We start from the raw sequence: 103,466 nt of genomic DNA on the forward strand, positions 1-103,466 counted from the left end.
TCTTGATTAAAAATTTTGTTGAGTCATTTTTGTTTGAAACTCGCTAAAAGAGTTTTTATCATGAAAATTGTTTATTTAATATTATTTTTTATCAATTTCGGTCTGTTAAAAGCTTCTCCCGTAAGTCCTGATGAAATTTTCAACACCTGCATCGAAGAAACAAAAACTCCTTCCGAAATTATCCATAAAATGATCGAAGAACAATCTTCTCACGAGCATGATGAGCATTATCTGGACCCGCTCAGTGGATATTGCTTCGAAAAGTGCATTTGTACCAAATTTGGCTTATGTGATGATTCTGGAAATTTTATTGTTGATAAATTTGATGAGATCGGGCATGCGTTGGATGTTTCAATTGATAAAGTAAGCATATTTTTCTTATTTTAAAAGAATTTCTGAATAAATTTTTTTTAGATGCGTGACGGAATTTCTAATTGCAATCAAATTATGGATGACGATGACTGCGAAAGAGTTCACAAGCGATTCGTTTGTTTGCACAATAATGTTTTTAATGGTTTCTTGATATAATTATTCGTGATTTTAATTGATTCTAAGGAATTTTAAGGCTAAAATTAAATTAAAAGTCATTCTTAATATCAATTCTGCTCATATTCGGTCGATTTTTGAAAATAAATAAAGTGTAAAAGTATCTAAAAGTAATATTTTCAATAAAATTTCTTAAAATATTTGCTCAAAACAATTTTTAAGTATGGAAAAAAGAATTAATTTTCGCAATAAAACAAAAGCATTTAATTTTGAAATTAAATTATCGTAAATTTTGATCGTTTTCAACAAAAATTGAATTAAAATCGGTAATTTTCGAAATGTGGTAATTTTTCAAAAATTATTATTTACATTTTTTCATAGGTTTGAAGTGAAAATTTTAATTATATTTAAAAAAAAACGAATGAGCAAAATTTAATAAATAAATCGTTTTTTTCGTAAAAACCACTTTCAAAGATTTTTTTTTTCAATAAATAAAATTTAGAAGTAAAAAGTTTATATTTATTTCAGATCATAGTATTTTCCTCAGTCGCTAAAAATATTTAGTAGTTTATTGTGTTTGTTCAGTTGGTGCGGGAGTTTCACCTTCTTTTTCGCCTTCACGACGTTTGTGCCAGCCTTTTCCATCCTTTGGCGGAGGTCCACGACGTTCGTGTCCCGGATGATCTCCGTCACGTGGAGGTCCGCGACGCCCATGCCCTTTTCCGGGATGCTCTCCATGCGGAGGTCCATGCCCATGAGGTCCATGGGGACGATGACGTGCTTCGGGAACTTCCTCAAAGAGACACTTGAAGCGTTTGTGCACAGTTTCGCAGTCATCGGCTCCCGTCATGGCATTACATTTGGTAATTGCGGGATTAAGCTGAAAAATTATTTTTAATAAAATTTTATTTTTAATTGTTTTAGAATTTAAAAAAAACGTACTTTATCAGCAGCAACTCCATGTTTCAAGAATTTCTCGGCAACTAATTTGTGTTCGGCATCACAAACTTCCAATTTTTCACACATGCATTTTTCGAAGCACCATCCCTTCGGGTCTTCAATATTTTCGTGATTTTTGATTTTTTCGACGACATCATCGGGCGCATTTGTGCTTTCCTTGCATTGTCCAACGGCTTCACGGACAGCGGCGAATTTTTCTCTGTGTTCTGCGTCATGTGGGGGTCCATGGGGACGACGACGAGCTTCAGGAACTTCTTCATAAAGGCACTTGAAGCGTTTGTGAACTGTTTCACAGTCATCAGCTCCCGATAATTGGTTACATTTTTCAAGAGCGGGGTTCAACTACATCAAAAAATTAAAATTTTTACTTAAATTTTTAAAATTTCACAAAAAAAAACTTACTTTTTCCGGTGTCACTCGATCAAACTTCAAAAATTTCTCAGGAAGAATTTTGTGTTGCGCATCACAAGCTTCCATTTTTTCGCACATGCATTTTTCGAAGCACCATCCCTTGGGGTCTTCGACATTTTCGTGATTTTTTATTTTTTCGATAACTTCATCGGAAGCACTTGTACTTTCTTTGCACTGTTGAACGGACTCACGGATTGCCGCAAATTTTTCCTTGTGTTTGTCTCCGTGCTTTCCTCTGTGTGGCGGATCGGCTCCGACAGTTGCGATTAACGCAACACACGCGACAATTACGAAAAATCTCATTTTTTCAGAAGTTACCTTACGAAAGCTCCTTCTAAACTGACACAAAAATCGGAGAACGGTCACTTTTATACTTTTCGTGTCGGTGTGTGGCGAGAATGGGAGAATTTTTAATCATTTTTTTTTGTGAGTTGACGAGAAAAAAAGATTTAACGAGAGTTTTTTTTTGCTTAGAATATTTCCCTTTGAGAAATTTTTGCGTCTTTCATTACTTCGGAAATGCGAATTTCACGCAAATAAAAATTCCAAAAGGGTCACGATAGGAAAAAAACCAAAGATTGATAAGTAAGAAGACGATTAATTGATTATTATGTTTTACTTGCCATTCTACTACTCACTCGATCACCGAATTTTTTTTTTGGTGCTTCAACTTTTTTTTGTTATGTCACGATTTATTGTGGCGAGAGATTAGAAGTGCTTGCGAAACAAATGCGAAGAACGAAACACAGAAAAAAAATCAAAATAAACAATCAAGGCGAGATAGAAAGGTGACGGAGATCAAAATTAATAATTTTATGAAAGCAACTCTTCGTTTGGTTAAAAAAAAAAAATTTTTTACTTCATAAAAACAATAATTCGGTCATCAACTTATTCTTCAGCTGTTGCCTTAGGCGGCGATAAGGCTTTGAATTCACGAACTTCTGGAATTTTCTCAAAGAGACACTTGAAGCGCATGTGAACCATTTCGCACTCGTTTTCGGACGTCAATTCGTTGCATTTTGGCAGGAATTCAGCGATCTGTAAAAATAAATTTTGTAAAATTTTAATTAAAATCTTTAAAAAAATCATTAAAATTTCCACTAAAAATGAATTTAAATTAAAATTTTAATGATTTACGATAATTTTACGTGAAATTTGATCAAAAATGACAAATTTTGCGCCTTATGATGAATTTAAAATCAATAAAAGGCAAAAAATTTGTAATTTTTATAAAATTTTACAAAATAAATTTTAAAAAACGATCAAAAAGTATCAAAATTTGCGTTAAAATTTAAGTAAATGTCACTAAAAGGCACAAAATTTGTTAAATTTTGGTTCAATCATTGAGTTTTACAAAATAATTTCAATCAATTTATTTTTTAAAACTCAAATTTTGTATTGAAAATCATTAAATTTGACTAAAAACGTTCTTAAGATAGCAAATTTTGATGATTTTTGTTAAAACTTTCAAATAAATTTTCTTACCTTTTCCTGTGGAACTTTAGGATGATCCGTAAAAGGTCCCGTGGTTAACTTGAATTTTTCGTCACACACTCCGAGGCCTCTGCACAAACACTTTTCGAAGCAGAATCCTTTGGCATCGTCAAAGTTCAAGTCATGTTCCTGAATTTTCTTCAGGACTTCAGGAGAGACTTCGGTATCAGCCACACATTTTCCAAGAGTTTCTGCGATGACAGATGGTTCGGGAGGAGAACGTGCTGAAACTGCAGCAATTAGAACGATAAAAACGAAGAATTTCATGATTAAGATGTTTAAAGCAACGATAAAAGTGAATGAATTGCCAAAAAATTAGAAAAAGACGGCTTTATATAGTGAAATAATGAAGAGGATGATGAATTATTAATCAGTTTTTTGCATTTTAATTGATTAATTTTATCTAAAGTGACTTTTAGATGACTTTATTGGTCATAAAAAAATTATTTATGAGATTTTAAGCAGAATATTTGAAGATTATATTACAAAAAATCGCAAAAGGTCTTTAAAGTGTAAAAATATTTACAATTTTTTATTCGATTTGATCTTCTTTTGACTTCTAGAGAACAAAAAAAATTGTTATGTCATCTTTGTTTACATTTTTTGCAGTTCTTAAGCAATAGCGCGTGCGATAATCTTCTAAATTACATTTTTTTTTATTTTTAATTTTTTTTAATAAAAATAAATAATTTTTTAATTAAAAATTAATTAGTTTAACAATTTTTAGTTTAACAAAAAAATATACTTATTTTTATTTTTTAATAAAAAAAATATTTTTTTAAATTTTTTTATATATAATTTTTAATTTTAAAGAAATTATTTAATTTAATTTTTAAAAAATATTAAATTAAATTAAATAATTTCTTTAAAATTTAAAATTATTTATAAAAAATTACCAAAACGTTAAAAAAATCATTAAAAAGAAGCAATTTTGTTGCATTTTTGTCGTCATCGTCGGTTGAATCCATCTCCGCATAAAATTAACTTACAAAATCAATCAACCACAAACCCGCCGACTGCAATGCCAACGAAAAATATGATTAATTGTGTCGCTCATGGAGTAACTCGGCGCATTTATTGCTATAAAATCAACGAAAAAAAAACTCACTTTTTTACGGAAACAAGTTTTGTGTATAAATTTTTTGGCTTTACGTTGCGTGATTTACCAAACAACCAGCCAGTCGCTCACTTTTGTTCAATCGCAGCACAACATTCAGCCATGAAATTCGTTTTGATCGTAATTTTTGCCGTTCTTGCGGTTACTTTTGCTCTTCCATCGCCTCTGGAGAAACGATTGAACTTGGGAATCCACAAAGACAAGTGCCAAGCCGAGTCAGGAGCATCTCCCGAAAGCATCGAACACATTCGGAACCATGAGCCAATCGACGATGACGAAGGAAAGTGCTTCAAAAAGTGCATGTGCGACAATTTGGGATTGTGTGATGCGGAAATGAAGATAAGACCGGAAGTTTTGTTGGAGAAGAAGCCATTTTTGCCAGCAGAAAAGGTAAGAAATTCGAAATTTTTAGAAAAAAAATCTTAATTTTAAGAGAATTTTAATTTTAGGTCTTCAGAGAAGTGACCAAATGCAACGAATTGAAAGGATACAACGATTGCGACACAGTTTTTACGCGCTATTTGTGCTTCTGGGAGAACGTACCTGAAGTCAAAAGTCACAAACCATGGTAGAAAGAAGTTCGATGCTGAACGAAATTAATGACCTACGTTAAAAATTTACATATTTTTTGTGTTCAAAAGTGACGTAATTTATTTTTTTGTTATAAGAATTAAAGAAGGTGAAGAAAAAAAATGATTTATAGATTTCTTTTAATGGAAAGTTTTTTTCAACTCACAAATTTCTAAAGAAAAATGATAATTTTTTTATAAAATTTATTTTTATGAGTTTCGACTTTTAAAGCTTCGAAAATTATTTTTAAAAAATAAATAAAAGATAATTTCTAAAATTTACTTAATTTTACAAACATTTTTAAAAAATTAAAAACTTAAGTAAAATTTTTAAATTTTTTTTTAACAGAAAACGTAAAAAATTTCTAAAATAAAGCAGAAATTAAAAAAAAAAAAAAAATTTATTAGAATTTTTTTTCAGGCCCGACTTAAGCTTAAGTTTAAGTCACTTTAATTTGACTTAAGAAAAATTAATTGGCTTGATTTGATTCTGACCTATGATTCTGATTCTGAACTATTTAATTCATTTAATTTTTTTTCGTTTTTTGAAAAATGATTTTTTTTTACGAAAAACATAAAAAAAATCCTAAAATTTGATCAAAAATCACCAAAAAGTCACAAGGTCATTAATTTTTGACTTATTCTAAAACTTAAGCTTAAGTCCTTTAAGTCAATTTTTTTTTTAATTTAGCGCCATCTGTTGCCTTATCACTTTCATTCGTCTCACGGATATTTGATGAGGAGTAACAATTTGTGTAAATTGCGGGCCAAAATCCCTCTCATATGGTGAAGTAAACAAATAACCAAAAATCCCATAAAATCGTCAAATTTCGATAGAATTTAATCGAAATGTAAGTTGTTCTTATTCCTAAAATCCAATTTAATGCTTCCAACTTACAAAAATTTAATTTTCCTTCCAGATAACGTCAGAATTTCATCAAAATCCATCGAATTCCGCCACAGACAGAAAGCACACCATGAAAATGCTTTCAACGAAGAAAGAGGAACGTCTCGAGCGGAAAAAGAAGAAACTTTCTGCATTGGCGACGATGATGGAAATTAATGCTGCCGAGAAATCCGACGAGCCTGAAGCGAAAAAGAAAAAAGTTGAAATGACAGAAACTCCCGCAAAGCTCTCTGATGAGCAATACAAAGATCTCAAGAAGGAATTGGCTCGAAAACGGAGCGAATTGAAAAATGTTCCAGTTTTGCGATTGAAACCGATTGCTAAGAAAGCCTCGTTGGAGGAGCTAAAAAATGATGACAGAACGCCTTTGTTACTTGACGACATCCAGAACTTGTTGATGGTCTCACTGCTGAAAAATCACAGTCCTTTCACGCCATGGCGATGGTGTCACCTGGAAAAAGTCAATAAACTCACGCAAAGTGTCGTGCTGCTGGTTGACGGAATAAATTCCTATGAATTTGTGTCGAACGAGAGTTTGTTGGTGAAAAGTCGCGACATTTTCGAGACAAAATTGGAAGTTTTGCTGCCCGAGAGTGACGAGAAGAAAATTGTCGAGCATCTTGCGTGTGTTCCGTTGACAGAATCGTACAAAGAGCGTCTGATACGGGCGCATGGAACGTTAGAAGCAGCAATGGGAGCGAATATCGACCACAAACTCGTCTATAAAACAGTTTTTCCAGTGCATGAAGCACCTGACGAGCTCAAAACTGCCGACGAGGAAGACACTGAACTGCCGGAAGGCGATAAATTCTCACGTGTACAGCTACTACTTTCACCTTTGCAGATGATTGACGAAGATTACCCGATTCCCTTGAAGGGCGAACTGGCAACACGTTGCAAAAACTACATAATGACGCAAGATTCGTACCTTCCGGTGACCGCAAAGAGTCCCATGTTCGGTTTGGATTGCGAAATGTGCAAAGTTGTGAGTGGGAGACATGAAGTTGCCCGTGTTTCGGTCGTTAATGAGCAATATGAGAGTGTTTATGAAACTTTAGTTCGTCCCGAACTGCAAATTATGGACTACCTAACACCTTTTTCCGGTATCACGAAGGAAATTATGGACGGAGCGACAAAAACCCTGAAGGAAGTTCAACAAGATTTACGAAAAATTCTCACACCAGATGCAATTTTGGTCGGACAATCGCTGCAATTCGATTTGCACGGCTTAAACATGATGCATCCGTACATTATTGACACTTCGGTAATTTTCAACATATCTGGCGAGCGGCAACGAAAGTCAAAATTACAAACACTCGCCAAGGAATTTCTCGGGGAGGAAATTCAAAAAGCCTACACGGGACACAATTCCATCGAAGACAGTTGCGCAAGTTTAAAACTCGCCAAACTCAAGTTATCTCACGACATTTACTTCGGCGACGCATTTTTGCAACGTAAACGCGAACTGGCCAACTACAAATCTCCATCAGCTTTGAAGAAAGAGACCGAAAATGTGAATCAAGAACCCGTTCAACAAGTTGCCACAACTATTTTCAGTCACATGGCGAAAAAGAAGAAAAAATCGCTGATTGTTACAACGGCAAATACCGAAGTTAATTACGAAGAATACTTTAAAAAGGCCGAAAGTAACAATCCAGTGCAGTGTTTGCAAGTGTCGACAGCGAAAAAGGCCGTCAGTAAGGCGAGTGAAATGTTAATTGATCACGAATTTGCTTTGACGCACGTGAAAATGACGGAAAACGACGAAAGTGTGGCAAGCAAAATGCAAAAAGTTGATAAATTTGTGTCAAAATTGTGGAAAAGTGTCGCACTAAATGGACTTTTTGTCGTGATTTTGGCTGGAAAAAGCAATAGCGGAGTTGCCCTCATACAAATTAAGAACAGGGAGAATTGTAGCTTTAATAGTGCTGTGGATGAGGAACCAGTTGACGGAAATACATCTGATTGATTGTATTTAGGAAATAATAAAAATTAAATTTTTATTTAAATTTTTTTCATTTTTTTTACATTTTTAACCCGGAGGGTTTTAACGATAGCCCAAAATTCAAATGAATTCCACTAGTTTCTTGATTTTTTGATGTTTTTTTGGGAAAAATTTATCTGGAGGCTAAATCTAAGAAAAAATCCCATTTCAAAAGTCGAAAATCCATTGGGGCAAAATAAAAAAAAGTTTAAAATTTCAACAAAAATTTTGTTTGTCTATTTTAATAATTTTTCAAAGAATTTTCAAAAATTTGAAAATTTTTTAAAATTTTAAATTTTGAAGAACTTCTTTACTAAAAATGATATGCTTACTTAATTTTCTTCCCTAAAAATAATTTTTCGAAAAGTTTTGAATTTATGTTTTCAAATTTAAAAAATATTTTTTTTATGAAAAATTATTTATTTTTTAATTTAATATTTTCATTTTTTGTCGAATAAGGATTTTAATGAGGAAGGGGGGAAAATAAATATTTTTTGAATTTTTGTTTTTAATTTTTTAACGTTTTTAGACTTGAAACGTTGATTCTTGACATTAATTAATTTTACTTTATATTATTTTTAAATTTGAACTCAAAAGTGGAAACAATTCAATTAAATTCTTCTAGAAAAAAATTATTTTGGCCACATGACTTAAAAAAATTTTCATTTGAATATGAATAGAAAACATCTTGTTAACGAGAATTTCTTGTGATTTTTGTAAACAGTAAATTTTGATAATTTTTCAATCAAAAAATGTCAAAAATATTTAAATTTTTAATTTAATTTTTATTTTTCCCCCGGAATTTTTTCGACAAAATCGGAAGGGGGGAAGCAAAAAATGTTTATATTAAATTTATTCGCCTTAGTTGAATTGCTCTGAAATTAATTTTAAATAAGAAATTTTCAATGTAAATAGATATGTATTTAAAATTTTGATTTTGCCTCACTTTTTGAATTCGCCTCCGTTTTTGGGACAGAAAGTTCGACAAAAATTTGGAGCAGCCTTAATTGAGAAAAATTTATTAATTTACACATTTTATAACTAAATGCAAGCAAGAATAAAAATTCTTTTGATTTTTATTAATAATCGACTTTATTTTTCATATATTTTTGTTATAAATTTATAAATTTCCTAAAAATTGTCTGATAGTCAACTTGCCTAACTAACTTATTTTTTTTTTCAAATAAATCGTTGCTTTTTAATTTAAAAAATTATTTCTTAAAATAAACTTTTTTATACATTTTCATACAATTTCTCATAAATTTGTAACATAACTTTGCTTAACATTAACAAGTCTTAAAAATCTAAAGTACGGAATGTGATACGGAATGATGTGAAACAATATTTACATTTTTTGTCGTTTCTCCTAATTTTAACTTAAAAAAATCTTTATTTGGCTAAAATTAAAATTAAGGTATAAAAAAAATGCATTTTTGACTTTTTTTTTTGTCGTGATAAAAATTTAGCACTAAATTTAAGCATTTGATTGGACGTAACTCGTTTAAAATCACATTTTTTGATTGTTTTGTTCTAATTTTAGCGTTTTTTTATTAAGGCAGCAACACTTGAAGTCTGACTTGTTGGAGGGAATGTTCGTTAGTTGCTCATTTTCTTAATTAATTGTGAGATCGTTCAACTTTTATCTACAAAAAATGTCTACATTGCTGTCTCCAGCGGTTGACTAAAGCTCCGATTGTCGTTCGTTAGCTGCCCGGTGCCTCCTCCCGGATGCCCATTGACAGTTTCATCGTCGAAATTTGTCTCCAGCAGTGCTTCACTTTTACTCCTGCTGTAGCTCGGGGCATTTTTTCGACTAGATGGAATCAGTGACGGACCACTTTTTGTCGGGGAATCTTCGCCCGAGCTCTCGTACACGGTTTTTGGTCGATCGTGAACCGCAGGCTGCATTGTCGAGTCCCGCATCTTTTGCATGGCTTTGTAATAAGATTCGGGTCTCTTGACTTCGGGCGGTTCCACTTGCAGCGCATTGGGACGACGAATTTCGGGCACTGCGTATTTGTGGGCTGGCGACGAATTGGCGGGCTTTGGAGCAATCACGGGAACTGGAGTACTGCGACTTGTGTGGAACGAAACGTCAGATTGGGGCGTTGGAGGATCCGGAGGCGGAGGCAAGAAACTGCTGTGACCACTGTTGCTGGGACGCGGAAGTGACTCGTATTCGGGCAAACGATGTTTGAGCTCCGTGAGGAACGAGAGACTTTCGTTCACGCCATTTCGCAGAGGCAAAGTACTCGAATTGCCGTAATAATCTGAGCCGGAATCGTCCGTTTGATGCATAATTGGAGCAGAATCGTCGTTTAGCTGGGTGCCAACGCTGTTGTTACGAGTACCAAACACCGAATTATCTTTAAATCCTTCGTTGCGGTAAGCGAGCTCGAATCCTTGTTCGTTGTACACTGGAAGACCATAGACTTTGGGACGCGGTTGCGGTTCGGGCTTTTGAATGTTGTTCGCATATTGCTCAAATTTCGGCGTAAGAATGTCATTGTAGCCTTGCGTGTTGGAATAATCGCCGTACGGGGCGTTTGAGGTGTCATAACGCTCTAACGACGTCTCCGAACTCAAAACGCTCTTCTCGATTGACTCAATGGAACCATCTCCGATCATTTTTTTGTAATCCGTTACAGTTGATTTTGTCAAAGTATCATTTGAGCGACCAACGACCTGCGAAAAAAAATGAAATAAATTAAAATTTGACATAAAAAATCGTTTTTAGAGACAATATCAACTAAAAATCAGATCTAAAAGGGAAAAACTAAACAAAAACCACTAAAAACGACGACATTCGGTGCAAACAACATCTAATTTTTACCTGTGTTGCTGCTTTTGTGCCTAACTAACTACGAATTTCCTACTTTTGGTGGCATTTTAGGGGATAAAGGGTAATTTTACTTCCAATTTTTGTTTAAAATCACTTAAAAACGATACTTACATAATTTCTTCGTCGTAACGACCCTTGGGGATCGATGCTGTTCAAGCTTCTCAAGCTCTGACGAATGCTGTTACGTCTCTCGAACCTCTGCATTTGCCGATGTTTCGTCTTGGAGTACCAACAACAGCACAAAATGAGCAGCAAAACAATTGCAACGACAAAAAGCACCACAACTGAGATGAAAACGATGTCAGCTGACCAAAAAATGGGCTTCAAAAACACTTTTGGATCAATTTCGCACACAAATGGATTTTTAGCTTCACAATCATCGAACTCTACGCTGCGATAAACGAACGACGTGCAACGATTTATGAAGTCCAGATCCTGAATCCAAACTCTTTCGGTGTATCTGATGTGAAAAAAAACAAAATTTCAGGTAAAAATCATTAAAAATTAAATTTTTTCTTGAAAAAATCTCACCTCAAATGCGCCATTTGCCTTTGCAGATAAAGCCATAGATGGGTAGTGTCTCCCCTAATGAATGGTAACGACGCATTATCACTTCGACAGAAATCTTTCGCCTCTTGATACGTCATGGGAGCTCCAACGTACATGTAACACGTATCTATTAACATCGACCATCCTGGAGGACATTTACCGCCATCGAGAATTGACAAATTATTCATCTGCAGAGGGAGGTATTGCACTTCCAAGAGTTGTGGGTCATCGATGCGATCACGAATTCGAGATCCGACAGCCAAAGTCTCGTTGTAACTCCAATAATTATGGGCTGCGTCGATTTTGGTCTTCCACAAATCAATTGTGCTGTTGGAAAAAATTCAAAAAATTAATTAAAAATCGGAAAAATTAAGGTAAAAATGAAAAATGAGACGAAAAACGATCCCAAAACCACAAAAAACCCAGTTGTTAGTGACAAACGGATGAAAAATGAATGATATCGTCAGTTGTGATATTAATTCATGGGAGATACTTGCCTATTCCAGTACTGCTGAACTTCGAATCTGCTTCCAGAAACGAAACGGAGGTAATTTTTTAAAAAGAAAGAAAAAGGAAAAAATATTTTTCTTAAGTTTCATGCATTCAATTCTACTTAAAACTACTTTTTTGTTAATATTTTCAGGTTTTTTTTCGAAAAAATCGATCAAAACTACTTACATCGATTTGTTAACTGTTATAATCTCGTAATCATTATCCGGATTATAGAAAATGTTGTCGATATAATGTTGTCCAGCAGTTCCTGCCACAATTGTTGCTCTGCCATGCCAATCCGTGGCGACATTACTGCAAAAATTGAAAATTATTCAATTTTAAATTCAAAAAATTAATTTTTTGTGACTTACTCATAAAATCCATTGTGACTCGTTGTTTGGTAAATTGGCAGTCGAACCTTATCAAAGCCGGAAATTTCAACTATTCGACCGCCCCAATTGCTGTGCACGTAATTGTAGGTAAAGTTGCTAACGACTTGCCTCAATCCGATGACATCTTTGTAACCAGCCTTATTTTGGGTGAAATAATTTTTGTAGATCGTTACTTCTTGGTACGGCGACGATTGACGTCCTTCGATTAAGAGTGATGGGCGATTTTTGTTGCGCGTGAATAAATTGTGGTGAATGTAGGCGCGTAAGGAAGTCGCTGAGCCACGAGAATCCGCACGAACAAATAAGCCTCCTTGGTTGTCTTGCACTAAATTGTTCTAAAAAAGAGTTTTTTACATTAATTTTAAATGAAAATCAAAAATAAAGTCCGATGCTCTATTTAAGAGTTCAAAACCCATAAACTTAATATTCTAAATAATTTAATATTCTTTTCTAATAGAGTAAAACTATCATTTTTTTCATAAAATAACTGAGCTTATTTTTCAATTTTTTTTACATTTATTTTTCATGGTTTAATTGAAAATATTCTGAAATTTAAATTTTGAAGTAAAAAATTTTGTAATTTTGTATGAAAAAAGCATTTCAAAACCTTTTTTATTAAATTTTATTTTCAAAATTTTTGGACTTTATTTTTGGTTTTCATTTGGAGTGGCTCAAAGTTCAAATTTTTTTTAAATCAAAATGGAGAAAAATAAAAAAAAAATTTAAACACTTTTTTCATACAAAATGACAAAATTCTAACAATTTTTAAGCGTTTTTTCGTACTTTTTGTTGTTTTTTTTTAATTATCCTTTGAGATTTGAAAATTTAAAATTGATTTTAGGCCTTTTCAAGTCAATATAAATTAATAAAATTTAAAAAATAATAATTTCAAGAAAAATAATTTTCAAATATTTTCAAAAATAAGTTCAGTAATTTTATGAAAATTATTTTTAGAGAAAAAAATACAATTTTCAATAATTTTTTTTTTTAATTATTTTTTTTTTTTTAATTAAGAAAGTTTTTTGAAAAATTATGAAGCTGTCATTTTTGAAGACATTTTTGACTTTTTTGATTTATTTTGCCACATTAGTTTTCTACTTTCAAAATGGGGTATTGAACTTTATTTTCGTTTGGAGCAACCTAAAATGTATTAATAAAAATATTTTTAACAAAAATTTCTTACTCTAAAGTACAGGGACTGCATATTTTGGACATCAACTGAGATCGGTGACTCACAAGTCGAGAAATTTCCGTACAACTGACGACAATTGTTCATAAATCGATTTCTTTCGAGCGTTAAAATTGGCGTAACTTCCCCAACGGAAACATATTCGATCGCACCGCCGACATTATTGACAATTTCCGAGTTGGAGATGTTATGTTGAGCATCACGATCTACAAAAACATAATTTTAAAATATAATTTTAAGAAAAAAATGAAGAAACTTACTGAATAAAATGCCAGAAATGGGTAAAGTAACAACTTCAGCGATGAATCCGTGTCGGGCAGGTGCTCCGCTCGCAATTAATCGAATACTCAAAGTTGGTTCGTGAGTCTTGAACAATTTCCGATCATTTCCATCAGCTTCTACTTGACCAATTTTCACCGAGGACACGTTATAGATGTCTCCATCGTATAACAGGATCTTGTCTCGTCGCCCATACTCCTTGGAATGGTTGAATAAATTCGATTGGAGAAGTCTGAAGCCTAATGGTTTGACACGATACGCGCTATTGAAGATTTTCACACAATTTACGGGATTATTGTCGTATTTGTAGTAAACTAATACACGTTCCTCGATGGTAATTTCCTTCGTCGTGTCACAAATATCGATCATGCTGAACAAACTATAGGGCAAATCCAGATCTTTCAACGGGGCAAAGCTACTTTCGTCACTTTCGCGTCCCTCGCCCGTCAAAGAAATCGCATTAATGCCCTGCCCGAAGGAATTTCTGATGTTCAAATGTTGCAAATGGATCGTATCGCTCGGCGACACCAAATTAATGCCATGATGCGCACTATCGATGATCGAAACACTCCTAATCGTCGGATTTTTGTTGATACTTTGCACCGCCGCCGACTTTTCTCCATGCAAAATCCCCGCCCGAACAATTCTCACGTACTCCAAAAAGCTTTCCTGCTTCTTGATTGTGTCATGGGTATGCGTGTCGTGTATCCGATGCTCGTACAAGTTCTGTTCAAACTCGGGATTGGCGAAACGGATGCCGCCCCAATAGGATTTTGTGTCACCTTCACCGTGGCACGACACAAAAACGAATTCATCATCCCATTTGCAATCGTGACGACGCCCATAGACTTGTCCGTTCAGGCGTTCCGGACAATCGGACAGACGATTTTCGTCGCCGTCGCATTCAAGCGGTTCAAGCCATGACCAAATTCGGGTCAAACTGTTGATATGAAACTCGATGCGTTTGTCGTGCCCGTAAAAAGTGTCTAAGGGATCAAAACCAAGTTCACGACAAACGACTTGAGCATTTCTCTCGGTGAATCGTCGATCGCAGACAGGCACCCATTGAAGCGTTGTCCGATTGAAAAATTCGAGAAAACCTTCGTGATGTTTTTTGGCGCCAAAATCAGGAATTGTGCAATTTCCATCTTTACACAAACGGATTCCATCATGCATTTCTTGACTTTCCAAGCCGCGTCGCGTAATTGTGTGTTGTTCCCTCGATTGCATCGATTTTGGGACATTTTCAATGGGATGCATCAAAATTTCGCCGCCATCAATGCCACGAGCGATCAAAGTACCAAGCACTAAAATTCCCACATTTGGCGCGAAACGCATTTCAACGCCGCCATGAATGGTGAGCGTCACTTTTGGCATGATCGTGATGTCGGAATTGATGATGTACGGAATGTCACGTTGATATAAAACCAAATCTTCGGTGATTTTTCCGCCGACATTTGACAAGTCAACTGGTATTTTATCAGGCACAGATGAAGATTGACTTCCCTCCATATCGTCTTCTAACAAAAATGGCCGCCATTTTACCTCGGCATGATTGTTCCAATCCTCAAAATCAAAGATTCGCGTGCGGATGTACAACGGGTCTTTGCTTCCCCACCAATTTTCCGTCGCCAAAAGTTCATTATTGAGTCTTGCCGAGTGAACTCCAGCTACCAAGTCATATTCTTGTCCATTATTTCTAAAAACATTTCGATAAATTTGAACTTTTTGCACACCTCCAAAGCCAATAACGCAAGTTGGGTGTTTCAGCTTCTGATGATAAGCTCGCATCGCGGCCCTGAAAGTCGGTTTGAACATTTCCCGCTCGTTAAATGTGTTATTTTCGAGTTCGTTGAAGGCAAAAAGCGCAAATACCGATCCCAAAATCTCACTTTGACTGTCAGTTTTGAACTCGACCATGTACTTTCCGTTGTTTCGGTGAAATTTGTTGAAATCTATGCGGAATTTCTTCTCCATGCCTTTGAAACCGACAAGACCGTGCAAGCAATCGTTCTCAATGAAGCGATTTCCCGTGATATTCACTTCAGCAAAGTGTCCCTCAATGGAAATGCCGAAGCGACGATTTTGGCTCCACGTATCGTTACCCAAATAGATCGAATGAGTGAAATTTTCGTTGTATTGCCAGACAAAAGGAAGCGAAAGTTCCAAACCTCCGAGACCGTTGCGTTCAAAAGTCGTGTCTTGCATGACGTAATGGAACAAATTGTTGCTGGAACGTAAATCTTTCGAAAATTGCCGCACCCCACGCCCGTTATCGATGATCCGGGAGTTGTTAATGTGGATATGGACTTCACTGATGTTACTTTCGTGCACATCCCAAAAAGGAGAGTTGATGTAAAAGGCTTCGCCGAGATTTTGCGTGATTTCGCAATTCACAAGTTTAATAGACTCGTTCGCTTTGCGTAAATAATGTTCTCCTTCGTCGCCCAGATACCGATTGTAGTACATCGCAGTCAATCCCCGGAAATTTTTCTGAATTTTCGATGAAGTAACTGTCAATGTTGGCACCGGTCCTCGTACAATTCGGTTGTAAATCGTTTGAGCAGGTGCCTGTATCGCACTTAGTACTAAAACGACACCACCGAGGGCGTTTGTGCCACTTTTGTACTTGATGACGATGCCATAGGAGCTACTTGTCACCGGAAAAGTCGAAATATCACGTTTCACCAGCCAAATATCCGACTTGAGATTCCCCGTTTGCGAATCATAGATGAAAATCTCCTCAGAACTGCGATTTTCGATGGGATTCAAAAGTTGCATGCCGATTACATATCCAGGTTGACATCGTGCATTGATGGTAACTTCGACATTATCCCTCGTTTTTTCCGTTATCACGTATTTGGGCTTCCACTGATCGACATCGATGTTGTGATTGTCCCGCGGCAGCACAATTGGCTTATAATCTGTATCCAAATCGCCCGAATCTGGCGACATCATGAACCATCCGGCGAGTTCTCGTTGCTCCAAAGCCGATAAAACGGGATCATGATGAATGCCAGCAGCAAAATTTTCCTTAATCATCGAATGTTTCACTTGTAATCCGAGTTGCTTGAGACTTATGCCGTTTCCTTTGTTCTTGCTGAACTCGGAGTTGCGGATGTTGTTGATGCCACCCGAAAAAATGTCGCTGTAAATGACGCCCAAACCATCATGCAAGTTCTCGACGACTCGAACGTTGTCCAAATTGTGACGCGCAAAGTCAAATTGAATCGCCGGCTTGAAAGTGTTCGTCACATAATCGAAAAGTCCTGCTTTTTCAATCGTTACGTATTGTAAATCCGCTTGTTCCGCAAGAACTCCGAAACGTAAGCCGGCCCAGGCTCCTTCGTAACATCGCACACCGACGTCTGTGTCGTGCGAACAACTATTTTCAAACTGATTTTTTGAGACATGTTCGGCGCGACATTTGGTAATATCGTTATCGTGTTCGGTGCATCGCACATTTGACAAGATGACATCTTCATCGAGACCGGCACTTGGCACTTCACTACGTTCCAATCGCCAATCTTTTGGATTTAGAGCTAAGCCGAGTTGATGACAGACCAGAGCGGCATTCACTATGTTCCAATTGTAATCACAAACGGTGCCCCATCGGCCATCGATGTGCACTTGTAAGCGTCCTTCGTGCTCGGTTTGACCTCCAACGAGACGAACGGGCGTAAAAACGGCGGGAATTGCATCTTTAACTGTCGTCGGAATGTCAATTGGCTCCGTTTCCGTGTCAATATTAAAATCTGGATCGACTTTCAACGCTTCCATCTCATGCTCGGTATCATTCGTCATGATCGGTTCACGTTTCAGCGTAAACATGATGTCATTAGGAGATCGCCCGCGTGCCTCTAATTTGCCAGCAACCATCATTCCAACACTTGGAGCGAAATTCAAAACCACTCCAGGCTTCAAAATTAATTTTCCTCCGGGACGGATGCTGATGTCACGATCTACGGTATACGAACCGGGCGGCAATTCCTCTTGCCCATCGACTTCACCGCCGACTTTTTCCGTGCCTTCTGTATAAAAATGTGGCACGTACATTGGATATTGGAAAACTTGCGGCGTCATGGGGTTCGAATTGTGCAACAAATACGGAATATACTCGATTTTTGCCAAATTATAACGATCTTTGCGATGAAAAATGCGACGATAGACCTTTTCTTCGTCAGTTGTGCCCAAAAAGTTGTAAGTTACATTCAGCACGGCACTTTGATCGGAGAACTGGGACCCAACTTCGTACTTTGAATCCGGATTCGAGATGATATTACGGAAGACATCGACATTATTTGTTGTTATAACGATCGGAGCTGCCACTCTCGAACGGGGACTTAATCTTCCTTCACCTGACATGCCTTCGCCTGCTTCCTCAATCATCGTGAATGGCTCCGTTATCTTGTTATCTCTCACGAAATTCTTAAAAAACAAAATTTGTTGGTCCTTGCGATCGCTATAGGCGGACAAACCCAAAGAAGCTACATATCTGCCTTGATTCCTCAAGAAATAGTTATTCAGCACCAAAATATCCACCGGTAACATACGAAATTCCTCAAGTTGCTTATTTCGTATCAACAATTGACCGTGTTTGCCTTTTTCGAAGATGTTATATTCGATGCGCGCATCCAAATTGAGCGCGGGACTTAATTTCACGCCAATTTTCTGTCCATGTCGGAAGGTGTTGTGACCAATTTGGAGTTTTAAGCGTTCGCCAGGTGCTTGTTCGAACCATCCCGATAGGATTTCGACGCCGTCGTTCATGGAATCGTTGAAAAAGTTGCCTGTGACATTGACCCAGTGCGTTTTTGAGTAATTTCCGTGATAAAATCCCGTTTCCAAGTTACGAACGATCTCGGAATACTCCAAAACGCTTGTTTGGTTGAAAGGAACGAACTCTTGACGATCGATTGCGGTTTCATTAAGCCAAACAGCCATCCCGTAACCTTGATTCGAAGACAAAAATGACCTTGAAACGTTCCGATTGCCTCCGTAATACGTGATATTGATGCCATCGCCTTGGTTGAATTGAATATGAGAATCCGTGACATTGATATCGCCAGCGCCATTCAAGATATGAAGTCCCGCCATGTGATTGTTGTTCGAAATTGATGTCGAATGCACGTGAATTGCCGAACGAATGTTATCGACAGCGATTCCGCGACCTCCGTTATCCTCAATTACGCTCGAGGTTACGTTCAGATCGTAAGCTTTGAATAATCCGGCGGTAACTTTGAAATAAGCGTGAATTTCGGACCTTGCGTCGCCATGAAAACGCACGAGGAGTTTCTCGCGAGTGCTGGATAAGCTTTGGGGGCGGGTGTCGTTTCGAACGTACCATTTTCCTAGAAGACGATCGTTGACTGTTGGTCCGTCGAAAACTTCAATCCAAGCACTTTCGTTGCGTTTCACCATGAAGTAGGTGAAGGAAAAAGTGAGCGTGTAACCAGGTTTCGTTGAGAAAAGTTGCTCGCATTCCTTGCTGGTGACCGCAAATGCCGATTGTAATATCGACAAATGTATCGGATAGATCTGATTTGATGTCCGGGGCAACGTACAAAAGTCTAAAATTTTATTTCGATCACGTCTTTCGTCAGCTCGCAAGTCATGCCCGACATATCGAACGCCATCAGCGCCGTTTTCATGGATTTTACAGTCTTCCAAGTGAGCTAAGCCATACGACGAGTTCACAAAGACGCCGTAACCTTTACTTCTCCGTACTTGAACATCCTTGAAAGTGAAAGCCGCATCATGTTTTGTCACATTGATCCCATTATAAGCCGAATGATCGACTAATACGTGTCGCAGTTGCGGCGGAACTCCCAAAACTTGAATTCCAGCGGTTACGATGCGGTTTCTTCCTGCTCCAGGACGAATAATTTCGACATGTTCGAGTTCTGAAAGACTCACAGCCTCGAAAAGGGTGTCTCCTTGACTCAATTGTTCGCCACTTTGAGCAAAATCGAATTTTAATCCAGCCCAATGACTGCTTGTGCCTTGCAGAAGAGGCAAACATTGGATTCCGATGTCGGCGTGATAGTCACAAACGCCGGATCCGAGTTGACGAGCTCGCCAGTTGCGACATTCGAAGAGATTTCGCTCGTTTCCGGTGCAGGCAGGATCTTCGTAGAGTAAACGGGGATCGTAGTTGAAGGCACGTTCCATCCAATTCCAAAAACGACCTCCTTTGAAGCCCATTTGACGACACACGGTTTCGTAATCGGCAATTGTCCAACTAAAAATAAAAGAAAAAAAAATATTTAAAAAAATTCGTTACACGATTGAATTTATTTATTTCAATTTTTATCATCTATTCTTAGATTTTTTCGAAAACTTTAGAGGAAAAAATTTTTACAAAATCTAAATATAAAATTTTTTAAAGAAAAGTCAATAAAAAATAAAAAAAAATTGAAAATTAAAAAAAAATAAAATTTAAAAAATTAAAATGAAATTACTTTTAAAAAAAATTAAATAAAAATTTAATTTTAATTTGAAATCATCCATAAAATGAACTAAAAAAAACTTAATTTAAAAAGATTTTTTTACTAAAAATTAGATGAAAAAATTAAGTCACGTTACTAAAATTAATTTTATTTAAAAAAAATATTTTGGGAAATTTATTTGAATTTATTTGGATTTATTTATTTGAGAAATTTGAAAATTTAATAAAAAAAATAAATTTATATTGATTGATAAAAATTTAAAGAAAAAAATTTAAAAATAGCACACAAAAAATTAAAAAAATATTTTTTTCCCTATAATGGGTTAAAAAAATTAAAATTTTAATTTTTTAAATTTTTTTTTTATTTTTTTAAAATTTAAATAAAAAAAATACTTACTTCCGTGAATTACTGCAAACCGATCGCCATTTACCATGATGATAAATTTGCAATCGACCTTCAACGGGTGACGGACCATCAACAAGACGAGCTCCCGCTTCCGTGTGATCAATACTCGTCAAATCCGGATATCCTGAATTTGGTATACTCGTGAAAGTTATTTTGCGATTGGCTGTTCCCTGAAATTAAAAATGAAAATTTCCAGTTAATTAGAGTTAAATTCGTTAAAAAAATTAATTAATTCAAAAAGTAGGTCAAACGTTCACATTTGGAGCCCAAAATTAAATTGCAATTTTAATTAGCTTCACTTAATTTTTGTTTTCCTCATCATCGCTCATCGCTGCTGGACACAAAAAGCACCATTCATTAACCGAATGTCATTAAAAGTTTATCATATAAAGCGAATGGGGGCGTTCAAAAAATCAGCGAAATATGAGTTTTTAATGACATTTATCAACAAGCGCGGTGCAAAAACGGAAAATTTTCACGGAAAACGCATAAAAACCCAATTAATTGTCGGTTCGTTGGTCAATTTCTCGTGTCACGAATGCACGTGGTGCACTTTTACCTCAACATCATCATAATAAATGCCATGAAGTCACCATAAATTATGCAAGTTTGTAGCTAATTTAGCTAAATCTGTGTTGCATGCACTCCATTGCATAATATGAAGGTTAATAGACACACAAACTGCGATGATGATGTGAATCGTGTCAAGTCAAACATTGACTTTTTTCAGTTTTTTTTGCGCTTGAATGTCAAGTCAACTGCACTTTTTTCTCTTTCTTCGTCGTGTTCTTCGTTTCTAATGCAGAAAAAGCGCACAAAACGAACAAATATTTGGAGCGTATAATTATTTTTTCTGCTCCAAAGTGGGTGCTTGGCGTGATGAATAAACATGAAGCAAGAAAGTTGGAGATTTTATGACGGAGATAAGGGAAAAAAGTGAACAACAAGCAAAAGAATGCAACTGGATGTGGGAAATGTTGTGTGAAATATGGCTTATTTCGCATGTCGTGTGCTCCCACTTTGCAGTTGAAAAAGGTTAAAAACACATTTTACGCGGGAATAAATTAGATCAGAAAAGATGACTTTTGATCTCTTGTCATTAAAATTAATTTTTTGCAGCGGAAGTTGATTTCTTTTGATGGCAGATAAAAATAGAGTTGAATCATGGTTCGTTGTTGGTTTGTAAATATTTGCATCAACCACACACAATATGCCGCAATACGACGTAAAAAAATTGTAAATAAAAAAAAAATAATAATTGCTGACTTGTTCAAATATTTTTTTTACAAAGGAAAAATATGCATCATCAAATATTATTATTATTACGAACTGAACGTATTTATTGCAAGCCAAGCTAACATTTTTTTCGCATTGAATTTATTGAAAATATTTTTTTCTGTGTAGTAATTGTTATTTATGATGTTAACAGAGACAGATCGATGAATAGATTTGTATGGATAAAGAGGAAGAGAAGAAAACAAGGCGTCTCCATTCATTTTTTAAAATCGATTTTTAACAAGTAATTGACAAATTTAAGGTTAAAGAGAAGAAAATAATTAAAGAAAATTGAATTTTATTAAAAAAATAATTTTTTAAAATTATTTAATAAAAATAAAAATTGTCCAATATTTCTCTAAAAATTAAAATTTTTCAGCTAATAATGAAAAATAAAACTATTTAAAAAAATATTTAGAATTATTTTAGTTAAAAATAAATAAAAATATTGTTTTACAAACAGAAATTTTAAAATATTAAAATTTTTATTTTAATTCTTTTTTTAAATTAATTAAGAGTCAGTCCTTAAAACATTACTTTCTCAAAACTATAATTTTTATTAATTTTTTTTATGTTATGAAATTGAAATTCTAAAAAATAGTAATTAATATTATTTTTTAATTATTAAATTATTTTTCAAAATATTAAAACGGAAAAATTAAGATTAATTAATTTAATTCAATTAAATAAAAAATTAAATTAGATTAAAAATAATAATTACCCAAATAATTTTTTATTATTATTTTATTTTATTTTTTTATTCAATTTTTTTTTTCTAAAAAATTTCTTAGACTTTATTTTGAAAAAAAATTATAATTCTAATTAAGTTAATTTTTTGATTTTTTTTATTTATAAAGAAATTAATTCTTAATAAAAAAATTAAGAAATCGCAAAATATTAAAAAAAAAATCAGTTACCAAACCGAACACACATGCATCTTGACCAACACCCCATGCACTGATCATCCATTCTCATGCATATTTTTATCCAACAAACGATTCCATTCCAATAAATATTTACGTTTGCATCACATTCAAGCCATAAATGAATCATTCTCAGCAAAATAAATACCTTTTATTGCATATTTTTGCCATTTGATTCCCAACACGGCACAAAAAATGATTTTAATCGAGTTCTCTCGCACACACACAAGCAAGAAAATATTCGCAAACGAATGCAATTATTATTGCAAAAAAAAACAATAACAAAAGGCAATGTGACACACAGAGAGTAGCTCCCCTTCTGCCTCGCGCGCACCACATACGACGTAGAATGAATAAGTGGTTAATCTTGACCTACAAACGAGTGGAGTGGAGTTGAGTTGCAATTCATTTGTTGTTGTGCCTGCTGCATTTATTTGCTTTTGGGTAAGGCACTTGGACACACAAAGCACACGAAATTGCAACAAAGTGTAAATAATAATCGGCTTTGCATCGCGTATGAACGCTTTTTTTTATTGCTGCGAGGCATGAATGGGGAAATTCATTTAAATAAATAAATAAAATAAATCATATATGGAGCGGGTGTGCAAAAATTTTGATTGATTGAATTAAAATAGATCGAATTACGGGACGGAAATAAAAATTTTGTTTTGGGAATTTTTTGATCGGTCACGATAAGTTCATGTTTTTGTGTGTTTACGGTAGGTAAGTTTTTATTAGCGTAAAAGGTCATCGGAATGGATTTGCCGTTATGAAGAAATGTTTTCGGGTAATCGATAAAATCTCCCCCACAATTGCGTGTCATGGCACAAACTCTTTTTTTTATTTGACTTGAATGTTACTGCCGATATTAAAAGTTTTATTTTTCATACAAGTTCATAAAGTTTGAGCAATTAAATCAAAATTTTAATGACTTTTTTTTTAGCAGAGAAAATGTTTTGAGTGGCTTTTGTTCTAAACTCTATGAAACGGAAAGTGGTTTATTTTAATAAAATTTGTATTAAATTTTGTCTTGAATTAGCTGACATTTTATTAAAAATTAAAAAATAAATTAATAAAAATTTAATTTAATTCAAAAATTATTTCAATTAAATAATTAAATTTAAAAAAATTATTAAAAATAAAAAAAATTAATAATTTTATTTAAAAAGTTTTTTTTTAATTTTGAAAATTTAATTTTTTTTTTGTTGAAAATTCAACAAAATTTTTTTTTATGATATGATATCAACTTTTAAATGTGTGAATTTTTGAATTATAATTTAATTCAAATTAATTTATTAAGTTTGTAATTTGATTAATTTTAAATTTTTCAAATTTATATTTAAATCTTTACTCCAATTTTTTTCTCAAATGCAATCCATTGTTTTTTTTATTTTATTTTTTTATTTAATTTATTTATTTACTTAATTTATTTATTTTTTTGTTAAAAATTATCTTCCAAAAATAATTTTTTATGCAAAATTTTATTTGTTTTTATTTTGATTATTTTTTTTTAGTTTAAATTTTTTTTTTTGAAATTATTAATCTTCCAAAAATAATTTTTTAAACAAAATTTTATTTGTTTTTATTTTGAAATTATTAAATAAAATATTTATTAATTTTAATTGTTTATTAAAAAATATTTAAATTATTTATTTAATTTAATTTCAATTTATTATTATTCAATATTTTTTTTTATATAAAAATTAAATAAAAAAAAAATAAATTAGCTAATCTCAAAGTGACTTAAATTAACATATTTTCATTTCTCAATGAAAAATACGTCAAAATCGACTAAAAAAATTTTTGCACGCACAAAAAAAATACTTTCACTCTTTTATATTTTTTCATTCATCTAATTCTTTTCTTCGCTCACTTACCTGATTCTGCCGCAACGTTTACTCACAAAAAAAAGAACGGCAAAAAAAATCGTAATAATTCATAAGCTTCACAATAATAAAAGCCTGCATAAAATTCTCATATATCAAATTATAATTTTTCCCGCACACATGTCATGCCATCGCGTTTTGTTTCAGCCAGTATTTTACATTGACGTCGTCGTCGGCATTGTTGTTCTCCGAGTCTCTTCACCGCGCCATCAATTGCTCCCCAAAGACTGTGTGGTTTGAATGAAAACCCGCACATAAAACGCTTTTCATAATTATTATTTATTCAAAAGGCATTTTTCACCTTTTTCCAACCTCTTTGCTCGGGATAGATGGAATCCACGTGTCACTCTTTCACACATTTAGTCGCGTAATTCTGTGTGTGTGTGACATTATTTTATTATATTTCAGTGCAAATTGTTTATTTTTTGCGCTCCATGCAATTTTAGTATTCATAACGAGGCGCCATTAATTGCTGCAAGGTGTTTGTTTATGTTCCGTTCGACGATTCTTGGGCATAAATTCCAATTTTTTTCCGCACGATCGCAACGAACATCGCCGCACAAGCGATAAAAATAAATTAATTGACATCAGAATTGACCTTTTTATTAAATATCCATTAATTATGCTTTGTGTCGTCGTCGTCATGTTCATTCAGAAAGATTTGAGATTTGGATTTTTTTTTCTGCTACAACTTGCTTAATTTCTTAATTGAATTAAGCAAGTGGTGTAATAATTTACGAGAAAGAACGGAAAAACTTCATTCATCGCGAGTGAGATGCGTGACTTTTTGCTATTAAAGTCTCTAAAAATTAAATGAAAAAAAATCCGCTTAACTTGAAAACAATTAACTAACTCAAAAAGTAATTAAACAACGCTGGAAATGTTCTTCGGTTGTCGTCGTCGTCGTCGCCACAATGACAATAAATTATGTCTTTAAGTTGTGTTTCTTGTGTTTTGTGTCTTGTTCACACTTCTGTGCAGCGGCGTGTCTGTTTTTGTAGATTAAATTGTGTAAAGTGCAATTAAAACATGAAGCGCATGCAAAATTGCTGCAATTTAAATATTTTTTCGAAAATTTATGACAAATTTAATGAAAAATTCACTAAAAACTGTAGATTTGTCCAATTTTAGTGCTCGACAGACTTTAAAATTAGATTAAAGTTAATAATAGCTATCAGATGTCGTGCCGGTAATGACTCGATGATTCATCCAAATAGCAGCGCAGTTACGAAATTACGACAGAATGACACACAAATGCAAGTTCAACCGGTATCTAATTAACTTCATTCATTCATTCGTTCAGTCTAACACTCTTCTAATGGGAAATCACAATAAAGTACGATTTTTATTGTTGTTCGTTGCTTTTGTTGTTGTTGTTGTTATGGACGAGGGCAACTCGACTGTGTGAATCAATAATAAATAAACGATTAATGACCTACTTTGATGCCCATATTTTTTTTTGTCTTTCTTAATTTGATTTTCTTTTTCTTTTCAGAGATGCAGGAGAGAAAAATAATGAAGACGAAAAAAATTACAAAACATTAATTAACCTTAACTTTGCGCTTTGATACGAAAATTACTGCAGAAAAAGATGAAAAAGTGGGTGATTAAGACGTCAATCAGTGCAGTTAATATCTAGCGGAACAATCGTTTATCATTTTATCAAAAAAAAAAGTAATGAGAAGAAGAAGATTATGAAGAATGAGAAAAAAAATTTGATAGAAAAAAATTATTTTTTGCTGATTTTAAAAAAAAATGAAAAAATTGAAAGATGTCAGTTAATGTCAAAAATATAAAATTTCGCAAACTTAATGAATTTAAAGAAATTTATTGAACAAAAAAATCATAAAGTTTTCATAAAATAGCTTAGAAATTTGGTAATTTTTTTTTCGAAGTTAAAATTAAAATAATTAATGTTAAATTATTATTTTAAAAAATAAGAAAAAAAAATTAAAATAATAATTTTAATAAAAATCAATTTCTAATTTAAATAAAATGCTTCAAATATTAATAAAATTTAAAAATCACTTTCAACCAGAATTTTCTATATTTTTTTATAATTATTTAAAAAAAATAACAAAAAAATCTTTTTTAAATTAATTTTTTTAAATTATTAGAAGTACAGAATAATTTATTTAAAAAATAAACTAAATTAAATAAAAAATATTTGAAAAATAATTTAAAAAAGTAAATAAATAAAAATTAAAACTTTTTTTGATGATATATAAAATAAATAAAATATAAAAAAGTCTTTATTTAAAAAAAAATATTTTTCATAAAAAATTTCATTTATGGAAAAAAGCACTTTAAGAAAATGATTTTTTTTAAATCAAAATTTTCTTGAATTTATCAAATAAGCCGATAACCCCATAAACTTGAACGATAAAATTTTGACATACGACATCTATCAAAATAACAAATGAAGAAATTCGTTCAATAAATGTCTTTTCTCACATTTTTCTCAGGGTTCAATAACTCCATTGTTACACTTTTTAAGCATTGATGAATTACCATCAGCTCAACGTCTTTCATCATCCTCCGAAATTGAACGTTAACAATAAATTTAGAAGCTCTTCTGTAATGACTTGTCATTTGTCTCATTTTTATTTTATTTCTTTCTTAGTCAATTCTTTCAAAAAAGTTCACCACAACTTTGATTTTTTTTAAGAGCTGAACAATAAAAAAAAACCTTGACTTCATTCCATTTCCGAAAGTAAAAAAAGTAACATAATTTTCTTTCCCTCACGACGAATGTTTTTAACTTTAATTACGATAATTAGAAGAACACAGAAACTTTTTTATTCGTTCTCGTTTAGTGAGTGCCCTGTAATCGATACGTTTTGCCATGAGAACGAAAGACGATGCAATGATAGTATTAAAAGTTCATCAATTATCATCCACTTTTTCATCGGTTTTTTTTTCTGTGTCTCGAATGTTTTACAACCACACGTTTCATAGTTCGTAAAAATTGCACTTCTTTAGAATTACAAGAATTTAATTAGGTTAAAAGTATAAATTTTCACGATTTTGCAATTTTTACAAGCAGGAGTATTAACATTAGATTACGAGGAATGAGAAAAAAGAACGTAGAGATCATCTTGTCACTAGTTTAAAATGGAATAAAGAGAAGAGAAGAGGATTTATGGGTAATTAAAGTAAATTAAGAGAGTCTCGTAGCATATTGATAGAAATTACTTGTGCTTGGAAATTAATTTGAATCGTGAGTTCATTAAACTTGAAGGTACTTCGAAATTGGTTGAGAGAGTCACTTAATGACGACAATTATTAAAATTGTACGAAAATTAGCCCTTTTATGTTCTATCAAGTTTAATTTTTTGAGTAAAATTTTAAAGAAAAAAAAAATATTTTAAAAAAATAGCCACAAAATTTCTAAAATGTCACAAAAAACGACAAAAATTTAAAATTTTTTTGTAATTCGAAAATTAAAAAAATGTTTAAATATGTTCTTTTATTAAATTTCTCGAAGTTTAATTTTTTAGTAAAATTTTTAAAAATTTGAAAATCGCTTTTTTGTCAATTCAAACTTCTTCTTACTTAAATTTTTGAAAAAAATGTGTAAAATATGATTTTTTATTAAATTTCTCGAAGATCTGTCAATTTTTTAAACAAAATTTCGTAAATGTCAATTCAAAAAACGACCGTTAAAAATTTGAAAATCGCTTTTTTGTCAATTCAAACTATTTTTTATTTAGATTTTTGTTTAAAATATTTCTAAAATATTTTTTTCAATCAAATTTCTTCAATATTTGCGGTTCTTAAACAAAAATTCGTAAATGTCAATTCAAAAAACGACCGTTAAAAATTTGAAAATCGATTTTTTGCTAATTCAAACTTTTTTTTAAATTTTATAAAAAAATATTATTTTACATCATAAATTTTAGGTCTCCCAGCAGATTTTTTCACTTTTATTGCCCCTAACTCACGTTTTATTCTAAATCATCACCCAATGAATAATCCTTGCGATATATTTCTTTCCTTATTTCTTTCAGATAATCTCATGTCACGTCCTTTTCGTGTGCCTCGCAGCTAAAATCATCTCCGAAAACTATTCATTCTCCGCACACACGAACAAAGAAGCACAAAGTCGAATCAAAATCGATATTTAAATGCCACACATTCTTCTGCCTCATTTACTTTTGTACACCAACATTGCCTTCGACACTCGGAGAGAAAAGCGACACAAACACCGAAAACATCTTTAAACGTACATATTTTGCGATGTCAATAAAAGCGAAGCACACACATTGGCACCCGAAAAAAAGAAAGAAAATTCACAAAGGAAAAGTTTGGTTACATTTTGCTCCCAAATCGACAGAGCGAAAGACAGACGCAATTGTCATTTTTGTATTTTCTATTATTATTGCAAGAATATGAATGAAGTTGATCTGCTTTCTTGTTAAAAATAAAAGAAAATTGATTCCATTCAAGATAACAAAAAAAATATACAAAATTCGACGTGTCCCAGTTGGGCTCATCACTGAAGAATTGATATTGAGTGCGATAGCGACGACTGTGACACGGCATAATGCAGTGGATTATCCGAAAATATTCACGAAAAAAAAATTTTGACGGCATGACGATGCAGAAAAAAAATAAAATGTCGAACAAGACTTTTACTTCTATTGATTTAAAAAAGAGAATAAAAGCGATTTTCGTGCCGATCTGCCCTCTTTGCTGCCTTTTTCGAGTTAAATAACAGATTTTTTGTTGTCTATCGTGTCGACAACGATGACGGCGGATTTGCATGTAACAACAACCGAAAACAACGATGTAATAACAATCGACAATTGAGTAAGCGAGCGAAGGAAAAGCGGAGAAATTGATCAATTGTCGTGTCTAAATAGTGTCTTGGAACGTATTTACTTGGATGATCATAAAAAAATTTTCATTCAAAATTAGAGCAGAACGAAATTGATTTAATTCGGATAAACCACTCAATATTGCCTTAAACCGTAACTCCTAAAATATTTTTTTCTTCTTTTCTTTCATCAAAGATGACACAAGAATTTTTTTCTTCTTGCAAAGTCATTGTCCCAACACTTGGTTGTTTCCTATATATCGATTACAGCTCTCCACAAAAAAATGAGACGAAACGCACGCAAGAAAAATGTAAATTTTTCTCATTTTTGTTCCATTTCGCAAATTTCTGCTCATGTAAATGTAAATGCGGTACAAGAAGCGCGCGGCAAACGAAATCAGCAAAAAAAAACGAGAACTACAGCGAAAATTAGTGAGCATGAAAAATGGAAACATTTCGCATATATTTAAATATTTATGTATTTAGCGAAGATTGTACACGAAAAAAACGGCGAATGAATGAAGAACTACTGGAGGCGAAAAAAAAAACAAAAGCAGAATTTAAGTGAATATTTCTTAATTAAAGAAGCATTAGGCGTTGCTTTTTTCGCTGTTGGTGCTTTATTTAGAGTAGAAAAGATGTTTCAATTTAGTAGGAAGTCATGCAGAAAAGATGTTATCAGGACAATTGCAGCATTAAGCAGTATTGTGAAAGATTTTTCCGGTAAGTAAATTAACTTTTTTTTTACATTTTTAGAAAATTTTATGTTGTTAAAGTTTTGTAGAGAACAAGAGATTTGAATGAACTTTGATGTAGAAAAACGTAATATTGAATTTTTTTATGATGATTTTTAATCAAATTATGTCTGAAATTGTTTTGTTTGAAAATTTTTTTATGTTCTTGATTAAAAAATATTTTCATAAAACAATTTTTTTACAAACTCCATTTTTGATGAATGACTTTTAAAATTTATCAAATTTATTTTTATCTCTAAAGAGTTAAGTAGATAAAATATTATTTTTATTTATTTACTTTTTTTAAGCTAAAAAGCCTTAAGAAGTAATTAAACTTCAAAAATTCAAATTTTTAAAAATAATTTTTTGAATTTAGTATTCGCGATTGCTTGGAAAAATTTATTTTTTTTCTTTTTTTTTTGTCAATTCAAGAATATCATATTGCCTAAAATTTTTATTTTTTTTTTTTTTAAAAATTTTAAATTCGGCTATTAAAAATTAAAATAATAATTTTAAAAAATTTTTAAAATAAATTAATTCAAAAATTAAAATTAAAATAAAAATTTAGATTTTGTTTAAATTTTTTTTTTTTAAATAAAAAGTTTTCAAAGAAATAAAAATTAAAAATAATTTAAAGTAAATTAATTTAATTTAATTTAAATAATTAAAAATAAATATTGCAAAAATTTTAAATTTAATTAAAAATTAAAATTAATTAAAAATATTTATTAAAAATAATTTTAACAAACAAATAAAAAAATTAACGAAATATAAAATCTTAGAATATTAATTAATTAATTGAATTATTTTTAAAAAAAATTCTAATGAAATTTGTTACAAAATTGCTTCATTTGACAGTTTTTGTCAATTCAAGAATGAAATCAGTAAAAAATCACCTTTAAAGCACTTATTATTGATTTTTTTTCATTAAAATTCAATTTTAAAATACTTTGTGTTAAGCCTCAAGCCTCAAAAAATTCAAATAATGTCCAATTCAATCACTTTTTCAGCTTAAAATATTTTTTTCTTCATTTCCTCCGTCCTCAACAATGTTTCTGCTCCAATAAAAATTCATTTTTCTCAATTTTATTGTCTCCTCTTGCGATTGACATTCTTTTCTCGATTTTCAGATTAAAAACTTGTTTAAAAACCCAATCTTTTATTAACTTTTTTTTTCTGTATCGAATAAGCTCACAAGAGTACACGAGAGAACGACATAATTGTCATGATGTCTATTGTTCTCTAAACACACCAACAACGTCAATATTGTTCTTCTGCTATAAAATCCGAACAAAAGTCGTGCAGGAAATACTGCATTATACATTTTATATAACAACAACAAACAAATTACAGCAACAACAATGCAAGAAACTGCATTGAATGGCACAAAGTTTTGTTCTCTTGCTGTCTAAAAGTTCATCGAATCGTAAGAAAAAAAAATTGTAGCCGGAAAAAATGCAAAGTTTACGTAAGCGGAATTAGAAAAAAAAGAAGAAGAAGTGACTTTAAAAGTTTGAATGAATGAATGGCAGTAAATCAATATCACATGAATGACCCTGAAAATGCAATGTTAATGAGCTGTATTGATTTTCTTGCTTTTTTCGTTTGAATTTAGAGTTTGAAAGAGCAATTGCAGTCAATTACGGAGAAAAATTGCTTCATGATTAAACGAAGTCTCCCACGTGGGAGTTTTTGGTCTTTTTTGAACTTTTAAATTAAAAATTTAATAAAATTAATTCTATTTTATTTAATTAAATAATTTTTAAATTATAAATTTTAATTTAAATTTTTTAAAATAAATTTTTTTTTTTTACATTTTTTAAAGAATAAAATAAATTAAAAAATAAAAAAAATAAAAAATAAATTTAAAAAAAATTATATAATATAAATTTAAAAAATATTTTTGGAAAAAATTTAATAAAATAAGAATTAAATTAAAATTAATTTAAATTAAATTAAGAATTCAAAAAATAAAAAAAATTAAATTATAAAATTATTTTTAAAATGTAAAAAAAATAAAAAAAGACCTAAATTGTAAAACGTGAGGGTCTTAAATAAAACTTAAATATTCCACAGGGTTCAAAAAAAAAAGAAAGAAGTTCATGGTCACACATTTCTTCGCTTCTCACACTTGAAAGACATCATCGCTCGAAATCCTACACGAAATAATTTATTTATATAAATCACATGAAAACAGTTAAATGCGAGTTAAGTTCATTAGGCATTCATGTCATGTCGCTTCTGCTTCTCGCACAGAACGATATCCGTTTTGTTTTGTTCTCGGCTACTGTTTCGTAACTGACGTCGACAAGTAGTAACTCGGCATGTCTGCTGTCGACATTAACTGGGCAAAGTTCACCGGATAAACGGAAAATGAATGATTTACGACGCAAATCGCCTTCTCTTGATTGGATTTGACCCTCTCTAGCATAAATTTCCATGGAAAAAGTCACATAACGAGCAGTCATAAAACCATTTAGAACACTTTTTACTCCCTCCTCGTGAATGGCTGCGCGTAATTTCATTACATTTTGTACATAAAAATAGATATATTACCAGTCGGTTCCCCGAAAAGCTAAAAAAAAACATGATAAATATGCGAACGAAATACGAATGAGCCGCAACGTTCAAATATTTACAACAAAATATGAAGTAATTTCAACATTACGACCTGGCTTGGCATACTTGGCTGCTTGCGCTTGTTGTCATGAAAATGCGAGAGAAAAAATAAAATAAATGACATTTCCCTTTCGTTTCAGTGAAAAAAAAAGTTTTTATGACCGAATGAAATTAAATGAATGAAATTATTTAGCGAACAATTTTTTTTTACATTTTCTGGACTCATTGAACTGTTAATTGAAACAGATTTCAGTTTGAAAGTTATGCAATACGCAGTGATTTCCTGTCAAATGTTGTCGGTTCTTGTCACTCAGTCATGCAAGATGGACTCACAGAAAGGTATTTCCTGCGTGTTAATGCGACCAAGTGTGTGGGAATGCATTTTGAATCAATAAAAGTGACACTTAATTGCCCTACGGACAAAAAACGGGTGAAATTTAGGCCTTTTAAGAGATTAAATTGACTCCCTAGGGAGTTAAATTGACCTCTTAAGTGAATTTTAGAGATTTATGTAAGAAATGGATATCTTAAAGAATCAATCTGAAGGATCAACTTCATTCCCTAGTTGGAATTTGTCATCTACAGACCCTAAAAAATAATTTTTTGGGGTCTGTAGATGATAAACTTTAAAGAAAATTGAGTTGATCCTTCAGATTGATTCCTTAAAAAGTTAAATTAATCTCTAAAATTCTCTTAAGAGGTCAATTTGACTCCTAAAGATGTCAATTTAATCTCTTAAAGGGCCAATTTCACCCGTTTTTTGTCCTTAGGGTTTATTCAATGCTACTTAAATCGATGAAAAATGTTCCTTTAAAATTTTAAATTGATTTTCTCTCGCTTCTGTTCAACATTTTTTTGACTTTAACCCGCATTTAATGACTTACTTAAGCTTTTATTCCTCGATCCGCTGAGCACTTGATTAATGTATCACGTGTTCTTCCATCCTTTCTACGTTCCTTTTGTCATGGACCACACAAACAAATTGCTGCTTTGCCTTTTAAAGGACCGAAAAAGTGACCGATGGTGTGTAATTTGAATGTTTTTTCTGACACCCGCACAGTGCCACAGACCTTTTATCATCGGTTTAGTATCACCCGAAATAAAATATCTTTATCTTTTTGAATGAATGTATTTCGACAACAATTTGGGTAAGTGACCTTTTTATGCTTGAAACATAAACGAAACGCACTACTAACATGATATCGGTCAATTCCTCCTTTTTGTGTCCTTTTTTATGAAACACGCGTCCTTAATTTAAAAGTTTTGTTCTTTGTACGAATTATGACTCCAAACATAAAAATAAATAACGAAATGCAACGAACAAAAAAAAAGTAGCGTGTAAGCATCAAATTTCTTATAAGAAACCCAGCTGATGGTGAAGACGTTGACCCCGTGAATGGAACGTAAAATAGAAGAATTGTGAAAGGACAGTTTCGTTTTTGTTCTCTTTTTTATTCGAAAAAAAATAAGAATAAATGAAGATGAAATAATAATTTTTTATTAGATTAGGTAGCGAGATGGATATTAATAAATAATAAATAAAGGTCATTAAATAAAAAAAAAGTAGGAGGAAAGGAATTTTATAGTGGATTATAATGAATGAAAGGTAAATCAGAAATAATTTTGGATCGAAAAAAAAATATTATTAAATTATATCTTATGAAAATTTCTAGAAATTAGTTCAAACTCCCTTAATAAAATTAAATTTAAGCGGTTTTAAGGGTATTTATCAAAGATTTTAGACTTAAAAAATAAAAAAAAATGAAAATAAAATAAAATAATAAATTTTTACAAAATTTAAAAAACTTAAAAAAATTTTTTTAATAATCAATTTAATAAAAAAAATTATTTTAATTTATTAATTAATTTATCAAAAAAATAATTTTAGACATTTTTTTATTTTGATTTTATATTTATTTTATTTTTTATTTTATTTATTTATTATTTTTGTTGAATTTAATTCAAAACGTGAATCGACATAAAAAAAACTTTACATTTAAAAAAATAATATAAAATATTACTGCACTTTATAACCCATTTTGTCACAAACTAGTCAAAATATACCAAAATTAATCGCTCTTTAACACACACAAAACCAACTAACAAAAGTACTTTCTTTAAAAGTTCTCTACTAAAAAGTGTAACAAACACCTGAGCCAACTTTTTTTCTCATTCATGTCTTTTCATTTATTTGCTTCTATACACGACACACACCTAATAACAACAACAATAACGACAATTGTAAATAAATACCTTCGAAAAAAAGGTAAAAGCCAAAGAATTTCAAGACATGAACACGTAAAAAACATTAAAATGGGTCATCGACCGCTTCTAACGAGGTTAAGGAACCTTTTGTTATTTTAATGCATAAACAATAAACAATGTACGAAGAATAGAATGATAGCGACCGGTGCATCAGTGCATGCATACATTTTTTATTCTTCCTTTATTCTTCTATTTCTTCTTCTATTTTTGTACATTTATTATTACCTTCATGCTTATCTATTTCAACTCACCTCACGTTTATTTGTTGAATAATTTTTTTATGAAGAGAAAAAAAAAGTTTGTAACACGTGAAATTCTGTTCCTCTTACAAGTTAATATAACACATTAGACAAACAAAACAAAAATAGTAACAACAAACGTCAGATAAAACACTAAAAGATTGGCGTTTGGGGATGCATTTATCTTCCTCTGTAATAATATACCTCTTAATGTGGAACCTTTTTAAGGTCAGAGCAATAATCTAAATATTTTTGGGTTTTTTTTTGTTTTATTTTTTTATGAAAATTTTTAGAGCAATATCTAATTTCGGTAAAAAAAATTAAATTAAAGAAAAATTTTAACTTTAAAGACATTTTTGATGAATAAATTTTATTTAAATAAAAATTTTAAAATTTAAAATAATAATTTTTTAAAAATTATTCTTATTATTTTTATTTATTTTATTTTTTTGAATAATTTAAAATAAAATATGTTAGAAATAAATTAAATAAATAATAAAATTAAAATTATTATTTTATTTATTATTATTTATTTATTTTTGTTTTTTTTTTTGATAATTTGTGATAAAAAAAACATGAAAAAGTAAGAAAATTTTAAATTTTTAACAGATTTTTTTTTATTTAAATAATTTTTTTTATCAAAATGTCTTAAAACTTGAAATTTTTCTTAAAATTAATTTTTTTTTTCACTTAAATTTGTGATTTATTATTTTAATTTTTTTTTATTTAAAAAAAATATGACCAAAAGTAAGCGAAATCTTATGAAATTTTATAGAAAAAAAACTTTCTATGAAATAGAAAACATTTTTGATTTTTGTATCAGCCTTATCTACTTTTCAATGGAACACATTTGAATACAATAATAAAAACCGGCACTTTTTTGGTCGTCATCCTGATCTTTGTGTGTGATACGGGTGTTTATTTCACGCACTTACATTTAATGAATGAATGAATGAATGCGTAAAAAACATAAAAAAGGATGATGAAAAGAGAAATAAAGGAAGAACAAACAAAAACTCATGATGTGATCAGCTTAATTGAAGGCACGAGCCGACACCGTCGTCGCTTTTTTTCATCAATTCATTTGATTAACGCTCAATTTTGAACAAAAAAAAAAACAAAACGTAAAAGAAAAAGTCAGGAAGCTTCCTGGAAGAACTTTCAAGTGATGATAAAAGTTAAGAGCTTATTAGAAATGCGCATGCATTAAGCACACTCACACGTCTCTGTTCTTCCGTCGTACAACAAAAAATAAACTGAGGGGATGTAATAAAAACGGCAGAATATGGAAAACATCAAAACAAAACTGAATGTGTGGGTTTTAGTTTAGTTTGCCACCCGCTGACGTTGCTATTGCTTGTCCAGCCGTTACATTTCCTCTTTTTTTAAATAATAAGCTTAAAAATTATCAAAGAAAAGTTTTTGACATACACTATGGAACAATCGATAAATAAGCCATTTTTCATGTGTTTCGTTCGTTGTCGTCGCCGTACGTTTGGGTGCTTAATTTTTTCCTACATGCGCTTCTTCTTGCTTTGCTACACGACAAAGATATGACGAGAAAAATATGCCGGCCTGGTAGAATGAGCTTTAACGGGCTTTTTTATAATTTATTTGATTTTTTTGTGCAATATTGTTGCTGATAGCTGCTCTGCTCACTTTTATGGAACGATGAGTGAACACAATTAAAAAGAATATTTTTTAATTGATTTATTTACTTTTTCTACGGCACAGAAAATATTTCCGGTGTTTGAACTTTATGATTTTTTAATGTTGGTATGTTGTTGTTGTTTTTGATGCATGCAGCTGAAATTTGATGGCGGAACGTTACATATGAATTGGGTTCATTGCCAAGGTCAATGCACGTGTTTAGATAAAATTTGTTTAAAATTATTCACTTTTTGGTTGCGTTAATAAGGTGACAACAGATAGTGAGCGTGAGAAAAATTTTTTAATTTAAATAAAAAAAATCTAACTTGTATTATTTTCAAAAATGTATTAAAAAAATTAAATTACAAATTAATGAAAAAAAAAAGATTTATAAAAATTAAATTCAATTAATTAATTAATTTAAAATTTATATTAATTATTTTTTTATTAATTGAATTTTAATTATTTTTTTTAAATTAAAATTATAAGATAAAAAATTATTTTAATAATAAAAATTTGAACAAAAAGAATTTTAAAGTTACCAAAATAATTTTTAAAAATTTAATTAGACAAATTTGTATTTATTTTATTTATGTTTTTTTTTCAAAAATATATTCTTCAATCACGTTTCAACTTGAAAATAAAATTATACAATTAAAATTTTTGTTTTTATTTTTAAATTAATTAAAATAAATAAATTATTAATAATTTTTAATTTAGTTAAAATAATTTAAATTTAATAAAAATTTAATTTAATAAAACAATAAATTAATTAATTAAATTTAATTGAATTTAAAATTATTTATTTTTATAAATTTTTTATTTTTTTAAATTTTTTTGCATAAAAATATCTTCGAAGCCGATGGCAAAAAAATCTTATTTATTTATTAAAAAAAATAAAATAATATTGCAAAAAAAAATATTGCTTTTAATATTCAAGATGATATAAAAAATATAACAAAATTGCTTATTTTTGATAAAACATCAACAATTTTATAGAAAAAAAATAATAAAATATTGAATAACCTCAAACTGTTTCAAGTGATTCATCAATTTTCTTTGATTTTTTTTAAATATCATTTGACCTACACCTCATTTTTCCAATTTTTCTGTAACAACTCATCAAACGTCGTTATCAAAAATCAATATTTACACGCGCGCACTTGAACATTTCTCATTACTCCAACTTTATGAATCAATAAAAATCAACCTGCTACACCTTTTCTTCCATAAAATCACCCGCTTATCATAGCTCCGAGACAAAATTGCTTATCTCCTGCGTGCTATCGCAGAATTTATTGATAAGATAAGTTTTATGTGTTCCAAACGCGTAATATTTAGGTTAACCTCTCTCTAAACTTTTTTTGTTTTAAAACAATATAAAATCATACTTACAATTGCTTTAATGACTCCCTTGACGGTGATGCCGACCATTGGTGCAAAATACACAACAACACCCGGTTCAACCATCAATTTGGCACCGCGTTCAACGACCAAATCTGTTCGCAGCTGATACGGGCTTTCCGACATTCGTAACACCTTTTCCCCCGTGACTGAGGTTTCCGTGATTTCGGTCACGGCATTTTGTGACGACGGCGACGCGATGTAATGGTATTGGTCGTTCTTGCGATATTCATCGGGATTTACGATATCGTTGGAGGTTTGGTCGAGCTCGTTTGACTCGACATCCTGAGCACGGCTCGGGCATGGCAGTGAGATAAGAAGGAGATTTATTGCGAAAAGCAGCAATAAATTTCTAGTTCTTTGACTTGAATATTTTTTTCGTTGTTTCATGGTGAAAATTTCTTTTTAATTTTAATAATTTATTTTTTTTTTGTTTGAAATAATTTACATTTTTTTTCTTGTTATTTCATGACCTTCTTTCGAAACTTTATTGGCTTAATTTTAAAAGCCTGGAAGCGTGGTGCTCATTAAAATTTTTTCACTCAATTATTTTCATCCTTTTCTCATTAATATTTAAATACTTTGTTATTTTATGCACTTTACTTTACTTTTCGAATATTTTTCTTTAATTAAAACTTATTGAGAGAAATTATTTATGAAATTCACTTTTTTTAATGATAATTCTGTCACACTTTGTTATCTTTTCGCCCAGTTTCTCCGTGTGATGTGTTGCGCTGCAAAAATCTATCTGAAAGAAAAATAGAGAAAAAAATGAGAAAATAATAATAAATGAGAAGAAAAATTAAAAAGTTTTCCATGTCGAGTTGAAACTAAGCCCGGTAAATGCGGGAAATGAGAAATAAAAATTATTTTGATTTTTCTTTGAAATTTAAGGATCTTTGAAAAATGAAACAAAAAATATTTAAAAAAAAAATTAAAAATATTAAAAAAAAAAAAATATTAAAAAAATAAAAAAATTAACAAAAAAAAAAATTTTTAAATTTTAAATTTTCATTTTAAAATTCTTTTCTAAAAAAATATTTAATTTAATTAGGTATTTATTATTTTTTTAACAAACATTTTTTCATTTTATTTTTTTTTATTTTTGGGAATTATTTTATTTTTTTTTTCAAATCATCAAAAAAAAAATCAAAATATTATTTTAAATAAATTAATTAAAAATTAAATTAAATAAATAATTTTTTAAATTTCCCGCATCTTCCCGTAAGATGTAAGAAAAACATCTGATGCGAGGATGATGAGCATGCAACTTTTGTGCATGCCTGCACTTCACAGACTGACAAATTGCAAATGACAAAACTAATGGTTAAATAAAATATGAGAAACATTATTACAGAGAACGTTCCCCTTTGCTGCATTTTATCTTCAGCAGTTCAAAAAATTGAAAAAAAAATCACAAAAAATGTTTTTATGAATGATTCAATGCGAGCCTTAATCAAATAAGACAACTTTTTCTGTGTAAGAAAATTACGATTTGTGCAAAAAAAAACGTCAAAGAAATCGACGACATGCAGACATTCGAAGAAGACACAAAGCAGCGATTGATTTTCTTCTATCGTTCTCGGTCGCTCGTCTATCGTTGGAAAAAAAATTATTTTCTTTGCCAAATCCTTTTACATTTCTTTTTACAAACAAACTGCAAGATTTTCTTTGGCGCCACTTGAGCTCGTATTTTTCCATTTTCTTTCTTTTTGTACGTCAGAAACGCTTCCTCGTCGTGTTTTGTTTTATTTTTAAATTTTTCTCGTCTTTTGCAGACAAATTTTGTAACAATAACTGCTTATCTCCTCTTGTGTTGGTTTAGTTTATATTTAAAACTTTTTGTTGTGATTATTATTGTATAGTGCATGTACGTGCCTGCTGCTGGCAAATAAATAAAAATATAAATTTTTCACGACTTTTCATAAATATTTTAAATTTAATTCGAAAAAGTTTTTTTTTTAAACGTAATAAAAATGAAGAGAGATTATTTTAATGTCAAAACTGTATTTTCTGGAAGGAAGTCTATAAAATGGTGTGACACACAAGCATTTTTGGCATATCGAGATTTTTCGTTGCAAAAAAAAAATTTTTTTGCAGAAATTCAAGTGATAACTCATGAAAATGAACGGAACCTCGTAAACAACGACAATTTCATCGGTTTTTCATTCAATTTCCTGTTTTAGTTCAATGTCAATATCGTTTTTATTTTTGTGTTTTGTCTTCGATACGAGCCATATTCCGCCACCTAACATGCAAATATCCGCTTGTTGGCGGTCGGTTATGTACATAAATCACTTTCATCACTTACTCTTTCTTCTTCTACCTCGTTTTATTTTTTTTTTGCACGTGGTGCGCGCGATTGTCGATGCCGGTAATGGCAAAAAAATCAATATAGAGGATGTCTCTTCACTTTTTTTTTTATTTTGCTGTCTGTTTGTAAATAATAATTACATTTTCCGTGCAATGAATGGAATTTTTAATGAAAAACAATCCAAGAATGTAATCACACTTTACGCGTTAAAGGCGGTTTTTCTACTGAATGTCGTAATTAAAGTGTCTATTCATTCCATAAGCTGGTTTTGTGTGTGATTTTTAATCGAAAGTGAGTCACTTTTGTTACTCATATAACATTGTTTTATCATTTTTATAACGAGCAAACACTTCATTTTTTCACGTCAAGTGTTCTGTTTTGTTTGTTTCATAGAATAAAAAAAGTTAGATAAGCACCGTATCTTATCTACTTAGTGTCTAGCTTTAAATATGTGGCTTTTAGATTTGAGTTGCGAAACTCTACGGCTTTGAAAATTGTCGAAAATGTCGCATTCCACTTCAATGATTACTTGGGACTTTGGAAAACCTGACAGTTTTTGGCAGCGATTCATAAAAATTGTTTCGTAATGCTTTGTTTTAAATCCCCTTGATATTGTTTCTTCTTTATGAAGGCGGAGGCGATGATGGAAAATTTTTCATGTTATGTATCATATTTTTTTTTCATATTTAAAATTAAATAAATTAAATAAAAAAATTAAAATTAAATAAAAATTCTAAAATGTCAATTCAGTTACCGTTAAGTTTTTAATTAAAAAATTATTTTAAATTAAATAAATTTAATTAAAATAAAATTAAGATAAAAAATTATTTAATTTTTTTTTTGCTTAAGAAAACAACTGAAAATGATAAAAAAAATTAAACTTTTATATTTTTTTTTAAATTGAAAAAAACTGAATAATAATTTGAAATTAGGTATTTATTCCTTTCAGTTGTTTTTTCTTATACAAAAATTAATTGAATAAATATTCTTATCAGAATTAATTAAATTTATTTAATTTAAAATTATTTTTTTAATTTTTAAATAAAAATTTTTATTTTTAATTAAAAACTTTTTACGGTATTTTTTTTTATTTATTTTAATTTCAAATTAATTTAATAATTATAAAAAATAATTAAATTAAAAAACTTAGGTAAAACTGCAATTTTTTTTAATATTTGCATTAAAATTAACAAATTATGATTTTTTTAGATTTATTGAAATTAATTTCTTTTCAAAATAGTAAAAATATTTTATTTTATATACCTAATTAATTTTTTAAAGGATTTTTTTCTAAAATCTTTAAATATATAATTTAATAAAATTAATAATTTGTGAAAAATCCACAAAATGAATAACAAAGAGATTTTTTTTCTAAATTTTCCATAATTTTATGTTTTTATTTATTTTTGACTAAATCTCATACACATTTAAATAATGAGATAAACTACAAAACATTTTTCATAATTGCTTCCGCCTTATTTATTATAATATTCGTCATCCCCCGCTATTTCAATAAATTTGCGAATGATACAAAAGAACGAATAAAAAAACGACCTTCAAAAAATAATTTTCTCACACTTTTCTCCATTAAAATATATTTTCGATGCTTCTACGTGTCTCCCTACACTGGTCGACGGCTTACAATTCCTCTTACATAACACACAAATGTCTCCTTGTGAATAAGTTACCGTTAAAAAAAAGATGTTATAAAAATATTACATTTCATTCTCCAAAGCATATTCACCATACTCCAATTCTTTTTTCATTCATTTTTATTATTATGAAGATTATTTTCGTTTCTCTTATTTTGGCACCGCTTCAGAATCTCATTTATCAATTCGTGACTGACTTCTCTTCTTTTGTGCAAAAAAAAAAATACATAAAGATGGAAAATTTTGTTTTTATACACCGAGAAAGGGAGAAGAAAAGCAGTCAATATTGTAAAAATATGAAAAGGAAATATAATATTATTATTGCAAGAGATCGTTATCAGCATCCGTTTTTAAAGGCATTTGATTGAAGAAATTATGACGAAACAGCTGATGCAATTTTTTGATGTTTTTCCGGGAAAATACTTCAAAAGCAGTTTTTGGGAATTTATTTGACGTAAAAAATGTCTAAAAATAAGATTTTGACCTTTAACGTAATTTTTTTTTCTAAAAATAGCAAAGAAGGGAGGTGTTACGTTAATTATTTATCAAGAGCTTTTGTCATTGAATTCATTATTTATGAGCGACATCACACTTCTTTGATGTTTCTCGTCCTTTGATATTTTTTTCTGTTACTTTTCCTTATCTTTGCAACAATAAATCCAAAAAAATACAGGAGATGCAATTAGTGTGTCATCATCACTCATATTTTATTTTATTATTATTGCAACATTTCATATCTCTGGCGTTGCTTGTCGTCATATCGCTTTGAATGCAAATGCAATCAACACCAACTAAAACTAACTACAAACTGCCCCGTAGCGTATTTTCTTTCCATTCGCGCGAATTTGTACACAAACACAACAGAAAATGCATTTTATGCGAGTGAATGAGTGACGAATGAGGTAATCAAGAGCAATCTGCTTATTTTAATGGGATTTGTCGTATTGTTTGTTATGTCACGGTTTGTGTTGTATTAAAATTGAAATTATTATGAGTGATGTTAAATGACGTCGAAAAAGTAGGTGAAATCTAAGTTGTGTTTTTTTTTTAATTCAGCACTTACTGTAAATATTGGAGTATTATGCAGTAGCAGATGTTGAGAATGAGCGCGCGCGCGTGTAAAATATTAAATTAATTGCAGATTGTCAAGTAATAAAGTAATGAAGTGATGATTTGGTGTCACTTGAGATTTTGATGGGAAGCAACAGAATGACCTTTTATGAAATTATACATTTTTTTAATTTAAAAAAGAATAATTTTGATATAATTTAATAAAAAAGATAAAATAATAAATAATTTTTTTAATTAATAAATTTTAATACTAATAAATTTTATTATTTTTGTGCTAAATTCTATCTAAAATTAATTAATAAAAAAATAAAATACTTTATTATTAATAATAAAAATATTTATTTTTTTTTCTTTAAAAAATCTTGATTAATGAGATGTATGAAAAATAAGGTTTTCGGAAAATATATTCATATGAAAGCTAAAAAAAAATAATTCACTTCTAAATTTGCATTAAATAAAAAATAAATAAATATACCTACAACTAAATATATATAAATAAATATATTATGTATAAAAAATAATTTCAATGTAATATTTTGATACTCAAAAACATGGAATATTAAAATTTTAGCTATTTTTAATTAAAATTAATTAATAAAAATTTATTTTAACTTAAAGTATATTATGTATATTTTTTTTAAATTTGATTTATTAAAAAAAAATATTTAAAAAAATTATTTTTATACATCTTAATTATTTTTTAAAATTTTTATTGATGTTGAATTAAAAAAAAATTAATAAATTATTAAAAATTTAAATTTTTAGAGAATGATTGATTTTTTATTTTAAAAAAATTCGATAATAAATTAAATATCATAAATAAATAAGAGCATAAAATTAAACAAAAATATAATTTATTATTAAAAATCCTTAAAATTTTAAAAGTTATAACCGTTTAACGAGATAAAATTTAAAACAAATCCAATGTCACCACATTCTTATATTAAATTTCATCACTTTTATGACTTCTATTTCACGTTTTCTTCCTTTTCAACCGTTTTCTTCGATTCACCGAAACTCGTTCATCACCCATTGCACTCCGTTACAAGCGACCATCGATCGCACACACTGACACAATTTCCCGCCTATCACAAGAAATTTATAAATATCAACACAGTTTTAGCCTAATTCTCACTCTAATTGACTTTCAACCGCTTTTTAGTTGGCTGTCTGCGTGTTTGTTATAATTTTCCTCGCGAAACGTGTTATTTTTGTCGTCACTGGCAAAATAATAACAAAAAAAAAAATTAAAATAAAAACGTGTTTAAAATAAATAAGTATGCAAAAAATTGTTGTTTACGACTGAAATTTTTTTTTTCATGGATTTTTGTTGTTGTTGTTGAATTTGTAATCAAACACTGACTAGACCAAGTCGAGTACTAACGAAGCAAAATTGTGACATCAATTGAAATTTTTTTGATGAGACAACTTTTTTTTGTGCTTTGTTGTGATGCACAAAATAAAAATAAATAAAAAATACCAAAATAAACATTTTTTTGTTACAAATTGATTCCTCCAACAAATTTTACGAAAAAAAATTTCTCATGTCTAGGTAAGAAGGTCACAAAAATTACGAGACACAAACAAAGAAAATGACAGTTATTTAAATTTTTAATGATTCTCGACGAAGAAAGTAAAGAACTTCGCATAGACACAATAAAAAAAAAAAAAAAAAAGAAAGAAATGAACAAATAACAAACATTTTAACTTAATTACAGTATTTATGATGGAATTGTCGTCGTTAAAGACATTGTGTGTAAAAATTTAATGTTTAGCGTAATTTTCAGTAGCCATCATACTTACAAAGACACACCTGTGCAATGTGATGGGAGAGCGTGCTATTTTTAGTGACCATTAAAACTTTTAGCCATCAACCGAGGCTTTCTTCACGTTTCGCCGAATTTCGTTTCCGTCAAGGAAATTCTGACGAAAATTATGACAGAAACAAGATTACCGTTATTATCGTCGTAGAAAAGTCGTAACCGCATCTCCCCCAAAACATTTTCTTTGAATTTCGCTTTTACAACTCCGAAACAAAGGCACGTTCACACAAGAAGAGCTAAAGTTGATGTCAAAGAACTTTTTGTTGCTGTAACACAATTAAAGGATTTTGTACTTTAACGTTTTACTTTTCCCCACAAAAAATGTTTCTCGGAACAAAAACAGAACAATTCCCTTGAAAAAAGCTCATGTCAAGCCACTGTGAAGGTCGCTTATGAAAGAAAAATTTCTCTCTGGATAATTTTATTATATTTAGAATTTTCGCACAACACAAAAATACGAGGAAAAATTCTGTTTTTGACATTTTTTGTGGGTTTGTGTCTCTCTCGTGGGCTGTATTAACGGCAAAAAGGACACTTTGACCTGCAATGAAGACGTCGTTGTTGAACAGTCTTCATTAATAGCTTGCCCAACGACTAATAATTGAATTTTATTCCTCATTTCTTTTTGTGACTGGACATCAACACACCATTCCAACGACCAAGAGATAAAAAGTAACTGCCAATTGCGAGCATCTGTTGATTTGTTGCGTAGAAAAATGAAAAAATCACAAAGAGACTGCTTTCGGTTGGCGTCTTTCTTGAAGATAATCTCATTATTCAGAATTATTTTCGAAGCACTCAAATTTCATGCAAATAATAATTTTCCATTAGACAATTCGTCGTCGTTTTATTGATTTTCTCTCATCTTATGATATTTTAATTGAGGCACTGTGTCACTTTTCTGCGAGAATTTCTCTAAAATGGAATTTTAACGCATTTAATCGAAAAATTTCCAACCAATTTCACATAAATAATTGATGACACCGAAGCCAAACTTGAGCGTTGCACCATATTTAGTTACTATTCACCTGCTTTTGGCATCGCATCGGCAGATTTATCGTGTCGAGTCAATATATTTCGCATATTTTGTATGCGGGATTGTCGGAACGTGCATAAATCGAGGCGCACGTTGATAACGACAAATATGTGACTTGACTGCTAAATGGCATTAATATCGGATGTAATATGTTTTCCCTTCGAGCTGATATGTGTGTGAGTGTGGTTCGGAGATTTATGTGCGACAAGAAAACAAGGTCGATTTGCCGCACCGCCCCTCACTTGCTGTTCAATCACTAAATAAATCTAATTAAATCATGTATATTTGAATAACAAACCAATTTAGAGTGCAATTTAGATGAAAATAGAGCGGTATAGGCATCGAAAGTGCTCTAAAAATGGAAAAGTAGTAAATTTAACTTCTTTAAAGTATTAATTTAACTCTTAAAATTCCAAATTGAACCAAATTAGAGACAAAATTTGAAACTTTTTTAAAAAAAGTAAGCATTTTAAGTCAAAAATTCAATAGAAAGCATCAAAAAATTATTTTTCTGAAAACCATTTTTGGAGCTCCTAATATTTTTTCTTTGAATTTTTCAATTCTGTTTGAATATCTTACGATTTTAATTAACATTTTATTAATAAAAATAATTTTAATTAAAAAAATATTTTTTTAAAATTTTATTAAATAATTAAAAGTTTATTTATTAAAAATTTATGTATTATTTTTTTAAATTAAAAATTTAACAATGAAAAATATTTTAAAATAATTAAAACTTATAAAAATTAAACTTTTGATAGTTGACTATAAAAAAATGAATTAATACGAAACAAAAAAAAATGAATAAAAAAATTTCGTAAAAAAATAAAATTCCAATAAAAAATGATATTTTTGCTTTTCTCAATTAAAATTAAAAATAATTAAAAAATAATAATCAATTTTTAATTTTATTTTAAACAAAAATGTTCAAGATAAAAAAAAATTAATTAATTTTTAATAATTTAAATTAATAAATAATAATATTTAAATAATAAAATTTTTACAATAATTTAAATATTTTAAAATTATGAATATATTGCGATTTTTAATCTTTTTTTTTATTTTCTGGAAAAAAAATCTAAAAAAAAATTTTTTTAAATATAAAATTTAGACCTAAAAATATCAAATTCCCTCATTTCCATCACAAAGTGTGTAGGTCAGTGTGCAAAGCACGCAACATTTCTCCCACACACGGGGGAAAACTATTTAATAAACGAAGTTTGCTTCACACATGAGAGAATTTTCATCAAATTCAATAAAGCCCTTTGTTATTTTATTGTTTAAATTACAGTACACCGATAATACTCGCACGACAGCTGGATTATTTGGCATGAATATTTAATCCGTATTAATTGAGGATGCATGTTTGTGACGCGTCGAGTTGCAAAATGAAAATTTTTCAAGAACTTTCTTTGGTACGATAAGAAAATTCATTCTTTTTTCGTTTCGTAAGTTACATAAATAAACATTGAGCAATCCATGTTAAGAAAAAAACAATTTCTATTTGATTATTTTTTTGTTCCTCCGCTTTCGACGGTAATGCCAAACAAATACGGAGCACAAAAAAGTAATTTTATGCCGACAAGTCATGTAAATATAGTTTAAACAGGTGTATTTGCATATTTTTTCATTCATTTTTATCGTATTTGGATAAATTTTGTGTACTTATTGTACAATTTTTATAAAAAAAACGGAACATGTTCCAACGAAGGAATGTTTTAAATGCAGTTACTTGCCGTTTTTTGCGCGATAACTTGGCGATAAGCATTTTGTTACGTGAAGATTAGGTGCTACCAATCGATTTTTCATGTCCTTTTGTGTTTCGGTCGTAAAATAAACAACATTTAACCACAACTTTGGAGTCATTTGTTGTGAAAATTACTTGACGACTTGGAGAATTAGAGAGAAAATAATTTAACAAAACATTACATCATATCATCACATTTCATCAAGACGAAACCAAAACCACAAACGAACCAAAAGTACAGTTACTTTTGTACAAACTCTCGGTAGAGCATTACCTTTTATGAACAACAGACCAAAGAATAACAACTAAAAATGTTTAGAAAAAAAACGGTTTTAATCTCTCTGTCTCTCGTTCTTCTAAAATATTTATTATATTAAATTGCTACGTGCCTCATGTGATAGTTTCGATCCGATGAGTTTTTGTTCTCTCTTCTGTTGCTTTGAGCTTACTTTGTTATTATTATAACGTTCAACAATTCAATTTAAACGAAAAGATGTCTTTGATATTATCTCGAAAATTGAACAAAATTGAATATCAGTCAAGGCAGAGTCAAGTCAAGCAGGAATTCTTCGAAAGCAAGGCAGGGAAAAGTTCATTCACTTTGTCGAACTTTTCTTGCGTTGTAAACAAAATCTTTTGGATTGTAAATATTTTGTGGTTCGCATCTAAAAAAAAAATGCGAAAAATATATAAATATTTTTAAATCATAATTATTTTTAATAATTTTTAAATATTTTTGGCATTTTTTTAAAATTATTTCGAAAAAATTTCCTTAAATCTTTATTTTTTTTTTTAATAAATTAATTATTTTTTTTATACTTTAAATTAATTTTCAATTTTTTAGAAAATTATTTTCCTCCAATTTGTATTAAAATATTTTAAAAAATTTTTTTTTTCATGTTTTGATGGTCTTGCAATCATAAAAAAATATATTTTAAGAAACCGAAAAAATAAAAAAAAATTAATAAACAGTATTTGAAAAGTGAAAAAATTATTATTTTTTTTTTATTTTTTTTGCAATTTTAGATAAAATTCTATTAAAATTCTTTAAACATTAATTTTTTTAATTTACAAAATTTTGATGAAAAATGTTATTTTTTAATTTATTTATTTTTTGACATTTTTCAAAAATTATTTTAAATCTATTTTAGTTTAAATTTCTTAAAATTTTTTTTTTAAATCCATTGAATTTTGATGAGAAAAAATTATTTTTCAAATTTTATTTTATTTTTTGAAAAATCTTTTAAATTAGAAACAAAATTTGAAGAAAAATATAAACATCCTCTCTCCGAGACACAATTCACGCTAAAACAAACAAAAAGTTGTTTACACGAAAATATTCGTCGAATAATAAAAAGAAACCGGTGAAAACCCTTTTCTCGTCTTTTTACTGAGCAACAAGCTCCGCGTTTCCAAGTTTTCTCATTAAAACTTTTTTTTTAAATTCTTATTTATGCGTCTCGGTCTCGACTTATTTATTCCATAAATTTCTTTGACAAGACTGAATTTTTTACCTCGAACATCTTCAATTTTTTTATTATTTAAAGAAATTCGAGACTTTGAATCAAATTTCATGTGAAAAAAGGTGCAAAATTACTTACGAGACACTCGTTTTTGCTCTTGAACCTCAATCGAGATTAAAAATTACACTCCTACACACCTGAAAAGAGAGAAAATAAAAAAAAACAATAAATATCTAAAATTAAACTTCTTGAAAATCAACAAAAAATAAAACAATAACAAGGGAAAAAACAAGTTACGGTTTAAGGCATCAATAATCGATTAGATTTTCCCCTTTTTTGTTTTCCCTTTGCTGTTGTTTTGTTTTTCAGTCAAGCACAATCCACATCCTGCTCATTATTTTTTTATTTCCTCTAATAAATAATCATCTGCACCCACGTTTTCTCGCAAAAAACACGCGAAAATCGTTCAATTTTTATGAAATAATGATCAACGCAAAAGCATCCAAAGTCAATATTTTCACATCCATCCATCGTTGAGCCAAAATTGATTTTATTTATGCTCTACAAACAATTCCCGGGTACAAACAACGGCAGCGCACACGTAAAACAACAATTACTACTACCTGAATAATTTACACTTGATTACTGCCGTTAATAATAGAGATACGGATATAACAATGGCTTAGTTTGATTCTTATCGCGATTTATTGGTTTGGTGGGCGGGCGCGTGCTAAAAGGCTTCAAATTTCTTCACACTGCGTTTCTGTGAAGAAATTTTTATTTTTAGCACGACTTTCTTCTTTTTTCTCAAAATGATCGATTTTTTACCCCATTTTTCGTTTTTTTTTCCTCACAAAAGGCGTCGTATATAAAAATAAATAAAAGACAATTTAGATCCAATTTTCATCAATCACTTTTCTCTCGATTTACTCTCTCTTGCACAACTTCGTAGAGGCAATTTATGACACTATGCGAAAGAGGAAAAAATACAAATCGACACGATTTAACTCTAAATACATTTTTTATTGTCGAACAAAGTCATTAAATAAAATAATAAAGGTGTCTCGACTTGTATTTTTTCCGTTCAAGAATTTTTTCTTTAGTTTTTCTCTTCATATTCCATCAAAATAAGCCGATTGAACGAACAAAAAAAAATAGAATTGTTGTAATAAAATAATATATTTTGCTCGTCATGACCCGAAAGTTGGACAGGGATCCAAATAAATGGCAGCAAGCAACAAGAAGGAAATAAAAGCAAATAAATTTCCAAACATTTTTCTTTCTCTTCTTGTATTTTTCGTCTTTTGCAAACGGACCAACAACTGTGTGATGTCTATTTTTTCGGCATTTATGGCATTAAAGCGCACCTGGTCCGACAATGTCTCTCAAAAAAAAAAAATGTGTAAGACGGAAACAGAAATTGAAACGAACGAAGGTTTTATGTAATAATAATGTCAGGATTTTTATATAATAATATTTCATGGTTATTCGAGTCATTCGGGCTCGGGGTGTAAAAAAAAATGGACAACGCATGCCAAATAAAAAAGTAAGTAACAAACAAGAAAAAATGATACGATGTATAAAGAAAGGATAAGAAAGAAATAAATTTTAGATGGACGGCTTGAGTTTTTCGACAAAATTACAATATAATTCGTTTATTAAATTTGTATGTCGCTGGATATTTTTAGTGCGTTTTTTTTGTGTTATTTTTGTACAAAAGAAGAGGTAAGTAGATGGAAATAGATTAGTGACAAAAATAAACAAGCACGTAAGTTGTTTGGTTTGCTTGATAAATCGGTGATGGTCGTCTTTTTTGTGTATTTTGACCCCTTTTAATGGTTTTTTGTGATATTTTTGGAATGGAATTTTGTTGTATTGAATTGCGGGTTATTGGAAAAATCTTTGATTTAATTAAATTAAAGTATCAAAAATTTTTAAATTTTTTTTTTTTTTTATCAATTTTAATAAAAATACAATTTTTTTCAAATTAGTATTTTTTTTTTTGATCAAAGAAAATTTTCAAAATTTTAATAAAAAAAAAATTAAAATTAAATAATAATTTAATAATAAATAACAAATTCATTTATTAAAAACGAAATAAAAATTTTAAATAAAAAATAATATTAAAAATTTGTTTAATTTAAAAATTCAATTAAATCAAAATTTTATTTTTTTGTTTCTATTTTTTTAACATTCTTAGAATTTTTTCTATTAAGGATTTAAAATAAATATCATATTATTATATTATTTTTACTAATTAAATAATAATTTAAAATTTTAATAATAAATAAATAATAATTTTAAAAATTGATTTAAAATAAAAAAAAATAAAATAAACATAATTTAAATTTTTTAAAAATATTTTTGAAGTGAATTAAATATTTTTTTTAATAAAATTTTCTTAAAAATTAAATAAAATAAAACTCTCTAATTTTTCATAGAAAAAAAATTAACAAAAATTCCTTTTTTTTCAAAATATCTTTAAAAAAATGAAAAAAGAAAAAAAAATTGTACGCTTGTCAAATCATCCTCCATCATCATCTTTAAATTAGATTTACACCTTTAAATCCCTCTTTCTGAGTATAATTTTATTTACGACATTATTTCAGTATTATTTTTCCTTTTTTTTCTTTCCTCACCGCTTCGAACCTTTTTTCCGTAGGTACATATTTTTTTTTTCATTTCTGGTCAAGGTACTTTAGTTATAAATGCTGCTCGTGTCTCGCCTTACTACATAATTCAAACAAACACAAAATAAATACAAGTCCAGAGACAAACAAAAGGTTTTATCGGTGATTATTGCTTTTTCCTTTTTTTTTTTAGCTTTCGGTTCAACAGAAATTGGCAGAAATTCGGAAAATAATTGAGATACGATCGGTTTTTCCGTGTGGGTTGCCTGCCTTTCTGCACCGAACAAAAGGAGTAATTATAGCTTAGCTAAAACTTTTTTCGCACACAATCAAATGTTTTAATGCGGATTTCGAACGAACGAAGGAAAACGTATCGATGGTCAGTAAGTCGTTGCGGAGTGAAAATGATAAACGACGACGTGTTGTTGGTTATTTCTTTTTCATCAAGATAAATAATAATTTATGAATTATTTTATTATGATTTACGTCGTTATTATTTTTTCGATATTTATTATTAGTTTCCGTTTTTGTCCCTCTGCCACTCGGAATTCATTGAGAAATGAGGATATCTGATAAAGAGGACTTGTTACACACAAAAAAAATCCAATCAAACAAACAAAAACTACACTTCTGACCTTTTTACATCATTTATAAGTGTCACCTTTTTTCCTCAACATCCAAACTCTCGAAGACACTCAATCACTGTAAAGTGATAAAAGTTATTGGATCGGAAACCGCAACACAAAATTTTCGAACAAAATGGAGATTTAGAAAAGAGAGAAAAACAAAAAAAAGTGTTGACACCAACTTTTTCAGCTAATATGATTTTTTCCTGCTCAAGAGTCTCTCCATCTCTTTGGCGATCGTTTGCATAAAATATCAGTTTGCTACATTTGACACTCACTTAGTAAGCAAAGCAAGCACCTTCTGTCAACTAAATTGAAAGAAAAATACGATTCAGGTACAATGTCCGTATAAATAATCCGGTGTCGCTCCTACGTATGCTTTTTTATCGTTTCTTATTATCGTGTGACGTTTATATTACATTGGGCTCCTTTGTGTGTTATAGAACACCGACGACGACAATAACAATGCGAAGCGACGTGCAGTGCAAAAAGCATGTGAATTTCGATGTTTGTTAAGGATTATACCATTTGAGCGATTATTTTTTTGCCAGTTGTTTGTGTGTTTTCTTCATGAGAACGTCCTCATGCTGTGAATTTGAGGAAAATAAATGTTATGGAGGTGAGTTGTAAAGCAATGATGACGTAGAAAATGAGGATATGGTGAACAAAAGTTTTGGGAAAGTTGGCTTTAATGGCCAAAAATTTAAATTTTAGAATTTTTAAAGACAATTTTATCATAAAATTCCATTTAGAATTTTTTTATCATTTTTTTTTTTAATTTTTAAAATTTTTTTTCAACAATTTTTGAAGTTTTTAAGTACTTAAAAAAATTTTTTCGAAAAATTATTTTACTTTTTTAATGTTTAAAATTTTTTATAATTTTTTTCATCAAAGTTTTTAATTTTTTGATTTTTAAAAAAAAATTTTTTGAACTCCTTGATTGGTCTAAAAATTATTTTTTTAAATTTTTTATCAAAATTTTAACATTTTTTAATCATTTTGTAATAAAAAAAAATCAGTTTTTTTTTAATTTTTAAGATTTTTTTAAACAATTTTTGAAGTCCTTGAGTAGTTTAAAAAATTTTCTTGATTTTTTATCATAATTTTAGATTTTTTTAAAACAATTTTTCAACTTTATTAATGTTCAAATTTTTTTTTATTATTTTTTTCATCAAAGTTTTTAATTTTTAGATTTTTTAAAAAAAATTTTGAACATCCTGATTAGTCTAAAAATTATTTTTTTAAATTTTTTATCAAAATTTTAGCATTTTTTCATCAATTTATAATTAAAAAATAAAAATTTAATTTTTTTTTAAATTTTTTATTAATTCTAATTTCTATAAGGTTTTGAATATTTTAATTTTTTTTTATAATTAATTTTCAAAGTCTTTAAATGGTCTAAAAATTATTTTCTTGTATTTTTTTTCAAATTTTTTTATTTTAAAAATTTTTTAACTCATCATCTTTAACGAAATTTTGATTTTCTAAACATAAATATTTATCAAATTTTTAATCAAAAAAATTAACGACTCATTATCAAAAATCCCCCGTTAACCACATTTCTGCCCACCATAACGTCAAAATATTATGAACGAACGAATTTACACTCGACTCGTATGCATTTCCTTCTATATCTATCCCACACACACAAAATGCACACAGTCACCCCATGCACAGTAAGGGATGAAAAACGGAACACAGCAATTTCCCTCATGCGCATGTGCTTTATCTGCATGTCCTTCTGTAGCTTTTATACGTGACTTGGGGTGAAAAAATCTCCAAACCCCTCTATTTGTCCTTTTCCTGCCTATTTAACCGCTAAGAAAATCGTTCATCGAGTCCTTCCTTTCTAAAAAAGGATAAAAGCATAATTTTCGCGACTTCTCTTTCTTTCACGAGGACTCGTACGTGCATGGAGCTCCGTAAGAGCTGTACGACGGATGGTATAAAGACTTTTACCATTTTTCACATTACTGCAGTAAAAAATTTTCATTTCATTTGTATTGAGACACGAACCGAGAGTGAAACAACGGAGACTGTGGAGCAGAAAATAAAGTCTCAGCAACTAAATCTCACACACAAAACCACAAAAAATACAAGAAAAATTTATAAAAATTAAGAAAAATTCATAAAATGTGAGAAAAAACCGAGAAAAAGTGAAATATTTCAAGAAAAACCGGGTAAAAACCCAAAAAAAAAGTGTAAATAAAATTTCTGGTTTCCTCTAAAAAAAAATACAGTAAAAAATAAAATTAAAAATAAAATAAAATAGAAAAATTTAGGAAATTTATAAAATTTTTCACGACGTACATTCTGGCATAGACACCCCAAAACATAATAATTTCTGTGTGTCGTTGCGTGTGTAACGTGAAAAAGGAAAGGAACATGGAGAACGAATGTGGTAAATGGAATTATTGATTTTTAAGGTGGGTGAAATAAATCCATTTCTCACTCAAAAAAAATAATCAAAAACGAAGACAAATGTGTGCCAAATTATTTCGCATGACTTGAAACGACGTCCCGATGATGAAAAAAATATTTGATAAGAATTTCCTGCTGTTTCTTTCTAGATCTGAGCCAACGACGACGACGACGACAGACATACTCGTTGTTGTTTAAATTTTATGGATTTTTGTGTTGTTCATAGTACAGACACACAAAAAAATTGTGTGTGAAGGCAGACAACTGACGTCAACTTTTCGGAACTTTCATTTGGAGGACACATGCACGGATTATTTCGCTTCTAAAGCAGTTCTGCAATAAAGGATTATTAAAACTCAAATGATAAATGTGGCAAAATAGACACAAAAATGACATGAATTACGTAAAAATATGTGAAATTTCATGCAAGAGAAAATCATGAAGGGAGTAAAGTGCAATAAATAAGTGAATTCCGAAGCGATGCGGATTTCAAAGCAGCAAAAAATTAAAAAATAAAATATTTTTACACGAAAAAAATTAAAATAATTTAAGAAAATAAAAAATCATTAGCAGAAAAATTGCCATTAGTGCCGTAAAAATTAAAAAAAATAAAAGCTGCTTTTTTAAAAATAAAAAAAAAATAATTAAAAATGCAACAACCCTCATCACAGTCAACCGGTCAGTCGGGGCAACAAAAGGAGAACAACGCGCCGTCCGAAACGTATCAATATGTCGGTCCGTACCGACTCGAAAAGACCCTCGGCAAAGGCCAAACGGGTCTCGTGAAGCTCGGCGTGCACTGCATCTCCGGCAAAAAGGTCGCCATCAAGATCATAAATCGCGAAAAACTCACAAAATCCGTGCTCATGAAGGTGGAACGTGAAATTGCCATAATGAAGCTCATTGATCATCCGTACGTGCTCGGCTTAATGGAGGTGTACGAGAACAAAAAGTATTTGTACTTGATTTTGGAGCACGTGTCGGGCGGCGAGCTCTTCGATTATCTCGTCAAAAAAGGCAGACTGACGCCCAAAGAGGCTCGGAAATTTTTCCGACAAATTATCTCGGCGCTTGATTTTTGTCACAGTCATTCCATCTGCCACAGAGACTTGAAGCCGGAGAATTTGCTGCTGGATGACAAGAATAATATTAAAATTGCGGATTTTGGGATGGCGAGTTTGCAGCCAGCGGGAAGTATGTTGGAGACGTCGTGCGGAAGCCCGCATTATGCGTGCCCAGAGGTGATTCGGGGGGAGAAGTATGACGGGAGGAGGGCAGATGTCTGGAGTTGTGGCGTGATATTGTATGCTTTGTTGGTAGGTGCGTTGCCGTTCGACGACGATAATCTGAGGCAATTGTTGGAAAAGGTGAGAAATTAATTTTTTTCGATTTAATTTTAATATTTTTAATTTTTGTCCCTTTGATTTTACAAAAAAAAAATATTAAAAATTAAAAACAAATTAAAAAATCAAAAAAAAAAAAAATACAATTTTAATTAAATATAAAAAATATATAATAAGATATTTCAAAAGGAAAACAAAATTTATCACGTGACTAATTTTTGTGACTTTTTTTAAATTTATAATTTAATTTTCTTTAAAGCTCAGTAAAATTTTCTAAAATTAATAATTATTTTTTTTAAATTAATTAATTTTTTTAAATTTTATTTTAATAAATAATAATTATTTATATTTTATTATTTTATATTTAAAAATATTTTTTTAATTAAAATTTTAATTTTTTATAAATTTTATTTAATTTAATTTTTTTAATTGGATTTTTCTTCAATTTTAGATGTTGAGGTTAAATTTAAAAAAAATATAAAATAAATTTAACTTTTAAAAAATAAAATAAAATATCATAAAAATCCTAATGGGACAAAAAATGAAAATATTATTTTTAAATAATTTTTAAAAGAAAAAAAATTAAGATTATTTTTTTAATTTTCCTTTTTTTTAGGTAAAACGCGGAGTTTTTCACATTCCACATTTTGTGCCGCCCGATTGTCAGAGTTTATTGCGCGGCATGATCGAAGTGAATCCAGAAAAGCGTCTTACGCTCGCCGACATCAATAAACACCCCTGGGTGACTGCCGGAGGAAAAGGCGAATTGGAATTGGAACTGCCGATGATGGAAGTCGTTCAAACCCACATACTGCCATCTGCTTCGTGCATCGACACCGATGTCCTGAACGCGATTTGCTCACTCGGTTGTTTCAAGGAAAAAGATAATCTGATACAAGAATTGTTGTCGCCGCATCACAATTGCGAAAAAGTCGTGTATTTCCTCTTGCTGGACCGCAAAACGCGCAAACAGCCCATTGACGATGACGACGACGTGATACGACCTCGTCCTGATCGCATCGATATCGCAGATCCGCCACGAAAGCGCATCGATACGTACGACCAAAGTAACCTGAGTTTCGGGCAAATTAGTGTCGGTTCGCCATTGCAACCGCGTCGACAGACATTTAATAATCAGAAGAATTACGCGAGACGATCCCTGAGTTCGGCACCGAGCGGAAGATCGAGTTCGATTCATGGAACGCCACGCATGGGAAGTTTATCGCCGAACCAAAGTCTCAACATACAACGACCCACGTCGCCGCATTCGTCGCTCGCAACGCCCACACGACGCTCACACCAACAACAATCACGTTCGCGCGCCGATCGCAACAGCATCAACGTAGTTAACAGTAGTGACAGCAGCGAATCCACCAAAGATTCCAACAGCAAGTACCGAGATCCGTTGCAGGAGAATAATCAGTCGCCCGTCCATCACCGAACTAATTCAGGTCCCGATATCGCGGTGAGTGTCTATGCCGCGAACAAACAGAACGCAAACAACTTGAATATCGACACGAATCGAATGACGTCGTCCACAGTCATTCCGCCCGGAAGTCCCAATCTGAACAGCGACTCGCCCGGGCAAATTTGGAAAACGCGACTTACCAACATCAAAAACAGCTTTTTGGGCTCGCCGCGATTCCATCGACGAAAAATGCAGGTAACGACAGCAGATGAGGTGCATTTGACGCCCGAATCGTCGCCGGAAATCACGAAAAAATCCTGGTTTGGCAACCTCATCATCACGGAAAAGGACGAAACGTTCACGATTCTCGTCAAAGGGAAGCCCCTGTCGACTGTGAAAGCACATCTCATCCATGCCTTTCTCTCGATGACGGAATTGTCGCATTCGGTGTTGTCCCCGACGTCATTCCGCGTCGAATATAAACGCACTGGCACCGGTTCCGTCATGTTCCAACGCAATGTTCGCATCCAAGTTGACATTAATGCGATTTGCAAGCAAGGTGATGCTGCGGATATGCTGTTCGCGATCACTTTTACCCTCCTTTCCGGCAGTATTCGACGATTCCGTCGCATTTGTGAGCACATCCAACTCCAAGTCTACTCCAAACAGTATCCGATGCCCTTGGAACGTGTCGAAGACCCAGAAAAAGTGCTTGCCGACAACATTTCCTGCAACAGCGATAGTAGCGAACGCATTTCCTCGCGCCATAATGTCCATGAAATGGTCGAGAAGGAAATTTTCTTCGATTGTAATACGCCAACGCGTACAAGTCGACGTAGCAGTGCTCTTTCCAACAAAAGCTCACATTCCGTGGAAAGTAATTCGGAAGCGGTACGATCGAGTAGCGAAAGTATCGGACACGATCGCTCAGCGGCATCCGAGAGAAAAGCCTCATCAACGTCTGGCAGTGAAATTGCATGAGAATTATTCCTTTAGGGTTAATAACGCAGAGAAAAAATGTTACAAACGTGTTGAAAAATGCTATAGATAAATTTTTTCGCTTTAAAAATTTACGCGCCAGTGTTTTGCCAGATAAAATCATCCATCTCACCATCATCATTATTAGCCCTAAAAGTGAATCAGTGAACTAAATATTAAACAAAAAATATTGAATTACGTAGAAAAGTGTCACAAAATTCGTTAAATGTCTCTCTCCTAAAAAAATAAAAAAGCTTAGAAGCTCAATTAAGTTTTTAATTATAATTTAATAATTTAATTCTTGAGTGAAAAAAATTAATAATTAATTATAATTAAAATTTCATCCCATTTTACTCATCATACCATGTGTGTATGGACCGCTTTATAAATAAACGCTCCTTTTAACTATTTGCCTGATATAAAAAAAATATTTAATGAATTTATTAGTATTCATTCATAAAAGAAATTATAATTATTAAATATTAATTAAATATTTTATGTGTTAAAAATTGGATCCTATTTCTTCTTTAAATAAAAAAAAAATATAACAAAAAAAAATCACCTGAATACAAAAACACCTTAGAAAAACATCGATAAATTTTTGTGTGATTTTTAATAATAAAAAAAATAATTAAATTAATTATTAAAAATTAATAAAGAAAATTAAAAAACACAATAACGTAATAAAATAAAATAAAAATAATAACAAAATTGACTGAAATTGTAACTCCAAGAAAAATCTTTAATTTTTGTAATTTGTACGTTTTTTGTAGAGTCTACAAATTGTAGAAAGAAAATCGATGAAAGAAGGTTCCAAAAATAAATATTTTGGTCAGAAAAGGAATTATTATAAAAAAAAATATTATTTCAAAAAAAATATAAAAATTAAATATGCATAAAAAATAAACGCTGATAAATAATTAAAAAAAAATAAATAAATAAAAAATGTGACGCAAAAGTAACAAAAATTATGAGCTAAAAAATAATATTAAATTAAATTAAATTAATTAAAAAATATACCGCAAAAAAATGTATGATTATTATTATTATAATTATTAATTAATTATATAATGTACTTGTAAGATACTTTCAACATGAAAAAAGCTTTGTTTCGTTCATAAATAAAAAAAATGAGAAAAATCATTTAATAAGAATTTTTGCGTTTTATTTTTTTTTTCGCTTTTATTTAATAAAAAAATAAAATATTTTCGCTTAATTAATGAAGACACACTTCTGCTCTCATTTATTATATTTTAGCATCACTTCCGTTAGAATTTACACCAAAGATGGAAAAATGTGTCATGTAAGCAGAATTTTATTTATCGAACCATATGAGAGACAATAGAAGATGATGATGACACAATCTTTGACTTGACATGCGGTTCAATTTAATTAAAATCTTGTACTTTTTTTATGTGAATGAGCTGTGATGACACTAAAAGCACACACAAAGTCAAGTGAATGAATGACCAAGCAAATAAACACGTAATATAATCAACGAATAATGTGAATGGACGTAAAATTGATGCAACGCAAGCTTTCGGTCTAATGTAATTAAGCGACTTTTAATTTATCTTTCGTTCCGAATCGAAAGTGAATCTTGTATAATTTTCGAATTAGCAAAAAATTTCATAATTATTAGACTTTTTGACCTCTTTGTACGTTTTTGGAGTAAATTTCAAGTAGAAAACCAGTTAAGTTTAGATCTTGGAAGCTGATTTCGTGACTCATTCATGCGCGAACGTTATGAAATAGTAGCTCGAGATAAAAATGTTGATGACAAAATACCTGTTTGCAGTTCAGTTTACATTTTATCGCGATAGCTTAGTCAGAGTCTCGTTTTAAATTTCTTAATTACTATGAAACACAAAGCGAGTGTTGCTGTGACGACAAACAAAACAAGGTTACACATGTGTGTGAGAAAAAATAAAAAAAAAATTTCAAGACGGTATTCAATTCAAATGAATTTGATGAATGAAGTTTTTGCCCGTATTTGAAATATCGTACAAATTGGATATTTTTAATGGGAAAATGATGTCATTTATGCAGCAAAAATGCAATTTACGTTCTTGATGAGGAAAAATTGGTTTTTGAGGGTAAGTTTATGAAATATTTTGACTTTTTATTATTTTTTTTTTTTAAATTTAAGTTTTCATTATTATTTTTTTTTTTAAATTCAGATTTGAAGTTGCAATTTATTAAATTTTTTTTTTTTTATTTTTTAAATAATTTCATTTATTTTTCGCATTTATGAAAAAAAAATAATTTTAAATTATAAATTAATAATTTAAAATAATTAATTTAAAAAATAAAAAATTATCCCTTTTTAAATTTTGAATTTAATTTTGAAATTTTTATTAAATTTCAAAGACCAAAATTAAAAAATATTTTTTTGTTGAAAAGCTTGAACACTTGGCTTTCAACTTGAATTATTTTAATAGCTGAACTTAAAGTTATTGAAAAATTAGTTTTTCCAAATTTTGAAATGTCCTCCTCTGTGGACAAAACCGGGAAAGGGATAAAAAATTAAACTTATTAATTTCTAAATAAAAATAATTAAAACTAAAATAAATTTTTAATTTTTTTTAATTTATTTTTTTTTTTTATTAAAAGTTTTAATAGTAGTTTTAGTTAAAAATATAATTTTCAATAGAAAAATTCTTGAATTTAAATTTTAAAAAAATATTAAAATTCTCTTTTTAATTTATTTTTTGAGCATTTTTAACAGATAAGAACTTTTAAAATCTCTAAAGAAGTTCATTACCCCATAAAACTTTCCATTTATGACAAATTTTTACAGAAATTTCATCATGATGAGTAATTTTTACATCCCACTGCGACAACCGTTCACCAAAATCATCAAATTTTTGTCTTGTTTACTCATTATTTCGATTATTACGACCAAAATCGTCGATTATTTACATAAAAATTCACAAGTCTACTCATCAGACGTTCTAGAATGGTGTCATCAAGCACAAAGAAACCAGTTTCTTGCAAGACTAGACGTCGCAATAAATTTATTCAGCAACAAGGAAATTCACTTTTATGACAAACAATTCATTCCTTGGATTAATTGCTCACTTTACTGACCTTAGATTTTGTTAGTTATTTATTATTTTGACACTTACAAGGTTTAATTTTTACATTTTTATTTAATTTTAATTTTTTTTTAAATTTTTTGGGTGTGTTTTTGACCCAAAAAGTGTTAAATTTGATATTTAACTCGAGACGCATCAATAAATTCCTCTTTTTATGAACTTTTCGACGTAAATCACTCATGTGTTAATTAAAAATGCACACAACTTCCTCAGTTTTGAGTTTCATCAATAATATTTACACAAAAATAAATGTTTAACACCCTCGAATTTTCATTTTTTAAAGGCTCAACACGAAGACCAACGCCCTTTAACTTGAATTTCTTGAACTTTTTACAATTAAATCTTCTCACTTTACCTTTTCCTGCTCTTTAAATGACGTTAATTAACTTTCTTATAAGAATTTTTCGTCTTCTCGTAAAGAAAATATTCGGTCGAGTAACTTAAATACCGTTCGTTGCACGCGATCTCAACTCTTTAAAGTCCGGTGATCGACTGACCGTAGAGACTCATGCAAATAAGTACAAGCAACGAACGCGAGGCATGTGTGTGAGTGTAGAGCAATAATAATTTAATGACGATAAAAAGTTTTGTATCGTAACGACTTGTAGAGAAAAGAAGAAGAAGACACAAAAGAAAGACGAGAACCAACTGTCTGATGCCATTCAACATATGGCAATTGTCGTAGTTGCTGAATTGAAACGTAATTATCATTTTAATCACTTACTTGTAAAGTAACTAAAAGAGTTTTGTCTCGAAATATGGAAGTTCTTCAAAAACGGAGGCGATTCCAGACACTTTTTGACCAGGTGTTCAATTCGATACGTGACAAGATTCGTAAAATTTTATAAAAACTGAGACGAATTTCGTCATAAAATCGAACATTGAACCTAAAAAATTAAAAATCTCTCAATAATGATCTTCATTTCAAAGTTTCAAAGCAAAACAATACGAGAGAAGTGTTAATGACTCCCCTTTACTGACTTACATGCCATAACTAACTTTACACTAAATGAAGATGATAATCAAAAAAAAAAAAAAAATGTTTCGTTGCTAAAGTCGAATGAACTTGCGAGTAACTAAGTAAGTCTACAATTGTTTAATTATACTGCTGTAATGAAGGGAACGCTCGATAACAGCATAAAAGAAGGTTTACGTTGTAAAATTTTCAACAATAGAAGTAAAGTATGGCAACATGACTTGAGTAAAATGCAAAATGTGATAATTAAAAAGTGATTTGAGAACTTTCACCTAATACTTTTTTTAAATTTTTATGAAGTAATAAGACAAAGTTCGAAGAGTATTGAAAATTAAATGGAGTCTCGTTAATTTTGAATTTAGGCAAAGCCTTACTAAAAATTTATTAAAATTATTTTAAAATCATTTTAAATAAGTTTAAAAATTATTTTTTAGAAAATTTTGTTTTGATTATGATTTTTTTTGTAATAAAAAAAATTTTGAAAAAAAAAATTAATAAAAAAATTTCTTTTAATTATTTAAATATTAATATTGAAATATATTTAATAAAAATTAGCAAAAATTTTCAAATACCTAAATAAAAATTTATTTTAAAAAAATATTTTTTTTTAATTTTCAATATATTTTTTTTAATTAAACTTTTTTTTAAATTTAAATAAACTAAAATTATTTAAAAATACAAATTTAATTTAAAAATATTTTCTTTAATTTTAATCGAAATTTTAATTTTAATTTTTTTATCGAATTTTATTTTTATATTTATTGCTTTAATGTTAAATTTAAAAAAAAATATTTATTTTAATTTTTTGTTTAAATTTAAAAAAATATTTAAAATTATTTCAATTAATAATTTTTTTAAAATAAAAGTTATTTTTTTTATTTTTAGTCTTCAAAATAAATTTTTCACAAAAAAAAAATAATTTAAAACCAATTTTGACTTCAAATCACTCTTCCAAAGAACTTTCCATGCCATAAATTCCCATTTTAAAAAACGACCGTACCGATAAATTCTAGCGTGAATGCACTTCTCGTGTCTCTCGTAAACCATAAAATTTTGTTAAACCCATAACTCAGCGATTCAACATGCAAAACTAGTTTCTGGCTTTACCTTGCCGTGTCTTGTCTACGAAAGCAATCCATAAAAGGTAATCTAGCAGCAAAAAACGTGCGTGTCTGTGTATGGAATGCCCAACAATTGACCGACGTAGCGTGCTTCTTGAAACTATTATATAAGAAGTCGTTGTAACGTTGTTGCTCTTTTTGTCATTTTTAACTAGTTTTAGAAGAAAGAAGAAGAAAAGGAAGGCACGAGAAATGACTGTGAGAATGTTGCTGAATATCTTCTTCTAAACTTTTTTTTTGTGAGAAAAAGAAAATAAAACAAAAAAAAAGTTAAAATATATTGAAAGTAAACAGAAATGTTTACAAAAGTAATAAAATATATTGGAACTGAATCGATGTGGAGCTGCTTGCAGTAAACAAAACACAAAGAAATCGTGATCAATGTTGACTTGACCGTTATGTATATTGCTTTGGTTTGTTACTGTGTGATATTTGAAACAAGAGTTGCAATATTATTATTACCGCACCATGGGTTGGTTTGTCGAGAGTGCTTGTCTTGTCTTATTGAGATATTGTTACAAACAAACATATTAATAATAAGAAACTAATAAATTTATTGAGTTTCTAATAAATATGGATCAAGGAGATACAAGAGTCTGATATAACAGTAGTTTTAATGGACTGAGGCGGGTTTTTGTGTGGCTTTTGCTTGTCATTTAATTACTTTAATTAATTTAAAAATAGAAAAATCAAAATTTAAAATATTTATTATTATTAAAAAAATATTTAAATAAAAATTAAATTTATAAAATTAAGATTATTTTTTTTTTTTAATTATTTTATTTATTAAATATAATTTTTAAAATTTATTTTATGTTAACTTAATTTAATTTGTATTTTTATTTTATTTTATTATTTTAAATTTATTAATTTTTTATTTATTAAGTTCAAATTTATTTTAATTAATTTTTATAAGCATTATTTAATTTTTTTATATCAATTATAATTAAAACAAAATATTTCAATTTAAAATAATTTTTAAAAAATAATTAATTTATTTCCATTTTTCTATTTCAAATTTTTTCAAATTAAATATTATTTCCAATAAAAAAAAAAATAATGAAATTTAAATTAAAAAAAAAAAATTTTTTTTTTTAAATTTTTATAAAGATAGTAGTTTTTTTTCTAAATGACCAAAAATATTTGTCAATATTTTACTGCCCAATATATTCAAGAATTTTTTTAAAAATATTCTCGTGAAATTTTCCATCAATGTAAATTTATCCACCAAAAAAAAATCACTTCTCATCAAACACTGACAGACATTCGTGTTAATTTTTCATTTACTCATAAATACTAACACACACCTTGCTTTCTTGCTTACAAATTACACTTTTAACTAATATCACAACATTTTTTTTCTTTCAATTCATGCGCCATAAGCTACTGCGCATCCATTTGTTTGTTTATTTATTCCACATTTTCAGATTTTTCATTTGTTTTTTTGCACCTTTTTTCGGAAGTAATTCATCACTTTGACACTCGCATTTTACTAAAACGCCACTGACCATTCTCCATTTCGAACAAAAATCTCAAAAAATCATGAAATTTATTGTAAAGCTTCATAATAATGACATTTAAATCGTAATTTCGTTTGAAACTTTCACTCTTTTTCATTGTTTTGTTCAACACTTCAATTCAATTTTTGTTCATTTTTTCATGATTTGTTCACAAAAGACACTAAAATGCGTGTAAATGTTGTCTTTATAACTCATTTCCGACTTTTTGACTTGCATTTACATAAAAATCGCATATTTCCACAGAAAAAATTGTAATTGACCAGTATTGCGCAATCCGAGTTGCATTACAACATTGCTGCAGGCTAAAAACAGCATCAATAAAATTCACTTTTATGCATGTCACGAACTACTTTGCAAAAAAAAACGACAAGTTGCATCAATTAACACACATTTTTTATAAGTTTGAATTTTTTTTCTCATTAAAAATTATTATTTACCTTTGTTTTATCTGTGTTTAGAATTTTTTACTTTAATGAATTCCAGTTAACGTTTATTTATTTATATTTTTTTCTTAATGAGCAACAACTGACTCTTTGTTACTGACGCAAAAATATGTTGCTCCGTAGATCGCTACACGAAAAACAGGTTTCTTTCAAGATTTACTGCAAAAGTGTTCGTTAACGGCGCGCTGCATGAAAAGTAGCAATTTTTGCGTTTGTGTTGGTTTCTTGTATTGCTGAATTGGGTTTTCTGTTTAAATATTTAAATTATATCTTGTGTTGTGTGTGATGAAGAAGACACAAACAGATAAAAAGACGTTACACTGTACAAGAATTTTATTTGATTTTATGTTAATTTTATATTTTTTTGACGGTTATCCTCTGGAATTTTAATTATTTTTTGTGCTTTTTATTCGTTAACGGTCACTTTTTAGCCGTTTTTAATTTTTATTTATTTATTTTTAAATAATTATTTATTTTCTTTTTATTTTCAGCACCAATTTTTATTATTTTTCCTTGTGAAAACACTGAAATTTCAACCGAGCGACGTTTTTTTCGCTTTTTTACGTCCGTACTAAGGCGCGGTTCTCAACTTACTGAAACAACTTGGAACTTTTTTTATTACTACACACGACACATGCGAGAGACAGGTAAATAAATGTAGCTACGTGTTTTGTGTACGTTACTTAACCGCAGTAATTCCATTGCTGGCACTAAAGTTTCGCTCTTTGTTTTTTAGTCAATCGCTCTCTTCCGTTGTGAACGCTTGAATGGAAAAAATACTAAACAGAGAGTTAGTGTCACTACTAAATTGTGTGTGAATATGAACAGGTTGCTGTTTTTTTACTCAACGGCATGATATAGGAGAAAAGTGCAATTCTCTATGTTTGTTCGAGTTGCCTACGGGAATTCAACGGGGGAATAGAAGAGGAACGTAAACGGGAATGATTTTACAATTTTTGAAGGTCAATGACATTTTTCTTATTAGATTTTTGGATTCTAATTAGAAATTTTATGGAATAAAGGGATCAGATTGACTTCTTGAAGTGGATGATATTTTTGTTCTGCGGATGAAAAAAATTTTAAAAAAAATCCAAAATTTTTAATTAAATTCTTTAAGCGATCAAATTAATTTTTTAAGGAGTAAATTAATTCCTTTAAGAGGTCAGAAAATTCATTTAAGGGTTTAAATTAATTCCCGAGGGGAAAATTTGATACCTTTTGGATCTAATATGACCCGTTTTGTGACCAAAGGGTGCAAGCAATGTACGAGTCGGCTGAAATTGATAAGTAAGCAGTTTTAAAAAAGAAAGCAATTTTGTCTGTTTAAACTGAATTAGCAGGTTTAGCGATTTTATAATATGCCAAAGACTAAAAAAAAAAAATTAATTCATGCTTGAAAAATTTTAATAAAATATTTTTTTGCTTCATTAAAATATAATTTAACTCTAAAATCCCCTATTTTACAATTTTTTACTTAAATCCTAATGAAATTTTATAAATTTAATGAATTTATTTTATTAATTTGATTAAATTTTGACAAAAAAAAATTAAATGAAAATTAAATTAATTAAATTTTAAATAGATAAAAATTAATTAAAATAAAAAAATATAATATTTAATTAAAATTTTAATTTTTTTTAGAATCAAAAATTATTTTATTATTTTTTTTAATTAGTTTACTTAATTTTTTTTACTAAATTAATCTTTAATTTTAATTTTCTAATTAATCTTTAATTTTTTTCAGATATATTTTTATTAAAATTTTTAATTCTTTTTTTTTCTTGAACTTATACTTACTTGCCATAAAAATATTTATTTTCAATAAAAAAAAAAACAAAAAAAAATTGTGCCAAAAAAATAAATCATTTTATTCACAAAAGAAAACTAAAACTTAACAACTGAGAGTTCAACAACATTTTAAGATGAATTTTAAAATTAACACCATTTTTATCCTAAAATTTTTCTAAGAAATTGTCTTTCAAACTGAGTATGACTTCTAATAAAAAAAAAAACTTGCTAAATCCCCGGAAATTTTAAATTTTTGCTCATTTTGTCTTTTCATGGACTATCAAAATTTAAAATAATCCATAAATGACGGCTAAACTGGCAGCGATGAGACCAAATCCTAGACTGACGCTTGAAGCTGAGTTGCAGTTGTCATCGTAACAGGCACAAACTTCTTGACGACCTCCAAATCCGGAACGTTGATAGCAACGTCCTTTGTAGTTGGAGTCATCCCATCCGCAACCACGAATGATGCGACTGTCTGGAGGCACTATTGAAGAAAAATATTTTCAGTTTCATGAAGGAATTTCAATAAAAACGAAAAAAACTTACGATTGTTAACGGAGAATTCGATGACTTGCGTGGTTTTCCGACAGAAAGTGTATTTTACTCCGCTTTTGTGTTCTTCGCAGTCGATTGAAAGCTAATTTTTTAACAAAAAAATAATTAAAAATAAAAAATTAGTTAAAAATCAATTCATACCTCTTCTGGAGGGATATCCATGGCACATCTACTGTCATTGTGCGAATTACATTCGTAACATCTGATGGCAATTCCTGTAAAAAAAAAAAAAATTAAAAAAATTATTAACGTTTTTCACATTTAAACACAAAAAGGCCCTTTTTGAATAATTTTCCACACATTTCCATGCATCCTTAACGAATTTCCAGTCACATACTGAAGGGAAAATCTCCCTAAAGCCGAAATCACATAAATCAGATGTTCGTGACGCATGCGTTCATGTGCCATATACAAAAAAACGGAAGCATCAACAAGAGCTCGATGGAGCAGCCTGGTTGCTATGCACAATTTTTCCCTCAAAAAATTACAACAAGGACAAGGACGGGGAAAAAGAAATAAAACATCGGTGAAAGTTCCAACAAGAAATTTATTTATCCTTTTTATTTTATTTATTTATTATTTTTAATCATTAATTTTATTATTTTTCTTCATTTTTTTTATATATCTTTCGAATGGCGACAAATAAATCAAATAAAAAAATATTTATATATTTTGTAAATTTTTGCAGGACTTTAATTTTTTTATTTTGTATATTTTTTTTATTAATTTTATTGAATAGAATTTTTCAGGTGAATTTTTGAACTTTTTTTTAGTAATTGAAAATATTTTTTAAAAAAATAAAAATTATTTGGATGAATTTTTTAGAAGCAAAATTTTTCTTTTACCACAGCTTCCATCATCCAATAATTTTTGTAGTGTGTAAGTAATAATATTGGCAGTTTCTTATCTACACACTAAAGTTATAAATTTTATAAAGTTAAAAAAAATATAATTAAAATTTCGATTAAAATCCTGGCGATTGACATAAAAGCAGCATAGTAATAATAAAAGAAAAGATAAATATTGCGTTGTTTTTACTTTATTTTGTGTGATGTGTACAGTTTTTACATCCATATACATTACACATTTAATTCTTTTGTATATTTTTTTTTTTCATACATAATATTGAAGTAATATCAATTTTTACAGTTATAGCATTTTTTAATGAAATTTAGAACATTTTTATATTATTTTATTATTTTTTTTAGTTAATACTATCCTACAAACCGGAAAATAATATACATCTTAGGTCATCTGCTTGTTTTTTTTTGAGAAGAAAAAAAAATGAAAAATTGAACATTGAATGGCTGTGAAATTGCAAAATATATATAATGTTAATTAACTTGTAATTTAATATAATTTAATAATTAGCGCTATTATTGAATATTTTTTTCATTTTTTATTTATTTTACTAAAACGATTATTTTTTTAAATATATCTGTAGGTGTTTCAATACGCATTATTACATTAAAATCTACTATTTTGCTTTGATTCTCTTCATTTCTAATTAAAATATGGGCATTTTTAGGTCTTCTTAGTATTTAATTTTTTTTTAATAATTAGTATTATTAATTTATTAATATTAATTATTAATTAGGAAAATTCCTGCGAAACTAAAAATTTTTTATAAGCAAATATCGATCGTCAATTTATGTGAAAAACTATTTCTTCTCTGCTGCTGCTGCTACAAACTAAACTATTTTATTGAAATGATTGTGAACATTCGTAATTATATATCGATGATTGATTAAAAATATTTTTTTTTTATAAAATATTTCGAGTTAGAACTCATTCTTGTGTATTATTGTGTAAAGTATTAGAAAAATTTTTTATTACAATTTTAAATATTTTTTTTTATTTTTGGCAAAAAGATCAATTTTTGTGTGAAAAATTATAAGATTGTTCGTTTTTTTTTAATAGAAAATACTGTTAAATATTTTGTGGCAATTTTTTTTAAATTTTTATTAATTCAATAAATAAATGCAAAATTAAATCGTGGGTACGTTTAGTAAAAGCTTCTTCTTTTTTTATAGGGTTCGAAGCTGAAAAATTATCACGAAACATTATGAAAAATCGTAAATTTGAACTATTTCAATAAAGTTGTTGTTTGTTCCCCTTGAAACCATATATATAATGAAAAATCGAAATAATTTTATTGACGTTCATTTTAAATTTAACGATTTATAACATTTCATAAATATTTATCATTTTTCTTGTTTTTTTAAGTATCTACGACCTAATAACATGTGTTTTAATTTTTTTTGTTTTACACTATATACTTTTTTATATAAGTACCACTATATATAATATATACCTTTATATAGACTCTAATAAAGGGGTTCATTTTTAAGTTTTTTTTTTATTATTCCCTAAATTTAATTTAAATTTTCTTATTTAACTTTTTTTTTAATATTAATAGAAAAACTATTAGATCTAAAGCGCGCCCATTTGCTGTTTTTTTTTTGGTTTAAATTTGCCTTTTTATTCGAAAATGACTCCAAGCGAGCCCTCTGTTGGTCATTTTGAGGCGTTTAAGCGTTTTTTTTTTAAGTTGTTGTCTTAGACGACAAATGAGCTTTGCTTGACTTTACGTTTCATTTTTCATTGAGTATAAGAAATTAAAAGCGTTTCTTGTTTACATCCAAAAATTTTGTTATTTTCTAATTTTTTTTTTCAAGAGCAAGGATGATGATAAAATTTTGTAATAAAATTAAATTTTAAAAAATATTCGATGAGAAATATTTTAAATATTCACGATGGTTTCATTCGCCTCGTTTATTACGTAAAAATCAATAAAATTTCGGTTTTTATTTTTTCCTTTTGTTTAAAGCGCTTGAAAGTTCTTGTTGTTTAGTTTAAAACCGTTGTTCGTGCCGAAAATTGTTCAAGTTTATTAAACTCGTGCGACAAATGCTAGCACAGCGGACAGAATTGTCACGCCAAATACTAAACTAACTGAATTGGCACCGTTGCAGTTGTCTTCGAAGCAACCGCAGACTTCTTGTCTGCCACCAAATCCAGCACGTTGGTAGCAACGTCCCGAGTAGGTGGAGTTATCCCATCCGCATTGACGGATAACGCGGGTTTCGGGCTCAACTGAAAAAATAAAATATTTTAATTTTTCAAGTTACGTAATGAGAAAAAAGGAAAACTTACGTCCATTCACATTGAATTCAATAGTTTGAACTATTTTACGGCATAATGTGTAGTCTTTGTATTGACCATCTCGGGGGTTTTTGTATCTTCCGCATGGGAGTTTAAACTGAAAATGAATAAAAATAATAATTATTATTTTAATTTTTTTTTATTAAATAAAAATACTTACTTCATCGGGTAATTTATCATCTTTACATCTTGTATCATTATAACTAGTACATTTATAACAAGATATAGCTGAGCCTAAAATAAATTATTAAAAATTAATATTAGTTTATAGTTTGAAATTTAATGAATAAATAATAAAAATACTCACAGGAATAATTAAAAAATAAATGCTCCAAATAAAATTTTAACCAAAAAATTTTTTTTTTAATTTCACTTTAAAAAATAAAATAATAAAAATTCACTAAAAATAAAAATTAAATAAAAAATGTGTGGGAAAAATTTTTTTTTACAAAATAAAAAAATATAAAAAATTCATTCATTCGAAAAACTTTCATTCATTCTCATTTATTTGTGTCAGTAATTAATAATTTAATGAGAATCCTTATCAAACTTGTAATTAACACGAAAGTCTATTTATAAATATATTTTCTGCTGAATTGAAATATATTTCAAAGGAATATAGAACAATGTGAGTTTTGTGAATATTGTAATGAGGAGTCAAATAACGAAAATTTGCTAAAGCATGTACTGATAATTATTATATTTTTTCTATTTTTAAAAAAATTGTTTGAAAATTTTTTCACACGTGTCAACGATCATTAAAATTTAATACAAAATTATTTGCTTTAAAGTTTTTACTTCCTCAAGTGATTTAACGATTATTTTGGATGTCGTGAGAAGCAATTTAATGGATCTAAAATTACTTTTGAGGTCAAAAATTGTTTTCTTTTAATTATTACGATAAATATATCTAAAAATTACTTCTTTGAAGAATTTCATAGATCTGTTCGAAATTTGACGTGAAATTTTTTTTTATTTTTGATAAAATTTTTAAATATTTTCAAAAAATCTAGAATTAAGATATTTTTTTAAAATAAATTTTTAATTTTTATTTATTTATTTGTCATGAAATTTTATTGAAATTCGAATTATTGTTGAATTTAGTTTAATTTATTGCGTTACCTTCATAAAAGGTATCAAACGTGCCATAAAAGTGCATCAAATAGGGCTCAAGAGAAACTTTTAATTACATTTTTATAGCTTTATTGCCGTCAAATTGTCACAAAAGTTAGATTAATTACATTGTGGCACCGTTTTTCTCTCTCGTCAACCAACCACTGCAGAAAACGAGAATATCAATCAGTTAATGGCCGATAATAAAATATAAAGACAAACTTGTCTAAGGTCATGTTGACCTTTTAAAATATTTATTTTATACATATTCCATACGGTTTACCATCACTTTTAATCTTCACTTTTGTTTAAATTTACTCAAGATATCTCTCCCTGTGAATTGCGATGAATATTTGATCAGCATCGACTCTTCTTCTTCTTCGTTTTCTTTACTTTTCACTTTTTTTTCTTCTTATCAATCAATATTTTTTCATGAATTTTACACAGACATGACACTTGAAATCAAGAAAGAAAGAAAGAAACACGTGGCATATCAAAGAAAGACAGAAAAAAGGCGAGAAGTTTTTCTTTGAATTGAATTTTTTATTAGATCGCCACATTTTTACTTATTATCCTTTTTGCCTTTTTGATTTGAGTGTTTACAAAGGCAAATGGAGCTTGTTGAAGCAATATGGCTTGTTATGTTATGTTTATTTTAACATTTTTTTCAGTTTATTGAACAAGTTTATGGAAAATTTTATAAAATTTACAGAAAAGGGAAAACCTACAAGATGTCACAATAGAATTTCTACTAGAATTTTCATTTCTGAAGGATTTTTTTTAGTTTTTCTGTTATTTTTGACTTTGATTTAAATTTTATGACTTTTATAAAACTTAAAAATTATTTTTTTTTGTTAAAAAAAATAAAAAAATTAATAAAATAAATATTTTTATTTAAAAAAAAATAAAATTAATTATTATATTAAAAAATAATTTAATTTTTGCAGAAAATTTCAATATTTAAATTCTGAAAAATCAAATGATATTTTTTATTAATTTTTAATTTTATTAAATCATTTAATTAATAAATATTTAAAAATTTAATATTTTTTAATTAATTAATTAAATAAATTTTTAATTATTTAAAAAAAAATTATAATAATTAATTAAAATAATTTAATTAAAAATTTAAATAATTTATTAAAAAATAATAAAATTAATTATTTTTTAAAAATAAATTAAATTTTTATTAAAATAAAGTATTTAAAAATTGCTTAACTTAGCATATTTATTTCTAAATAATTTAATTTTCTTTAAAAATAATTTTTGTCTTAAAAAAATGAAAACAATTTCGCTTTAAATTTAAAATAAAAACCACTCAAAGTACATAATTTAAACTTAATCCTCAGTCATTATCACTTTTCAATCCTCTTTTCGCACCAAACACTGCAAGATAATCCATTTATTCATCAAATTATTGATGAACTCTCTCTCTCTTTTCCTTTCATCCTCCCCCTGTTTGTGTCATTTCAACACGTTTTATCGATCAATGCGTCAAGATGAAAGCTGCCTGACTGATGATAATCAATCCATTGAAATGATTGATAACACAATTTACGATAAAAGTCATCATCCTTGAAGAGCGAAATAAAAAATCCAGTAACAGTCAGTTATTTTCACACAATAATCATCAAGCTTCTAATAATTTGTTTTTTTTTTATGAATGTGCTAAACATGCCTACCTTGGACACAATAAAACGTTCATTTATCGCTCAGTAGCTAAATATTTACATATTTTTTGTTAGTTTTATGATGTTTGTATTAACAAAAAATCTCGAACAATTGCATTAGAAAGACTTTATTCGGAGAACAAAAGCGCGAAAAGCTAACAAGTGTCAGGATTTTGCGCTAAGGTTGTTATAATTTCTCGCTGTTATGACATAAAATCATCATTTATTGTAATTATTTGTTCAGATTTAATCAATTCTCGTTTTTGTTTGCATTGTCAGTCTGCTTCATAATTGTTGTTTGCATTCAATAAACCCAATGAATGAATGAAATAATTGAATATTGATAGAAGACCGGTAATGATGATCATCATAGAAGTGCTTGTTAGTTTGTTCGAGTGCTTTGCAAACATTTTTATTAGCCGGCCAAATACAAGATTGACACGACTTTGATATTTTAATAGATTTTATGGGCCTCAAAGTGATAATTTTCCATAAAATCTAATTAATTTTTTGTTTTTTTAGTCTAAAATCCAATTTTTATTCTCTTGAGAGCCATTTTCAGTTCATTCCAGTCAATTATGGAAATTCTGATAATTATCACATTGGACAAAAAAACAAACAAATGACCTGCGTGCCGGTTTTGTCAATTAAAATGGAAAACAAAACTAATGATTTTGATGAAATTCTTATTTATTTCCACACCTACAGAAAAAAAATCAACAACAGCATGGATGGACAAGGCGTGGAAAAAACTCATTTCCATATATTTTAATGAACATTTTCCTATCGTTGTCCTCATCAATGTTTGTTCTTGTCACGAACGGAACGGGACATGCACAGGAAAACAAATGTTTGTCTAAGAAAATATTCTAGAAGGAATGGGAGTTTGACCTATTTTCAAGAGTTTTCTCGTAAAAGAAGGATTTGACGAAGGTAATTTGATAAATTTATGCGAAAACTTGGAAAATTGTTTTATAAAAGGAGGTAAAATATTGAAAAGAAAGTTTTATAATAATTTTTAAAGTAAATTTTTGTCATTTTTAACATTATTTTTTTTTAAATTAACGAAAAAAAATTTTAAATTTTAACGGTCATTTTTTGAATTGACATTTACGAATTTTTATATTTAAATTTTGACATTTAATAATTTTTTTGAATTTTAATTTATAATAATTTAAAAGTGATTAAATAATTAATTTTAATTTATAAAAATTAATAATTTTAAATTTAATTTTTATTTAAAATTTTTTTGTCAAAAACTTAAAATATCATAAAAAAATAATTTTTGTAACTATTTTTTCAGAATTTCGTTAAAATTATTTATAACAACGAAATTCTTGACAAAATAGTTTGAAAAAAAAATTTATAATATTTTTTAAATTTTTGAATAAAAAATATTTAAATAAAAATTAATTTATTTATGAGTTAATTAATTAAAATTTATAATTTAATTTACTTTTTCAATTCCTTAAAAATTAAATTTTTAATATAATTTAAAAAAAATAAATTTTGTAATAATTTTCTATAAATATTTTGTTAAAAATTTATTTAAACCGAAATTTATCATTAAAAATTTGAATTGAAAGGTCATAAAAGTTCATAGTTGACCGAAATTACTTCCAATTTATCACAACAAGGTCATTTTCGCTCCAAAATTTAACATAAACTTGAACCAGCCCCCCATTTCTCTCTAAACTAAACTATTTTTAGCATCAAAAAACATTTATTGAACATATTTTTGAATGTTTTTACCAAAAACACACGTCAACTAAACGCGAATTGAGAGTTAATCTACTTTACTAAACGACAAAAATGAAAACAAAACCGACGTCGAGTCATAAAATTATTTCAATGTCATTCTAAATTTGTTTTCTAAACATTACGAACTCTCTCTCGTACTCTCGTTATTTTTTTTTCTCTTAAACTCGTCGTCTGTCTGTGATAGTTGTGCAATGATAACACCGGAGCATGACACATTTACTCAGATTCACTCGGATTTTCATCTCGCATCATTTTGTTGAGTTAATAGTAAATTTATTTTGTTTTTTTGAGTAAATATGTTGCCGCTGATGCTGAATCACATGGTTATGTTGCGTCTACAGAGCATTACAATTTTTGATAAATCTAATTTAAATCAATTTGCCGAGGAAATCACAACTACTCGTAATATTTTTAGTAGTTGCGAGAACGATTTCTTGAAGGAAAAGTGAACTTCCTTCAAATTCATCGTTCAATATATTAAAAAAAAATTTTTTTTCACCTCAAAATTTAAGTTTGACACATTTTTTTACTCAAAAAACATGAGTAACAAATTTTTAAATAGGAAGCGTGTGTCTTTTGATTAACGTCAATTAATCTCATTTTGAGTGCATTCACAGAAAATCACGTGCAAACTAAGCGACAAAGCCTCTTATCTGCCGTTTACACACGAAATTAATGTCAAAAACATCTTAAACTCATTATCACGTCCTGCGTTGATGAAAACTATCCTCCCGGGCGTCGTACAAGCAAGTCTCGGTGCCAAAATAAAAGAAATTTCGCCATTAACTGGCACAAAAACATGAAAAGTGCGTAAATTTCTGCCCATTAAATATCCAGAATGTGGCCTGGCACAAACTTATTCAAATCTTCGAGGCTTGAATAATACAAAAACGTGCCTTTGTTACATATTTAGTGGATATTATGAAGTAACTGCGAATAATATTCGTACTTTTTGTGCTGAAATGAGTAACAAAAGACCTTTAAAATTGCAATTTGTATTCATTTGATGTTTGTATGCGATGCTCAATTGACTTTTTTCGTCCAAGTAAAATAGAATTTTTGATGTTTTATGGAAATTTCTCAAAGTTCAGAGCTCAAAAATTCAAGGAAATAATTTTTACCGCACAAAAAAATCTCAATTGAGCGTCTTTTGTTATCAAATCTCGAAAAAAAAATCATCTGACTCGAATTAATCGCGAAACTCACGCATTGTGGTTGAAACTGAATCTAAACTAGACACAATAATTCAAATGTAAGTCACATTTACATCGAAGCACGACTTCGTAACATGATAACGCTTGATCTCTCAGTTCAAATTGTCTTTGAAAAATTAAATAAATAATAATTTTCTGTATTTACAGTTGAATAAAAAGTGTCTTTGGGCGATAAGAAATCTTCCTGCTTATCAATATTTGCGCAAGAAATACCAAAAGTTTTGCGGCAGGCACACAAATCATCATTAAAACGGCTGATAAGCGATGACCTGACCTAGTTTACGTGATAAATCAGCGTGTTCTGTGCTTGATAAATGTCTATAACTGATGTCGTTGTTGTTGTTGTAATGGCAATTCACTTGTAAATCCTTACAAAAACATCATCGATTGCGCGATAAGCAACATTGTGAATTATTTTGCGTTCAATTTTGCCTTCGGGACATGTTAAATTGAATTGAATCACTGCAAATTGAATGATCGAGTGATGCATTTTCCATATTTTTAGATTTTTTTCGTCCTTCAGCCATAAAAAATCCTCATAAACCTCGGGGAACATAAAAATCAATAGAAACCCGCCTCATTAAATATTATTTATTGTCAAGTCAAGCCAATTTCAGACCATCGACCCCACTTTCTGTGTAAAAAATTACATCAACTATTAAATAACAATCAGTTCCTTATTTTTTTCGTTCTTCGTTTATTCCCCTTTACATAATTCAAGCATAATTTAATGGCATAAGGACCTATAACAACATATAACGACGTGATACACGCACAAAAAATAATAAAAATAAAAAAAATTCGAACAAATTATTTTTTTCGCTCAACATTTTACAATATTTTTTTTTTAATTTTTACCATACAGAACGTTCTTGGTGTACGAAGCTACGGATGACTTGGGAATAGTTTGGTGTGGTTGCGCACGGGTTGTCTCTGCGCACACAAAAAAATCAATATGAGACGTTCTGTCTGTGTACTTTTCCGAAAAATATTTTTGTTTTATGAAAATGTTGCGAGAAATTCATGAAAAAATATTAATTTTCCTCTAAAAATTGAAAAATTTCGTTTAAAAATTAATTTTTTACGAATTTTTATGGGAAATCCGCGAAAAACATTCAACACTGTTAAAGTTCAAAGTTCACGAATGCAAAAGACGAAGGAAAAAAGATTAGATATAACTTCCATCCAATGTCATCATCATCATTTACGTGTTTGTGTGTGTGTGTTTGTATGTTAGTTACATAACATCGACAGAGTGCTAACAAGATAAGATAAACTTTCACTCGTAAATCATAATAAAAATGTCTCAAAAGTTTCAATTTTTATTGAAAAATTATTCAAAAAAGGGCTCAAAATAAAAATTTTGATTAAAAAAAAAATAAAAAAAAGGTTTTTAAAAATTTCTTACCTGATTGGACAAGCACAACTAAAAATATGATGCTGGCGATTGCGACCGATTGTAATAATGCCATTTTTGTGTGATTTGGTTTTATCCTTTTTTATATATTTTTAAATATTTATCTCGTACTCTCGCACTTTTACGCACAATTAATTTTCCTCTTTGGATATTTTCTCTCTTTCCTCGTGATTTTTTGAACAAATATCACATATTTTGGTGGATTCTGAAATTTTTTTACAATATTTTCTTATTAAATTTTTTTATTTTTTAAATTTTCTCAAATTTTTCTTGAACAATTTTTTTTTTGTTTTTCTCTGATATTTTTTTTCTGTTACGAGAGATTCTGAGAATGAATTTGACGTGAAAAATTTTTTTTTCTCTAACAATATGTTAATCTTTATTTTTTTTGTCATTAACCCGAAAAAAAAACAAACGTTCATCCACAGAATCTCAGTTCAGAAATTTTTTTCTCAGAGGAAATTTTTGTTTCACGATTTTTTTTTTCTTGTGTGACACTTTTTGACGCGCGTTTTTTTCGTGTGTAAGATTTTTCTTACGTTTTTTTCGTAAATTTTATGGATATTTTTTCGAATTAATAGAGATTTTTCTCTTTTTTTTTCTAAACTTGCCTCTTGCTAAATATTTTTTTTTTATTTTCTTTAAATGATTAAATTCGAGTCTCGACAGAGCACGACAACGACGACACAAAACACGAATCTACACTGAAACTGAAATGAAAACGATTGTGCGATTGCGACAATATTCTAGTTGCTCCGTGTTTACGTGAATGAGCGATATACGTAATGGAAGTAACGAAGACAAGGGATCGTTCGTGTTTATGTGTGATGGAGACGACTGGTTGTTGCATTGGAAGTATTTTTTTTTGAATTTGTCGTCGTTGGGAATCGTAAAACGACAAGTTCAGGTATTCTAAGTTCTAGATTCTGATTAAAAATGTTCATTTGTGGGTTTGTTGTTGTAAATTAATGAATTGTTTTAGTGAAGCGTTGAAAGTTTCATTCATTAATTCCGGTTAATTGATACGATTGTTATGACTGAGGATTGCGATGAATTTACAAATCACTTAAAGAATGAAAAATTTTTAACAAATGTTGATAAAAATGAAAAAAAAAAAATAAAAACTTTTTAGAAAAATCTGGATTTATCGTAGTTCTTACCGCAAAAATCACAAAATAATCGCACAAAGTTGCAAAATTAATCGAGAAACTGATAATTAAAAACGTCAAAGTATTTAGAGTAAAGGAAAAAATCGAATACAAGGGCAAAGAGATCGTAGATGAAATATTATATCAATAACGTAAAGACTCTAATCATGTGTTCAATAATTAGCAATGAAAAGACAAAATTTGATGGCGAGCTGTTTCTCTATTTGTTGCTCTTTTATTATTTTTTCTTGTAATTTTTAAGTTAAATTATTAAAATTATTTCTTTTAATTTTCTTAAAAATAAATTTTAAATTATTTTTAGAGCGATTCAAAATTCAAGGTACAATCATTAAAAAAATATTTGGAAACGAGTCGCAGAGACCCAACAAAAAAAATTGTTGTCGACAATGATAAAAATCGCTAACCCGCTAATTCAATCAATTTCAGTGAAGCATTAATTGCATACATTTGACGGTTTTGAGGAAAATCAAAGATATGTACATAAAAATTTCTTTATCATAAAATTTTTGTGTACTTTATTGAATAATTTTTAACTTAATTTTTTAATTATGAAAACTATTCAATAAAATTTGAGCCAAAAATGTTTAAATAAAAAAATTATTTAAAATATTTTGAGATTTTAATAAATCTAAAAAGAAGTTGGGAAGATTAATTAATTAAATTAAGTTAAATCTATTAAATTAATCAAAATTGTATTATTTATAATTAAGCTTGGCAAAAATATGCAAATGCATATTTTTTAGTGTTCTCCCTATATACATGTCGGCATGCATGCATGCAGCATATATGTCGACATGCATGTAGCATAAAATTTACATGTCGACATGTAAAATATTATAATAAAAATATTTTGAATAAAATTAGTTTTTTAAAGAAAAAAAAAATAATAAAATATTTTTACTTTTATAGTAACTATTAAAGACCAATGCAATAAAAGTCAAATGTTTTGGATTGAGTAGCTCTTAAAAACATTACGACATATAATTTTTTAAGATTTTTTATATATTTTGAACAAAAGTTTTAAGATTTCAAAAAGAATTTGACATTTTTTTCTATTAATAATGAAAAAGTTTCAATGAAAAAAAAAATTAGATTTTAAATATTAGTTTAACGAAAATAGATACTTTACTGATTTTTTAAGCTACGTAATAGTAAAAATTACTGAAATTTGAAAAAAGATTTAAAAATGAATGATAAAAATGAATTTTTAAAAAATGTTTATTTATTTTATTTTACTTTTTGATAAATTTTGGAAATTATTTTGTTTAATTCTTTATTAATTTATCGATTCATTTTTAATTTAGTGTAAAAAGAAAAATATTTTTCCTCTAAAAAACTGAAATTCGGACTATTGAAATTTATGAGTATGTTGCATGCATGCAGCATGCATGTCGACATATATGCTACATGCATGCATGGTTTTTTTACATGCAGCATGTGCCGAACACTAATATTTTTTTTAGTTTTTAATCGAAAAACTAAATATAAGGAAATCCGTTTCATAAAATTTCGAGTCTTTTGAGCCCAACTTCATTCTGCATATTTTACATATTTTGACTTTTAGTTCATATTTTGACAATAAATTCATAATTTGAGCATATTTTTGAATATTTTTCAAATTTTTTAAGCCAAATAAAAAGTTTTTTGAAAAATTTTTACACAAATTATAATTTTAGTTATAATTTTTGACCAATTTTTTGGCATTTGAAATTTTTTCATTTAGAATTTTTTGAAATTTAAAATTCTTCCAAAATCTGCATTTTTAAAAATAAATAAGGCCGCTCCAAATTTTTTTCTATGTTTTTGTCCCCTGCCCCATTTCAAAAGCCAAAAATCCAATGGGGCAAAATAAAAAAAAAAGTTAAAAATTTCATCAAAATTGACCATTTTTTGGTCCTTTTCCTTACTTTTTCAAGGAATTTTCGAAATTTTTTTAAAATATTTTCAATTTTTAAATTTTTTTGTGCTCAAAATCGTATTTTAACATGAATTTCTTCTTTAAAATTTGTTTCAAAAAAATTATTTTTCAAAATTTTTTGACAGTTATTTTTATGAAATTTTTTTTGTTAAAATTTTTAACTTGAAATACTTTCAGATCAATTTTAAATCATCAAATCTCAATGTAGATACCATAAAAACATCTAAAATATTCATAAAAGACCAACATTTGTTAAAATTTTGTCATTTTGTATGAAACAGTATTTCAAAACTTTTTTTTTTTATTTTGCCCCCCCCCCATTTTAAAAAAAAATGTTTTGGGACAAAAACATCGGAAAAAATTTGGAACGGCCTAATTATGAAAAAAAATTGTTTGATGATTTTTTGTCAATATTAAGTGATTTTTAGAATAAATTGGTCAAATAAGTTTAATTTTAAAACTTTAAGATGCTATTACTTTGATTTTTGAAAAAAATATTTATTTTGAACCAAAATAGCATTTTTAATTGCATAAAATTGCATATTTTGTCCATAAGTGCATATTTTTCGCATATTTTACAATTTTAAATTCATATTTTAGGTGCCTAAAACGCTATTTTAAACGCATATTTTTGCCAAGCTTATTTATAATAAAAAAAATTATTACCTAAATCAATTTTTGTAGTATATGTTCCATATACTACTTTGTTTTTACCGCAAAAAAAGGACCCATTTTGTGAAATGCCGGCCTAAAAACGTCGAAAAATTGTCTGAATCAAAGGCGGATGGGTGCTAAATGATAGTAAACATTCCAAACATTACGAATTGAGGCGTAAAATTTCCCGACTTGAACAAAAAACTCAAGAGCCCACGGCTCAAAGTTGGGAAAAATGGCGAAAAAATGACGTTTTTTGGACAAAAAAGTATCCTTATTTTTATAGCCGAGAAATTTAAAAAAAAAATTAAAATTTTTCAAAAAAAAATTTTTTTCTGGATTTCATTCAAGGGCGGATCCAGAGAGCTATCAAAAGGCTCTGAGAGGGGGGGGGCAAATCAATAAAAAATCGGCTTTTTTGTTAATTTACTGGTCTTTTATGTAATTTTTATGAATATAATGAAGAATGGATATCTCTCATGAACTAAACATCGGAAAACAAAAGGACCAAACATATGCTACAATTCGAATTTGCTTTTCTAATTCAAGGTACTTAATTTTGATTTTTTTTTAAATATCTATAAAAATTTTATAAGGTAGAAAATTTTCAAAATGATCAAAATTTTTTTAAAAATACTATTGAAATATGTTAAAAATACTTGTTTAACATCAAATATGTAAAACTTTTGCTAACACGTACAATATTTGAACAATCTTAAAGACTCCGAATTTCATAAAACTAATTTCCCTAAATTTAAATCTGCTAAATTCAATCCAAATTGTTTTTGTGTTTTTTTTTTATTAGAAAATAAAAATAAACAATACTTTTCAATACAAATGTGAGTTAATATAATCTTTAAATTGTTAATTAGATAAATATTGATGACTCATTCGTGGATTCCAAGATCTTATTGCGTATTTTGATAAGAAGCCGTACATAAAAAAGCAGTTTTCTTTGTTTTGCTATTTATATCGCAACAATTTGTTATCTTTAATTGATTAAAAAAAAGCTTTATAAAGGTAAGTGGAAGCACTAATATTTTTCAGTTTCATTCCAACCAGCTTTCATCTAAGACAATTTTCTTACTTCAAGATTTTCTACTTCTTTACAGTGATGGGTCAAGATTCTTCTTCCTTTTCTTGTGAAGTAACTTTTATTTTAATTTTTTAATTTATTTTCATATACAAAAATATTTTTTTCTGTATTTTACAGGATTGGACTCGGCAAAATAGACAATTTAACTATTTTTCCTATGAAGATCTCTCTAATATGTTGAGAGACAACCTTAGCCGTAATCGAAATTTCATTCCATTCGTCACAGACTTGGCTGATCTCAATATTGTAGAAACTCTACGCGGAAATCAAATTTCTCAACATGGAGGACGAGCATTTATAATGCAACAACTTCAAGAAGCGAATCGAAACCGTCAAAGCTTGTCACAAAATCGATTGACATCATGCACATTGGAAGAAATCGTTTATTACCGAGCAAAAAACAACCAAATTTACCCGCTCATTCTAAGAGCACGCATCACGCGAAACACCCAAGTTCGTCTTCCGATGCCATCAACTGTGGAGTTTCGCGAATATTTTGAGGCATTTGGATTTGTGCAAAATAACAATCTTCAGCGGGGACATATTTTGGCGGATTCTCTGGGCGGACCGAACACATATTGGAACTTTTTTCCGCAAGCAGGATCAAGTAACATGGGAGGTGAGTGGCGACGATTTGAAAGGGAAATGGCAGATTGGGTGAGAAATTTCAGTGACGGCGATTATATTGAATGGCATGCATGGGTTGGACATTCGTTTCCGGTGAGAGATGATGCGTTGGTTGGAGCAATTAATATTGCCGTGATATGGAGAGCGAGAGATGGCACAGTGAAACAATGCAAACAAGTAATTTTTAAATTTCAACCTGATCCGGAGCGAACTGATTTTTGGCCATCTGATGAACTCTAAAACCGAGTCGCATTTCTAATAACTTGCACATGATCGCAATAATTTTTACTGATAAGAATACTGATAAGAATTTCATTCATAGAATTTTCCAATATTTTTACGTATAATCTTTTTTAATAGTATTGATTAAATTTTTATATTCTTTGATTTATCAGCAGATTAGTTTCCGTTAGAAATTATTTTAAAAGAAATATAAAAAAAATAAAAATTAATAAAATATGTTTTAAACCCTTTTATAGTACATTTATATTTATTTGATTAATTTTATTAATTCGTAAGTACAATTTTTGTCCGATTATTCTATACAGTTATATTGATATTTAATTATTTTTCTAATTTTTTTATATTGTTTTTTTTTTATTAAAATTATATTAAATAATTATAAATACAGTTTTGTATAAAATTAAATCAATATAACATTTTAAAATAATTATTTGTTTATTCTTTAACTTATTATATATTTTTCAAATGTTTTTTTTTATTTATAAAAATAAAAATAATATTTTTTTATTTAAAATAATAAAATTATTTTATAATATTGGACGGAAAGTAAATAAATTATTTAAATTTAAAATTATTTTTTGATCGAAACATTTTTTTTTATTATTATTTAATTTTGTCTAAATACCTATAACTATATGAAATGCGCTAAAAATGCATTAATTTAAATTTATTTATAAATTCAATCTATTCTTCTATTATTTCTCAAATTTTCTTTCTTTTTTACAACTCATTCGAATAATTTTCCTCACTTTTCTTTGGTTTTTTATACAAAACGACGCTCCCTAATTTTATTTTCTAAATTTCCTAATAAGATTAAAATCCTTAAAATCTAAAAATTTGTCATTCAATCGATGATTAACGCTTTGTTAAGCTTGTGGCACAAAAGATTTCGGATAATTATCCTGCGTCGAGGTCGATGTCACGCTCATTTGGTTCACAGTTTCTTCCTTGATCACGGATGGTAATGGAATTGCTACAAAAAACAATAATTTTACTATTTTTTCAGTTCAAAGCAAAAAATTTTGGTTAATTTTCTTACACGTGGAATCCCAATAGGGGTAGGGCGTTGTCTCGTATCGCCTTGAACATGTCGGTGAAGTATTTCCCGGCACGATTTCTATTCGTGTTACAAAAAAAAATCAAATAAAAATTAATTATTTACCCAATTTTTGTGATCCTCAGTGCTCCTCGCAAATTCCTTACCTAATGCGTTGGTCATGTTGCCGTATGTGTTGATTGTCGGAACTGCCGATTGCTGAATCGGAGATGCGGCATAGGAATAACTCGTTCTCGAGGGACATGGAGGATATGTGGATAACTGTGTTGGTGCCATCCATCCTGCAGCATCGTAACGAGGATACGTTTGGTACGGAGCTTGAGCAAAAACTGTGCGATGTCCGAAATTGGCGTTGCCATAGGGGTCAGCGAACATCTTGGAGAAATGAGCTCCCGTTCGGTAGGGACGCTTCATCCGACGACGTCGACGATAATTGCCATTTTCGAACATGTCTTCGTATTGGGCGTCTACTAAGATGAATTTTAAAAAAATAAATTTCAAGAAAAAAATATTTTTTTAGCAAATATTACCTAACGTCCAATAATTTCCTTTACGTTCGCCACCTCCTTCGCGCGGAATTTTCACAAAACACTCGTTCAAGCTCAAATTGTGACGAATCGAGTTCTGCCATCCCTTTTTGTTCTTCTCAAAATACGGAAATTTATTGGTGATAAATGTATAAATTTCACTTAATGTCGCCCGTTTCGCTGGTGAGTTCTGAAATGAAGACACAAATATTAAAAAGTCATTAAAAATTTTACGATCGAGAGGTCTCTCAAGACTTTTAACACTTTTTTCTACAACAACTACTTTCGACACTTTCCACAAAGGTAGTAAAATTATATTTTTCTGACATCTTTATTATTGATAGTGGGTCATAAATTAAAACTCGGGCTGCAATTAAGGGATAATTCAGTGGAAAATAAGCCCATATTTGTTATTTTTGTTTAATTACAACGACATCTTTTTAATCTCGGCCATCAATTTTCACGCTATTTTTCACGGATCTGGCTGATTATCTGTCGTTCCTGACAATTGTCAACAATAACAACAACGACAAAAGAAAATATTCGTAAAAATAAAATAAATTTATGAAAATGATACACGAAAAAAACTCAGAGATAATAAACTTTTGTCGGAGACTCGAAAAAAAAAGACTCAGACCGAAAAAAAAAGTTTTAATTTATAATAAACGACGAACACAGTAATACACTTGGATTAAAGATGTTTATTTTTACATTTTTTTTTCTTTTCGAGGAACTTGTGTAAACGGTATGATAATAATTTTTCACTTTTCGTTCCGTAAAAATGAAGAAAAAGAAAAAATCTTCGGAGATCATCTCGAAGCACGTCTGAACGACAGAAAAAAAAGTGAAAAAATTCGAATTATTTTTAATGAGGATTCTTTATGGTAATTGATGTTGCATTTTTATAGTTTTCACTTTCAACGACAAAATTTATTTTCGTATAAAATTGATTAGGTTGCACGGAATTTTTTGAGGTAATTAATTTGAAAAAGTGGGATTAAAATGGAAATCGAGGAAATACTTGACGAAAGGTAATTTATGAACATTTTTTAAAGATTTTTTCTTAACAAAAAGTACGAGAATAAAAATTGAAAAGGCTTAAATTTTATTATTTTAAGAGTTTTACGTGATTTTTCGGAAGTGTTTTGAATAATTTTAATTTTTAAAAGGCTTAAAATTTATTTTATCGAAAAAAAAGGTTTTTGTAGTCGAACGTTATAAAAATATTATTTTAAAATTACAAATAGAATTTTTTTTAAATCTTTGAAAATTTAAAAAAATTATAAAAAACATCAAAAATGATTAAAAAAAATAATAAAAATTTTAATCAATAAACTATGAATATTTTATAATTTTATTTAATATTTATTTATAAAATAATTATAATTATATTTTTCATTAAAGTATTTATATTTTCAAAGATTTAAAAAATATATTTTTTTTTTTATTTTTTAGGTAGTTAATATCTCTTTGTAGTTGTAAAGTAATTTTTTTTTTATTTTTTTTTTTAAATAATTTATTTTTCCTCGTTTGACAACAAAAATTTTTTTTTTCGCTAAAATTTAAAATTAAAATTGTTCAAATTATTTCCGAAAAAACAACTAAAACTCTTACAACAACATTATTATATTTTTTTTTATTATTATTATTATTGAAAAATAATTAAAAATTTATATAAAAATGTTTAAAACTGAAAATAAAAGTTTTAAAAAATAAATTAAATTTTAAATATTTATAAGATTTTGACAATAAAAATCATTAAAAAAATTCTTTTCAATAATTTTGAGTTTTTACAAGTGTTACAAATTATACAATTTTCCTACCAATTTTTTTTTTTTTTTTTTTGTAAAAATAAAACTTAAGCCTTTAAAAATTAAAATTATTCAAAATAATTTCGATTCCTAAATCACTCTTACAACATTACGTATTAATATTTTTTTTTATTTAATTTTTTTGTTATTATTTATTTATTTATTTTTTTTTTAATTAATTTAAAATTTAAGTAAGAGTGTTTATACTTTTAAATAAAAATTTTTAAAACTTATTTTAATTTTATAGAATTAGATTTGTTAAAAGTGTTAAAAATTTGAAATTATTCTCATAAAATAATTTTTCAAAAAACGAAAAAAAAATCGACTCACCTGTATCGCCATTGCAATCAACGCAACATAACTATATGGCGGCTTTGCATATTTATTATTTCTCTCTGACGGCGAGCTGCTAATTGTTGGCGATGCTGCCGAATTATTACTATTACTCCCGTTATTTCTGTCGTCGATGATTATATTATTGTTTGTCATTTCCATGTTGTTGCCATTCCCGCTGTTTTCGTCGACAGAAACGATTTTCACGTGTGACTGCTGCTGTTGTTGTTGTTGTTGTTGCTGCTGCGATGGATGTTGCAATGGAGGCGATTGTTCATGCGGATGCTGCAATTGCTGTTGATGCTGAATGTGATGGTGCAGGGGATGTTGTTGCACACGTTCTATCACAGTCGCCGTCTTCAAACCCTCGTAACTTTGAACTAGAAACAGAACAAAGTCAATGTTAGAAAAAATTTCGTTTGATATATTTTTTTTATAAACAATCGATGCTTCTGTTTTCTTTTTTTCAAAACTAACATTTGACCCATTAATACAGTTATTTGTCATCGTTTATTAGTCAGTCCGTCAGTATTTATAAAAAAAAAAATTAAAAATAAACAATTTTTTTTTTATTATTCAAACTAAAAAAAAAACTAACTCGATTTTTTTGTCAAATCTGCAAATTTTTATTAGGTTGTGTGCTGGTTTGTTAGTTTTTTTTTTGTGTTCGACAGTTGAGTCCCATTCATGTGAATAAATGTTGATAAGAGACGATGATGAAACAATTTACAAGTTATATCATTGTCTCGCGCAGTGCGTTTTGTGTGTGGCGAGACAGGAGAGAAGACAAAACGACAAACGATTTTCGATTTGACGAGATGCTGATTGGGAAGAGAGAGAGGAAATAAATATGAAATATCAGCAATTAATTCATCATCGGCAAAGTTCTTATCAGGTTATCAGGCAATCTGCTTGTGTATATGCGCGAGTAAATTACGTTTGGAATATTTTTAACCTTAGATTCTCAACGACTTTTTAGGCGGAATGGAGTTGAGAAAATATTTTCGGGACTTCCTCGAAGAAATCGAAAATATATTAAAATTAAAAGAAATAAATTTTTTAATAAATTTAAAAAAATAAAATAATAATAAAAAAATATTTTTTAATAAAAATTTAAGTAAATTAATTTTTTTAATTTTAATCGAAATTTAATTTAATTTTTTTAAATATATTATGATATATTTTTTTTTAATTTGAATAATTTTAATAAAATTTGAATAATTTAAAGAAATATGAGAAATTAAAAAAAAATTAGAAATTTAAGAAAAATTATTTTAAAATATTTTAATTATTTTTATATTTGTTATTTTAAAATTTTCATAATTTTTAAAAATTATATCTTAAATAATTTTATATTAGGTATATTTAAAAAAAAATCTTTAAAAAAAAATAAAATTGATTTTATGATGGGCTACGGAAAAAAAACTTTCATCATAAATTCAAATTTTAATCAGGAACGTGACTTTTGCTAAAAAATAAAGATGAAAAATTATCATCTAACTCTCTTAATTGCTCAATTAATATTTAAGCGCATTTTTAATTATTTTAATTAAAGCTTATTAATTTCCTTTAAAATGAACTGTTTTACGGAATTTTTTAAGAATTTTAAATCGAAAAAATAAAAATTAAAGTAAATAATTAAATTTTATTAAATAATGTTTTTTTTTCATTTAATTTTCAAATTTTTTAATATTTAATTTGAAATTATTTAAAAAATTTATTTAATTTTTATTTTACTCTATAAAATTTTAAAACCCTAAAATATTTCAAATTCTTAGAAAAGAAACAAATTTAGCGCAGTTCAAACGAATTTCCGTGCAAACGTCGTGCAAAATTTTAATGATTTCTCTCGTCTCGACATCCGCGCGTCGCTCAAAATCTCGAAGAAAAGGTCAACCAAATTGGTCATCTTTGTCTATCTACAGACATCCATTCGTCTCTTCACATCTCTATTACGCCGTAAATTAATTGAAGTACAAGTAATCCAATTTTTTTTTTGCAAAATAAATATATATGATGATCATAAATTGTGTATTTATGACTTACCCATGTGACTGACTGGTGAATAATTTTCTTGTTTCAGCTTCGTCATGTTGAGAAGTCCCTACAAAAAATAAAAAAAAAATATTTTTTTAGATTTTTTTTGTTCACCTGTCTTTCCTGGAAAAATAAAAATTTTAAAAATTTCCATTTACATAAAAGTGCACTTTAAAAATTTTTTTTGTCCCCTTATGAATTTTTCATGGAACTCTAGTGACACTTAACGACACTCCTTTCTCACAACATGCCATAAAATGGCATCGGCATGCATTTATCAACGCACCAAAGCGACACTTAACAAGTAATTATATCAAGAAATAACAAATAAATATTTCATTATGAATTAAAGGTCCATTTGAGTTAACTCGTTTGCGAGTGATGCGAACTTTTTGATTAACGACATTGTTTATTATTTCACATTTAACACATTTAAATAAATATCTGCAGCTTCGTCACCGATTTATGTGTCTTTTTCATCAAGCAAGACAAAAAAAGTAGTGGAAAATTGTTTCGTGATTAATTTTCTTGCAAAAAGATTTAAGACACCGTCCACGGAGAAGACCTCGAGCACCTTTTCAACGGAGTGCAATGTGAAAAGTGTGAGAGAAAGAGATATTTATCGCTGTTCCATTTGTTTTGTGCGTTGCACCACGATGACAGGCAATTGTGTGCGCGGCGCGAAAATTAATTGCCTTGCTATTGTTTTGACGACTCGACTTAACTTATGTATGACACGAAAATTCTTCGTGGATTAATTCGTGATAAATTGTTGACTCGAGTCTCCTCTAAAAAAAACTCGATTTTCCACGGAAAAAGGACTCCCAAAGGGAATAATTCAATTATTAACGGCCCACACATGCGACAACGATCAAAGAAAAAGTGTCAAATGTGGTTTTCACATCTTTCGCTATTAACAAATTGATCGCTATTATAAATTTGTAAGAAAAATGTCCGCAGAACAAACAGCAGTTGACGATGACATTTACGATCGAAACGACTCTTTTACGAGCTGTTCCTCCAAAATTCAATTATTATTGCGCCTTTCGCCGTCACGCCAATTAAATCGTTCGATCGTTTCGTCGTCGTCGTAGGATGTCCCGCAATGGACAGCCAGCGAAAACGGGATTGATCGCCTATAAGTGACGTAAATTCAAAAAATAAAAAAAAAGTTATAATTATGTCGCGCACGTTACATGATTAAAAATGTGTGTGTTTTATGGCCTGTTTTGTCATAAATCAAAATTTAATTAGACCTCAGCATCAATAAAATCAAGAAAAAAAATGAAGAAAGAATTGCCGAGAATAGAAAAGCATTTAAAACTTTAAATTTCTACGAGGAATGCAAATAAAAAATATCATAAATAAGAATAAATGGAAGTTTATAAACATTCGTAATTGCATTCTGCTGTGAGGAGATCACGTGAATGGGGAACGAAAGACAATCGATTTTTATGATTTTATTCTTATCAGATGAGAATTTTTAAAAGTTTTTGCTTTTTATGGGTGAATTTTTGTCAAATAATTATCATTAAATTTTAATTAATTTTATTTTTTTCTTCTTATTTTTTTTTTCTTCTTATTTTTTATTTTTTTATGAGAAAAAAATGTTGGAAATATTTTTTAACTTTTATGTTTAATTATAATTATTGTACACTTAATAAATTCATAACGAAATAACTTTAATAATTAATTAATATTTAATAATTTTTAATAATTTAAAAAAAAATTAAATTAATAAAATTGTTAAATTCTATTCAATTGAGATTTGTTTGAAATATTTGACGAATGAAATGAATGTTTGAAAACAATTGAAATATTTTATTAAGAAAAATTCGAGGTAAAATTTAAATTTTTAGAAAAATTTTTAATTTTTATAGATAATAATTTTGTTTTTAAAATTATATATTTTTATGGACAAAATTAAAATATAAAAAAAAATTATTTTTTTTTATTTTTACTTAATTTCAATTAAAATTTAGATTGGTTTAAAAATTAATTTATTTATATTTTTTTTATAATATTTAAATTAAATATTTTTTAAATTTTTTTTTAACTTAAAAAATAATCAAAATTTATTTTTTTATTTTAATAAATTTTAAAAATTAATAAGTTTTAATAAATTAATAATATTTTTTATGAAATTTTCTTTAAAAATTCTTCACGTTTTAAAATTAATCGTGCTCATAATCGGCATTCTTTTAGTAAATAAAGTAGCTCGTAACTCGATGCTTCTCATTAACTGACTCTAACCTACTAACTAAACGGTAAACCTTACTCATCAAAAAATTTTCTTTTTCTTTATTGAAAACGCGAACTTAAAACTAACTGAATTTCGGTTTATTATTTCAAAGGTAAGACCGCCAAACACGAAATTCGCTACCCTTTCTCAATAATTCTCTTTTTTTTATCCGTACAATTTAATTTTACAGTATTTTTTTAAATTTATTTTTAATCCAAACAAATCAGCAAAAAAATTCTGAAGCTTTCGTATGACACATTTTTAATTTGCTGCCAATGGAAAAATTCAACGTCTCTTACGTAAAAAGACTCGACCGAAAGTGAGGATCAGCAGAAATGTGACACCAATATTGTGATTAAAGTCTAAACGTTTTTTTTTTAATTTTTTTCAAAGGAATTGCTGAATTTTCAGGCGGATACTTGATTTTTTTTGTCTGTGTGGGAGTCAAGTCAGCTAGTTTGGCATTTTAGAAGAAAAAAAAATTAGACAAAGACGAGAATATCAAATCTCCCATGACTTTTATGAAAGTTAATAACATTGAATATTGGATTTAACAGAAATGTAACGCATTTTGATATATCATCAACAGCTGCCCAGTGAATTTTTTTTCGTGTGTCGCGCGCCGTACTCGCATACATGGAGAAAAGTGGTGGCAAAGATGAATTAGAAAATAAACGCATTTTACGACGAAAAAATGTTCTTTTTGCCGTACAGTTGAGTAGAAATGTATCAATTAAATGTTGACACATCGGAAATGTTTCAAAGATATTTTTGTTTTATTAATTTCCTTAACACGGTTTCCTAAATGTATTATTTTACGTTTAATTGAGCATTAAATTGATGACGACAATTAGGTGAGAAATGGAATTTTTACTTACAATTGGCCACTTTTGATCGGAATATGTGGAGAGATGTTGGGAAAGTTGGTTGTCTGACGGTGTCATATCCACTGTTGATAACACTAAAATAATTTTTTTTTATTATTTTTTTTTTAATTACTCCGAAAAAATGTTTTATGAATGATTTTTCATTTGAATTTAATAAAATTTTATTTTTTTTTATCATTTCTTATAAAATTAATGAATGAAAAATATTCGTTGAGCTAAAATTTCTGAAGAATTCAGTTTGTTATGAATTCCTGCAGCTCTTTAATTGCAGGAAATGACTTCTTATCATTCTAACAGATGATATTTCATCCATCCAGATATTCATTAATGTCACGTGAGCTCTACTGAATAAGCTTAGCTTGAAAATTGAATGAGTCAACATAATTTTTTAAGGAACAAAAATTTTTTAACTTAATAGAATAATTTTTTAACGAATAAAAATTTATTTATTTTTAAATCATAATTAAAACGAATATTTTCAATAAAATCTTAAAAATAATAAATAAAATTAATTTATTTAAAATAAATTTTTTGACAAATTTATTTTGTCCAATAATAAATTCAAAAAAATATATTTTTTGAATTTTTTTAAGTTTAAATAAATTTAAAATATTAATTTTTTCAACAATTTAATAATATTAATTTAATTTTTTTTTTATTATTTTTTTAATAAAGTAAAATAGCAATATTATTAAAATTATATATTCAAAGTAATTTTAAATAAGTCGGTAATATTTTTTTTTTGAATTAATCAATTTAAATAAACTTATAAAAAATTAATTTTTAAGCGATAAAACCGTTTAAAAATTATTTAATAAAGTTATTAATAAAAATTGGAAATAATATTAATTAATTAATTATTTGTAATTAGGTAATTTTATAAAATGTAATACGAGGATAAAATATTTTAATAATTGAAAAGATTGAATAAAAATAAAAAGATTGAAACAATAAAAAATGAAATGAAAAATCATTCATATAACATGCCGTCGGTCGTTTATTTGATAAGTTTTTTATACTTTTATCCTCTCACACTTACTTTTGATATAATTTCTCTCAATTTTTTTTTCAAATTCTCAATATTTTTATATGTTTCTGTATCTAAATATATTTATTTTTATTACTTTATCACTTGAAATTATTTTCACTCTTTTTATTTATTTTTGTATATCATCCTAAGAATTTAGTTGAATTTTTTATTATATTTATTTATTTTTGCGGTTTTATCACCGTTCACTTTGAAAAATTGTCTTTTAATTATTTTATTTTATTTTTATTTACTTTAATGATTGTTTAGTAAACTTTCTTTTTCTTTCTTCACATGCTTCTTCGTTTTCTGCTGCTTCCTCCCAATGTATATTCAATGGAAAATGTTTACTATAACTTATTATTTATTTATATTTATTAAATAATAATAAATAAAGATGCTGTCTGTTTTTCCTTTCGAACTGATCACAAATAATTATTTGAGAGCAAACTTTCTTTCTGAAGAACTTTTCTCAACGCAGCTCAGTGGTTGCCGCTTATTTTTGTTTCAAAATATTAATTTATTTTTTTTTTTGTCTCCTTTTGTAAAATATTTTTTTATTGTTTTAATCACTCCCTCAGAATGTTTACTCAACGAAATCGGATTATAGACTGAAATGTAAGCTTGAATGTTAAAGTCACTTCATCCATCGCCCGAACGCGTTGTACGTCGAAAGGTCTCTCTTTCGGTATATTTGCTCAGTTGTTCTATACAAGTTGTTCTGTGTGCGATATGCTCATTTTCATTAAGTAGCGTTGACACGGTACGAAATTGTTTTAATGAAGTATCTGTTGAATGGGTGAATGTGTTAATTAGCTTTTGTCTATGTATTTATAGAGATTATCTGAGGAAAGGGTTGAAATTTTTCCTTTTTTTAAAATAATAAAAAAATAATTTTGAATGTAATTAAAATAAAAAAAAAATATTTTTTTATATAAAAATTTTTTAATAAAATTTTTTTATTTTATTTTTTTTTTAAATTATGTCAAAAAAAATATTTAAAATATATTTAAAAATTTATTAATTTATTTATTTTAAAATTTATTTAAAAAAAATATTTTTTAATAATTATATTTTATATTTTTAAAATTATATTTTTTTTTTAATTTTTTTTAATAAAAAATAAAAATTTCCAGAATTTTTGGAAATTTTAATGACCATTAAGAATTAAAAAAGACCTTACCCAAAAACAAAAAATGTCAACTCTGCACATTACTTCACTCTTTTTTTGTGTTGCGGAATTATGTCAAAACTTACAACATCATCAAAAAATAAATATTTAAAAATTTGCGCAAAAATATTTTGACAAACTTTGACCAAGTAATGAAAAATATTGAAATAAAAAAAAATATTAAACAATAAAAAAGCTCTTTAATGACCTACTTTGTTGACTTACTTAACATTTTTTGAAAGCCAACAATTCTTGTGGATGGCGTTTTTAGTGGTAAATTTTTCAGGAATTGTTTTTTTCTTTGACGTTAAACCAAAACAACGAGAGAGGAAGAATTTTTTCAAACAAAATTTAAAACATTTTTAGAGGTTTTTTGAAATTTTACGAGAAAACCACACACGTGTTCAAATAAAATGAAAAATCAATAAAAATCGAATCTGACGAGTAACCCACACGATCTAATTATAAATAATTAATTTTATTTTACATAATTTAATTAAACAAGAATTGCTAAACGGTCTCATCAAACAAAGCAATTTTTAGCAAAAATCGTTTCCTCTTGCGTAGCTTGGATGCAAAATCTCAAATTAATCACGTACGCTCCATAAATTTTACTTTTAAACTGCTCGAGAAAACGAGTAATATTTTTTTTTCGTATTTCGTAGTTTCCTTTATTATTATTTGCTCGTTATATAATCTCACAGTTCAAATTCCAAAAATAAACAAAGAGTTCGATTTTTGCAATTTTATTGATAATTTTTGAGAAAAAAAATTTTTTTTTTGTTAGAGAAAAATTGACCTTCATGATATTTGTTTGTCATTTTGATCTCATAACAAATAAACAAGACGAAAAAAAAAATTGTTGAAAAATAAAATAAACAAACAAACAAGGATTCCCTCAATTTTCTTCTTATTAAATATTTTTTTTAAACATCTTGTTTTTTTTCAGGCGGAGACGAGACGGAATCCCCGGATATTATTATCAACAACATGAATTTTGTACAACAAACAAGCAAAAATAGTAAATAATAAATACAAGATGACTGCGAGAGAGATGTTTAATGTTGTTGATGTTATTATATTAACAAAAAAAAAGTGTTTTGCTTGTTTTTTTTTATTCATTCATCGTTTCTTTCAGCACTTATCGTGGTCGACGTCGCAACATATCAAGCCAAACATCAACAACGACGTGCCACGATCATCTATATCAATTGTAAAAGTTTATAAATAATGTCCAAAAAATTGTAAATATTAGAAGAGATCATCAAAATAATAAACAATTCAGTGTCAGATATTCATTTGTCATATTTTTAGCGAGACGCTTTCCAGATTTTTTTAAATTCATTCATAAAATATTATTTTTTGTTGAATAGAATTTTTGTTTTTTGATGTGATGACGACTTTGAAGCCCAAAAATTGATGAAATTGGTTTAGAAACGGATAAAAATGTTCAAAAAAAACAAGATAAATTGAAGGATATTAACTAAAAATTACCGAAAAAATTGAACAATTTGTAAAAATATTTAACATATATATTTTTAATATACATGTTCGAGTTATGTTAAAGTTATGTGGAGAAAAAAAAATATGTCACATTCGCATTATTCGTGAGGAGACTTTCGGATGCGAGTCAAACAAACACACACATTTATGTAAGAAAAATTATTCAGCTGTTCGACATGTATCATCTTTTTTTTCTCCTCGAGCATTTTTGTCGTCGTCTTCGCATTAATTTAAAAATTTAAGAGAAAAAAATTCACCTCTATGATAACGACACGACCGTATAATAACGGAGATCGTGCGTTCGTACGTGTGCCAATGAAGCGGTATATCACTAAGTAGTTTTTCATTTTTAATTTATATTAATGTTAACTAGAGAGCGTTTTTTTCTCCGATTTTCGGGTGAATGTGAACGAAATATATATTTATATATGGTACAGATGTCATAGAGATATCATGTCTAAAAATTATAAAAGTTCACAGCGGGAAGAGAATTTATGGAAAAAAAGTTTTTATATGTAAAAAAAATTTGTACTAAATTTTTTTAGTTAAAATTTTATTTTTCATTTTTTAGTTTAAAAAATAAAATAAAAAAAAAATAGAAAATTAATTAAAAAATCGAAAGTTTCTTAAAAAAATATAATAATTTTAACAAATATTAATTAATTTATTAAATTTAAAATATTTTTTTTTTTGCTTTTAATATTAAAAAAAATATATCTTAATTAATAAACAAAATTAATTTGATATTAAAAAATTTGAAAATATTTGTGAAAAATAGAAAATAATTTTAATAAGAAAAATTTTAAAATCTTTAAAAAATATCAACAAGCACTAACTTGATTTAAAATATTTTTAGCTCATTCAAAAAAAGAATAATTGAGATTTATTGATTAAAAGTATTTAATTTTTAATTTAAAATTTAAAATATTTTAAATCATTTAATAATTCATTAAATATTTAAATAATTAAATATAAAAAAATAAATAAAATAATATAATAATAATGAATAATAGTAAAAAATATTAAATTAAAATTTAAAAATAAAAATTTTAAAAAATAATATTTTTAAAAACAAAATAAATTTGAATTATTATATTATGGAATTAAAATAAATTTGAAAAAAATAATAAAATGTAAAGTAATTTTGATTTTTTTAAGAAAATATAATTGAATAAGGTTATAATATTATTATTATTTTTAAATAAAAAATATTTTTTTAATAGTTTAATTATTTTTTTATATAAAATGATAAATATTGCAAAATTTATGAATTTTTGATTACTTAAAAACTTTTTTATTTAAAAAAGATATTCTAATATTTAAAAAAAATAATATTTTCTATAAAAATTTTATAAAACTTACCTCCAAAAGGACTTTTCGATAATTTTTCTTCCCACTGTGCAACTAAAAATCCAAAAATTTTATCAGAAAAATCACCTTTTCTCTTTTCGTACCGCGTCATACATTAAACGACATTATTATGCTGATATTTATGAACCATTTCTCGGATGTAAATCAATGTCTGGCCCTGTCGCATTGCATGAGCATTGATATCACACAACTACTACGTCAACATGCCACATAGTAAATCAAGCAGAAGTTCAGATGCGTCTCGGTAAGACGAAAAAAATATAAATATTTTCCGACAGACGATAAACGGGGGAAAATTAAGTGTTTTTTAAATATGTGAAAGTTTTTTTTCTCGTCGTCTCGCAGACGAAATATTTTTTTAATAAGGCACACTTTTCATTCATTTGCTGGGCGGATGATAGATGTGACGATGCACTTTGGATAAAAAACGAAAAAAAAAATTAAATTGTGATGATAATTTTTAATCATTGAATTTGATTCGTCAGTTAAAAAGTTAATTATATTTTGAATTTATCATTTTTCGAAAAGAAAAAAAAAAGAAAAACAAATAAATAATAAAAACTCGGGAACAGCCAACTTCAATAAATAATCATGAAAAATATCGTGTTACAGTATCCAACGAATTGATTTGAATCGAAAATTAAAATGGTTTCTGTTTCATATTTTTTTATTGTTATTGTTATGAGTGTCAGTCAAGTCAAAGCAATAAAAAAATGAAACAGAAGCGATGACACATTAGCTCCTTTACTGTTTCAAACTAATTATATTAATACGAAGCTGGTCATAAATCATCACTTTTGTTTTGATTTTTGATAGAATTCAATCGATTTAAATTCCAAGCGTTTCTACCTCCGAAGCAAGGACAAGAATTTCCATTTAAAATAATTACCTATTGTTCTTCATCGCACGGCAGCGAAATTGCTTTAATTTTAAAACGCAAGTGGGCGACACTTCACATCACCATTTTCTCAGCCGTAATGTCGGAAAATGCTATTTTTGACACTTGCGCATCACGCACATCACCATTGTCGTTCATCGTTTTTTTTTTATCAACACTTTGTCGCGACTTTCCCGTAAATCATGTTAATTATTTCATTTTGAATGGATCTGAAAGAATTAATTGAGCTGCGGTCTTTTTTTATTGTCTTCAGCGCCGCGGTTTTTAGGGCAAGAAATCAGATTTTTATAAAATTATAATTGGTTCTTTTCGTCGTCATGTGTGCCCGTGTGGAAATTTATGACTTAGTTTATATAAACTTTAATTAAAATTAACAAAAATAATAACAAGAAAATAAAAAAATGAATGAAAAAATATTTTTTTTCTTTTAGTAGAATAATTTTTTAAAGAAAACAACAGAAAAAAAATATTCAAGATACAAATTCTCGATAATGATGATCTAATTTAATGAAAACTGATATTTTATCTACTAGGAAAATATCGCTAAGGGCATTGATTAGTCTACTTTTTATACTATATATTTTGTTTTATCGACTTTTCTAGCAAATATTTCGCTTAATTAAAGAATTTTCGTATCAAATTTTTATTTTTTTTATATTAAATTTTAGTGAATTTCATGAAAATTATCGTAAAATCATATATTTCTATAGAAACAGGTTGTTAAGTAATTAAACTTATTTTTTAACGCTAAAAGGTTAAGTGTATACAAATTTTCATCATAAATGTACGAATATTGAATAACAGCTAATTTGCGCACGTGCCATTATTCCGGAAAACTTTACTCAATTTGTTTAATGAAATTATAATGGGTGCATTTACGATACATAAATCGTATGGAAAATACGCAAAGAGGTAAGATAATATTGGAAATGAATACCTTTTTTACTTCCCTGAAGCAATGTTTAAAATAAACAAAAGTCAACTCGGATACATCTTTCTTTCATTAATCGATGATTAAATGGAAAATTCGTTTTCTCATACCAAAAAAAAAATCAGAAAATAAATGTATAAAATTACAAATCGATAAAAAATAAAAAAAAAATAATGAAAAATGTATAGTTTTAACCGAATTTTTATTTTTTTAAAATAAAATGGTTCATTTTTAGATTTTTTTTTATTAAAAAAATAATTTTTTAATAATTTTGGCGAAAAACTTTTAAAAAAATATATAAAATCTTCTACTTTTTTACCTTAAATTAATTATTTTAAATTTTTTAAAAATTTCCCGAAAACACGGAACTCGAATATCATCCAACCAATCAGAAACGAGTATTCTTAGAGGCTGAACAAATAAAAAAACTGAGCGAGAGAGAAGATAAAAAAGAGTGAGAAGGAGATAGTAAGCATTTGCTTTCAAAACTGCTTGGAGGAAAATGGTGCAAAAGTAAGAAGTAAGCAATGGCGTTTCCTTTAATTTTCATCTATTTTTTGTGAAAAAAATAACAAATTGAGATAGATATTTTACATTTCCTTATAATTAAACGTCAGAAATAATTAAATGCTATTTTATTTACAAAAAATATCGATAAGCAGTAAATGGAACATAAACATTTCCTTTGAAATTCGAGCCAAAACATAACAAAACTTCACATTTTTCATGCGAAATACGAGGTTCAATAGTTTTGTTTCGCATTTCAAGTAAAATTATAAATATTATTTATTTTACAAATAGAAATATCGAGTAAATTGTCGAAAATTCAAAGAAACGTTAAATTTTAGTATATCTTACCTTTTATCATTATTTAATCATTATTTATTTAATCAAAACTTATTTAAAAAAATAAAAAAACAACTTTGTTTGATTATGATTTTTTTTTATTATTTTTCATCATCAATTCATTTTTCACTTTTATTTGTAAAAAAAATATTAGTTTGTATCTACTTGCAAAATTTTCAATATTTCTTATTTTTTTCGTCCTTCTTAATATTAATAATCATAATAATAATATTTAATTTTTAATCATAATAAGGTAAGTTAATAATGTTAGTTATCATAATTTTAGAATAATATATTTATAAGTTTACAATTAATACGACGACAAAAATATATATTTACGATAAAATAATGTTGTTGAGTAAATAAGCATAAAAATAGCTTTGATAAATATTAATTCGCTCTGTTTCTCTTTTCTTCATTTTTTTTTTTGTAATTATTAGTTCAAGTATTTATAACTTTTTTACAGTTTCTACAATATTTTTTTTTGTTTTCTAATTCTAATAAAATAAGTTGCTCAATTATATCACTTTTTGTTGCATTTTTATTTTTTCTGTATTTTAATTTTTAGTTTAAATATATTTTTTTAAATTTTTTAAACATTTTTTTTTGCTTTTCCTGCGCTATTTTATGCTCTAAGAACTATATATTTTTAAACGTTAATTAGGCTCATTTCTTATGTCAAAAGTCATATATTTAGAAAAACGGTTGATTATTTTTTTTGCAGTAACTCTTATGCTTCCATTATGTTGTTTTTTGTTGTGTGTGTATATTTTTGTAATATATTTATTTTAAAATAGCTAAAAATTTTATGTAGAATATTTGTATCGATGAGTGGCAAGAGAGAAAGATTGTTTAATTTAATATAATAATGTTATGTTTATAGTTTGTTTTTACAAGTTGTTTTGTAACTTTCAGATAAAATTCAAAATGGAAGCGTGCTTTGTATTTTTTGTTTTGTATCAGAAATGCAAATTAAAGGAAACTAGCTAAACTACGAGAAAATGCAAATAAATATTAAACATATATATTTATTTATACTGGCCTTTAAATATTCGTGTGTGTATGTGTAAAATTATACAAATAACATTTCTGACATGTATTTTTTAACCAGTGTAATTTTTATTTTAAGAGTATTTTAGACCATGTTTAATGCTATTTTTTCATTAATTTTATCATATTTTAAAAATTCCAAAAATTTAACAACTTCTATGTAATTTTTGTTTTTTTTTTTATTTTTAAGGCATTGTGCAGTTTTTTACTTCAATATTTTTAAATATATATTTTTTAATGTTTTTAAAAAGCATTTTATTTTTTTGTATAATAATTTTTAGTAACTCTACTGTATTAATATTTTTTGCAGAAAATATCCTTGTTGAAAGTTTGCATTTAGAATGCGTATATTTTGATCATGTTTAGCAAACTACTGTTTTATTGGTGTTTACAACCATTTAAAATTTTGATATCGGTACCTTTGTCAATGTATTAAAAAATTTCCAAAATAAAAAAAAATAATAAGTCATGTTTAATATTATATTTTAAAAAAATGTTTTTTTTATTTATAAAATAATAATATAATAATACAATAATAATAATGATTTACAGATCAACAAAAAAGGAGTTACAAAAGTGTTTTTGAGAAAATATAATTTTTTTAATAATAATAAAGTTATACAAAATAATAAAAAGTATAAATAAATTAAAACAAAACAGTTACAGATGCACGACTACTTCTAGCAGCCTAATAATATTATTACTCAAAAAAATACTTTTTGTTCATGTTTTTTTTTATAATTAAAATAATCATAAAATATATAATTAATAGAGATATAATCATATAAGTACCTAATCTTATATATTTATACACAAATTTTGTGTGCATGTTAATGAAAAACACACACACGCAAAAACGTGCATCGTTAATGTAATTTCAAATTGGTTCAAAAACTTTTACTTAAACATGAATAATACAGAAAAATAACACAAAACTTATACAAGTTCATACAATATAATAATATATATTTTTTATGTAGATTAAAATTTAAGTAAGTATTTTTTTTAAGTAAAAGTTAAAAGTTTTCGTAAGCAATATTCATTATAATAATAATATATTCGATAATAAGTAAGACGATGTTAGTAGGAGATTACACATTTTGTGACGAAAATCAATCGTGAGTATATAATATATGATAATCATAAAAATTAAAATCAATCAATTAATATGTAATATAATAATTAATCAAATAATTTACATCTTAAGCCTAGAATATTATAATTATATAATAAAAAGCCCTGTCATGCTATACTGGTACAAAAATCATTTGTTCTTTTTTTTCATTCTTATGAGTTAAAAGGTGTTAATAATGTTCATTTTTTAAGTAATTTATATAAATTGTATGTATAAGGAGGAGATTACAAATGTCTAT

At 28.1% G+C, this 103,466-nt stretch overlaps 8 protein-coding genes across 14 annotated transcripts; 3 read left to right on the forward strand and 5 right to left on the reverse strand.

Annotated features, from left to right (window-relative positions):
- Positions 1-2,745: 2,745 nt before the first annotated feature.
- LOC134828653 (uncharacterized) lies at positions 2,746-3,618 on the reverse strand. The gene is made up of 2 exons (XM_063841634.1): positions 3,343-3,618; positions 2,746-2,895 (listed from the first exon to the last, which is right to left on the reverse strand). Exons 1-2 carry the CDS (start codon positions 3,616-3,618, stop codon positions 2,746-2,748), a joined length of 426 nt encoding a protein of 141 aa, XP_063697704.1.
- A 2,188-nt stretch (positions 3,619-5,806) lies between these two features.
- Positions 5,807-8,093, forward strand: LOC134831889 (RNA exonuclease 5). The gene is made up of 2 exons (XM_063845720.1): positions 5,807-5,888; positions 5,958-8,093. Exon 2 carries the CDS (start codon positions 6,015-6,017, stop codon positions 7,911-7,913), a length of 1,899 nt encoding a protein of 632 aa, XP_063701790.1. The 5' UTR covers positions 5,807-5,888; positions 5,958-6,014; the 3' UTR covers positions 7,914-8,093.
- A 994-nt stretch (positions 8,094-9,087) lies between these two features.
- Positions 9,088-66,585, reverse strand: LOC134832722 (protein bark beetle). Of its 5 annotated transcripts, XM_063846850.1 has the most exons (12): positions 66,004-66,585; positions 38,331-39,087; positions 20,517-20,695; positions 13,653-19,912; positions 13,387-13,598; positions 12,183-12,538; positions 11,998-12,123; positions 11,817-11,843; positions 11,302-11,646; positions 10,882-11,230; positions 10,762-10,803; positions 10,579-10,613 (listed from the first exon to the last, which is right to left on the reverse strand). In XM_063846850.1, the coding sequence occupies exons 2-11, from the start codon at positions 38,727-38,729 to the stop codon at positions 10,801-10,803; spliced, it is 8,256 nt and encodes a 2,751-aa protein (XP_063702920.1). In that variant the 5' UTR covers positions 38,730-39,087; positions 66,004-66,585; the 3' UTR covers positions 10,579-10,613; positions 10,762-10,800. The 5 variants fall into 5 exon arrangements, with proteins under 5 accessions (XP_063702916.1, XP_063702918.1, XP_063702919.1 ...); XM_063846846.1 differs by lacking the exon at positions 10,762-10,803 and having other exon boundaries at positions 9,088-10,613; XM_063846848.1 differs by lacking the exons at positions 10,762-10,803; positions 66,004-66,585 and adding an exon at positions 62,305-62,420 and having other exon boundaries at positions 9,088-10,613.
- On the forward strand, positions 54,738-59,209 carry LOC134830947 (serine/threonine-protein kinase BRSK1). Its single transcript, XM_063844566.1, has 3 exons — positions 54,738-55,127; positions 55,272-56,489; positions 57,082-59,209. The coding sequence occupies exons 2-3, from the start codon at positions 55,773-55,775 to the stop codon at positions 58,852-58,854; spliced, it is 2,490 nt and encodes an 829-aa protein (XP_063700636.1). The 5' UTR covers positions 54,738-55,127; positions 55,272-55,772; the 3' UTR covers positions 58,855-59,209.
- A 1,268-nt stretch (positions 66,586-67,853) lies between the features above and the next one.
- On the reverse strand, positions 67,854-79,419 carry LOC134830667 (uncharacterized). Of its 2 annotated transcripts, none has more exons than XM_063844218.1 (5): positions 79,307-79,419; positions 78,687-78,900; positions 68,497-68,570; positions 68,347-68,437; positions 67,854-68,284 (listed from the first exon to the last, which is right to left on the reverse strand). In XM_063844218.1, the coding sequence occupies exons 2-5, from the start codon at positions 78,748-78,750 to the stop codon at positions 68,085-68,087; spliced, it is 429 nt and encodes a 142-aa protein (XP_063700288.1). In that variant the 5' UTR covers positions 78,751-78,900; positions 79,307-79,419; the 3' UTR covers positions 67,854-68,084. The 2 variants fall into 2 exon arrangements, with proteins under 2 accessions (XP_063700288.1, XP_063700290.1); XM_063844220.1 differs by lacking the exon at positions 79,307-79,419 and adding an exon at positions 79,235-79,262.
- Positions 69,695-77,274, reverse strand: LOC134832308 (uncharacterized). The gene is made up of 4 exons (XM_063846293.1): positions 77,271-77,274; positions 71,681-71,754; positions 71,512-71,617; positions 69,695-71,451 (listed from the first exon to the last, which is right to left on the reverse strand). The coding sequence occupies exons 1-4, from the start codon at positions 77,272-77,274 to the stop codon at positions 71,249-71,251; spliced, it is 387 nt and encodes a 128-aa protein (XP_063702363.1). The 3' UTR covers positions 69,695-71,248.
- A 4,083-nt stretch (positions 79,420-83,502) lies between the features above and the next one.
- LOC134831346 (uncharacterized) lies at positions 83,503-84,645 on the forward strand. Its single transcript, XM_063845063.1, has 2 exons — positions 83,503-83,583; positions 83,650-84,645. Exons 1-2 carry the CDS (start codon positions 83,551-83,553, stop codon positions 84,397-84,399), a joined length of 783 nt encoding a protein of 260 aa, XP_063701133.1. The 5' UTR covers positions 83,503-83,550; the 3' UTR covers positions 84,400-84,645.
- Positions 84,646-84,944: 299 nt separating this feature from the next.
- LOC134830866 (forkhead box protein L2-like) lies at positions 84,945-94,904 on the reverse strand. 2 transcript variants are annotated; one of them, XM_063844471.1, is made up of 8 exons: positions 94,336-94,904; positions 93,288-93,370; positions 90,177-90,234; positions 88,128-88,510; positions 85,990-86,176; positions 85,606-85,926; positions 85,442-85,519; positions 84,945-85,375 (listed from the first exon to the last, which is right to left on the reverse strand). In XM_063844471.1, coding segments are annotated over exons 1-8 (1,218 nt in total). In that variant the 5' UTR covers positions 94,337-94,904; the 3' UTR covers positions 84,945-85,268. The 2 variants fall into 2 exon arrangements, with proteins under 2 accessions (XP_063700541.1, XP_063700540.1); XM_063844470.1 differs by having other exon boundaries at positions 85,606-85,929.
- Positions 94,905-103,466: the final 8,562 nt, after the last annotated feature.

This window comes from Culicoides brevitarsis, chromosome 2, assembly GCF_036172545.1.
Source record: "Culicoides brevitarsis isolate CSIRO-B50_1 chromosome 2, AGI_CSIRO_Cbre_v1, whole genome shotgun sequence".
Lineage (NCBI taxonomy): Eukaryota > Metazoa > Arthropoda > Insecta > Diptera > Ceratopogonidae > Culicoides > Culicoides brevitarsis.

Coding starts and splice junctions, on each gene's coding strand:
- LOC134828653 (XM_063841634.1), bottom strand. CDS start 3,618: ATGAAATTCTTCGTTTTTATCGTTCTAATTGCTGCAGTTTCAGCACGT. Junction 2,896..3,342: donor CTAAAGTTCCACAGGAAAAG/GTAAGAAAATTT, acceptor TTATTTTTACAG/ATCGCTGAATTCCTGCCAAA.
- LOC134831889 (XM_063845720.1), top strand. CDS start 6,015: ATGAAAATGCTTTCAACGAAGAAAGAGGAACGTCTCGAGCGGAAAAAG.
- LOC134832722 (XM_063846846.1), bottom strand. CDS start 38,729: ATGAAACAACGAAAAAAATATTCAAGTCAAAGAACTAGAAATTTATTG. Junction 12,539..13,386: donor TGCAGTCCCTGTACTTTAGA/GTAAGAAATTTT, acceptor ACTCTTTTTTAG/AACAATTTAGTGCAAGACAA. Junction 10,614..10,881: donor CGTTACGACGAAGAAATTAT/GTAAGTATCGTT, acceptor TTTTTTTCGCAG/GTCGTTGGTCGCTCAAATGA.
- LOC134830947 (XM_063844566.1), top strand. CDS start 55,773: ATGCAACAACCCTCATCACAGTCAACCGGTCAGTCGGGGCAACAAAAG. Junction 56,490..57,081: donor TGAGGCAATTGTTGGAAAAG/GTGAGAAATTAA, acceptor CCTTTTTTTTAG/GTAAAACGCGGAGTTTTTCA.
- LOC134832308 (XM_063846293.1), bottom strand. Junction 71,618..71,680: donor ATGATAAATTACCCGATGAA/GTAAGTATTTTT, acceptor ATTCATTTTCAG/TTTAAACTCCCATGCGGAAG. Junction 71,452..71,511: donor TGAATTCAATGTGAATGGAC/GTAAGTTTTCCT, acceptor TTATTTTTTCAG/TTGAGCCCGAAACCCGCGTT.
- LOC134830667 (XM_063844218.1), bottom strand. CDS start 78,750: ATGGCATTATTACAATCGGTCGCAATCGCCAGCATCATATTTTTAGTT. Junction 68,438..68,496: donor TGGATATCCCTCCAGAAGAG/GTATGAATTGAT, acceptor TTAAAAAATTAG/CTTTCAATCGACTGCGAAGA. Junction 68,285..68,346: donor CGAATTCTCCGTTAACAATC/GTAAGTTTTTTT, acceptor TTTCTTCAATAG/TGCCTCCAGACAGTCGCATC.
- LOC134831346 (XM_063845063.1), top strand. CDS start 83,551: ATGGGTCAAGATTCTTCTTCCTTTTCTTGTGAA. Junction 83,584..83,649: donor CTTCTTCCTTTTCTTGTGAA/GTAACTTTTATT, acceptor TGTATTTTACAG/GATTGGACTCGGCAAAATAG.
- LOC134830866 (XM_063844470.1), bottom strand. Junction 88,511..90,176: donor TTCACCAGTCAGTCACATGG/GTAAGTCATAAA, acceptor TTCTGTTTCTAG/TTCAAAGTTACGAGGGTTTG. Junction 85,520..85,605: donor CAACATGACCAACGCATTAG/GTAAGGAATTTG, acceptor TAACACGAATAG/AAATCGTGCCGGGAAATACT.